Genomic DNA, 143582 nt, shown 5'->3' on the forward strand with positions numbered 1-143582 from the left:
TCCTCATATCTCCCCGCTCATTATGGCAGCTGTTCTTGGCAAAGCTCTTCTCACTCTCCTTCCAGAATCTTCCAACCCATCTGGCTTCTCCTTAATTCTTCTCTTTTCCAACCCCATTCCTCTTGCCTTCTGAGTCTCTCTCTCTCTTTTTTTTTTTTTTCTGGTGCCATGCCTCCTGTAACATAAGTCTGATTAGTTTTTACCTTCTCCATTCCACCCATACCCTAAAAAAAGGTAGAGGAATTTTCCTTAGAATGTAGAGGGAGGAGGAATGATTGTGAATTCACTAATATTTATGTCCTTATCTAAAATATGATGACTTTCTTAATTAAGGGTTTTTGGATAAAAGTAACCAAAACCAACTCAAGCCAGTTTAAGTCAAAAGGAGAACTTATTACATACATTCATGGAATCAAAAGAGGAGTTGACTCATGAGGTTCCTGAGGAGGTAAGAAAAAGGGCAGCTGCAGGGGCTTAACGTCAGATATTTGTGGTTCTTCCTCCACTGTGACTCACTGAAGAGGAGAAAAACCATGAAACCTTTCAATTATTCCCAATTTCAAGAGGATAAAAGTATTACATGAATTATTACTGCACTAATAAAATTGCAGGGGGGAAAAATGCATGCATATGCATATATAGGGGCACGACAATGTTAATCGAATTATAATGTATAGTTTTAAGGCCTAATTATTGAAAAATGACAACACAACACAATAAACTAAACTGATATTTATAAAGCTAAACAATCAAGAAGCCAAATCTACAGTAATTTATAATGAATGCAATTTATAATTAATGATCAATATAATTAAGCTATCAAAACCCACAGTCAATTCTAAATAACACTGACGAGGCACTGACACTGAAGTGTCATTATCCCACATTCCAGGAATTCCAGCTCTCTGTGCGCCTGTGCTGTGAGAGCATCTCCTCATTGCCAACTTGGCCCAGCAGACAGCTTCCTCAACAGAACATCAATTTAGAGTTCTCTTTTATAACAGTCACTTTAGTTTGTGGACCCTACATTTTAGTGATCCACAATGACCCGTTCAGTAGAGTATTAGAAAATAGTCACTCATTATATATAAAATGTATGGCATTATATAGAAATGTCATTTGCACAGAAGAATAGAAGCAAGGCCTTGCATTTTGGGAAGGTTTGACGCTCACCACGTACTTTGGGAGTCACTGCTCTGGAAATCTACCACGATTTCCAGCAACTAACAGCTCACTCATCTTCCTCGGATCAAAATCTCCAAATCCCAAGGCAGAGATTGCAATTGACCCAGATTGAGCCAGCTTGAGCCCGGTGTCCATCCTGGACCAGTTATCCATGAGGTTGGAATTGGGGTTGGGGGGAGGGGGAGCAGGACCTCTTTATGGGAAGATGTTTCGTTTGTCCGCCCTGTGGATGTGGACGGCAGTTCCCACAGAAGCGGGGCGCCACAGACGATAGCATCCACTAAATAACAATACTGACAATGAATACTGGATTAGGGTCATGAGACTTATACCATATCTGGGACATCCAGAGGGAATTGGAATCTATTTTGTCTCCAGCCTTTGTGTAGCTGGAAGAAAAGTGTAGATTCAGTTCAATCCAGGCAACAATGTAAACAATACCTCTGGGGAAGAATCTCTCTGTGAAAATGCTCAGTCTCCCAGTTTCTGGAGTCTTTTGTCCACTCACCCCCACCCCACTGCCCCCTTGGAATCGTGTGGTGGTATCCCTGCTTCCTGAGTCTCCAGGGCTCTATCTCTGTCCCTGGTCCTGGTCACTGTTTGCTCTGCTAAAGCCGGCAGCTAGAGGGATTTGTGATTTGGTCCCTCTCAGCCTAGGCAGAGCCCTACATTACTCCCTGGCTAACTCAGCCTCCCTAAGCGTTCCTGGCTGGGAGGAGGTTCCTCTGAGTTTCCATCGTGTCCCTCACCTGGCTCCCCTACACTGGTGGTCTGTTCATAGTCTCTTCTAGACCCTCATTCTGCCTGACATGGCTACTCGGTCCTCATTGTCTATGCTTTGACTCATGAGGTCTTTATGTCCTTAGTGCTTTTCACTTTCTGGGTGTCTGAGAAGGTCGGTCCCAACAGTGGTGTGTGTGTGTGTGTGTGTGTGTGTGTGTGTGTGTGTGTGTGTGTGATGTGTGAAGTGTGTATATGTGTGGCGGTATGTGTGTGTGATGAGAGGGGGGAAGTTATCTCCTTTCTTTCTCACTTTCTCACCTCCTCTCCCCATAATCCCTCAGGACTGAAAGGAAAGGTTTTCATCACTTTCTCTATGTCATGTCCCTCATCTACCATAGAGAGAGCTTCACAGCTTCACTGGCACTCTAAGAGCTGGTTCCTGATACACTGAAGGGGAAGATAAAGGAATTTTGAAAGTGATACCCTATGTTTATTGAATACTCATTGTATTCCAGACACTTTCTAACTACTTCCATGTATTTCAGAGTTTGTTATCTAAAAGGAATCCAGTTTGTTGAATGTGTGCTTTATGTGTATTAGCTTGTTAAATTCTTATAACAAACTTCTGAGGAAGGTACCATAATTACTCCCATTTTACAGATAAGGAGACCGAGTCATAGAGAAATTCAGTAACTTTCTTAACGTCACACAACTGGCAAATGGTAGAACCTGGATCTGAATACAGATAGTATGCCTCCGAGTCTGTCATTTTAGCCAATTGGCAATTCTAACTCTTTCAAGATAATAGCCTGGATCGAAAGATTAGTGTCTTGCTGAGAAATCTCATTTTAAATGTCCATAGCAGAATATTAATTCTTCATTTCTTTTTGAGTTCTTCTGCAACAATTTAATCTCTCCAGGGACATGATACCTGGGGCTAAGTAGAGGGAAAGTCATAAAAGGCAAAAGAGAAAAGCACATCAATAATTTTTCAAAACACTGACTTCACCATCTTCATCAAAACAATAATAAGGATATAGATGCATAGAAACAGGAATGTAACAGAAGCAATTATCGATGGTGCCAATCCAAGCACTGTTTAGAGAAAGGAGCTCTTGCCCAAGTAGACTAGCTGCTAAGATCTTCTTGACAAGGCTACTTCTGATGTCTTGAGAGGTCCTCAAGCTACTTAGCTGAGTGATACGCCCCGAGGTGATGGGATCTCCTAGAACTGCTAGGGATTCACCGCTCACTAAGGACTTTCTGGTCATGTGGCCTCTCATGTTTCTCATCCACGGAGAGAAGAGGCACTGGTTAGGTTCACTTCAGTCTCTGGCCTGTTTGACAGTTGTGTCTTGTATGGTAATTAAATAGATGGGTATTCTATCCTGGTGAGGTTGGGTAACATAAGCTTCCCCTGGGAGAGATCCTCTATTTGATTACGGAAAAATCAAATTTCTGAGCCGAGAAGGCTGAGGACAAGATGTGGAGATTGGTGAATTAACCAAGATCAGTGCCCTCTCACGGAACCACTTGTGCAGCCAGGCGAGTCACCTTTCCTGTCTCTGAGTCACCTTTCCTTGGGGTCACCTTTCCTGTCTCTGTCTGAGCCTGGGATCTCCGGAAAGAAGAGCCTGAGACAAAGCCTTAAATGTGAGATTTTATCGGCTAGTGGGAACAAGAGAGCATGAGTGGGAATCAGAGGGCATGAAGCAGGGACGGAGAGAGCTAATTCAAAGATGCGTTATCCAAGTGGGCTACTTCCTGGTTGCCTGATTGTGTGGGACTGTCTGAGAATGCCTGTCTGAAGGAAAGAAAGAGAAAGCATTTCTCCATAGGTTCCCATCCCTCTCTGGTCAGAGGTTTGTCCCTCTACCAACTGGCCAAGCGTTGACTCCCCAGCTCTTTTAGTTTCCCCTCCTTGTAGCTGAGAAGTCCTGGCTGGGGAGCAAGCAGTAGTGACTACCAGCCTTAACAGCATGCAGGTGGTCCTAGCCCACAGAGGTCGGACTACTGCATAAAGAGAGAGCGGTAAGGCCAAGAGGGTCTGAAGATGTGTGTATGCAGTGCCTCCTTCTTCAAATGGCCACAACCAGCAGTATGATCTCAGGTGGGTCGTTTCAGCCCTTCAGGCTTTAGTTTCCTCATCTGTGAGGTAGGAGGGCAGGAAGATGGGGCAATAAACTCAGTCATTAAGGTCCCTTTTGATTTCAACATTCCGCATAGAACAAAACTTCCAAATGGGACCTGAGGAGAAAGGATGGGTCGGGTATCAGACTAGCAGGAAGGAGCAGGCTTCCTGGGGAAGGTGTGACTTGGGAGTCAAGTGAAGGAGGTGCAGCTGAGGTAGAAGATGTGGAAAGGTCTTCCATGACATGGGGATAAGGAAAGCTCAGTTTGGGTAGAATAGTAGGTGATTTGGGGATTGAGTAGAGATGAAGATTTGAAGGTGTGTGGTGTGATGGAAAGAGTGGACGGGGGATAAACAACAAGGTCCTACTGTATAGCATAGGGAACTATATTCAATATCCTGTGATAAGTCATAAGGGAAAAAAATATGAAAAAGAATGCATCTATATGTATAACTGAATCATTTTACTGCACATCAGAAATTAACACTTTGTAAATCAACTATACTTCAATAAAATATCATTTTGAAAAAAGTTCTTATTCACCAACTGCAGTGTGAGCTCTAAGTCAGTAAATCAAGTAATAAATTAATCGAGAAAACAAACAAAAAGGTGGATGGGGGTCCGGGATCTGATTCCAGCTGTGCCTCTGACCAGCCATGACCTTGGGCAAGTCAAGTGCCAGGTCCAAGTTCTTCTTCTGTAAAGTGAAGGAGGTATTTCAGGGCTCTCGGAGGCTTGTGTTTACTCACAGCAGGGTGGGTCAGAGTGGAGGGCCTTTACTAGATGAAACTAGCACCTGACAGCTGACCCAGCTGTGGGGGGAGAATATGGCCTTTCCAGCCCTACAGAATGAGTGGACACCTTTACTGATATAGCAGGCAGACATTCAGTCTGAGACCCCTAACGAAATAGCAGGGTTTCTAAATAGTAAAGACCCTGAGGGGAAGCTGGAGTAAGTAACAGGCACCAGAGAGGTGAGTCTGGGATTAGTTCAGCCCAGATGTCTGGCTGCGGTCATCACCTGGGCACCATTCTGCTGGGAAGAGGACTTATTTATGCAAGCAAGACAGGCTTTTGTCAGTCTTTCAGGTGGCTACTGTGACAGTGGTGGTAGCTGTATCTCCATCTGGAGATCCAATGTTAGGATGACAAAGTCCACAGTCTCGTGAGGTTTAAACGCCAGCGGAAGGAGACAGGTAACAAGTGGGCACGTTAAGTGCGTGACTTATAGGAGCAAAATAAATTCAGTGGTGGTGATCTTTTCTGCAATGGAAATGTGGGCAGCTCTGAGGATTGGTCTGCTCACTCCTGGGTTGTAGACAATCCTTTGGTCACTTTAAGTTGTAAAAACAGCCTCAATCTGAAAAACAGAATGTCTGGTGCAAGATAATGATTAAATGCTCCAATTTCATCCAAAGCTGGCTTCTTGACTCTAGGAAAAAGGAGGGATGTGGCCAGCTTCTGCTTTCTCTTATTACATCATCTTCCCCACCTCACCTTCTCACCTCTTCCTGACCAGTATTTTGCTCCTTTCAGGGTGGAGACTGTGTATGTGAGGGGGAGAGGGTGTGTGTTAAGGGGATGGGGCAGTTCTTACTAGACTGGGAGATTCTGTGTTCTTTGGGTCAGGCAGATGTTTAAAGCTGACCCTTTCTTTGGAGATTACAGTCACTGCAGTTTCTTTGGCCTAGGTAGATGTACCTTCATTGTGAGGGGTTATTTGCTTTTCTTCCTTGGTCCCTAGAAACCTGGTCTTCTCTTCCAGCTTCTTGCTGCTGGGATTACTGCATCCTCTGGGGGCCTCACTGGGCGGAAGAACCCAAGACAAACCTTCTCTGATTTTTCTCACATGTTCACATTGGTCCAAAGGAAATACTCAAGCATCTCATATTCCAACAGGCTCTGGAAGCACAGACTGAACCCAGTACAGCACCCTCCATCCTGTTTTCCCAGGCTGACCACTTTGGTTTTCTCGAGGGGAGTTGGGCACAAGTCCAATATCTAACCCTCCTCCTCTCTTGCCAACCTGAGAGGACACACAGTAAGCCCTCCAAGTGGTCCTCTAATGCCCTCTCTCCAGGCTTGGGTGAAGGAGTTGGCTCTCTCGGGACAGCGACAATTCCTTCCAAAAAAATCCTCTATAAATCCCTCCTTCTTCATTTTCTTACCTCTTTTTTTATATACGTGAGCTGGCTGAGGGGACCAACAATCATGGAAACATTATTGACCATTTTCTTTGTAGATTTTGTATACAGTTATCTAGCTTTGAAATTTCACATCTATTGTTCCTTGGTGTTTTGGTGGAAACTTCCATTTCAATGTCCTATTACACAGGTAAACAAAGAGAAGATAATTTCAGATTTTAATAAGCTGCATGAAGAAATGGAAATGGGATGATGTGACAGAGGGTGGCCTGAGGGGAAGAAGAGCTAATTTAGAAAGTGTGATCTGGGAAGGCATCTATCTTGGAGGACGTGGCGACCTGAGCTGTGACCTGAAAGACAAGGAACCAGTTCTGCCAAGATCAGCCAGTTCTGCTAGTGTATCGGTGGTGAGGGAGGATAAAGCATTTCAGGCAGTGGGAACAGCAGTAACAGAATCCCGGGGGGAACAGGTATGGTGTGATCAAGGAAGACCACAGGCTGGATTGAATGGGACAAGTGATGAGAGGACATTGGAGAGGCGGGCAGGGACTGGATCATGCAGGACCGTGGGCTTGGTGAGGGTTTTGGATTTGTTCTAACTGCGTGGGGAAGTTGTTGGAGGGTTTTGAGCAGGAAATGACCTGATCTGATTTATATTTTAAACAGATCAATCAATGACACAGAAAGAAAGAAGGAGAGGGAACTATTATAGAAGAAAAGAACCTTAAAGACATAACGAAACACAATGTATAGACCTGCTTTGAATCCTTATCTAAACAGATTGTGAAAAGAGATCTTTGAGACAACCTAGGAAATTTGAATACAGACTTGGTGTCAGATGATATTAATTAATTATTGTTAGTTTTGTTAAGTGGGATAATAGCATGATTCTTAAAAGAAATTCTGTATTAGTTTGAGACGCATAATACACAGGTGTTTATGGGTGATATGCCATGATATCTAAGATTTGCTTTGACATATTACACACACACACACAAACTCACAAACAAAACAACAGAAAACTGGGGCTTCATTATACTATGTTCTCTACTTAGGTATTTTTTTTTTTTAGAATTTAAAAAAAATTTATTTAATTTATTTATTTTTGACTGCATTGGGTCTTCATTACTGCGCGGGCTTTCTCTAGCTGCAGCGAGTGAGGGCTACTCTTCGTTGTGGTGAGTGGGCTTCTTATTGTGGTGGCTTCTCTTGTTGCAGAGCACGGGCTTTAGGCGTGCGGGCTTCAGTAGTTGTGGTGCACGGGCTCAGTAGTTGTGGCGCACAGGCTTTGTTGCTCTGCGGCATGTGGGATCCTCCCAGACCAGGGCTCAAACCTGCATCCCCTGCACTGGCAGGCAGACTCCCAACAACTGAGCCACCAGGGAAGCCCCTCTACTTAGGTGTCTTCTAAAAAAATGCATATGATATAACTTAAATGTGGAATCTAAAAAACTGATACAAAGGAACTTATTTACAAAACAGACCCACAGACATAGAAAACAAATTTATGGTTATCAAAGGGGAAGGGGGCAGGGACAAATTAGGGATTTGGGATTAACAGATACAGACTACTATATATAAAATATGTAAAAAAGGTCCTACCGTATAGCACAGGGAACTATATTCAATATCTTGTAATAACCTATAATGGAAGAGAATCTGAAACAGAATATACATATATCTCTGAATCACTTTGCTGTATACCTGAAACATTGTAAACCAACTATACCTCAAAAAAACTGGGGGGAAATGCATATTAAAAGTTACAAAGAAAAGAATTTGGCTGTTGTGTGGAGAATGGATTGCAGGGGACAAGAGTGGAAGCAAAGAGACCAGTCAGGAGGCCTTGGCAGTCATCCAAAAAGAGGAGAGAGGCGATGGTGGCTTAGAGTAGTGTGGTAGGGTTGGGGTAGAGATGGGAATAAAGATAGAGATTTCAGAGATAGACCCAACAGAGCTTGCAGGTTGGATGTGAAGGCTAGGTAGCAGCCTGGGTAAGACTAATAAGAAAGTGACACTGGGGACGATGCAGGAGCTCATTTTTCCACCCCAGGTCTTTCATTCTCAAACTAGTCCCCACTAGATTGGGGATGGAGAAATGGGGACCTAAAGCTCTTTCGATTATTCATGTCACAGGTCAATTTTATGTTCTTGGCTTTGGGGCTGGGCTGAGCCCAAGTTAGTAGTACAACTGTAGGGAGCTAGCAAAGAGGCAGGGAGAACTGGAAGACTGGCTGAAAAGTTTGGAACAGCTGCAAATTCTGTAATTCTACAAGGTAATTGGAAGAAATCACTTCCCATTAGAAGTTGTGGTCCTAAACTTCCGGGAAAATCCTTGGTTTATCTTCTCCTGGATGAAATGGTTTTTTCCATACTAGGCCATTCCATAATGCATTTCAGCAGTGGAACCCAGAAACACAGACCTCAAATTTACTCTTGGTGAGATCAACCGTGCAAACACCCGTTTAGCCGCTAGAACCACTGTGTCAGCATTTAGGGAGCTTTAATACAGCCACAAGTACTGGTGCCAGTGAAGGGACTCCTGACTGCCTGTGATCTGCTCAGAGGCAAAGCTATTTGTTGGTAGCTCTTTGTTTTTGGTGTCACCATTTTCTTTTTCCTTTCTGTACAGCTGGTAAGACAAATGGAGATGTGCGTCTGTCACTGTGGATCTATCAAAGGTTTGGATTTTCTGGATAGAATCTTGTTTAATGGAGCCAGGTCTTTTTCTGCCTGAGTTTCTTTCCCTATGTGTAAAGCATTTTGTTGTTGTTGTTGTCGCTAAAGTGCTCTGATGTCCTGGCACTAAAACACAAAACACACACACACACACACACACACACACACACACACACACAGTGCTTTTATTGCTTGTCAAGAATGGAGGCTCTGAATGGTGCTTGGAATGCAGTTGGGACAGCGCTGTGTGAGATGAGCAGACCTCATCCCTCATAGGTGGCTGCTGCTTAGCCTGTTTTGTATTCTGTCATCCTCCCTGATCCTGCGTCTGCTCGGTCTACCCTGTCGTGTTGTTCTCTAGAAAATCAGGTCACCCTGTACCTAACTTTCCCCTGGTCAATGACTTTTAGCCACTTATTGGGCTTGTTGCGCTGTATCTAATCCTTGCTCAGCCTAGCCACGTGCGCTGCCATTAGAGAACACTACAAATCATCGCTTAAGGACCATAATATCCACTCTAATGGTTAGAACACAAGGTTGCCCTCTCCCTGTGTCCAAGCAGCAGTTGTAAGCTCTTGGAATAGGTCCATCATTGCCTTCTTAACAAATACAGTGTCTTCTGAGTTGGGGTCTCAAATCTCACTCCTCAGAGCATAGTTTTCTTTATTTTTTTTATTTTTTAAAATTAATTAATTAATTGTTTTAAATCTTTGGCTGAGTTGGGTCTTCATTGCTGCGCATGGGCTTTCTCTTTGATGCGGTGTGCGGGCTTCTCATTGCGGTGGTGGCTTCTCTTATTGCGGAGCACAGGCTCTAGGGACGTGGGCTTCAGTAGCTGTGGCACGCGGGCTCAGTAGTTGTGGCTCGCGGGCTCTAGAGCGCAGGCTCGGTAGTTGTGGCGCACGGGCTTAGTTGCTCCGTGGCACGTGGGATCTTCCCGGACCAGGGATCGAACCCGTGTCCCCTGCATCGGCAGGCGGATTCTTAACCACTGCGCCACCGGGGAAGCCCCAGCATAGTTTTCTTTAGAGCATACTCATTCATGTGCTTTCTCTGCTACCAGAGTTTGGCACCTGCTCCCCAGCTCTCACTTATGGATTTCCCTAGTAGGAACCATCCCTAACCACTTGCCGTCAGGCAAGTCGCTTAGTATGTTTGAATCATATATCCTTCTTAAGTAAATAAGAGTAACATTCCTCCCGTCCTTCTTTCTTGGCATTGTACCAGGGCTGGGGGGGGGGGGTGTGTGCTGGGATTATCCAGTGAGACACAACTTGTGAATATCCTTTACAAAATGTAAGACGCTGCATGAAAGTTAGCAGTCACTGTAATAACCAAGAAGCGTCTCTAGGAGGTGGGAGGTATATATACAGCAATAGCTAAGCGTGTCTCTGTTATTCAACACACCTGTATTGAGTATGTGCCAAGCACCATGATCAATAAGACACAGTCCCTGCATTAGGAACTTAAAGTCTTGTGTTATGGACAGACAAGAAAACAGATGCTTACAATTCGGAGAGATAAGAACTATGGTAATGCTAAGTCCTGTATGGGAGTGCGCAGAAAACACATCTACCCTAGACTAAGAGAACTCCGAGAAGACCTCCTGGAAGAGGTGTGGGGCATGAGCAAAGCTGAGCCAAAAGAGAGACTGGAAGACGGAGGCTTCTGGGGACTGTAAGTTGTTCAGTATGGCTCTAAGAGTGAAGTCCAGAGGTAAGGCTGGAAAGGCAGGCAGAACTAGATTATGGGGTGGGGGGGGGCGGTTGGGACATTGAGGCACTACTGAAAGGTTTTAAGAGTGACACTCAGATATGTCTAAAAGCCACATGAGGAATATTTTGGAAAGAGGGAAGACTGAATGGGGAAGATCAGTTAAAAGGCTACAGGGATAAACTAGTTAAGAGATTACAGTAGCATTCTCTAAGCTAATGCTGGAGGGTTGAAAAGAAGTAGATGGATTCAAGAGCTATTTGGGAGGTAAAAATCAATAAAATTTGATGTTTAATTAGATACGAGGCTTGGAGTAGAAGAGATAGTGAAGGGTAACACCCTTATTTCCAGCTTGACGAACTGTATGGATGGTGGTGCCATTTACTCAGGTCAAGATCATGGAAGGAGAAGGATGGCCATATAGAAAGATGATAATTTCAGTTTGGGCTGTGACTCATTTTCAGGGCTTATGGAGTCCATGTAGAGACAGACATAGTATTTGGCTATTCTGATATTTATTTCATGATGCTTGGCTGCTCATAACTGCAGGAAGGGACAGAATTACAGAGTACATTGTTCTTACGTGACTGCCGATGCTGGCTCGACATAGAACTGATGGCAGACACTGGCTGACCAGCAACTGTTTGTGTGTGGTCTGGCTCAAACAAATGAGTGATGCCAATTAGATTTCGTCTCTGGAGAGTTTCAACGAAGCCACTGAATACTGCCAGTCATTAATGGACATTGGTGTTGGAAGGTCTTATAGAATCAGGGGCTGTGGTAGCAGTCACTGGGGCCAAAAGTATGTTGCTGAGAGGGCAGCAAGTTGGTCCCCCATTGTCTTCCTGAAAGGCCTGAAAAGAGAGGAGGATGGAATAGACACAGACTGATGAACAACTGGGTGACCATGTCACCACTTCTGAGAGAGAAAGACAGAGACAGAGAAAGAGAAGATGTCTGGTTTATTTTCTAATTTTTACTTCCAGTTTCCTTGAGCCTGGCTGTCCTTGTTCTTTCTATTCCTTAATCTCTCTCTCTCTCTCTCTCTCTCTCTCTCTCTATATATATATATATATATATACACACATACATACACACACTCATATATATCCACACATACATGTACCCACACATACATACACACGTATATATACATATATATGTTTAAGTGTTACATAAACATATTCAAAATTTTTTACTTTAGTTCTTTTAAAAGTGTGCAACCAGAAAAGTTGTAATTAGGATGGAAATTGGTACCAGGAGTGGGATTTCAAGTGCTAGAGCCTTAAGACTTGAGACCAGCTATGGTATCATTGGAATGAGTCATAATAAAAAACTTTCATTACAGGATAGGAAGTTTGCAGTCTGTGATTTTTGGTGGAAAAACACTAATTAAGTTGTCACCTGCTATCCCTTGAGACCCAGACCATAGGCACACCAAAGGCGAAACTTTGGGAGGCTTGATGCTTGAATGTAAGGATAATGAAGTAGATAACTTATTGCTTGAAACCTTAGATAAGGGCCAACAGCAAAGAGACAAGTTTCTGTCCAGAATACCTGTCTATGAGCAAATAAGAAAAACAGGGTGATTATGTAATTCTGGTGCAGGAAGCCCATTTTGCCTGTAGCTGGAGCTGTCTGATTGCTTAGAACCAAGTCCAAAAACCAGTGGGCCCTGCCAAAGTTTGGTCTGGTCCTAATTTTCTGTCTCATTGAGTTTCTAGTGCCAAAGTTAAAAACTCTGATAGACAAAGATGGATGTTCAGGCCATGGGAAAACAATTATTTGGGAGGAGAAAGGGTTGCTGGAGAAGATGACACACCCCACAAGCTCCTCCTAGGTATTTCTCACTCTGCCTTCCCCAAGAAGAACCCTCCCACCGAGAGGCAAGTCTCACAGCCAGAGTTGGAATTTGGATAAGGAAAGACAGGTTAGGAAAGACGAACCAAGTGTTTTTCAGCTACATCCCTTCTGTACCATGTGGCATCAGCCATTAAGAGAAGGACAGTCAGATTGAAGAAGCTAATCCTGGGTTCTAAACAACAGATTTGTGGACCTGGTCCTCAGGATTCATTTGGGCTGTGAAGGATAGGCAGCCTCTCAAGGACATTGGCCTTTCTGCGCCAGCTAGGGGTTCCCTGTTGCTTTGGGATCTGATATATGCTTGGACCAGGAGCCACTGTATCTCTCTTGTCCTAGAGATTTCTTTCTTTCCTCTATTTGTCAGAGTGAATGATTTCCCCCCCTGCTGTCATCCTGGTTTTTTTCTCCATTGTTGGATATCAGGGGAATGGCAGGGGTTACATTTACCATTGAGCTCACAGATTGCAAGAAAGCGAGCAGTCATATTTGGACAGGATCTCACAGAAATAGAAGAGGAATAGACAGAGACTGAATGTTGTGGATTTTGGGGCAAGCAAGCAATCTTTGAGATGGCCTTAGGATACTCACCAACTCTGGATGAGGAGCAGAATATGACTGTGACTTCCTGCTGTTTCTGTTGGGGAGGTGTATGATTTGTAGCTGTAAATGTGACCAAGTTAGGTGAGAGTGTCTTTGGAAATGTTTGAAGAGGGAAAAGTTCTGTGTGCCTGGCAGGGAAGCAGAAGAATGAAATTGACAGGCCTTTATTACTTGTCCTGTCCAGTGATGCTAGAGGGACAACTCTATCTATCGCATGATTGCCTCCCTCTATCGTGTCACAGCTCTTGGACCCATGATGGACACCTAACCCCGGGCATCCAATCCTATGACTTCTGTTGTCTGGATTGAGTGGATAGAATCATCCAAGCAGACTCTTTCTTCCAACACTTGCACAAGGATTCATGGAATCTATTGCCATTTGGAGTGGGCTCTGGAGTTGGGTCCTATGCACTTGGGGGTTAATGAGTAGGCAGAAGAAGGTGATGGGGTGTGAGATGATAGCGGAGCAGACCCTGGAGGGTGGGGAGACAGAATTGCTGCTTCTGTTCCTAATGGGTTTCTCCTGATTTCAATTCCAGATCCTCTCATATCTGGCAATGTTTTATTTTCTGTCATTGGAGTTCATTGGATTTCTGCTTACTTTAAATCCCAAACTGTAGCAGAAATCTAGCGTTCAGGAGAGAGATCTGGGTGGAGCTATGGTTTTTGGGCCCATCCACATTTCCATGGAATCAAGACCCTGCGAGTAGATGAAATCACCTAAGGAAGGTATAGAGGGAAACAGAAAATGTTGCTTTTTTGATAATTTTAAATACTTTACATGCTTTAAAAGACACTAAGTCCCTGTGTATATGATTTTACTTTCCCGTCTAAATAACTCTGTGAAGTAGCTATTATTATTAACCTATTTTTACAAATAAGGAGAGGTGATAATGAGGGTTGAATCACTTTTCCCAGGTCACACAGCCTATAGCAATAGCAGCGATGGGCCCTGTCTTCTGACTGATCCATTTTTAATCCCCCGATAGGAACAGATAGGGACCCACGGAGCCAAGCTGTTTGCTCTGGGTAGGAATCTGGGGGAATCATTCTCCCCTTGAGGTGGGCACCACTTTGTAACTCTAAGAACCAGCATTGCCTGCTATTTGCAGAGAACTTGTCAAGAGAGTAAATGAAATGAGGGACGTTTCCTCCTCCCTGATCCCCATGACGAGCCTGCTGGTCTCCAGAGCCTTTAAAGGAAGACCACTGATGCCCCATCATCGCAGCAGGGAGGGACCTGTGCTCGAGAGTTATCCCTCCCTGGGACTTCCCTGGTGGGCCAGTGGCTAAGACTGCGCGCTCCTACTGCAGGGGGCACGAGTTGGCTCCCTGGTCGGGGAAATAAGATCCCCCCCACACAAAAATGACAAAGTTATCCCTCCCAAGGTCAATTCCCAGTCCCTCTGAGATGCGTTTAATGCCCCCAAATTTTACTAGTTGGGGGTGGGTAGTGGGGGGAGATGGTAAATGGTATTTTTTGGACAGAGGGTTAGTTTGGGAAATGCTGCGTTAAATAAACATAGAGATTTCTTTACCACACTTCTCAGAGCGTTAGATGTGTTCGTGTGCCTCTCCCCAAGGAGCATATTATGGAAAGAATTTCCTAAACCTACTTGACCCCAGAAAGCTTCCGAATGTGGTTGTGTTCTGATGGGGGACGGAGAGATACTGTGGAGGTGGGAGGCCGGAGGCTCAAACACACCTCCTGGGTAAGCAACCACCACTCTCTATTTGCAAGCTACTGGCCTGGACGGGAACTCTCCCGACTGATAAGTGTGTGTGTGTGTGTGTGTGTGTGTGTGTGTGTGTGTGTGTGTTTAGCAAGTGTGTATTTGTGTCTATGCACCCACGCAAGCAGACAGAATTCCTGGCCATCAGCTCAAAGGCAGGAACCAGATTGATTTTTATCACTTAGCCCTTAAGGTCTTTCATCTCCTAATATTTGCTCAGGTCCCTTTGAGCTTTGAGGACTCCCTGTTAAATAAGGCACAGCCTGCCTCACATGGTGGTGGTGGTGGTGGGGTGTGTGTGTGTGTGTGTGTGTGTGTGTGTGTGTGTGTGTGTGTCTCCAGTTGGTTGGAACGGGGCAGGGCAGGGTGGGAGAGCTCATTATCATTCTTATCAAAGTTGGCTTATTATATCGTTTTTTCCAATAGCTACTTTCTACTAAAATTATATTTTCACCATGATGTTTGTGATCTCATGAATTCTGTTTTTGAAAGTGCTCATTATAAAACCTTTCAATGCATATTTATTATATGTTTTAATAAAATCCTAATAAGTAAAAAAAAAGAAAAAAAAGTCTAGGAAGGAGACAAGGCAAGATAAGAGGACACTTGGGCCCTTGCTGCTGGCCCTGACCCCTTGGGGGCCCTCTCTTTGGCCTGCCCTACCTACTGAGGATGGGTTGGAGGAGCATTGCAGGGAACTTCTTTCAAATTGACACCCTCTGTTTATTTTTGCACCCCTAATTACCCTTTCAACTGGCCCTGGTTTATTTTTAGAGGTTTCCCATCCCCCTCATTAACAGTTCATACAGCTCCTGTCTCACATTTCTACCATTTATACCCTTAATTAAACACCATGGCCTTTGTTATCTCTGAATACTCACCTTGTTAGAATTTAAATGGAAAGACTCCCAGCTTTGGCCTTACTGATTTTAAGCATTCCCTCCCCCTCCTACAACCCTTTTGTGTGCCCTGGGGTTGTGGAAAGCGCTGTCTCCCCGGGGTTTTCTCTGTTGCCTTTTGGTTATTCTTTTTCATAATCAAGGACTGAGCATGTAGAAGAAGAAGGTTTGAGTGGGTGTTCTATCTTGTGTTTTGGTTTTGTTTCGCTGATTTTTTTTTTTTGGCACCCTTGGCCTCCTTCCTCTACCTCTGCCTGAAATTATGAGGAAAGAGGTTGGTTGGGATCTTTTCAAGCTTTGCCATCCAATGTGTAAACAGAACAGCGATGCTTAATTAAATGCACACCAGGACTCAGATCCCTGATCTTACACCTGCTGATCCTCCCGTCTCATCAGGAAGGTGCTGCCTAATTACCTTTTCCTGCTGGCCCAGTTTATATTCAAAGCTTCTTAGTGGGAATGGCCAAAGTATTGAAAGCATCTATCATCAGAGACATAGATTCCAGGTACCACTTTGCAGAGGAAAGAAGGCTGGCATGGGACAGGAGCAGCGCTTTGTCTGGTGACACTTGGTGGCACGGGTCCAGGTTTCTAGGGCAGAAAAGAAGATGCTTCCTGGGCGGTGTTTGGGGACCTGTGGAGGAGCCAGCACTTTGGGCAAGCAGCCAGTGGCCTGTCCTTCATGGCTTGGGCCCAATTTGCCTTGTGGAGCTCACAGCCTTCCCGGCAAGAGACAAACCTGTTGTCCATGCTGATGACTCAGGGGTGCAGGCTGTGATGGTGCCCCCGCCTGCTAGAAGCAGGACAGAGTAGTTAGGGTCAGACTTTTCCAGGTTTTATTCTCAGCTCTTCCCCTTGGCCTTAGACAAGTGACTTGACATCTCTTACTTGTTTCCTCATCTGTATAATGAGATAATACTAATTGTACCTACCTCCCTGTATTGATGTCAGAATTAATCAGGTAATGCAGGTAAAGAAACCGGCATGGTGACTGGCACATCATAACTATGTAACAGATAATAGCTGCTAGCATTAGTATTAGTATTGTTGGAAGGTAGTGGCCATGTGGTCCTAAGTGGCCGTTCTGGACCACGGGGCAGTGGGAATACTTAGAGAACCTTCCAAAGATGTATTCTCTTTAGCCTGTTTCTCCCAGAAATTATCCTGTGTTCTGTGGATGGTGTAGGATAATTCTGAGTCATGGTGATGACGTTGATTTTAGTGTGTAGGAGAGGTTATCTACTCATTCATTCACATGCCAACTTAGCCAACAGACATTTATCAAGCATCTACTATGCAAGGTGCAGTGGGGACATCAGCTCTCAAGCAGGCTCTACTCTGATGGGAAGACCCTAACTATGACATACATCGGAATGAAACATATTCTAGGAAGGAGATACAGAAGTTGGACTTAGAGGCACAGAGAAAAAGAAGCTGTTAAGTTTGACCTGGGAGGTGCGGAACTCAGGGATGGCGGAGGAAGGACATTTGAGTAACAACATGAAGGACAAAAAAGGTTTCAAAGGGGCTTCCCTGGCGGCGCAGTGGTTGAGAGTCCGCCTGCCAATGCAGGGGACGCGGGTTCGTGCCCCGGTCCGGGAGGATCCCGCATGCCGCGGAGCGGCTGGGCCCGTGAGGCATGGCTGCTAGGCCTGCGCGTCTGGAGCCTGTGCTCTGCGACAGGAGAGCTCTCAGCAGTGAGGCCCGCATACCACAAAAAAAAAAAAAAAAAAAAAAAAAAAAGCTTTCAAGGCGAAGGAGGAATGGAAGAACACTCCAGGATGAGGGAACAGCATTAGCAAAGTCATGGAGAAGTGGAGATCCATAGTTGTTTGGGAAATGCAGCCTGTGTGGAGAGAGGGGAACATGGCACTGGACTTGAATGCTCCGGTAGGGAGTCTGAAGGAATGGGAGCGGGTGGCCAAAGAGACGTGACATCAGATCTTTGTTTCAGAGAGATAGCTAACTGGGACTGTGTGAAGGTAGGTTTGCTCCCAACATTTCACCACGAGGAAACCCCTTTCCTTAATTTACCTCCATAGATCTCACAGTTTGATTTGGGCCATTTAACAAATTCTATTTATTAACATTTGTGAGGCTGTATTGAGGTAAATGTACAGTTTCTAGTAGTTCCTTCAAATATTGAAGATCCATAGATAATCTGAAAGTGCCAGGTTGGGGACCAAGGGCATCCAGAGTGGTCAAAGAGCAGAGATCTGCAGACACCTTAGTAAATGCCCACAGTCTCCTGGGCCAAAGTCGGGGGACTGAGCTTAGGCAGGGCTGTGCTTTTTAAAAAGTCAGGGATAGGTGGGAGACAGTCTGTGGGTGCAATGGACAAGACCTGTGAGGGAGTGGGGCAGAGGAGAGGGAGGAAAAGAAAGAAGGTGATTCAGAGGCCCTGGGCCTGGGGATGAGACCATCAGTGGTACATTAACCAATGGAGGGGGGCATAGGAGCACTGGTGGCTGGGAGGGGGAGGAGTCAGCAGAGAGTGGGATACAGAGTTTGAGGGGCCTACAGTCATCCACGTGGAGTTGTCCAGCAGGAGGTTGGGAGCTTGGGGGGCATCTCAAGACATTTCCTCATGGGCAGAAAAACTGGGGCTCTGTTGACCTTCTATCCTCAGGCTCAATGCATAGGATCAGTGGGTGGGACTAGTGATCCTAGGCCTCCACCTTACCTTTTTTTTTTAACATCTTTACTGGAGTATAATTGATTTACATTGTTGTGTTAGTTTCTGCTGTATAACAAAGTGAATCAGCTATACGTATACATATATCCCCATATCTCCTCCCTCTTGCGTCTCCCTCCCACCCTCCCTATCCCACCCCTCTAGGTGGTCACAAAGCACCGAGCTGATCTCCCTGTGCTATACGGCTGCTTCCCACTAGCTATCTATTTTACATTTGGTAGTGTATATATGTCCATGCCACTCTCTCACTTCGTCCCAGCTTACCCTTCCCCCTCCCCGTGTCCTCAGGTCCATTCTCTACATCTGCATCTGTATTACTGTCCTGCCCCTAGGTTCTTCAGAACCTTTTGTGTTTTTTTAGATTCCATATATACGTGTTAGCATACGGTATTTGTTTTTCTCTTTCTGACTTACTCCACTCTGACAGACTCTAGATCCATCCACCTCACTACAAATAACTCAATTTCGTTTCTTTTTGTGGCTGAGTAATATTCCATTGTATATATTTACCACATCTTCTTTATCCATTCATCCGATGATGGACACTTAGGTTGCTTCCGTGTCCTGGCTATTGTAAATAGAGCTGCAATGAACATTGCGTTACATGACTTTTTTTGAAATATTCCACCTTATCTTTTAACGTATGCTCCAATCAATCCCTGATCACATAGAGTCTACTTCCTAAAATTCTCCTGTATCTGTCCCTTGGAGCCTAGGCAATGCTTGTTGACTATCAGAAGGCAAAGATTGGGTTAGGAAGCAGGGTGGATGGAGGGGCTCTGGATGGCACTCTGCCACCACCTCCTGTGTCCGTGCCCAGCCTGTGGTCAGCCTGATTTAGAGCAGATGCTCTCAGTCATGATCAACCTCTCTGTCTCTGCTTTTGCTCTGTGGTGACAGAGCAAGGGTGTGGAATAGGAAGCAGATGGCTTGCCCTGCTGTACTCGGGACTGAATTGCAATATCGGTGGTGGGGGCACTGAGCAGAGTTTCCAGAGTGGGTACTTTTGCTGCTAACACCCTTTTCTGTTCAGGTTGACAGTGTGCTGCCCTTGGGGCTGCCAGACAGATACCTGGTGGGGGGCATAATCCCACCCCAAGATTTCCCATGAATGCGGCCCTCTGTGACTGCCCACTGCGTGGAATTCAGGAATTCAGAGCACAATCACCCTATGAGGTGGGTCTGGGTCAGGGTCTTCTTGTTTAGGAACAGCTGTCCCACACCAGGTAAAGCCGATCTCTAATTCTGGGACCAAACGGTCCTCCGTGCACGGGCTTGGACTTTACCAGCATCGGAATCATCCGCCAGCTTGTTGGAATACAGATTCCTAGGCTCCACCCCAGGTCTGGTGCATCAGAATCCCTGTGATAATGATTTACATTTTTAGCAAGGTTTCCAGGTGGCTCGAATGCACAGTAAAGTTTGAGAGCCACTGCTGGAGACCATCCGTATTACCATGACGCTCGGTTTTCTAGAAACTGTTTCCTGAACCACACGCTTGTGTTCTGAATCTGGGTACTTGACTCTGGTCTAGGCTCGTGTGTCCTCTAGCTTCTGGCCGTAGGTGCTTCCTCTCTTGCAGGCCCACCATGATGGGGCGCCTGGACATGCAGGGCAGCAGGGGGAGCTGGACAAGAGAAAGGGTCCGATCGTGTTCACCGATGTGGGGAGAGCTGGGAGTCGAGGATCAAACCAGCAGGATAATGCTGAAGTTCACAGACAGCCGAGGGAGAAGTTTGCTTTGGGAAATCCTGGGTTTACGCTGCAGCAGGAGGGCCTTGTCTGTGGCAGGTGGCAGTTTGGGTCTGGTGCTCCAAGGGTCATGGGCTCTGGGATGTGGACCACCATCGGCACGGAGGTGGTAGGTGACGTGGAGTTGGCGGTGGGTGAAATTGTCCAGGGAGAGGGTGGAGAGGTGGAGAGATGCCAAGCACCGGGCCTGGGGGCCTTCTTACTTCTAGGGATGTCGGTATAAGAGTTGGGATGGGGCTCCCCTGGTGGCGCAGTGGTTGAGAGTCTGCCTGCCAGTGCAGGGGACGCGGGTTCGTGCCCCGGTCCGGGAGAAACCCACATGCCGCGGAGCGGCTGGGCCCGTGGGCCATGGCTGCTGAGCCTGCGCGTCCGGAGCCTGTGCTCCGCAACGGGAGAGGCCACAACAGTGAGAGGCCTGCATACCTCAGAAAAAAAAAAAAAAAAAAAAAAAGAGTTGGGATGGATGCAAAACAGGATCCTATGAAGGAGACCAGAGTCAGGTAAGGGGAGAACCTCAAGGAGGGAGAGCTGATGGTGCAGGAGGCACTCCATCCGGGAGCCACAGAGACGGAGTGGGAACACTTGCTTGAACAAGCCATTGGCTCTGCGTACTGGTGAGGAGACAGTGGAGGCGAGTGTTCACGAGCTTTGGCTCTGCTCTAAGTGGGGTACACTTGGGCGGTGGAGCACCTGTGCGTTTGGCTTCCCTGAGGGGCTGGCATGGACTCTTGCACAAGCGGGCTGCAAACAGGGCAGGAGAAGGGGAGCCCCTCCTCTGACATGTCACCGTGTCCTCCCTGTGCAACTGGGCTTGGCCAAGGCTGAGCTGTAACCGCTTGCCCCGTGCTGGCTTCCCATGCCCTGCTCCCCAGGCAGTCTAGAACGCCATGGCCCTTCTCTGCTCCTCGAGCCAGAAACTGCACTCTGCTAAATGAGCTGGACTTGCTGGAACTTTCTCGTCCGCCTAGGCCACTTAAACTTCCAAATTGGTTGAACACCAGCTGGTTTTCCGTTTGGGTTTGAGTTGCCCCTCCTCCTTGCACCTCTGCGGCAGCCGGTGAGGTGGAAGAGACTGGCCGCTCAGCTGTGGCTGAATGTGGGGAAGCTCACTCCAGGGGGTGGGGGGGGCAGGCATGGAGTTGGGGATGAAAACTGATCCGTGCCACTTGGCTTCACGTTTTTCTCCCCAAAGTGAAAACCCAGCTGGCTCGTTCTCCCTGGTTTGCTTCTGAAGCTGTATCCGGTATTTATAGAGGACCGAACCAAGGGCCAATCAGCTCGGAATGGAAATTCCTGAGCCTGGAGTTCTCTGGAGCAACCGGCTCTTGGCTTTCTCTCTCCCTGGAGTTCAGCTAAGGTTTTCTCTTGAAAACTTTCAAGTTCTGAGAAGTTTGAGGAGGCACAAATGGAGGATGGACATGACAACACACTGACTGTCTTCTCTTGGTGTGGACACCCTGTGTGCTTTTTGGGGTTGACGGCCACGGATGGGTGAAGGGCCAGGAGAATGGATCAGTGGGGAACCCTGGGGAAACAGCTGCGGTGCCCAGCTCTCTGGGGGTGACGGGCATTGTCTACTGTTCCTGCAGCCTCTAGGACCTCCCACTTCTGAAATTATGTGCCCGTGCTGACCTACTGGGTATCAACCAGAATTGGTGGTGGTTGTTAGCACGAGCCTTCCACCTGCAAGGAAAAGGGATTGTGAGAGATTTGACATTTAAAAAGACAGCTGGAATGAGTGAGGTATTGACTGACACATTAACTAAATGTCACCACTTTTGTTTCTGAAATTTTCAACGTTCAGTGCTTAAGTTATTCTAAATTAATTACATAGCCACTTGATTTATTCCTTACATTCCCCGTCCCTGCTCCCTCCCACCCTCTCCAAGCTTAAGAGCAGTACATTGGCTTATCCCCTTTGTTCTCAGGTTACTCAGTTGTGAAAGTGACAGGTCTTCAAGGAAAAAGGAGAGGGTCCAGGACGCTGTGCTGCAGTAAGCTCTCAGGATGCAGATCCGAGGTGGAACCTGACCATGCCATCAAAGCAACTACACCCCTGTTTTACAGATGAAGGAAATGAGACTCAGAGAGGTTACGTGATCCACCCAGGGTAGCCTGGAGAAGCTTGAGAAGGCAGGACTTAACCCACATCTTCTGGTTCTAGGTTCTTGAGTTTTCCAGATATACTGGGGTCAGAGTGTTGAATCCACCCTCACAAGGCAAATCTGGCAGGAAACAGGTAGCTGCTGGGATTGAAAGACTGGAGAATATAGTTCTACCCCCTGCTTCATTGCCAGGGAGAGAGCCCCTGGGAGCATAAGGGCAGCTCCAGGTTTGGGACCAGGGGTTACAGGAAGAACTTCTCTGCATAGCAAGTCACGTATATTTGGATCATTTGGGAAAGAAAGTTCCTGGTAATTGAAGGATGACAGTGTCTGAAGCTCCTCTGGCCCTTTGATTTCACAATCCATTTTAACTACAGTGTGTCATTGTCAGTAATTTCTCCAGGGAGATGAAAGACCATGGTATAAAGGGCCATAGCCCTTTCCACCATGATTAGCAAGTCCTCTGTCATCTCAGGGACTCACGTTTCCAAAAACACTTAGAATTTCTAGCCACGAGTTTTCATTCCTTATTGCTCCGGACTGAAGGGGCCTCACAAACCTGACTCAGGCACAGATTGCAAGGTGAAGCCACAGAGAAAAGAACTGCTACATGTCTCAGTGTGCCTGAGGCTCCTGCCCACATTGGCGCTCTGTGTTTCTCTGGATAATTCCTGATGTGTCACCAAACTTCCCCAATCTGTGCAGAAAAAAGAGCCACCTGGGGAAAAGAGTCACATGCCTCCCCACTCCTACCCCCAGGACTAATTTACCGCGAGTTACTTGTCCTCGGCTGAGATCCCTGTAGGAGGAGACTCACCACTCTGGTTCTGAAAGGAAAGAGATACAAGAAGCCAGAGCTAGCCTGTGTGAATTCCTGAGTTTCCAGGCTTCCTCTGAACCCTCTGAATTCTTCTGTCTGTCCTCTCCCATGGCAGCTCATCATCAGTTTCCCTTTTCATCCCGTCTAATGGCAGAGGCTTTGTTCGGAGCTGCACATGGTAGAGTGACGAGCCCTTGACCGTGCTCAACACTGCTTTCCAGTAGAGCTGCTGAATTACAGCCTTCACTCTTCCTTGTATTGTCCAACATAGAACACATTTATGGGCTGACAAACTGGGGCTGGGTGTGATGGGCAGACTCCCCAAGTCTTTAGCTGTTCCTAGAGGAGTAACTGATGTAGGGAATCAAGTTAGTATGCGTGACTGAGGGTTCACAAAGAGGTCATTGTAGGGCTGTCTCCAGGAAGGGATGAGGCTGGGCTGTCAGAGGGTACATTTGGGGTGCGCCATGAAGGGGATATGCATAGATGGCTGGGGTAGGAAATCCTTCTCTAGGATGCCTTAAATCTCTGGTATATCTCTAGCATTGCCCTTACCATATTGTAGAATAAGTTTCTATTTTTGTGTCTATCTCCTCCTCTGAATTGTGAGCTCCTTGAAGAGCTATGTTTTGTTAGAAGACAGCTTGGCATCGAGCTTAAGCATGTGAGCTCTGGGATTTAGATATCTGGGTTCAGCTGTGTGACCTTGGGCAAGTTTCTTAACCTCTTAGGGTTAGAGGAAGAATTAAGTGATATAATGGATGTAAAGAACTTAAAACAGTGTCTGGCATATAGGAAATGTTTTGTGTTTGTTAGTTATTATTAATTTGTGTGCCCTCAGCCCTAGCATGTTACCTGATATGTACTAGCTGCTCAACACATGTTTGCTGAGTGAATACCTATGTGCATGCAGAAGCAGATGAGCCTTCATTCATGGGAATGAGTCCAACTGAAGTTCTTGAGTGTTCTGGAACCGAGTGGGCAGGAAAGAGAAACTGGGCTATAGGGTTGAGTTTGGTCAGCAGGTTGGGAGTTGTGCCAGGACATTTGCAGTTGTGGGAGGTGACTTCTACAGAAACTTGGCAAGAGTTGAGTTTAGTGTAAAATGTCTAGTTAGCTGGTTTGAACTCCATGACTTGGTCCTGCACCGAGGATCACAACATGTGTTTAGAAGTAGGAACCCCAGAGGTGAGGATGAATTTGTGTACAGATTGTCAGAAAATGGCATTTGTGGGTGATTACAGTGTCCTTAAGAGTTGGATCTCTATCAATACTACCCAAAGCAATCTACAGGTTCAATGTAATCCCCATCAAAATCCCAATGATTTTTTTTTTTTGGAAATAGATTCATCCTAAAATTCATATGGAATCTCAAGGGACCCCAAAGAGCCAAAAATAATTTTGAAAAAGGACACAGTTGGAGAATTTACACTGCCTGATTTCAAAACTTACTACAAAGCTATAGTAATCAAAACAGTGTGGTACTCACATAAAGACAGACCTATAGACCAATGAAACAGAATAGAGAGCCCAGAAATAAACTCACACATATATTGTCAAATGATTTTCAACAAGGGTGCCAAGATCATTCAATGGGGAAAAGACAATCTTGGCAACAAATGATGTAGGAAAAAACTGGATATCCACATGATAAAAGAATGAAGTTGAACCCTACCTCACAGCCTATACAAAATTTAACTGAAAATGGATCAAAGACCTAAGTATGAGAGGTAAAACTATAAAACTCTTAGAAGAAAACACTGGGGGAAATCATCATGGTATTGGATTTGGCAATGATTTCTTGAGTATGACACCAAAAGCACAGGTAACAAAAGAAAAAATAGAAAAATTGGATGACATCAAAATTAAAAACTTTTGTTCATCAAAGGACATGATCAACAGAGTAAAATGGCAGCCCACAAAATGGGAGACAATATTTGCAAATCATAAATCTGATAAGGGATTAATATGTAGAATACATAAAGAACTCTTAAAACTTAATAAGGACAACAGCAAAAATTCAAAAATAAGCAAAGGACTTGAATAGACGTTTTTCCAATGAAGATATACAGAGGGCCAATAAACACATGAAAAGATACTCAGTGTTACTAATCATTAGGAAAATGCAAATCAAAACCACAACAAGATACCACTTCATACCTATTAGGATGCCTACCATCAAAAAATCAAACAATAACAATTATTGGTGAGGATATAGAGAAATTAGAGTCTTTGTACACTGCTTGTGGGAATGTAAAATGGTGCAGCTGCTATGGAAAACAGTATGACGGTTCCTCAAAGTATTAATAATAGAATTACCATGATACAGCAATTCCACTTCTGGGTATATGCCCCTCAAAATTGAAATCAAATCAAGGATACGAAGAGACACTTGTGCACCTACGTTCATAGCAGCATTATTCCAATAGCCAAAAGGTGAAATGTCCACTGTGGATGAATAGAAAGCAAAATATGGTACATACATATAATGGACTATTACTCAGCCTTAAAAAGGAAGGAAATTCTGACACGTATTATAACATGGATGAACCTTCAGGGCATTAATTTAAGCGAAATAATCCAGGATAAAGAATAAGCGTCATGGGAATTCCCTGGCAGTCCAGTGGTTAGGGTCCCACACTTCCACTGCAGGGGGCACATGTCCAATCCCTGGTCAGGGAACTAAGATTGTGCAAGCTGTGTGGTGCAGCCAAAAAATAAATAAAATAAAAAAGAATAAACATCATATGATTCCACTCTTATGAGGTACCTAGAGTAGTCAAATTTACAGACAGAAAACGGAATTATGGCTGCCAGCGGCTGGAGAGAGGGAGTGGTGGGGCTGGTAAATAATGGGTGTAGAATTTCAGTTTTACAAGATGAAAAATGTTCTGTGGATGGATGGCAGCGATGGTTGCACAAAAATGTGAATATATTTAAAGTCACTGAGCTGTACACTTAAAGATGGTTAAAATGGGAAATTTTATGATATGTATATTTTACTACAATTAAAAAAAAAAAGGCAAGAGCATAGCTGAAGTAGATAAAAAAGAGGTGGGTCCCTGCAAATGTGGGTGAAAATAGACTAGTGAGTCAAGTTACGTTTAAGCACTTTGGATTAACTTGTTATGAAGAAGTATTTTATGAAGCCCTTGATTGATGTTTTTGTTCATTAGCATTTTCATCGATTAGCTTCACTTGGGGACACCTCCATTATTATTCACATCACTTCTGTTCTCCTTGACCTCTCAATGTTTATAGGTCCTGAAGAACATCTCTTTGAAACTCTCCTTGTATTGGCGTGGCAGCGTCAGCCTCCTGTCTTCACGTCTCATTTTGGTGTGTAAGCTTTCTGTAAATTAACATCTCATGCCTGACCTCTCAGCCAAGTAGCATGTTGGACTGCAGCTGCCTGCTAGACATCCTTCCAGCATCTCAAACTCAGCTGGGCCCAAACTGGACTCATCGCTTTTTTTCTTGTTCTGCTGAGTTTCTGGTTCCCTTGGAAGGCACCATCATTCTGCTGGTGCCTCAACTGTAAAGCCAACAACTTTGAATCCCGTTTCCCTCTCCCTTCTTCCAGATTTGCTCAGCTGTCAGCTCTGTGGTGTTTTCCACCTGTGATCACCACATCCTGTGCATGCGCCCTTGTTTCCCTGTGCACTGCCTATGCTAGCCCAGCCCTTGGTCCACTCAACTGCCTGCTGGTCTCTTCGTCTCCAGTCTCTCCCAATGGGCTTGCCACAGCTGTGCGGGGGGTGCAGCTGCGACCCAGCCAGAGGAAAGCCAGGGAAAGGCCAGTCCTGTTCCCTGAGCTAGAAGATCAGACATGAGGATAGGGCTTACTGCAAAGAGGAGCAGAGCAGGACAGGACAAATCAGAAAGTCCCGAGTGGCTTGTCGCTGAGAAATAGCCTGAGGAGGTAAGACTGGGTAAGTGGATGAGGTGTGGCAGCTGGGCTAAGTCTCAGATGCAGGCAAGTTTTGAAGTTCCAGGTGATCAGCTCTTTTGGGAGCAGAAGCCTAGCCTCCAATGGGGGGTGGGCAGCAAGTCTGTTTCCCAGTGGAGGCAGCTGGCAAGAAGTACGCGGGGACCAGGGTAGGGGAAAGGAGCACTTCCCGGGCAGAAGTCCAGCATTCTGTCTGGGAAGAGCAGTGCAAGCAAGGGGGCAGTGGTGCTCAGGGGGCTCCTTTGTCTCCCCTGGATGCAGGTGGCTTGGCAGCCCTCAGAATTCCTCAGCTCTGGGTCTTCATGTGTATGGACCCCTCAGCCTGGAATGTGTCCCCTCCTCACAACTTCCACATCCCCAACTCCTACCCATCCTTAAAAGGTCTAGATCAGGGGCCCCTTCTTCCTTGAGCTGTCACTCCATCTGCAGAGCTGTGGTATTCTTTCTTGGACTTCTGTAGCCTTTTATTTCACCTCCCTTCCTGCATTTACCACTTTCTGCCTTGGACTAGAGTTATTTATGTTACCAAGTTACTAGACTAAAAAGCTTTTTGTGGGCAAGATTCAAGTCTGAGGCTAGCACAGGTGTGTGGCCCAATATATAGCCGTGTGACTCAACGTACAGTCCTTGATTTCATTCAAAAATGAATAGACCACAGTTTCCCTTTATTGGTTTCTCGGAATCAGCCCTTCAGTGGCTGTCACCCTTCACGGGTCTGTGAATTTCACTGTGGTCCTACCAAGTCCTGATGACCAAATATTTCTACTTCTTCTTCCTCTGGGAGCTTGAACCCCTTATGTTTTGGAGGCCACATGAGTAGTTCTGGGCAATGAACTGTGAAGGAAAGTGACATATATTCCTTCTGGGCCAGAGCACTGAGGCCGGGATGAGACCCTTCCGAGTGCTCTTACCCTCGGGTGTGGCAACTGGCAATGTCTGAGATGTTGGCTGCTCTGTCATCCTGAGTTCCCCTGAATCATTCCCATGAGCAGAGCCCCGCCTTGCCGACCTGTGATGAACATATAGCATGAATAAGAAATAAGCCTTTGTTGTTTTCAGTCGCTGAAATCTGAATGTTGTTACTGCTGTATAACCCAGTCCAGCCAGCCAGACGCATTTACCCTGATGGCTGATCTGTTCTAGATGCGACTAGCACATCGGCAGATCCTGGTGGCTGGTGGGTGACCTGATGGGAAGTCAGAAGCAAGAGGAAGCTGCATCTTTGGGCACCAGAGTGCTTGTCTCAGCAGTTTGGCTCCCTTGGTGTCGTCTCACTGTGGAGTGCCAGTATTTCAGATGCAGATGTGCAGGAAGAGATAGTACCTTCCACTCGCTACTCTATGGGTTGCTTTCTAAATTAATTAAAAGCTGGGGGTGAGCAGAGAGGATATTCTACTAAGTTAGAATGTTTTTGTTTTTGTTTTTCTTTTAATTTTCGAGTCTGCCACAGGATTTTCTCAAGTTGTGTTTTATGAGAATTAGCAGGGTTCCTCTCCCGGTAGGCGAAAGCATTGCACTTTCCCAGTATGAGCGTGTGACCCCTTCCCTAGAGAAGCTTCAGCATCTGGAGTGGCTGCTTTGTTGAGCTCAACAGCTGAGAAAACAGCAGAGCCCCGTGTACCAAATGCCCCGTGAGCTACAAACCTGACAAAACAGGTGGATTCCAGCCTTCCGGGGTACACAGGTATTCCTTGGGCAGAATAAAATATGAACAAGCCCTTCCGCTGTACCTTGGTTGAAGAGAAGTGGTTATCTATGTGAAACACAGATTAAGAGTAAAAGCTTTCCAGTGTCCTGTGTGTGTGCTGACTGCTAAACCTCAGGAATGTACGATGAGAAGAGAAACGGGCAAGAGGAGATTTAATTGAGTAAAAACTCCAGGCTGTGACAAGGGTGGGACGACACAAAGCAGTAATTAACAGCATACTTTTTAAAATGACGATGGAATTAATTGCATCCTGAGTGTAAGGGGAGGGAAGGGGAGGGGAGAAGCATTCTTCAGCCTAGAAACACTGCTCCATAAAGGGAACTTTGCACTTTCAAAAAGACATCGATGTACAAAAGGCCCTGGTTATCATGACTTCAGCGAAGCCCACATCACCAACCCAAGAAAGAGGTTACTCGTGGCAGAGGAAGCTGACAAATGAATCAACCTTGTATTTCATTTTATTCTGCAGCTTGTAACCATTTTATGCTCATCTTTGAGGGAGAGAGATCAGGGTAGACAACGAAATGGGCAGAAATTCAGGTTCCATTCATGGTTTGGGTCGAGGACTAGTCTCCCCTGAGGATGCTGGAGGCGGGGGTCCAGGAGCTGAGAGCCTCCCTGGCGTGGGCTCCCCAGACTGTAGACGTTTACTGAACCTGCCGTAGCGGGACTGGTAGCGGTTGGTCAGGGTGGTGTGGAGGTTAACCATAATCTGCTCAGGAAATGATTTTTCACAGCCACTGGGGAGGCTCACTCGTGTGAGATGGCTGCTTGGACATAAAAGGAATGCCTCGGAGCAGTGACTCTTCCATGATTCGCACTGATCCTATTCCCTTCTCAGTCCTCCCCATCTGCCTACAGGTTTGAAGATGACAGCTGGACATGCATTTCAAGCTCACTTCTGGAAGGAACCCCTCACAATAATTTCTGGGCTCTTGACTGGGAAGGCCTGTCAGTCACAAGACATTTGGGGAGAAAACTTATCTTTACACCAACGACACATTAGCCCCAGCCTAAAGCTCAGTACAGGGTGAATTCTCAGTTTATCTACATTGTTTTAAGATGCAAACTTCTTTTGCCACAATATCCTGTTACCTCCTGCCCAATCTGGTCATTTTTAGGACTTAGGAGACACTACCCAAAGTAATATCAGCACAGAAACCTGATAACTTGGCTTAAAACAAGGGTTACTTTATTGAATCGCTGCTCCTAAAGCACGTGACATATGTAAAGAGTGAGACAAAAGGTGTGTGAACAGTTTTTACGTTCTCGACCTGCCATTGTTGAAGGAAGCGCTTCTTCAGCAGACTTCAGCAGCAGTCACACACACAGCTATGGAAATTGGCATTTCACAGCCACAAACTGAAGTGAAAACCCACCCACACATCTACCAGGGCTATACAGACCGAGATGGAGCAAATCAATCTAGTTCTAGGGGGTTGGTGGGAAGGCCACTATTAACTCAACAGAAATGGACGATTACAATACAGAATAGTTCAAACATTCTTTTTTCCTAAACTGAATTTGACCTATGGTAGAGATCTAAAGAAAAAAAAAAATCCTTCACTACCACAGAAACAAACACTAAAGTCCTTAATAATCTATAGAACTAAAGTTTAAGATGAACATTGTCCTAGCATCTAGGGGGCTGAAATAGACTTAAGCTGACTTGGTTTTAATCAAGAAGGTACTGTTCATAAAAAGACTACACCTATTCCTTGGATTTCAAAACTTCCCATTCAGAAAAGAACGTTTTATGTAGTTTCTTCTTTGATCTCTTTAGGCATTTTAAACAGTTGCTTGACACTTCATGGAACTATAAAGCTAGGTATAACGCAGAAATCATTCCAGAACATGTGTGCTTCCTTTTTTTTTTTTTTTTTACAAGAAGGTTATTTTTGAGAACAAAGATCTTGTTTTCAAACAAATATGGTCATTAACTGTGGCGCGCCAGAAAACATAGGGCATGTTCGTTTCAACAGAATCATTCCTAAAGGAAGTGACTCAGTTCCCATGAGGAATCAAGACATGTTCAATTCACGAGGACTGGGAGAGAGGAGCCCTGCACGACCAGCTGAAGGTTCACAGATAGCTCGGAATGCTCCCAATTTCCACATGGGGCCAGGAGTCCACATCTCGGTTTATGTCACATCAGCAAAGCGCTTCTAAGGGTCGTAAGTAGTAGCCTTTGTAAAGGCTCTTCGCCGAAGCCCACTTAACAAAGTAGCCATTGCCCCTCCCACTTCCCTCTTCTCCGGGGTTAGGGAGTTCAGTGGAGACACAAAATTTCAGAAACTCAAACCACCTCCCCCTCAAAGACGACTATGTTACACCGTATTTAATAGAACCAATGTCGGGGCTCTCCCCTCTTTTTTTTTTTTTCTCTTCTTTTCTTCCTGACAGCAGATCCATAAAAAGTGAAAAAACCAGAAAAACATCACCTTGGGAGACAGAAAAGACTAAGATCCGACCACACGACAATTGTCTCGGCCTTGACCTACACGGGGCAGCTAAGACTCTGGAGTGAGAGGCACTGCCCCTACCGCCACTGCTGCACAGCACTGTCTTTAGACGGTTGAACAAGTGCAAAAAGAACCCTGCTGAGTCTCGTTGGTGTGGCCCGGCCAGCGTGCAGCTCAGGGTGTCGGAGGTGGTCTCGGAGACGGGCACGAGCTCTCGCTGTCGAAGCTGGCGGCTCGGCCCTGCCACTGGGGAGGGGAGAAAAAGCCACTTACCCGTTGCCAAAGGAATGTACATTTCAACTTTTGAAGCTCATCCGGCCCATGCACTGAATTCACCTTTTCCCGGCTTTTCATAAGCTTTCGTGAATTTTGCTGTTAGCCATGCAAAAACGTAAGGAGACCAGCTTTCGAGCTTCTAGTTTGGAAGGCCTGAGTTTTAGAAAAGACCTGCTGCAGAGATAATGAAAGCTTTCTCTAGCGTGTGGAATGCATGCGTGCAGGTGTGTGTGTGTGTCCACGTGCGTGCGTGCACGTGCGTGCATGTGTGTTAGTTAATGAGGTGCTATGACCGGACCATTTCTGAATGCTTCAGCCATTTTTCACGCTGAAAATCGGATTTTGTTAGCAGCGAAAGAGGCCGTCTGCAGAGTATGCCCTTACGGCCAAGATCCTGCAATCGTGAATTCTTAGCAATTTGTCTGGGAGCTGTTCGTGCAGCTAAAGCCCTGATCTCGCTTCAGCGCTGGGCTCTCCTCTTCAGTCTGAGCGCTTCCCGGGGGCCTTCACACTCAACTTGTGAAGAGGTGGGAGGAGATGGCAGCCCCCTGCCCTTTCGGGTGCCTCCACCTTTCTTTTCCTCCCTCTCCTGTCTCACAGGCTGCCACCCCCTCAGCCCGACTCTAACCCCTCTGTGAAGATGGTGATGTAATTAGGTGTAATGGAGTGAGGAGAGGGCTGAGGGTGGATGAGCCACGCTTGGGCCATCGAACCCTTCTTTACATTGAAAAGCCAGGCTGAGCTGGAGCCATGTTTTCTGGACAAGGATCTGACCCTGTGAATATTCCAGAGCCGTCTGGTGACTGTATAACTTCAAAGCAAGTCAGTGTCCACTGCTCACTCCATCCTTTCTGTGAGCAGAGGAGACGCGATACTCTCGTAGGTGCCTGCGGGACAAGGCTCCAGGGAGAGAAGTTAGGTACGTGGGTGAGATGGCCTTTCTGAACCTGAAGTGCAGCCCCTTTTGCTTCTCATGGGTTTTTGGGGTCTCCATGTGGAGTGATGGGGCTGAGGAGAAGTGGACTACACCTCTGTGTTATGTGTAGGGGTAGGATGGGGAAGGACGCGGTCCCTTCTCCACCCCACACCTCACAACACAGCGCTTTCTAGACAGAGCCGAGCCACTTAAGGATTAGACCATCCCTTCCAGCATCTCCTGTGGGAACCCACAACACAGAGGAGAGACCCAGACCTGCTGATTGCTTTCATGTTCCTGGCTCTTAGGAAAGCCTCTGTTACCTGTCCCCAGGCTCGGTCCTTCATGGTCCTTTAGTACCCACTGGGCAAGCCAACCTGAAGATCTTTACAAGTAATCAAAGGCTGGACAGGCAGGTATTGATGACCACCATAGCGTGACCTGGGCCTGAGCAATCTTAGCATGCGAAACCCGGAGGCAGGTCTGGGGGATCATCGAGGCTAGCTCTTTTGTTCTTGCAGATAAGAAAACCAAGACGCAGAGGGGTCAACGCACAGCTAGTTAGGAGCAGAGCCAGGATCTGAGGCCAGGTCTCCTAACTCCGTCCACACTCAGTGTTCCCTCCGCTCCATCCTGTGGCCACCTTTGCGCCTGGCCACATCAGGAGAAGAAGGAGACACACAATGGAATAAGAAACCTAACCTCTTTGGTGCCATACCAGGTACTTACTCCTAACTCCGGTGGCAGTCTCTCTGATTGCAGCATCCACGTGAGTGAAATCACAACCGAGGGTTTCCCTGGTGAAATATTTTACATAAATAAATGCCTGGTTTTTGAGCCCACTGTGACTTCTGACTCAAGTGTTTCTTAACCAGAAGGTGACATAAGATGATTACTAATGCTTTCATTTAACAGATCTTCATTTTAGAGCTTCTGCTTTTTCTGTTACAACCTTTAATGTCGGTGAAAGGTACATTGTAATTACCGGCTTCTCCCCTGGGTAAGCATGCCTCTTAAACAACCTGACTGATTGATAGGCCAGCTCAGAGGAGGAAAAAAAGAAACGGCTACACAGAGTACATCTTTTTTCCTTTATATAATAGCTCAAAGAGAAGTCACACGGAGCATAATTGTTTATCCAGGACACATGAAGAAGGCACACTGGCTCCCCTGCCAGCCCCTGATTTTTCCTGTGAAGATAAACAGAGGGAGGAGATGGGGTTCCTGGACAATGGGAAGATGAATGGTTCCTGCAGGCTTATCATGGTGGCTCTGAAATAGCAGTGAATTGGTCTCCGGGACACCAATGAGGATAATTATTCAAGGGCAGCTGTGGTCCAGTGAGATCTTTTATTGTTCTGAAATGTGTGACATTCCAACAGAGATATAAAATCTCTGGCAGATGATCTGAATTTGACCCTTCATAGTAAACCGCCTTGGAGAAGATCACTGGTCAACGTGGGCTGTGTGTGTGGTGACAGCGACAGCACGTAGCATTGGGCAGGAGTGCTGAGAGGAAAGAGGCCACAGCCTCTGCTGGGGAAGGATGCTCACTGTGGCTTAATCAATTTTTATTCATGAAAAAATCCCAGCAGGGAAAAATACCTTTTCAGTTAATTTGTTCCTTCAACCTAATTTTAAAACTCCAAACAAACAAGCCAGTATGGTGCCCTCTGTTCTCGTTAATAAAAAAGAAATGAGGGCTTCCCTGGTGGTGCAGTGGTTGAGAGTCCGCCTGCAGATGCAGGGGACACGGGTTCGTGCCCCGGTCCGGGAAGATCCCACATGCCGCGGAGCGGCTGGGCCCGTGAGCCATGGCCGCTGAGCCTGTGCGTCTGGAGCCTGTGCTCCGCAACGGGAGAGGCCACAACAGTGAGAGGCCCGCGTACCACAAAAAAAAAAAAAAAAAAAAGAAAAAAAAAGAAATGATCACAGCACTTGAAACTCCTCTAAGAAATGTGGAATATAAATATAGTGCTTTCTAGATATGATGCCATTTATCTTCCCAGGAGGGGGAGAATAAGAGTTTTGTATGTATTATACAAACGGGAGAAACAAGCTCCAAGAGCAAGGTTCTTGCTCAGTGTCCAGAACAGGACCAAAAAGAAGGCAGGAGCTCTAAGGATGATTGAGACGATAAATGTTCAAGTACAATGCATCACATGAACACAAAGAGGGTGTACTTAATATTACCCTAGTGGTTTTTAGATGCATCTCTATAAAAGTACTTAAACTATGGATGCTAAAAAGTGTAGGTACACATTTTTACAAATTTGTACTGAAGAAATCCTAAGTTGCCAAGATGAATGTCATTTTCAGCTTCTTCACACAGAGAAATGATCAGCTGAGCAGAAAATGGAAGGCCAGGGAGTGGGGGAAGGGAAAGTCTCGGGAACTTGGTGTGCAAGGTCAAGAAGAAAGTAAACCCAAAGGATATGAATCAATTTATTCTCTTTCCGTTTTCCATATACTGTTACTTTCCCTTTTCTGTCTTATCAAATATTCATTTTCAAGGGCTTGGTTCTACTTTATCTTTCTTTTGTAGTCTGGACCAGTGAGTCGGAGTTCTCAAAGAAACAGGACTTGAAATCAATTATTTGGCTTAATTAGGTGGTATGCGTCATGGAGAGCGATGCTGGGGCCGAGCCCCAGCCCCTCTGTGCTACCCTGCACCTCAGCCCCATCTCCAGCCACTGTTGGCTGGTTACTCCAGTCTGTGTGGCCAGACTAAGCCGGCAACAGCAATGGATTCTTGCAGCTTCAAGGTCAGAAAGGCGACGCAAGATGTGGGCTCACCTGCCACCTGTCATCCTGTCATTTTGGGCCAGAGTTTCCTAGAAAAGCTGAGATGGGAGGAGCCCACCCCCTCATTTTACCAACCAGGAAACTGAAGAGCAGGTGGGGCAGTGAGGTGCCTGAGGCCCTGCGGCCCATCAGAGGCCTCTCAGCTCCCATTCCTTGCCCCTGCCCCACGCCATCCTGAACGTTTTAGTATACTTATTCTATCCTTAAATATCTGCAAAGGATTTTAAAAGGAGGGGTGCCACAGCCCCTCTCTAGACTGAATCAGCCCTGCAGTCGGTGAGGTGCTGGATGCCCACTGGCTGCCTCCTGTGTAGGTGCAGGCTGGTTGTGTGTACCTCACCCACACCCTGCAGAGAGGGCCTTCTGGAAGAAAGGGGAGCCCAGGAGCTGAGGGACTGGCCTCACTCATTAAAGCTCCACAGCTGTGGTAAAATCAAGGCAAACACCAGACAGAAATGTGAAGCCTCACGCTGCCGGCCAGCAGGCTGGACCACCCTGAGAAGGAAGAGGAGACGGCGGATTCTCTGGGTTTGCTGCCCACACCTGTTCTGTGTCATAGAACACGGGGAAGGGGTTACGCTGTTTTTTAAGCTGAGGGGCCATGTGGCTTATTTTTCTATTAGTAGATTTTCCAATTTTTATACAACTCTCTAGACTCCCTGGCTGGAAACCTATTAAAATGAGAGAATGATCACCTGGCTTTCTAGGATATGGGTGGAAGCAATAAGATGAGGTTTAAAACTTGCTTGGCTACCCCCATGTCCCCAACCATTTAAGAAAAAGCGGGCCGGAGGACCACCAAGGTGATGAACGGCAGGATCTTAAATTGGTACCGTTTGGTGGAGGTGGGGCAGGCTTGTGTCACTGGAAGGAACATTTTCTTTGCAGCTGAGAGAGCAATAGCTAGCTCAAGATTATGAGGCAAGTTGGAAAGGTCCAGGGCTGGAGGCCAAGTCTCGGGACTCCCAGGCAGTGCTGTGTCCATTACATCTCTGTTAGGATCCGGCTGGAAACTGGGCCACCTTGAAGCCACACTGTCTTCTCCAACAACGGGGAGAAGCAACATTCACAAGGGTAGGATCCTCTCTCTGGCCAGCTCCATCCACGTGGCGAGAACTGCCCCAGGACTGTCTGGCTAGAGCCTCAGGGAGCTTACTGCTTCGACAGGGGTAGAATTTCTTGCCAAGTTCTGATCTCACCCTCTTGGGGCTCTCTCTGAAAGGACTGACTTGGCTCAGGGGCTTCGTGGAAGCATTCCGGACCTGGCACAGTGAGCTGCTGGGAAGGCTTCCTCCAAGTTTTTTTCTGTTTTGAACTCAGTGTCACTTTCAATATACTCAACATCAAAGGCTTTTTGTCAAGCAATTTCCCACCATCTTCCCCCATTTCCTTTCTGCCTGTTACACCCTGGGTGAGAAGCGTGTATCTCCCCCCGCCAGTGCCCCCCAAGGACCCACAAAGGCGAGGTCTCGCAGCAGCCAACTGCCATTCTCCAGCCCACGCTGCCATGCAGCAAACATGCCAAGGGCCAAGCGTGACCTCACCCACCTCTCTGAAGGATTTCTTTACCTCCACCAAGGAGTGCCAGTGTGCAATGGGCTTCCGCGGGTATGCCAGCATCTCGTTCCAGTGGTCCCTGCCCAGGCCTTCGGCACTGATCCCCACACGACAGACTCCTATGATCTCGTTGTGGCCCACTCTAAGGGAGAAACACATGGCCCGGCATCGGTGACCAGACATGCTCTCAGAAAGGGAAGTCCCGCGGTCTGGGTCTCAGCCCCCCAGGTCTAACTCAGAATACTGAGCTCTGTAAACAGATGCTTGGCAGGGCCTCAGGGTGCCAGCGGCAGTGAAATACCGCCCAGCCTCCTTGGGTGGACATTGGACACAGACAGATGAGCAAAAAGTTCTCAACTTGTTTAGAATCTCAGGAATGGTGGGCAGATGGCCTGACTCTGGGGAGTGGGAGAGCTTAAGTCTCTTCCTTGATTTGACTCAGCGAGCACTTGAGACATTAGCGCTATTGGGAAATAAATCAACCTGCTCTGAGCACCGTTTCTCCGTACCTAGCGGCTGTGATGTGATTTATTCGCTCAGTAAGAACATCAATCATCACTCATATTTGTTCACCCAGCATCTACTATGTCTGGGAACTTGTGCTAAAGATCCTGGATTGAGGCTTTACTGCATGGTTTTTTTCTCCTTCAGTGAAAGTGACACCTGGAGAGAAGGAGTCACAGTGGCTGATGTAGTTGGAGAATGTGTTTGAGCCAGCCTTGACGGGGAGGCAGGATTTGGAAAGTGGTGGAGAAGAAACACATACAAGGTGGGGGAAATCAAGCTGGATGGATATGCTGGGTCCAGATCTGGAAGGTCTCGAGAGTCCAGGGGAAGAGCTTGTCCAGACAGCAGGAGCTACTGATGGTTCTTGAGAGGGGCAGGCCCAGGAACAAAGTGGTCTTTTAGGAAGGTGTGCCTTGGTATGTTGGCTGGGTTGAGGCAGTAAGTGATGGAGCCAGGGGTCAGCTAGGAGGGCTGCACAGACATCCCCAAGTGGGAGTGGTAGCAGCAGTGGGAATGGAGAGGATGGGGGGAGGGGGGTGGGCGGGATTCTAAAGGACAGATGCCAGATGGAGGAATGGGAATAGTCGGGGGTGAATTCAGGGAAATTGATGGGTGGGGCAGCCCCTGATGGAAATGAGCCCATTGGGAAGTGAAGCTTGAGCTTCTACTTTGGCGGGGAATCCATGCTTTTCCTCAAACTCCTGTACCCTCCTTGGGTGGAGCCAGATTTGAGACCAATGAGTGTCTGAGCCATGAACCACAAGGTCCAAGGTCAAAGAGCCCTGTGCTGCACTGAGGTGGGGACGAGGGGCAGGGAATCGTGGCCCTCAGGGACCTGTACCTACCGATCATAATCCATAACCGAGATGAGCAGACTGACTTGATCCATATTCTCCGGGGGAATGTCAAAGATGATGGCCTCATTGTAGACGGGGTTGAGGGTGTTCTTCTTTATGGTGGTTTTCTTCTTCTTCAGTCTCCGCCCATCACAAAGCAGGGACACTTTGACGTATGGATCTGTGCCAATGGGGGCAGTGAGAAGGGAAGGGAGCGTGTTAAACAGATGTCCTTAAACATCGTGTGCAGCAGAAGGATGGAAGTCCCAGACCTACTGTTATTCTCAGATGGTATCAGTGGGCTGTTAAAATAATGAAAACACCTTGTATTTATGTAGCACACCTGTCTCTGCAGATGCTCTGTGCTTAATAACACAGAGTCTTTGGTGACCTCAGGCTTCTTAGCAGAGTGTTTAACGGACTTCCCCTAATGGGGAAACTGGCCCCAAATCAGACAGGATACTTGCCCATGGGTATGCAGTTCACTAAATCTCAACTCTATGGTTGGCTGGCTGGCTCCAAAGGGCGGGGAAGCTGAACAAAGGCACTCTGTTCCTTTCACCTACTTGGAGCCTTTTCTCTGGGGGGTCTTGTCAGCATTATTAACCAAAGCATAAAGTGGGTAAAAATAGAATCAATGACACCCGAGGAGCAACAATGAGACAGAGTAAATGAACAGGGACAGTCACGATGCTTGTCCGGTCCTCCCTACCTGAGGACAGGATTATGGGTCTCATTGTCCCATCAAGCTCATTTCCATCTGGCATCAGGGAGGGGGTAGGAGCCCTGCTCTCTGCCTCCCCGGAAGCTGTTTCCTGCCCACTCTGGGCAATGGAGGAGGAGGGGGCCGTGGCCGGGGGACTGAGTGAGGCAGCCTCCTGGGACTCAGGGTGGCCGGCTGCCATTTCATCTCTCAGTGGGATCTTGGAATCTCTCCAGCCTTCGAGGAGATGTCTTTTTACTGACCTCCCACGCGCCTCCCATCCTTGTCTCTCCTTTAGTTTTCTGAATGGGTATTTCACGGTCAGCTTCCTACCCTGAAATTTTCTACTCATCCAAGTGAAGTGACACCGATTGTATCTCATCGCTCGGGTGTCTCAGTCACCGTCATAACTGTTATTTATGCTGTACAACTCAAGAAACGGGACGGCAACTCACAGGTAATTATAGCTTTTGAGACACTGATGTGCTGAGACACCTGCTTGCCCAGAAGCCAGGGCTCCTGTGACTCTGTCAGGAGGTGCGGACAAAGCAGCCGCTCCCGGCTCCTCATTCACAGGCGTATGGCTCTATCTCCTGGGCACCCAAGTACCCAACGAGGCGCTCATTCTCCCTGGGGAATTGTTCAGGTGGCAGAAGAGGTGCACAGCTTTGGGGAAGCTACAGAGACCCGTGACATGGGATCAGAAACTCAAGCCTTAAAGGCAGTTCTGTAGATGCCCACATGTGCTACGGACTCACCAACGTGACAGCAGCAGCTGTGCCTTAGCCATGGGGGCACTTGGGTTTATGGGGTACCTGGGGAGACCATGAGGTGTTTAATCACCCTGCTGTCTCTGACGACCCATTTGCAAGAGTTCTCTCTCAGGAGGACGTTCAGTAAAAAGGAAGGAGGAGTTCCTAGAACTGCTGTGAGACAGATTTCTCGTGTCCGCAGGCTCCATTCTCTATGGATACGCCCCGGACCGTGTTGAGGTCCAAGCAGATGGGTGGGACAGCTACCTCCGAGACCTGTTGTTAACTTGGCAACCTCTATGCTCCTGAAGTGTGAACATTGCCTTGGAAAGCGTCTTCAGGCTTGAGGCTGCCCAAGTGCTGTCTCATCCCCTGCCATGCCTATTTCCATACACGCCCACAGCGGAGCAAACCTCCATGTCGCCAGGCTTGGAAAGATGTGACAGAGCCACCTGTCCCACGGGCCACTAGGCAAATGCCTGATGACTAGCTGGGAGATTCTCAGCTTCCTTCCCTACCTCTATTCACTCGTATGGGGTGTATCTAATTTATAAAATTCAGTGGGTGTTTCTCTTGAAGGAACCCATACTCTCACCATCATCCAAGAGGCTAAGCAGAGAGAGGACTGTTCCTTAGGGGTTTTGCTCTAGGGCAGAAGCCTGTGCTTCTAATGGAATGCTGGCTCCAGACGACCTTTGGGGCCCTCTCCTCTCCAGCAGCCAATGATGTTTATGCAGCTGAGGGAGGGGGCACAACGACCAGCAGTGTGTTTCAGCCTCCTTGTCATGAGGGCCATCATAATTCAGCATGCAGTGTGTGTCAGGCACCACGCTAAGAGATTTACACATATCATGTCGTTTAAACTTCATGTCAACCCTATAAAATATTCATCATCCCCCTCTTATAGATAGGGACATTGAGGTTTGAGAGATTAAGAAACTTGCCTAAGATTTCAACTTAGGTCTGACTCCAAAGTTTACATTTGTAACCACTAGACTCAAAGCAGTACGGACCAGATGTGGCAGAGATGGGTGTGTTTACTCACTCACCATCCCTTCGGGGTATACTGATCCTTATTATTACTTTGTATTATTTTTTATTGTCATGGCTCTAGTGGATAGGCTTAAAGAATTGATTCACGACTAGCTTAGATCGAGGAGAATAGGAAGGTCTTTGGTTTTAGAGGTCAAAGTCATATAAATCAAGAACAGGCAAGAATCAAGAACATCCACTCCCTAGTTTAGTCCAACATCAAAGCAGTCCGGGCTGAAGGCAACCTCAAACTTATCCTCCAAAACAGGAGATCCAGTTTGAGAGGCCCCTGGCAGGTGTGTCCCCACAAAGCTCTTTATCCTATGAATTCATTCATTCATTCCTCATTCAATACATACTTATTCAATGCTTAGTGTGTTCCATGAACTGTCCCAGACACTTGCTTACCTCAATGAACAAAATAGAAATCCCTAGCAAAAAAGAGGACCCCTGAATTTTCAGAATCAAGCTGAGATTTAATACCAGATTCCGAACCCAGGTAGAAAAGAGAGGCAATCATGAGAGGGAGGTTAGAACTTAGCGTGAGAAAAGTCTCTCACCCCCAACCCTCTGATGTGGAACAGCCTTTACGATTACCTTGGCGGCTTCGCTGTAAGCTCTCTCTCTAGCACATCAATTTAATTACACCAGAGAAGATAGTGTGGGGACTTGGGTAGCAAAATCCTATTTCCTTCAGCAGTCTTGAGCGTCCTCAGTGAATTTCTGTCCCTGCACACACTTATTTTGATATTAAAATGCAATCTACATTGGTTGTATTTTTGGAGGAAGCCAGCTTGCTGCTGCCTAAGAGCTTTGCACGTGTCAGAAGAGGTTCTTTAAGCTCCTCACCACATCCTGATGTGTGGCGGTAGCTTCAGCGGAAGGAGAGGCGTCAGGGCAGGTGCTAGAGGCATTGGGTCAGGTGCTATCTGGGGCAGCTTTGGGCCTGGAAGGTATGAGTGTTGCAGAGAGACAGTGCGGGCTGGGAGCAGAGGCTCTGAGGGATTCAAAGACACAACAGATACACCTCACTTCAGCGTTTCTTGACCACCCTTCCCTGAAATCTCATATTTCAAGGCCTAATATCTCATCTTCTTCCAAATGCACCAGGTTGGGCCTGGGCCCAGATGTTTTCAGCTAGACGGTCACCTCTTTATGGCAACTGTGATTACACTAAGGAAATAATTAATGAGTAAAAGGAAAACTCTTCCATATACTCCCAGCCAAGTTCAGAGGCACCTGTGGAGTGGATTTATATCGCTAACTGGGATCTCCAGAAGAACCTCTTGGGTAGGGGTCTAGGGAAACAAATCAAGCCTTTCCCTGCATTTGCTACTGAGTGCAGCCCAGGCGGTTCTACGTGCCTGCTCTCTGCGATGCTGTACCCCATCCCTTGGGCTAATTTGAGCCGACACGGGGAAGGAGGCTCCTGGGACTCCTCTGTTATATCAAAACTCAAAAACCTTCTCTGACAATGACTTGCAGAATCGTGGAAAAGGATCAAACCTCTGACGCCGGGTCCAGCCTGCAGGCTCTGAGGCTGCATCCAAACCAGCATCTCCTCGGTTGCTAGAACAGGACTTCTTTCTCCTGCTGTACCTAGCAGCTCTCCTGGTGCTGAGACAGAGGCCCAGAGCCCTGCAGGAAAACCTCAAATACAAGTGCACTTTGCTTTTCAGCGCCTCTGTTCCTTTGACTCGGTCTGCAGGGCTGCCGTCTCTGCGTGGACCTACAAACACTTAAGTCACTCAAACTTGACATAACCCTTGGAAGTCCTGAGGCCTCACACAAACTAGAAAGATGTTCCTTAATTTTTTTCACCTATTTATTTGCTTCTTATTCTCTCCATCCTCAAAGAGAAAGAATGATAGTAATAGCCAATATCTACTGACTGCTTATTATGTATCTGGCACATTTCTAAGCATTTACTTGAATTAACTCGTTTATCCTTAAAGCAACCTGTATAAGTTTTTTGTTTTTTTTTTTTTTCCAGATCAGGAAACCAAAGCATTACACCACAAGGAAGTGGCAGAACTGGAATTCAAAGCCAGACAATTTGCCTGCAGGGCTGTGCTCCTGTTCGAAGAATACTGACATTTCTTCCCCCTTCTCTCTGAACATCTTTCCACATCCTAATATCTAGGCTGCTGGGAGGCCACTTGGCAAGCACTCGGGTAGGAGAGGTACCTGAGTAGCCTGTGATGTCCATCGCCTTGAGGTTCCGACATTTGATCACAGTGAGGGTGAGCCTGCCTGCTGTGGGCAGGTAGCAGAGGGAGAACATGATCTCTCCCAAATCCACGCTTTCCTGCAAAGAAGCAGACAAGAGGGCAGATGAGGGGCACACAGCTCCAGTGCGGCTGCAGGGCCGCTCCGGAGCCCAGGAGAAGGCTCTCTGAGGGAGAGTGCTATGTCTTTAAGGCCTGACGTTCTGGCCTCTATGCTGAGAGTAACTGGGTATAAAAGGCAATGATAACAACGCTGGCTCTTCAGCAGAATTTGTCCCCTTCAGTATTCCTTCTGAGCTCTAATCAGACTCTGGTCCTGGTCCTCCCCCTCCTGCTTTGGCCTCACCTGCCCTACCTATGCTCTTTGTCTGCAGCCTCCAGACCATCAGGCCTTTTGGGGCCCAGCCCTATTCTCCAACTTACCCTTCTCAGTCACTGGACCCCTTGACTCCCCACCCTGCCTGGCCTGGGGTCATGACAGTATTCTGTACAAGACCCACTCTGGCCATCAGGGGTGCCCTCTCCCCACCCCGCTGGACTGCCTCCTCTTCCTGTGCCACGCCTGGTGGATGAGGGTGCTGTTACTGCAAAACCTCTCCCTCGGGCTCTGAGGCTGACGTGGGGCTCCAAGACATGGAGGTGTTTCCTCTGTTAAATCTCCCAGACCCAGGGTAGAAGAAGAGGAGGTCGGGGTTTGGGCTGGCTCTGATTTCAGATGCAGATATCCATTTGTTCACTCAGTCAGTCAACAAGTAGTAATTGAGCACCTGCTATGTGCCAGGTGTTGCTCTGGGTACTGGAGATATGGAAAAGAACAAAATAGACAAAAATCGCTGCTCTAACGGAGCTTACATTTTAATAGGACAAAGGACAAGAAAGATGGTAAGTAAGTTGGTAAAAAGGATCAAGGAGAAAAAAATAAGGCAGGGAAACAGGATATGAAATGCTCATGGGTGAGACCACAGTTGTTGAAATTTTAGACAGGCTAGCCGGGGAGGCCTCCTGGAGGAGGTGACTTTTGAGAAAGAGAGCAGTCAAGGGTGGCTTCAATGTTCTTGTCCCTTCTCCTCACAAAGAATCACCCTCTACTGGGGATGCCAAGAGACCCCTGATACTTGGCCTCACCTGGAGAATAACCCGCCACCCCTTCCAGAGCCTGTGGTCTCAATGCTCTCCCCTAGGTGGCACTGATACCCACCCTTTCCCTAGCCCAGGATTTGTCCTTTTTTAACCCGCTGGTGAATCAAATCCCAGGAGTAGCAGGTGAATCCTCCCGGCTCCCTGGGTGAAGAGGTGGAGGGGGCGGGGGTATTGGGGGTGGGTGTGAGGGGTGGAAGGGTGGTGTCTGGCTGGGGCAGAGCTGGACACAGCGTAGAGAGAGCTACCCCCACCACCCCACCCCAGCACAAGAGCCAAGACCAACACCCACGAGCTCCTGTGCCCCACGAAGCTCTTCTGTGATGGGCAGCTCCACCTCTGAGGCTCACAGCCACTGTGCAAGGCAGGGTGCATTGTCATTATTCCCTCCATCTCACAGAGAAGAATTCAGTGTTTAAACTTGGGTGTAAAGTCCCAACCAGGCTTGCGTGGCTGGTGGGAGACACAGCTGGACTCCGACCCTTAGGAGAGCAACGCCCTCCCAGCCCACCTAGGGAGCACCTCAAGGTAACCCTGGCTCCTCTAGACCTTAGACCACAACTTCACCTGTTCTTCTGTTTGTATTTGCTGAGAACCTGCTAGAGGCACCATGTTTAGTGGGGTGTAACCAATTAAAAGAAGGCATCAGGATCTCCCTCTCCCTCAGGGAGACACAGGAAGTGGCCCGTGACAGGTGCTGTGGGTGTATGACTGTCCCCTCATGCAGCAGGGGTCAGGTCAGCAGTGCACCTGGCTGAATGTTCCATCCCTGGCGGGGGCACCGAGGTACAAAGAGGTCCCCAGCTCCCTTTATTTCCTTGTAACTCTCCAATCCTGCCCAGACTTAGAGAAACCCTTTCAGACTCAATAACAGGAATAAGAACCAAGGTTATTGCATGTGTACCAGGCGCCAAATCCTTTGCTAAATTATCTCTGTCGAGTCGCACCACAGCCCTGTGAGGTAGGTGATCTTAGTATCCCTACTGCACACAGGAGGAAATGACTATTTGGTGAAGTTAAGCCTTTCATAGGCCAGCGCTGCTGCTTGCACGCTCTCAGTGGCTCCCCTTGTTCGGCTCCTGGAATCAAGGCCCATCTTCCCAGCTTGCATTCCGAACCCTCAACAACTGGGTCCTGTCTTCCCTCCTCACCTGATTATTTCTCTCTGTTCCTCTATGCCAACCCTCTGCTCCAACTGGCTGGTATATCTTTGGTCCCTTTGGCCAAAATGGCTCCTCCTCTTATCTTTGCTTGGACAATCCCATGCATCTTGTAGGGCCCAGGGCCATGCCCCTCACAGGGGTCCTCGCCCAGGGTCCAGCCCACACAGAGCATTATCTCCCCTACACCCCTGCAGCACTTTCTGTCCCTGAGCTGCTCACAGGTGTTACGGAGTCCCTGCCTTGCTGCAGCTGGGCCCTCCCATGCCGTCCAGGGACTGGAGGCCCCTTAGGGGCAGGGGCTTTGCTTTACACCTGCTGAGCTTCAGGGGTGCCCGATAGTACAAGAGGAGCTACACACACGCCCGGATCATGTTAGGGCCCTGGTGAGGAATCTGGAAGCTCCTAGGGCCCCCCTGTGAGGGGGGTGAACAAAAGGCTGCTGTCACCGTTTCCCCACATGGCTACTCTGGAGCCTTCGAAGGCTGTCTTGTCGCAGGAGTCTGAGATGATTGGTTTGTGAGCTTGGGAGACTTGCCTGGGGATGTGGGAGATCCCTCAGGGTGAACGGAATCACCTGGGGTGCTATGGGCTGCCCTCAAGGATGGCTCCCTCTAGGGACAGCACCGACCCAGCGGGCCCCCTCCTTTCGTGGTAGAACTGTGGCAGCTGGGGGGCACTCGTGGTGCGAGTCTGCAGCGAGGTTTGGAACCCCCACCCCCATCCTGGTCCCTGCACTGAATAGTGAGCTCCACCCTCCATCGTTGGGCCCGGACAGGCAAAGGGAGTGAGCCAATATCCCCCTATGACTTGGACGCAGAGAGGAAACTGGGGCCGGAGGGCCCGAAGCCCAGTCCAGGACCTTCTGCCGTGGGTGATTGGGCCTCGCTGGACCTGATGGCAAGATAGCTGCTCTTGGCTCCGTGGATCAAGGGGGGTTTAATTCCCCTGCACATGTAGGCAGGAGAGGACGGGTTATTTGATAAAGGAAAATAAATGGGTTACTTTTGAGTAAATAGATGGAGCTAAGCAAACAGAGTCAGCATCTCCTGTTCGCCACCTTCCTCTCTGCAAAGCCAGGCCCAGCTTGACCCCATGGGCGGCCTTCCTGGGTTCTCTCAGCACCAACCCCTTTCTCAGGGGCTTTCAGCCTCAGATCCTGTGCACCTTGCCAGCCTTTTATCCTCATTAGGGATGTTTGCGACTTTGGCTTTAATAAAACCAGGGGTGACCAGGGGCCGCAGAACAGCCAGTGTCTTATTGCTTTCATCTTCACCCTCTGTCAGGGGAGGCCGCCATAGGGCCCCTGGCTGGTAATGAGCTCCCTGGTGCTGGGGAGGTCACTGCTGTCCAGAAAGCAGCAGAATCCAAGTTGCCCCTCTGGACTGCTAACCCAGGGGCTGACAGCGTGGGTCTGAGCCCAGTAGCAGCTGGTAAGCGTCTAGGCTAATGCTTGCAGGGGGTAGGCCTTCAGCCAGGATGTCGGCTCCTGGAGCAGTCTGTCCTTACATGCATACAGCCTGTCCAGCTACATTGTCGCCCGTTATGGTAGCACTCTCCCCTGGCTGCACTATCCAGGCGTCTGGGCAGGAAGATTTGTAAAGGGCCATCTATTGCACCACACTGCCCTTGCTGTCCCCAGCTGCCCATCTGCAACAGCTCATTAAAGCACTTCTCTCTCCTTGATGCACTCACACAGCCGTAGGCATAGAAAAAGAATTCCTATCCGTGGACTGTCCTGGAAAGAGCAGTGAACCACAAGTCACTGCTTGTGGAGGCGTTAGTCCCTCCACCACTAACTAGCCCAGAGATGTCGGGCTCATCATTTCACATCTCTGGGCTTCGGTCTGTAAAAATGAGGGCGTGGCACTAGATGTTGTAGCCTTAAGGTCCCTGCCAGCCATAAAAACCAAGCATTCAAACTGGAAAATCCATTGTCAGGCATCATCAACTGAGATGGCCCAAGGATGCTTAACTGGTGTCTGTTTATTACCCACCTCAAGGTATCTAGCAACTTTGTTTTGAAATTCAAAGACACTCATTCCTTCCGTTCCTAATGCCCCCCAAGTGTTTTTTTGTTCTTCTCCAGGGCTAGCCTTCCTCCTCCTAAATAGGCAATGAGCGGCGTCAATGCCTCAGCATCCCTCTTGGGAATCCAGGCTGAGCGAAACAAGAACGACGCTTCCCCATCTCTTAGAGAACACTTCTAGTCTCTTAATCATTAAGTGGCTTGCCTGAATTTCCCATCAACAGCAGAGAAGCATCCGCTACACTTTCAGAAAAGCCACAGGAGGGTACAAGGATCTCTGAAGCACTAGGCAGGAAGTGCTGTTAAGTTACCCTGGGGCTGGGGGGCTGGAAGAGAGATGGAGTGGAAGCGAGTTTGCCTCCAATGGGTAAAGAAATGGCCAGTGAGCCTCTGTGTAGGCCTGGGGCTTGGAAGCGGGGTTAGAGGTGAATCAGATGTGGAGGCTGGATGCCGGGACTGCTCCCACAGCCCCCCAGACCTCTTCAGAGCCCACACCACGACCGTAACCTTTACCTTGATTGTGGGGATTATATGATGAATGCTGTGTCTTCATTAGACGGTGGGTTCTTTGGGAGCAGGGATAGGGTTTGGTGTTACTCATCATCAACCCCCACGTCTAGCCCAGGGCCTGATTCACAGTAAGAGCTCAGGAAATACTGGCTTGATGAAGGAATGGTTGAGCCTATGGATTTGGGGTCAGGCCGATCCGGGTCCAGGTTCCAGCTCTGACATTGATGAGGAGTGCGGCTTACTTTAATCCTCTCACGGTCTTGGTTTTCTAATCTGTGAAATGGGGCTAATAACAGTATCTACCTCTCAGGACTGTTAAGATTAAATGAGGTAATTTGTGTAAAGCGTTTAGCATAGCGCCTGGCACAGAGTAAGCACTCAGGAAGCATTAGCTGCTATTATAATTATTATAACTATAATGACTATTGTTATCAAGAGTTCACAGTCTTGGTGCGAGGGCAGGGGAGAGAAAGGCACGTGGGTAAGCAGTGGTATCTGGCTTGATCAGTGAGCACTGTAAGAGAAGTGTGGACAGATGTAGGAGGTAGAGGAGGGAAGAATAAGCTCTAAGAGGGATTTCAGGGTAGGCTTCCCAGAGGGGGTGATGCTTGGTAGGATCCGGTGAGGTGAGTGAAAGGAGCTGACGGCAGAAGAAACAAGCAAGCACATTCCAGGCAGGGGGTCAGCAGGTGCATAAAGACACAGGGGGCAGGCGCGGAGGTCCCACGTGGCTAGAGGGCAACGTGGACGCAGGGTGGGCAACAGGAGCCCAGACAAGGCTGTGAACAGGGCAGGGCCCACCGTGTCTGCCTCGGGGCCCACACCTAGCAGCTTGCCCTTGACCCTGCAGGTATCTTCTGCCCCATTTCCCTCTCAGCCCACCGCACCACCCTCCACCCAGACCGCCACACCAGAGACCATCTTCACGTGTGTCATTCATTCGTCACCCGCCTGCTAAAGGTTCCCAAATACGGGGAGACAGTAGTGGTGAGACAGACGGAGTCCCAGCCCTCCAGGATCTTATATTCTGGAGGAGGGAGACAAAAATAAAGTAAGCAAGAGAGTATCCGAAGGCGCTGGGTGAACCAGGGCTGGGACAGAGGGTAGTGAATGGCGGGGTGGGGGTGGGGCAGTTTAGACAGAGGGGTCGGGAAGCCGGTCTGACCTGAGGGGGTGGGGAGGGGGCCTGCCAGGAGGGAACAGTGAGGACCACCACGGGAGTGGCTGACAGGCGCTGTGCTGGGGAGCCCCGGGTTAGGGAGACAGGCCCAGGTTTCAGAGGCCCTGAAAGATGTTTGCATTTTCTCCTCTCTGAAAAGGAGGACCTCAGCAGGCTTGCAGAAAATGAATGGCCGGGGGAAGAGCAGATGCCAGAAGGATCCCAGCTTCCTTGCCCTCCTGCAGCCTCCACACCCAGTCAGTTACCCCGCCATGCCGTTCTGCCACCTAAGAGTCCGCAGACTCCGAGGCCCTCTCTTCCCCTCCCGCCTGCACTGCCTTAGCTCTGACCTGCACCAACTCTTGCCTGGACCTCCCAGCTTTCTGACTCCCTCCCCCTGACCCCTCTGATCTATCCTCCTTCCTATAAACAGGGGGTCGTTCTCCTGCTCAGAATCCTTCAGTGGCTCCCCATTCCATACCTGTTTTGTAACTGGAAAACTCTTCTTCAAATGAAACATTGTTAGAAGTCCAAATATATACAACGGATGAAAAGTGGCTTAGAGACAAAGCACCCAGAGCTCCTCCCTTCACCCCCTCCTTGGAGCTTCTAGGAGTCAGCTTGAAAATCCCTTACCCACAGCAACGTGTGGCATTCAGGTTTCTTCATGATTTGGCCCTTGCCTTTCTTGCCAACCATTCTGGTCCAGGTGCCCTATTGTGGGCTGTCCTGTCCTAAGTGCTCATACGTACCGAGCTATATAAATTTCACAAAAGCCTATGGTTATCTGCATTTTCTCCACGGGGACCCTGATGTGCAGTGAGGCTGTGCCTCTGGCCCAGCCCACAGCTACTACATGGCAGAGCTGGGATGTGACCCCAGGCAGCCAGGCTCGAGAGCCCACAGTTTCAGGCACTACAGCATCTTGCCTTTCTATAAACGCCCCTCCCAAACCCTCCAGGTTCTTTTGTACCTTCGTGTCTTCACCCTGTTCTTTCCACTGCCTGAAATAACCTCTCCCTCCCTCTGACTGTCCTGGACAACACTCCTCTTTCCAGCCCAGCTGTCCTGTTCCCTCCTCTTGGGTCACCTCCTCTCACTCTTCTGGTCAGACTTGGGGTGTCTCCCGTGGCCCCTGGGTCTAATGGCCTAGCGGAAAGGAGTTACAAACGCCTTGAAGGCCGGCAAGGCACATCTGGGAAGAAATCAGCGGGATCTGGTGACCCACTGGCCGAAGGGGATGCAGTGGAGGAGGGTGGAGACTGGCACCCCGGCTGCCCCGTGCGTGCCCGCATGGCTGAATCAACTCTCTGCTGGGGGAGGGGAGCGGAGGGGGTGGGTGCTTCTCCTGGGGTGCCAGATGGGGGTTCCGGCTGTGAGCCCCGGGCTGTTCCCTGCTCCGCCTCGGGTCTGGGCTTGCAGGGCTGGGGAGAATGCCCAATGCGGGGGGTGGCCGGGGTAGAAGGGCGGGCTGTGTTTGTTGTGCTGCTTGGGCTCCCTGTTGGGAGCTGAGGCAGCTTCTATTTCTTCTGACTTGTGTGCCTGCTTTTTCTCTCAAGTGTTTTCTGCCCCACTGGGCATTGCAGCGTTATGAATAAATGATCTAGCAGAATGGAGGTGCCTTAAACGAACTCCATACACTCCGGTTGCAGCCTGTGTTGTGGACACTGAAAGCCTGGGACCCAGCCCGGCCCATGGAGAAGGAGGCCCTCTAGCTCACAGGGAGCGGGGAGGTGAGGGAGACTCTCGCGGTGGGTTTGGTCCCGGGGGACCCCTTGAGACACTACAGCACATCAGTGGGAGACAAATGTTTCTCTATCTGAACATCTTCAGGGAAACAGATGGTTTTATTTAGGAAACTTTTTCACAGCCTCTCCTTCGTGAACCTGCCCTTGAAAAGAGGTTTAGCATTTCACACGCACCATTACCTTTGGGCAAATATCCATGAGTCAGAATCACACTGGGACGTACAGATCTCTTCCTAATGACTTTTTAAAAAAAGTGGGTAGAGAGGGAGAGGAGCTATGAGGGGCTGGAAGGAGTCTGAGGAGAGCAGAGTTTGGGGAAGTTCTAGAAGAGATGGAGGCAATGCCTGGTCAAGTGGAAAAGTTTGCACCATGGGTGCTTGTCTGTGAGAGACCAGGGTTGAAGAGTTCACCTCCGCTCTGGTCCATCCACGGGCATCTTCACTGATGACAGAGAGGAGTTAATGGCACGTTAATGAACTTAATGATGAGAATCTGTCTGCATTTCTTGCCTCAAGTTGTGCTGCTGCATGTCTGTCAAACAGCTCTCAGTTTCCCCCAGAAAGGGCGGGCAACTCAGTGGTGAGTGATCTGCTCTCTGCCTGAGCAGGGCTGTGGCCGCAGGGCTCTCAGCAGGAGGGAAGCTGCCCTGGTCCCAGTGGGGCAAGTCTCCTGGGACAGCGGAGGAACATTTCTGCAAACAGGTGCCCCAGGGATGTCAACGGGCAGGGCTTTGCTGCCAGATGAGGGCACGTGCTTGAACCACCGGTGATGGGGGCTTTAGCTTCTTCATATCTTCGCTGACCTGAAGGTTTAGGTTTTCACCTGTCTCCAGATGCTCCAGACCTCTGGGTCTTGCTGTGATGAGGCTGTTCTCCGAAGACCCTCTTTGCAGCCTTTCATGGAGTTGCCCATGCTGCTCTTAAAGCATTCTCTTCATTCAGTTCTCCTCCCGCCTCTGCAGCTACCTTCCAGTCCCTGCTGGATCCTCCTCCTGTCCCTACCGCTAAGCAGTGGGTTCTAAACACTCATTCTCTCCTCACTCACCCACAACGTTAACACCCATCTCCATGCTCGTGACCCCCGAATTTACGGCGCCTTCACCGACCTCTCCTCTAGACGCCAGCCTCGTATGTCCAACATGACATCCCATCCTGGACATCTCACAGAAATTCAAACTTCTCAGATGCTCAGGGTGAACTCTGAGCTTCTTCTGTTTACATTTTCCTCTTGTTTTCTCCAACTCAGGAAATGGCCCCTCCATCCATCCAGTTTCTCCAGGCAGAAACAAGACCTCGTCATAGATGCCTGCCCTCCTTGCTCCTTTGCACTTAGTTCAACACCAAGCCCTGTCAATTCTTTCTCAATTCAATCTTGAGTCTACCCACCTCTCTCCGCCTCCAGTGCCACACAGAGGGCAAAATCCCCTCTCATTTGCTCACATGCCACAGCCTCCTAACAGGCCCCCTGCTTCCCTTTGTTCTCCTGCCCCACTTTCCGTACAGCAGCCAGAAAGCACTTCCAAAACTGTAAGATGGACCACGCCACTCCTCTGTTTGAAACCCTCCAGTGGCTTCCCCCTGTGGTAGAATAAAAGCCCAAAACCCTTCCCAAGACCTATAGGGCCCTACATGATCAGGGCCCAACCCTTCCCCCTCCCCCTGCCTCAGCCCTCCTCACTACGCATTAGCCCCTCAGGCTCTTTCAGCTCCTCAACTGTGCCCCCCCCCCCCTCCGCCGGGACTTTGCACATTCATCTCCCTCTGCTTGATCATTCTTTTCACAACTCTTCATATGGCAGGTGTCCTCTCATCCTTCAGGCCGCTTCCTCCAAAGCCACAGCCCCTGCTCTAGACTGTGTGTTCCCAAAGGACAGGGACTGGATCTGTTTTACCAGGGCCAGAACTAGGGCAGATTAAACCAAAGTGCCCAGGGTGCAAAAGCAAAGGCGGTGGAGGCCCTCATTCTTAGCTTCACTCACGCATGCCTCCAAGAGCGAATGCTTCCATACATTCTGCCCTCTTGGTGCCTGGCTTACCTTACCCTGGTCCCTGTCCCGTATTTTACTCACCACTATATTCCCGGGACTGAGCACAGTGCCTGGTAAATAAATAACACAGGCTCACCAGTATTTGTTGAATTGATGAGCAACTCAGCTTCGTGGGGTGCACCTGGTTAGAAGGCGGTGAAAAGGATGGGTGTGGGCCCTTGCATAACCTCAGCCTCGGGTCTGTCCGGCAGTGTCCACGTGGGTGACAGCTCAGGGTGGAGCCTCATAAGTTGTTGCTCAGGGTGTGGTCTGGAGGTCTCCTGAGTTGGACTCACTTGGGGAGGTGGGGACTTGACTCCTGAGCTGCGCCCCAGGTCTACAGAGTCAGGATCTCTGAGGGTGGGACCTACATGTGCGAATGATTGACAGGCTTCCCAGGTGATTCTTCTGTATGCTCGGTTTGTAACGTAAGGCAAACGAGGAGATTCCGAGGCTGCCCTGAACAAGACCCTGTTAGAGCCTCTGTGACATGGAGTATGACGAAAGTCATTCAATATCAGTGTTGCCAAGCAAAAGTTAGGATCATAGAAGGGCCTCTTCTCCTTTTTTAGGTGCAAAGTTCCGATGGATCAAAGCCACGCTGATCCACCTGGAGTGCTTGCTCACCGTCACCCTCCACTTTTTCCCTACGCGCTTCAGGCACGCCGCAGAGCCGAGTTTTAGCAAGAAGGGGCCTCACCCAGATTTAGATGGTTTAAGAAAACTGGATAGCGCTCTAAAAAGGTCTGACACAGCAGCAGAACTTGGAACTTGCCAGCAATGCAAATTATTGGGCCCACCCTCACAGGGGGTGGGACCTGGCACTCCATATTTTAACAAGCCCTGTAGGGAATTCTTAGGGGCTGAGAACCATTGCCTCGCGGAGTTAGAAGAACCAGTTGACCACGCACACTCTGGCCGGGGTTTTGACGTTGCTTCCACTTTGTCTCCTTATTTTCGTGATCAAAGCCAAAGTCAAGAGAGAAGGGGACTGACACATATGGAGCATCTGCTTGTTTGTAGAGACCATGCTGGGTACTTACCATACTGTACTTAATTCATTTCGTTCATACAACATTCCTGGCAGGAACCCACAATTATTGCCATATTGAGGATCACAGAGGTTAAGTAATCACACCTAGGGTCTCAGAGTGATCGACCAGGTCTGGATTTGGACTCCCGTCTGCTGACTCTGAGGCCTTGTTCTCCTCCTTCATGCCACCCAGCCTCCTCTGGAATTGTGCTCCACTCCACCTACCTTCTGCTCCTGGTTATTGAGGATCAGGTGGGCTAAGGACACGTGCGGGTTTTTTTTTTTCTTTAATACATTTATTTGTTTATTTTTGGCTGCGTTGGGTCTTTGTTGCTGCGTGCAGGCTTTCTCTAGTTGCGGCAAGCAGGGGCTACTCTGTTGCGGTATGCGGACTTCTCATCTCGGTGGCTTCTCTTGTTGAGGAGCACGGGCTCTAGGCGCACGGGCTTCAGTAGTTGTGGCATGTGGCCTCCGTAGTTGTGGCTCACAGGCTGTAGAGCGCAGGCTCCGTAGTTGTGGTGCATGGGCCCAGCTGCTCCGTGGCATGTGAGATCTTCCCGGACCAGGGCTTGAACCCGTGTGCCCTGCATTGGCAGGGGGATTCTTAACCACTGCACCACCAGGGAAGTCCCTCCCATGTGGGTTTTGAAAGCAAAATTTTTCAGTGTTCTGGAAGCAAGAAGCCCTAAAGAGGAAGGCTCTGAGACTCAGAGTCATTGCTTCTCTCTGGCTGCCCCAGTCTGCTTCCTCTTGAAAGGGGACAAGTGTGTGATGTGAGGGGATCCATCTCCTGCTCACTTCAAGCAGACAGTGCCGGCATCCTCAGTCAGTCGTTCCTCATGAAATGCACCTACATGTCATCATCTCACCCAGTGCTAAGTTGCTCCAGTGGACACTGCCTCATGCAAGAAGACTGGGAGAGGAGGAAGCCGGGCCAGCAGTGGAAGGACCCTGTGCTCTCTCTGCATGGATCTTCCCACCTGAACTTCTCTGGGGTGCAGACACCAGGTCTGGGAGGAGGAAACCCTTCATGAAGAAATTTTGGGCAGGTAAAGTGTTTCCCTCTGTGTCCTGCAAAGTTGGAGTTATTTTCCTCACTTTTGTTTTCCGGCTTCCTCAGGTCTTAAGGTGGGGCGAGGGGATGGTCTACAGTCCCTGTGGGCCTCCTGGGAGAGTGGCAAGCATCATATCTTGGAATTCACTCCCTTGGTGTGGGATCTTTGTGGATCGGTGCAAGACAGCTCCACATGCCACTAGGCAGCAAGAGACCACGAGTGACTGGTCAACTCATCCAATCCTAGCTTCCAAGCAGGACTACATTAAACTCAACAAATGAGGCCTTTTTTAAAGACATCTCACTCACACCTTTCGCAGTGTTCCATCATCCTGGAACTCAGGAAATTCTCCTTGACGTGCATCCCAGTGCCTCCCAGGTTACTTACACCCTTCCCTCCTAGCTCCCACCTGCTGTTTCATCATAACGCAGACATTATGCCTTCACAGTCTTGAAGACAGTATCAGTTTTGACTGCCTTCCCTTCTCCAAAGCTGGGAATTCCAGTGTCCTTGGCCTTCTCAAGTTTCCAGGCATTTCAGTGGCCCTCATCCAGACCCACAATAGTCATCAACAAAGAACTCTCAGCTGGGGGGTTGGTGGGACGCTGAGGTCTTGGCTCTTCATCTAACCAGAGGGGAGGACATCACAATTCTGCTACAAAACAGCCCCAGTGGGGGATGCGTGGGGTTTGGGGCAGAACCCAGGGTTCAAATCCCTACTCTACTCCGTTCCAGCTGCATAACCGTGAACGCTATTGAACTTGTCTAACCCTCTCTGACAACGAGCATCAGCCATCCTCAAGGTGGTTCCCTATTGGGCAGCTGCTCTAAGCCCCTGATTTGGAGGCATATGAGGAAACCACAGGGAAGACTTTGCCAGCTGCTAGTAAAAAGATCAAAATTTACGTGCAGCGAGCATACAATCATTCTCCTGCCATATTGGGGCAGGTGGTGGCCCTGCACCCAATGGATGTGCTATCCAAAGCCCACCTGGTGGGCTGAAGGGCCAGGTGTGCTCTGTGGACATCTGAGTCAGGAAGAGGAAAAGGGGCAGCTGCCCTGGGCACGTCCCTGGATAGAGGGTGGGAACGAGGACATCTTCTGGCCTGGGTTTCAGAGGCCACAGCTCCTGACTTCAAGGCCCATGGGAAGCTGTGCTGGCTAGCAGCCTGCCTCATTCTTTTCTCCCAGCCCTGGGCTTCCCCACCCAGAAGCATCTTCAATAAGTGGGGTTAGGGAAGGACACCTGTGGGTCTTCTTGGGCTCCAGGCACCAGCTCAGGTGTCCCCAGCAACAGGATAAACTTAGGGGTAACATTGAACTTAGAGCCAGGAGGCCTAGGTTCAAATCCCAGCTCTGCTGACGGTTGGCCAAGTGATCTAGGGTGCGTCATTGGGCCTCCCTGAGCTGCGGTTTCCTCAGCTGTAAAATGAAAGCGTTGTACCAGATGACCTCACCTTCTCATCTGTAAAATGGGCTTAACCGTGAAGATGAACGAATGTGTGCACTTAAACCGCTCGCACGGGGGGTCTAGTGCAGAGCAGGCTCTTCATACACTTCCTCAAACGCCCAGGCCCCTTCGTGGTGACTGCTGCTGACCGGGGGCCTGCTACTCCCTGGACACCCCCATCTCTCAGGCCCACCTCTCAGGCTCCTTACGCAAGATGCAGCCTGGCTTTCCTTGCCGTCCTCTCTCAGCTCCTCCTCTCCCCCCACCTCCACCTGCCTCTGCTCTCACGCCAGACAGCACCATCTCCTGTCTGCAGCAGTGAGGCCACCTGTCCTCAAGGTGGTAAGCCTTTCTTAGGCTGATCCGGGCCCCTTCCTGCCAGGCCAGGCAATGCGAAATCACAGATTCCGGGACCTGCGTTCACCGCCAACCACGCACCCCACGGCTCTGCAGAGCACCCGCCACTCTGTTTTGGCCCACGCCCTTCTTAGAGACTAAGGTGGGAAGTGGGTCTCTTTATAGAATTCCTAGCCAAGCACCTTCTGCAACTACTGCAATTAGCAGTTTGAGAGTAAAGACCTCTCTGTGATAATCAGTATAAGAGCTCAAGGGTCTTTGGATATTACAAAGATCCCTTCTCGTTTTACAGATCAGAAAACAGAGGCTTTGAAAGCCTGGGCGGCCCAGTTGATGCTAGATGGAGTTTTTTAACCCCTAAACCACTTTGGAATCCCCTTCTTTCACTTTCCAGTTTCATTCCACATGTATGAATTGAGTACCTACAGGTGAAGGCCAGGGTTAAGGGCTACAGGGGACATGCAAATAAACAAGACCCCAAGGGGCAGCAGTGGAAAGTCGAGAGCCCTGGACTCCAGAGACTGCTAACCTCCACCACGGTGAGGATGATTACAAGGGAAGAGCCTTCAAGGTCCCACTCGTAGCTCACACTCATCAAGCACTCGCGGTGTGCTGGGCACGTGGCTAAGAGCTCTGTGTTTATAGATTAGGGGTTACTCTTGGCCATATTTTACAGATGAGGACAGCAAGCACCAGAGATATTCACAAAGATATTAACCAGCCCACTTTGCTAAAGAGGAGGGAGATGTGGCTCAAACCCACGCAGCCGGACCACAGGGCCACTCGCTCAACCACCGTGCCAAACCAGCTTGGTTTTCTGAAAGGTTGTCCTCGGGGGTCATATCCGCTACCTTCACTAGCCAGTGTTCTGGTTTCCTCTAATGCTTCTGGAGCCCTGGTGAAGCAGTGTGTGTCAGTGCTTTACGTCTGTTATCTCAGTTACTTGTTTTTATAAATCTTTTTTTTTAACATCTTTATTGGAGTATAATTGCTGTACAATGATGTGTTAGTTTCTGCTTTATAACAAAGCGAATCAGCTATACATATACATATATCCCCATATCTCTTCCCTCTTCCGTCTCCCTCCCTCCCACCCTCCCTATCCCCCGCCTCTAGGTGGTCACAAAGCACTGAGCTGATCTCCCTGTGCTATGCAGCTGCTTCCCACTATCTATCTTACGTTTGGTAGTGTATATATGTCCATGCCACTCTCTCACTTTGTCACAGCTTACCCTTCCCCCTCCCCATATCCTCAAGTCCATTCTCTGGTAGGTCTGTGTCTTTAAGAACCTCATTTACATGTCATAGCAAATTCATGAACTAGGTCTTATGATTACCTCCACCCCCTTTGAAGAAACTGAAGCTTAGAGGTGTTCATAAGGTTTTGGAGTTCAAAGACCAGGCTCTGAACTGGCCCCGCAATGCTGTTCATTATTCTCTCTGGGCCCAGGAGCAGGGGGTAGCTTTGTTTTCCCCAAGCATCTGGTTTATACTTATTTCATGGACACAGAACCCTGTGACTAGGCTTCCCTCTCGCATAGCTGCTAGAATGCTTCCAGGCAAGTGTGAGTCTGCTCCAGACAGTGTTCCGATGGTGGGGCAAACGTACTGGGTGGTGGCCCCTCTGGACTCCATTTGACTTTCTTTCATTTATTCTTTTGCCACATTGGTATGTTGTCTTAAGTTTATTTGTAATCATATTATAGGTCTTGTGAGCTAGCTAAATCCTTTTTAGAGCAACACAAAGCGGCAGACACAAATAAATGAAAGTTTTTAGTACTTGCTGTGCAACCTTCAGACAATTCACTCTGTCTTGCCTCAGCTGAACTTTCTCTATCTGCAGAATTAGAATAATGTCCCTGCGAAGACTTGCTGAGGACTGAATGAGGCCAATGTGTGTAAAAGGGTCCTGTAAATTCAATAGTGCTATGTAAGGACCAGGTGGACTTGTAATATTGTTATTAATAGCAAGATGGGGTCCCGGCCCTTGGGGCACATGCCCCATGAGCGGTCTGGACCCAGGGATTGGTGAGGAGGGCCTGGTCGGCTGCGACCCAGTCCTGCATGTTGGGAAGACACCCAGAGTTGCTGATGGGTTTCTCAGAGCGGCCCAAATGCTGCCATGGTGGGGTTAGAGCTGTGCCAGACCACACTGCCCATACCTGGAGGCTGTCCCTGGGGCTCTGCCCACTAGGAAGCCAGCTGGCTGAAGAGGGAGAGGTAATATCCCCAGGGCCACCCCCGGGCCCCAGAAGAAGGTCAAGCGCTCACTGTGAGGCTGTAGGTCTCCCCAGAGGATCTTCCAGGATGTCCCAACCTCATTCAGCTGGGAAGAGGAGACCACTCCTCACATCCCTAGGAACTCAGGGGTTCACTGATAAAGATGAGCAATGGCCATGGTCCATGGTGAGAAGGCAGGCCTGGGGGGCCCAGGTTCCTGAGCCTGGTCTTCACAACCCCACCTCTGAGCCTCGGCCCTGCTTGCCTAACAGTCTCTCCCTCCTGTTCTCCATACCGCATCCTTCCCTTCATGCTAGCATTCTTCCAGAATCGCTTAATCCCAGGAACTTCCAGGCCTAACCTAGAGAATGCTTCAACCCTTTCTGGTCTCCAGAGCATTCCTGCCCCTCAATGCCGTCAGGTGATTTTTCTAAGAGGAAGATTCTGGATTTCATCAAAATGTTAATGGAGGTTATCTCGGGATAACGGGCTTATGGTGCGTTGCATTTCTTTTTTTGTGGCTTTCTGTATTTTCCAGAATATCTAAAACAAAAATATAATGCTTTGCCTTGAGGCACGGAAGGGTAAAATATATTACAGTCTTACAGCTTTTAAAGAAAATGATCTCACTTTTGGTTCTCTGTTCTATCGCTTTAAAACTTGACTCCAGGGAATCTCCTCAGTTTGCCTCATCTACAAAATTGAAATGCTGATTTCTTACTGTGTCGAGAGTGTTAAATGAGATCATGTACTTGGAACATGCTTTATAAACACATGAGGTGTTATTGTTGTTAGTCCCGGGAACAATCAAGTGCGGCAAGAACCTCTGGAGGCCCTTTCTCATTGGCATTTCACCTCAACCTTGTGAAATACAGGTTATTTCCCACATTTTTCTAATGAGGAAACAGAGAGGTGAGGTGATTTGTCTAAGGCCACACAGCAGAGGCAGGATTCTCGCTCTGGTCTCCTGACTCCCAGTCCTGCTGACCTGCAGGTTCTTGGGGGATGGCACCGTGTTTGACTAATGCCTTGCGGAGGCCTCTTGGATCCTGACTGACAGACCAGAGCTGGCCGTGTGGCCTTGAACAGTCCTGCTCCCTTATCGGTGCCTCAGCTTCCCCAAGAGTGAAAAGATAATCCTTATCCTCCCTTCTCAACATGTGGGGGCAGCCTGTGGAAGCAGTTGTGGGCTTATTATCATCACCCATATGGGTATGTCACAAGCTGCATAACCTTCAGGACGCAAGGTCTTCCTGAAATTCTTCTTTTCCAAATGCAGTTTCTCGGGGCAACCAAAAGGTGTCTCTCTCTGGGGGACTGGAGTCCCAGAGAGCCAATCAAGCAAGACTGAATGGGAAGAAGCCTCTTGCTGGGTCCCCAGTGTCTGATGGACGGAGCGTGCGTGCAGGTGTGTGTGTACACACGCGTGCGTACAGGGCTGCCCGAGGTCTGGCCCAGGGAGGCCCAGGCTGCCTCCAGCTGGCCAGACCCAAGGTGGTCAGGGGACCCTGCTGAGTCCTCCCTTCCTTTCTCACGCAAGAGGAATAGTTGCTCAACCAGAGTTTCTCCGGTAAACATTGCCCAAATGGGGCTGGGGAAATAGTTTTCCTTAGGGTACACTCACTCCTGAAAGTGAGCTGGGCGTCTGCCCAGCCTTGGATAGGATTTACTAAAACCAAACCAAACCAAACCAAAACAAAACAAACAAAAAAGCCCTGTCAGCAGGAATTGGAATTACAAAGGCCCTCGCTGCCTGCCTTTTTTCCCTGGGCCCCTTTTCTCCCCAGGCCTACCAAAACAGCCCAGAAGCAAGAAGAAAGTTTGGTCCCATGTCTTCCCCCTTAAAGCATTTTCAAGCAGGTGCCTCCAGTCACAAAGCCAGCCTGTCCCCAACTTCTTAAGAAGGGACATGCTTATTGTGTTTTCATGACACACCACCAGAGCTGTTTTTCTCTCTCTGGAAGCTGGACTGTTCCGAGCACATGGTCCAATGTGTCACTACAGGGTTGTGAGTCAACTGAAGGCTCTCCGAAAGTGGAATCAGCCCTGCGGGGAAGGAGTCCCATGCCAGTGCTGTTCTAGGGCTGGGCTGGGAGAACCCCACCCCCCATCCCTCCCCACAAGGGCTCTGGAGAAGGCTAGCCTGGCGGTGGGGGGGAAGGGCTGAAGCGGTACCTCCCTTCTCCCCCGACCCTGAGCTGCCCCATCTTCCCTTTGGGGTTTTTTCTTCAGTTCTATCGGCCCTATGACCTTCTGCACTCTGTTTAAAGCTCCAACCCAAGTGTACACCCATACCTGGTCTACTCCTGGTTCCCACTGCATCCCTGAAATAGCCCTGCAATGTGAAAAAGAACTCCAAATGCTGAGGGTGAACAAAAGAAGTAACCACAGAAAACACAATGGCACACAGATAGGGCGCCTTCGAAGCCTTTCACCACTGGGCTCCAGGCCCAAAGGGCTGGGACAACTTCACAGGCCCCTCCCCGGAAGCTCTCTGCCCATTTCTGGGGAGTGGCACCCTCTCTTTTCCGGACATTCATCTGTGGTCTCCTAACGGCCTGTATCCTTCCTGGCTGAAACCTCATCCAATCCTACCACCTGGGACCTCCCACTTAGGCCTCATTTTGGTGGGCGGGGCTGTTTCATTCTCAGCCCACTGGCAGAACTGGGAGAGCTGAGATGGAAAGTGGGTCCCCCTTCCTATCTCAGGTAGCAATTTCACCTGTGCCCCTAAAGAGGGGCCTCTCCTGCATATACAGGGATGGCCCTACATGCCCCTTTGCGGGCTCAAGGAATGCCAGTGGCCATAGCAGTTCTTAGGTAAAAAGAGAAAACAAATGCTATTTGAAACCACAATTGCCTTCTATGGAGGGTGGAGCCAGCAAAGGCAATATACGAGTCTCAGGGTTCCACTGCTCCTGGGGAAGAGGGCCCATCATTCAGTTGAATACCTTCTTGGGTTCTGAATGTTTGCAGATGGGGCTGGAACTGAGCCCGGGCTTAAGGGCTGGCAAGAACAAAATTTCCCAGGGCAATTTAAAGAAGGGCATAGTTTGTTTGTGATTGAGGCAGAGAGCCTGGGGAAGGTGGAGAGGAGCCATTAGGCTGAGGGGAGCAGGCAGTCTATGGGAGGCAGGGCAGCAAGAACCTCTGGGAGCAGGTGCCTCCCGCAGCCTCCCCTGCCGCTCGAGGCTGTTCACTGGGCAGAGGGGTGTAGATACCCGATTCCCACGAAAACAAACCTCCAATCGAGCTCTGCTACTCACTTTGTGTTGCTTGGGGTGGGGTGGAGCTGGGCTTGCATCCCGTGACTGGGTCAGTGAAAGAAAAGGCTGAGAAGGGGACCCTTCGGAAGAGACAGACAATTAGCGCCAGAGAGGGACCCGGAGAACATCTGCTGTCCCCATCCATCCTAGGAAGAGGCGACTCTCGGGGACAGCCCCCCGAGCCAGCTCTTGAGGCAGCAGAGAGAGTTAGGGGCACATACAGTGGAGCCCACGCACCCGGTGTGACTCTGGGCTCTGCTTCCCACTGGCTTTGTGAGCAGTGGATCACAACAGTACCTGCTCTGCAGGGTGGTAGTGAGGGTTAAAGGTAAGCGCACACAGCCTGGCACGTGGAGGGAGAGAGGCCCCAGCTGATGCCCTGCTCATGCCTGCAGTCGGAATTGTGTGCACAGACGGCGATCTCAATCTTGTTCTCTGATCGGTTCCCATCTCACCTCGACTCCTTCCCACCACATACGTGCTCAGACACACGATTTCTTATCACGATAGAAAAAAGCTCCTGGAGAAACTGGTCCCATTGTCAAGGATGTTGGCGCCCTCCCTGAACTCCAAGCCGTGCCAAGTCCAGACCATTAGCAGGAAGACAGGCAGTCTTCTGAAGCAATCATTGGCACTTCTCGGGCCATCAAGACCAAAGGCAATGCCAGCCTGCACTGGCCAGAGAGGGGTGAGGGTTTAAACATCTTGCCCCAGCCCCTCCCATCCCAGGGGCTGTCTCCCCCACTCTAATTCCCAAGGCCAAGTGGATTCCATGGAAAACCCTCCGTCCCAAGTTTCGCTGCAGCCCTAGAGAAACCCTCAAGGTCTCAGAGACTTTGTCCAGAGAGGAAGGCATTAAACATTCATGGAGAATGAGTAGGTGTCATTTCAGACCTGCAAAGAAAACGTGGCTACAGGGGACGACTGATGAGGGTGAATGAGGACCAGCTGGGCACGGGGTTGGCAAGGGATTGGGGTGGGGATGGGAGCTGCCTGCTGGAGAGGCCACATCTTTCTTCATCGTTGCTGACATGGAAACATCATAAAAATACGCTAGCACTTGGACAAGGCTGACCCAGACTCTACAGCTAGCTTTGTCTCCCTCCTCCTCCAAGGAATAAATATGTGTGCGCAGTGGGAGGCTTGGAGGTGGGGGTTAGTTGGCTTAGGGTCCAAGGCATTTTGATATGTAGTTTCTCTTCCCTCCTTGGTTTCCTTGCTGGCGTTGCTTGTTGGTTTGCCTATTTCCACTCCCAGTAGAGACTGGACGTCTCTTGCGTGGAAGAGACTAATTGTGACAGAGAGAATGTCGTCTTTGCTCTGTGCCCTCTGACACCTCATGCCTTGGACTCCAAGTCTTGGCCCTCTTCCCTACAGGATAGAGAGGTTCACAGGCACAGAATGAAGACAGGGAATGGGCAGAGGCCTGGGAAGGGAAGGGAGGAAGGAGGGAGTAAAATAACCAGGGCAAGAGAATTCCCTATAAAAGCCTAGAGGCAAGGAAGACAGTCAGAAGAGCACGGGGCTGGGTCTCATGAGACCGGGGTTGGGGTCCAGATTCACACAGACTCACTGAGCCACCCCAGACAAGTTGTGTGATTTCTCTGGTCTTAACTTGCTCATCTGTGGCAGGAGGACATTGGGCCAGATCATCTCCAAGGCCCTTTCCAGCTCTGACCTTCCCTGAGTCCACGAGAAAGCAGAGTCATAACACCGGGATCCGCAGAAATTAGAAACCCCTCAGGGACTGCCCCAATTCTTCCAAGTCAGTTGCCATTCTGGTCGTAGTTATACCCAGTGGCCCCAGTCTCTCTGGATTGCTGCTGATGTAGGGAACCCATTGCAATCCCTTCCTCCCTAATGAATCCTGCAGTTTGAATGTCCTTGATAGTGTCCAGAAGGGATGTCTGGCTGTTGCTTCCCTTGTGACCAAATAATCTCTCTCCAGGAGAAAAATGTCACTGTGAGTTATCAGGTGGTAGAAGCCGTAAGACAAGTGCATGCTCTGCACGGCAAGGCAGGGGAAGCATAAAATGCACCAGTGTTGGAGGAACAGATTTTTGTTGATGCATGAGCTTGTTGCCTACTGATTTCCCGTTCATTCTCTTGTAAGGGAAAGATTGGATATTTATACCATTGAGATGCACAGCATACTAATGAAGGGCACGTGGGGCTGGGGCAGGGCAGTGCTGGCTGGCCCAGCCAGATCGGAGCTATGGCAAGCTGCTGGCAGAGGAGGGAGGCAGACCAGGGCTGCGGTCCGGTTGCCAGTGGGAGCTGGGTTCTGCAGGCAGCTGGCCAGAGTGGGCAGTGGGGCTGTCCGGAAGCTAGGAATTTATCAAGGGTGAGAAGGGAACTGTCTCCACTGTTCTGAGCCTCTGGCAGTCTCTTAAGGCCACTTCTTCCGAAGCTGCAGGGAAGGACCTATTGTGAAAGGCTGATTTTAGAAGCAACTTAAAAGAAGCCAGTGGAGCCATTATTTACAGCCGGGTCAGAGCCCTGCGTGGAACGATTAACTATGTTTTCCAGCCCCACATGGGAAACCTTTAGCCCCATGTACCCAAGAACAGCTACTGGTCCCACTTGGCCCAAGTGAGAGGGTGTGGAAGGTGCACATCCATCACCTCTGCTGAAGGGACAACCTGCAGGCCTGGAGCTTTCACCTGTGGTGCAGGGACTGTGTTGTCATTCTGGGATTCTATCCCCTGTCTCTCCTGAACAGACACGCTGCCTGTGGAATGGAGCTTGGACCCTATACCCCGCCTCTCCCCCTTTCTAGGTTCTTGATGGATTTTCAGCAACCCTTTGCTAGAGGAGCCTTGGCCCTTTGAGTATTTCCCAGAAAAGTCAAGGTCACATTGGCTGCAGAACCTGGGGCCTAGCGGGTTGAGTCACGTTCTTAATACCTGAGCTTTAAGCATGGAGGGACCCCTGGCGCACCCCCTTCCAACTTCCTCCTGGTCATTATAGGACATGAGCTTGGAGGGCAGGGCTGCAGGTCTTATTCTGGAGCAGGAAAAGCTGCTCCTGGCTTCGACATCCCTAACATCACATGGCATCCTTGCGGGAGGCAACCAACCAGGCCCTTCCCCTCCTCCCCTCTTCAGGGAGGAGAGCAGAGGAAAGAGCCCAGCCAGCTGCCCTCTGCACTGGCAGGGGCTGAAGGAATAAACTGCCTGGGGGCAGGGACTGGACATTGTTGCCCTTCCCCCAGCCTGAGGGTGTGGGTGCAGGAGGAGAGCTCGGCATTCCGGAGAATAATGAGTATAAGGAGGCCAGGCCCCAGGGAGTGTGTGGGTAAATGAATATCAGCAGAGACAAGCAGCTCCAGCTGAGCAGAAAGTAAACAAGAGAGGCCTGCAGCCCTGGAGTGACCCAGGGCTTCTGACTCGGGCAGTGGGGTCAGGCTGCCGGGAGGGCACAGCCAGGGCTTGCGGGGGGCCAGGCCGCTCAAAGAGTGGGCAGGGCTGGCCGGATTCATACATGATTCGGAGCAGCTCCGGCTGGAGGGTTTGGGGAACAGTCTTCATGGGTTTGGCGGGCAGCCCAGGCCCAGCCTTGCTTCTTTCACACCTCCTGGGGCTTCCATGTGACCCTGATCTGATCTCTTTTAGAAGGTTCTCTCTCTCTGCTTCTATCCTGGCTTGGTTCTGCTTGCAAGAGTCCAGACACTCGGGAATTCAAGGCAGAATTCTAGGGATACCTAGACTCGCTGCAAATTCCTGATGCAACGTGCTGTCTTGGCCTGATCTACTCTGCGTGAACTGGGGCTGCTCACCCACTTTCCCCCATCCCCACCCCACCTTTTCCCCAAGTATGGCCCATACATGGAGCTAGCCTGCTGGCACACTGCAAAACCAGCCTTCCTAGGCCTTGAAATCTCGTCTCCCTAAATGATACATAAATGATAAAAAAGAGTTCCCCCAAAATGATACAACCCACGTCCCAATCTTCGCAAATGACCTCATCTCCAATGGGGCTCCACCAAACAGCTCTTGGCAAGGCTGATGCTGAACAAAGTGGTCACGTCTCAGTCTGCATCTTACTTGATCCGTTGCAGCGTCTGATACCCTTGATCCTTCCCTCTCTCATCCTGGACACACTGTCCTTGTTTCCTAGGACACTGTACTTTCCTGTTTTTCCTCCTATTTCACTGGCTGGGGGTTATCAGTCTCTTTTACTTCCTCACGGTCCCCACATCTAAACATTAGAGTGTCCCAAAGCTCAGTCTTAGGTCTTTCCTCTAAATTTGGGATCTCAACTAGTCTCACGGCTTTTAACACCATCAATATCCTGACATCCCCTAAATTCAGTTGGTTGGCCGAGGCTTCTCTTTTGGACTCTACACTCTTTTTCTGGCCACGCAGCATACGGAATCTTAGCTCCCCGACCAGGGATGATCAAACCCGTGCCCTCTGCCGTGGAAGTGCAGATTCTCAACCACTGGACCACCAGGGAAATCCCTGGATTCCACACTCTGTATCCAAGTTTCTATGCAACATCTCCAGTTGGATGTCCCAACGGTATCTCAGCTACAACATGTTCAAACCCGAGCTCTTGACTTTCCTCTCCATATGGGTTCTTCCTCCAGCATTCCCCAACTCAGTCAATGGTGACTCCCTCCTGAGTTACTCAGGCTGACAACCCTGATTTTTCTTTCTCTACACCCTAGACCGTGCACCCAATCTGTCAGCAAATACTGCTAGTTCTACTTTCAAAATGCATCCAGAATGAAGCACCTCTTACATTTCTACCCCCCATCCTTGTCCAAGCCACCATTGTCTCTTTTTCATGGCAATAGCCTCCCAACGGATTTCCCTGTCTTTGCCCTTGTGGTAGAGTCTGTTCCCAACCCATCAACTCTAGTGACGCTTTTAACCTTTTGACTGTGGAACTCCATGAACCTTTCCTGCCCCTTTACCTCTCTCACTTCATCTTTTATTCTCTCTCCTCCCCAGTCCCATTTCTGCTTCAGCCACACTGGACCCTTATGGTTCTTTGAAAAAGCCAGGCATCCTCCCACCTCAGTGTCTTTCCATTTACCATTCTCTCACCTGGACCTCTCTTCTTCCAGATATATGCATGGTTCTCTCCCTCTTGTCTTTCAGGCCTACTCAGATGGCCTCCTCTTGGGGATGTCTCCCCGCCTACCCTGTTTTACCCTGCAATCCTCTCCTCCAGCCACCCTCCCAACCCCAATACCGCCCCCCTCCCACCCCGCTGCTTCCTGGCTTTATTTTCTCCGGGCCACTTACCACTCTCAGCCACACTATTTATCTCACATACTCATTGTCTCCCCCACACGAGTGTAAGCTTCATTTACCACTGCATCCCCAGTGTCTAAGACGGTGCTTGGTACCCCACAGATGCTGGAACACATCACTTCTGGTTGCCTAGTTCCTGAACTATCCCTCCTTTGCCTTCCTCAGTTCTCTTCTTTTCTCTCGGATCTCCCCCTGCTTGGTACCCTTTTCTGGTCCCTGTCCTTCTTCTTCTTGACTCTGGGTGTTCCCCAAACTCAGTTCTTGTTCTCAAATTCTCCTTCTGCCATCTGCATCTCCCATTCCACTCCCTTACTCTCCCAGCTTCAGCAATCACCTCTATTTTCCCCTTCTCCCATTTCGTGCAACTTAAATAATTGTGTCCTTTGGATTACATTTTTACTTGCTCTGAAAGCTCCACCCAACTGTAAGCTCCTTAAAAGCAAGGACTATATTTGTCCTTCAATACCCAGTGTTCTTGGACCCGAATAAGTTCTTTAAGAGATCACTGAAGACATGTTGAGTGGATGAAGGTTCATGATGCTTCCCTCCTTCTCCTGCCCGGCTCCTAAACAGGATAGAACTGGGAGCCTAAGATCCAAGGTGGGTACTTTGAAGGCATTGCATCAAGCTGCTGGTCAATGAGCGTCTGGGAGGCTTCATCCCAGGTGACTGACTGAGTCACAGCGAATCAATTGTGCCGATTCTTTGGCTCTGCTTGAAAAGGCCTCTTGTAAGCTACCCTTGGATCACACTGGACTTGAGTATGTGGGTGTGAGAAAAGAATGCAACTAACTCTTTTCTGGCAAGGAAGGCAATTTCATTCCAGGAGGCCAGCCTTCCATCAGCATGCTGGGACCTGTGTGTCCCCTGGGATGGTGGAGGTGCTTTCCTGACTCCCCATAGGACTGTGAGGCTTTGAGGACTGGACTGAGTTGAAGTTATGGTATCCCCTGTGCTGGCCTGGTGCCTGGTACATGGTAATTACACCACAAGTAGTTACTGCACAAAGAAAAGAAACCCATTGTATTCGAGAGAAGTTCTTTCTAGATCCTTCCCCCAATCCAAAGAAAATAGAGAAACACACTCCCCTCCCTCTGACCCTCCCTCTTTCAACACTCTCTTCCTTCACTGCCATCAAATCCTGGCCTAAAACTTTCCTCTTCTAGAAGCTTTCCCAGACCAGTCTCATCTGACTGATTTCTTTTCTCCATCTCGCCTCAACACTTCTGCACATGGCTTGCAGTGCAGCGGCTTGCATGATTTGGTTGTGAGCTTCCTGAATTGCTCTGTCCCCAAGTGTGTGCCCTGTGTGCAAGGGGGTTGAGGGGTTTGGGGGTCACTGGGCATGCTCCACACTTCCCAGTAGCTTGGTCAGAGGTGGGGCTTTTTCTTTGCCATCCTTTCCACAGCCTAGCCCAGCTTCTGTATCCAACACATGCTCAGTGATCAAACTGACAGCACATAGCTGACACTCAATCCATGTTTGTTGAATGAAAGAGGAATGAATGTCAAACTCAGTGCCGCAGGAAGAACACTGGGGAGATGGTAACGGCATCCAAGTGTCAGCACAAAAGCTGCCCCCTGAAACGAGAGGAATGATCCAGGCCACAAAGAGAAAATCAAACCAGTCACTCGTCTGGATCCCCTGACGAGCTGCACAGTTTCAGGGTCTATCTTCTGTCCAAGGAGCAATGTAATCGCACTCACTCCCCTCTAGCCATGCAAGGATGTGGGCTCTGTTGAAGACCTGGACTTTAGTCTTGGCTCTCTAGCACCTTCTGTCTGGGTGACACTGGATGTCACTGAACCTGGAACCTTCGTTTCTTTACTTACATACAGGGCACAATAATAAGGCTTATGGTGAGGATGAAATGCGATAAAGTTGGTTGTGCTCTTGGCTCCTAGTAGGAGCTCAAATAATAACCTGCATATTAATAACCAGTAAATGGGGGATCTGAAAGGTGGGGAGGGCGCTGAGCCCATTTGCAGGACTGTGCCTCGTGGGAAAAGGAGGAAGGAAGCTTGCTGGTGGGGACTTGCTTGTGGCAGGAACTCCCCGGAGGACATTTCCAAGGGGCTTAAAGAGAGGACTGATTCTTACTGACACTGAAAGGAGGAGGGTGTGTCCGAAAGTTCTGCCCTGTGGCCTGTCAGCCTGGGGTTTAGGCCTCTACTAGGGAGACCACACTTCCAGGGACTGGGTATCCCTGCTCTGAAAGCAAGAGAGCCAACCACTTCTCTATAGGGGAAGCTGAGAATCTCAGAATCTCACAACTTGGAAACTAGTTTCTGAGGAAACCACAGCTCAGAGAGGGCAAATCACTTTTCCAAGGTCACACAGAGAACACATGATAGGACAAGAAGTAAAAGAGAGAAATAAAACAGGAATAATAACAACCAACAACCTGTTGGAATAGGTGATCTGGAAAAAAGTGGGGGATCAGGCCTGGGAGTGGTACAAATAGTGACCCACAGGCCGAGCTAGAAGGAAAGGCACAGTAAGAATGGGGCTCAGGAGGCTGCTCTGTGACAGTGCTGCCCTAGGCATCCTGTGCATTTTATTTAATTTACTACACAGAATACCGCTATGAGGTATGTACCATCATTATCCCCATTTTACTGATGTAGAAACTGAGGCATGGTTTAGACAATGTCCCCAAGGTCTCAAAGCTAGAAAGTGCAGAAGCTAGAATGCAACACAGGTTTGTCTGGTATCAAAGCCTGAGCTCTTTGTACACAGCTCTGCTCATTCCCAGGCTAGAAAAGAGACTGTTCTACCACATAAGGCCCCCCTCCTCCCTGCAGACTCCGAGTCCAGGCTCCCTGGAATTATACAGAGCACTCCATCACCCCCAAAACACACACATACCTGTACCCACACACACACACAAACACACACACACACACAAACACACACACACTCATTCTGACCTGGCGGGGACCTGGTAAGGCAGGAAGTTGGCCGAGTCCATTAATGCCACCAAGCACAACACATATTTATGGCCCCAGTTACAGCCTCCATGAAGGAGCTGGAATGGCAACAGGAATACTTGTGTGCACTGGGGTCTGAGGCCTCTGTAACAATAACTACAAGAATACAGAGATGTTACCAAACCCTGGTGATGGCGGCTCTATTTTAATGATAAATCTACAGCTTCATATAGAAATAATGAGACTGGGGGCTGGCGAGGGGGGAAGGGAAGAACAGAATGATTTCAGCCAATCGAAGTTCTGTGTGGAGAGAAAATGGCAAACCACGGGGAATGCCCAGGAGACCACCAGAGGACCTTAGTCGAGCCAGGCAAGAGGTGGGAGCCTCAGTGGCAGACCTGCCCGTGCCTGAGCCTCTTGATTCCAGGGAACAGCAGAGACCTCTGACTGTCCGAGCACATCTTGTTTGCCTGTTTCTCACCCTCTGGTGGGGTGTATGTTAGCTCCATTACAGCCTAGGCTTCCATCCAGAACAACCTGGGGATGCTGAGGGGAGTGGCCCTCGGGGCTTAAGGTTTGCAATTAACAAAGGGCTAGCCTCCCCAGATGAACACCTCCCCTTCTCGAGCCTTGAAGCTCCATGTTCAGTTGGTTGTAAGAAAACAGCACAAATGCTCCAGGCTTTGCTACTTCAGACCACCTTGGGCACTGGGGCAGGGGCCAAAACAAGGAACCTGCCTGGTTCCACCTGCCAGGGCTGCACCTGATTCTCCCATACAAGTATGAGGAGTACCAGGGGGACAGCATTCATGGACTCCTGTGACATCAGAGCAGCCTCCCAAGCCCACTTCTCACAGGGCCTCTCCTTCTACCCAGACTATTGGTCACTGACCCTCCACTTCAGTCCAGACTGTGGGTCCCTGACCCTCTACTTCAGTCCAGGCTGGTTAATCTCTTTGCTACTCCAGACATAAACCATCTACCTGAACCATCTCTCTGCAGGAATGCACAGCCCAGGTCTCTCCCCACCATGCCTGGCTCTACTCACTTTCAAAATACTACTTGACTTTCTCCTCCAGGAAGCCTTCCCAGGTTAACTGCACCCAAATTCCATTGCTTCTTTAATAATCCTTTCCTTGTGCACCAATACGTAGTTTTGTTTGAATTAACTAAGCCATCTGTCATTCAACAAGAACATGCTGAGTTCTTACGTTTGCATAAAATGAGACGCTCAGCCTTGAGGGGAAATAGAAGAGACCGTCAAATGTGGGACACAAGCCATTCCTGAGCCACTGGGGACTCTGCAAGGCAGAATATGACTCAGTGTATAAATGAGGGACCCAGAAAATAAATGCAGAGGAGTGATTGCTGTGAGAGCGGAAGGACTTCAGGGAAGCTTTGAAAGGTGGATTGGTTTGGGCCACGCAGAGAGGTGGGGGGAAAGCCTGTCTGCCAGAGGAAACCTTGGGAGCAAAGGCAAGAGGCAGAAATGCTGGACGTGTTCAGCGACCAGCCTGCAGGCCGGAGGAGCTGGGAGCCAAAATGCAGCTCTAGGAATGAAATCTGGCAGGAATCTGGCATGCAGGAAAGATGGGAGCCGGCTGTGCTCATGTGTACCGCGCCCCACAATGCTGGCTGCAGGATTTCATGTACACTGAGTGCTCAATCATCCCCCGTTACTAGGGCTTGGGCCTCTCTGGCCTCAAAATAATTACAGTTTTAGAGTAAGCACAGGTAAAAGCACCAGTCTTTTATTTCCGTTTCCTTTCCTTTGTCTGATTCCTCACCCCCAGGATAAAGAGCCCACCCCTGAGAGCTGGCCTGCTGGAGAGGCTGTGGATGGGAGGGCCCCAGGGGCCTCACCAGGCAGAACATTCAGTGCAGACAAACTGCGAGCAAGACAGAGAGTGTGAGCAAATCACCTGATCTTCTGCTTCAGAAACTCCTGGGCCCAGACTCCTCCTGCTTTTGCCTATCAAGTTATATATAACAGTCCCTCCCTACCCACCTGAATTCTCCTTCCCCACCCAGGAAACCTTCCCTGGCTGTCCTAACTCTCAGATCTTACAGCCTCACGGTATTTGCATCACTAGCTACTGCATTAAAGTTCTGTGGGTCAAAGAGGCTGTCTTCTATCCCAGCCCCCCATGCTCCCCAGTTCCTGGCACAGTCCTGCTTAGGAGGAGATGGAGGAGGGCTAGCGTGGTACTGACTGAGGATGATGAGGGTGGCAATGATTTGTCCAGCTCCTTTTGGACGATCTGCCTTTTTCTGAAGCTGGGCTGAGGAAGGGGTGTGGGATGAGTGCAGGGACAGCCACAGAATTCTAGGATGTAGGAAGTTAGCATTCAGGTGAGGGGCATCCTTGGGCACGGACCGCACGCTCCGGGACTAGGGTTTTCATCGTGCCTGGAGCTCAAGTTACAGGAAAGGGAGGCCTCTGGAGAGGAGAAGGGAGGCTCTTCAGAGGGCTGAGTTGAATCCTGCTTCCCACAGCCCCTGGCCCTCACACCTACCTCTCTCTGAGCACTTGGGCCTCAGCCTCAGTATGGGGGGGACTGAGCCGCTTTTCTCTACCTGTATAGTCACGAGAATGAAGCTGCTGCCTTACGAGACCACAAGGGAAGAGCTGCACCAGATGTAAACTTCAGAGTGATTTATAAAGCGTAGCTCTTGGGCTTCAGGCTGGCACACAGCTGCTGTTCCAGCCCGCCCCGTCTGCCCGCCCTGTCTGCCGGCCCCGCTGCTTGTGCTGTTCTTGCGGATGACATTTCGGGAGAGCAAAAGTAGGGGAGGCACTGAGACATCGGACTGGGCTGGTCAAAGTCCGCAGCAGCTAGGAGAATGGGCTGTCCCAGAGACCTTCTCTGGAGCAGAAACGGAGTCCACCAAGCTTTCTCTCTTTGAACAAATCGATTCTTATCCTTTTCCCACCAGAGCGGGGCTGATTCTCCCAGCCTCTCTCCTTACAAGTTCAGCCCATAGATATTGAGAATTGATTGTCCAAAGGGAGGGTCTGCACTCAGGGAAATAGTGCAAGAAATATCCCAGGAAACGATCAGTTAGCGTTCAAGATACCAGACACAAGGCCACTGGTATTTGGTGGCAACACCCCTGCAGGGCTCTCAGCTCTCTGGCTGGGCTTAGAGAGAGGCATGCTACCTGCATTTGTGGGATGCAATTACACAGCTTCCTCAATTGCCACCCAGGGGACTGGAGAACGCTGTCTACACTGGACCAAAGGGCTCTGGAGATGCCCTCTTAACTCTCTGTGCCAAACCTGTCCTCCCTCTTAAAAGTCAACTTGAGCCCCAGCTCCTTGACACCGTCATGGTTAACTCCAGTTGCTCATGAACAGCCAAGCATCCCCTTCCCGCATGTGTGGATTAGCCAGGTCTCCCTTCAAGCCCCCCCGCCCCGCTCCAACTCCCGGACTGGCCCAGGCAGGCAGGGCCTAAGAACAGGGGCTCTGCTGCATGGTAGTTACTAGTGCTGGTCGTTAAGTACTTCCAGTCCCCCTTCTGGACACATGGTAGGATTGCTTTGCCCGGCCCCCTTGATAGTAGGAGTTGCATGTGCCTTGCTTTGGCTAATGAAATATGAGTGACAGTGACATGTGCCACTTCTGCACGGAGGCTTTAAGAATGAGCACATGATCCGCCACATCTTCTTCCTCCTCAGGTGGTAACTAGAGGGGCACAGGTCAAAAAGGAGCCCCTGTTGGCTTGGATCCCTAAGTAACAAGGAAGAATGGCCAAGCTGCAAAGCACATGTAACATGAACGAGAACTAAACTTTGGCTACTTTAAGCTACCAAATCCTAGGATCGTTTGTGGCTACGGCATAAGCTGGTTTATCCCAATTAATACAGCCTGTTCTTGATTCCTTGTGCCGGGCTTCCAGTACACGCCAATGCCCATGGCTCACGCTGCTGTCTGAGTCAGTCTACGGGCCTGGCCCAATCCTTACCCATGATTAAAGGCATATATTATTTTATAGGTGGCAGACCTGAGGCCTGGCAGGTAGAGAGAACCACTTCAGAACGTGCGATCAGAAGCCATAGATATGTTCCCTTCCCTTCCCACCCACATGGGGGCTCTGCTCCCTGCAACGTGGGCCCCAGGGCAAGGACTTCCCCAGAGTGGGCTGGGCTATTAGTCAGAGTCCCCTTCGTACCCTGAAGGGCAGAGGCCCATTTGTCTCTAGGGGTGAGGAGGATGTGGGACACATCCCAGTTAAATCCAGGACTGCAAATCCTCAAGAAGCCCAGGGAGCAGGGCGGTACTCACACTGGTTGCGTACTGGATGTCCTTCCAGATGGAGGTTTCCTGGGACAGGTCAGAGGCCTCAAAGAGGTTGTCCAGGATGACCTCCCCGATCATGTCATGGCGGGAGAAGCGGTCAAAGTCGAAGACACTGAGATGCAGCTTGCGGTCAGCCAGCTCCTCATAGGGCACGGGGAAGTGAAAGTTCTCATCGAAGGTGGGGTTCAGGGTCTTGCGGTGCACCCGTGTCTGCAGCTTGCATTTGCGATCAGGCAAGAGGTAGATCTTGACGTAAGGGTCAGAGCTGCCACAAAAGTCCTTGGCGGGGAGGTCGAAGGCCTTCAGGATGCGCACGATCAAGGTCTCGTTCTCGTAGTCGTAGCGCAGGCTGAAGTTGATCTTCCCGCAGGTCTTGGCCTCGGTTTTGGCATCGTCCCCCTCCACTGACTTCTGCTTGTAGAGCTCGGGCTTGATGCGGCCAATGCTGGTGGGCTGCTCCGCCGCAGGGGGCAGCTCATTGCCGTAGTCCACGCTGGAGACGTGCATCTGCCGTGGCAGGTGGCGCTTGAAGGACGTGTGCCTGGCGGAGGGCAGGAGGGGGTGAGAGAGTGAGGTGGGGAAAGGAGTGGGGGAATGCCGGCAGGCATGGCTCGGGGCCCTGGCTCATCCTACCCCTTGTGAGGCCCCCTTTTCCTCCTGCCAGTTGACCCCCTTTCCCTCTGCACACACTCGGTGTGCATGACTTAATATATGAAAAGTAGTTGGAATGGAGCCTGGTACATAACGAGCTTCAGTAAGTGTTAGCCATTGTGATCAATATCATTTTTCCTGCTTTCCTGCTACCTGCTTTCTAGGTTTCTTTCCTGGTAGGCATGAGTCTGGTTCCCCCATTAAACCATAAGCTCCCTGACTGAGAAGGACCATCCTTTCCCACCCTCCACGTGGCATTCCTTCATCCCCACCACTACCATCCCCACCGCCATAGTTAACATTTATTGTGCTTTGGAGTCAGACTGCATAGGTTAATTTCGGCTCTGCCACGTTCTAGCTGTATGACCTGGGGCAAGTTATTTAACCTCTCTGTGTTATAAAATGAGAATAATAAAAGTAGCAATTGCATAGGATTGCTGTGGGGGTGAAATGAATAAATACAATAAAGTGCTTAGAACAGGGCCAGGTATATACTAAGCTCTTTCTCCCCCCCCCCCCCCCCCCCGTACACGGGCCTCTCACTGCTGTGGCCTCTGCCGTTGCGGAGCACAGGATCCGGACGCGCAGGCTCAGCGGCCATGGCTCACGGGCCCAGCCGCTCCGCGGCAAGTGGGATCTTCCCGGACTGGGGCACGGACCCGCGTCCCCTGCATCGGCAGGCGGACTCTCAACCACTGCGCCACCAGGGAAGCCCTATACTAAGCTCTTATTATCACATGGATTCTTTCACTGGCTCCTCATGGATACCCCTATGAGAGTCATTAGCCCTATTTTACAGTTGGGAAAAGTGAGGCTCAGGAAAGGTAAGCAACTTGCCTGAGGTCAAACAACAAACTCTGTAAACGTGACCCAGCACGTTCATCATTTCTGGCTTTCAATCTGAAGACCAGGCCTGCTTCCCTTTGGCTGGTCCCCTGGGGGCCTGGACCCAGGAATCCACAAGAGCCCCAAGTTTTTTTTGTTTTTTTTTTTTAACATCTTTATTGGAGTATAATTGCTTTACAACGGTGTGTTAGTTTCTGCTTTATAACAAAGTGAATCAGTTATACATCTACATATGTCCCCATATCTCTTCCCTCTTGCGTCACCCCAAGTTTTTAATAAATACAATGCCTTATACCTGCACGTACCACATCATTTAAAAGTGTTTCTGAATTTGGAGTAGGCTTCTGTCATTATGTGGTGGTTGTTTTTTGTTGTCATTTTGTTTTTTCAGTTAAAGAATGCCATGTATACAATTGCTGTCATACGGGGAATGCTGTCAAAAGCTATCCTCATTCTCAAAGTGTTAGGAATCTCTTGCTTTATCTCCCACGCACTACAGCCTCCATCTAGAAGGCTGTATTGACATAGACACATCATGAACTTTCATGCCTCTGCGCCTTTGCATGTTCTCTTCCCTCAGCCTGAAGTCTTTCCTTCCCTCCGGATAAGCCAACACCTCGCACCCACACACATCCCAGGGCTTACCACCTGCACAGCACCCCACCTCAAAGGTTCCCCTCTCCTTAAGTCTCTCCTGGCGCCCACCTCCGAGTTGATCACCCACCAAGGAGCACATCATCTGACATATTCTCCAACCAGAATATGCACGTGATTATTTCTGGTCTCTGATCCTCACAGGCCGGAATCTCATTAACGTATTGGATCCAGGAATGTGGAGGTAGGGAAGGGAGGGGTCCAACCCTCACCTGGTGGATGACGCTGGCTCTGTGGTCTGTCGCTGCAGCCGTGTGTGACGCATGATGTGCTCTTTGACCGACCTCTGCACCTCGGCAGGGATATCTGGGGACGTGTGGCTGATCTTCACAGCTGCCTCCAGGAAGCCCAGGGTGTTGGGGTCTTTCAGCTTGTCCGCCATGTTGCCTCTGGAGCTGGGGCTCTGGAGGGCCTCCGGGGAGGGGTTAGCAGAGGAGGGGCTGGAGGCCTCCTTGTTCCTCCAGGGCATCCAGCACAGCTTCCAAAAGAGAAAGAGAAAAACTGCCACCAGGGCCACGCCACACACAATAGCTACCACTGTGAGGAGGCTGACAGAGGTGCCTGCCCTCAGCCAGGCGGGGAGCGACAGCGACAGACACAGGAGGGGAGAAGCAGGGAAGGGTGTTCAAAGAGGGGCCACACAGAAGGGACAGAGACGGAAGAAGAGAAAAGAGTGGTCATGAGAAGGCTGCCCAGGTAGAGGAGGGATGGTTGTAGGGTTGATGCTCCGTATCCACCTTGTAAAATATCTGCAGCCTCGGGTTCACCTCGGTCTGATTTCTCCAGCTTTGCCCCTCCCCCCACCGCCAGCTTGGGGAGCACCTGGGTTGCCTCCCCTCCCCATCGGCACGTGTATGGGGAAGGGAACGTAATTTAAATAGCAGCCTAAGCAAATGTGCAAATTCGTGAAGCATTCACATTTGGATGCTGTTTGAATTTCTATTAGAGCTGTTACTATGGCCAGATTTACAGCAGGGTTGGTTTTGCAGACAGCTCTCTTCCTCCACAGGCTGTGGGGCCTTGGGGACCCTCATTCCCTTCCCTTACCCGGCACCCGCCAAGCCCACAGCAGGAGCTAATGTATAGTTAGTAGGTTGACTTGAAGTGAATGAGATCGGGCATAATCTCCTTGAGGCGGGGGATTAGGTCTAATGCTTCTGCCGTACTCCCGGAACTCTGCACATAGTAGGCTCAATAAATACTTGTATTAAGTCGGAATCTGATCCACACAGTTGACTTCAAAGCTAAATACAGATGATTCCGATAGCTGTCCTTTCCCCCCCATTCCTGTGGCTATGTGAGAGCTTTGCTGTAAAACTGAATGTCGTGATTTGTTCAGAGGCAGGCACTCACTGTCCCACACCCAGCCCACCTCTGCCCCCAGTAGGATGTCCAATACCCCAGGAGAGCTGTGAAGGATGCCTCCCTCTGGGAGAAATTATTAAGCAGGCTTCCCACCCCACCTTTAGGAATGAACCTTTGAGCCCAAGGCCTCTTCTTACTCTGAGATGTCAGAGGCCTTGAACCAATGATGGGTTTGCACAAAGGTCACTTGTAGACAAGCCAGCAGTGGAGGCTCGTCTGGCTTACATGATGATTGAAACATTGAGCAATTCCATCATCACTATCATCGTCATCACACCAGATTTCTGGCTTCTCTGGAAAAGGCCTGAGGACTTGCTAACTGGACCTATGCTTCCACATGGTGGGAACTGGCGATGCCCTTCGGAAGGCTGCGTGCTCACCAGCTGCTCTCCCTGTTACCTTCCTGGCCCCTGCAGGCCTGTGAGTTTGTAGTCTCTGGATTATCCTGTCCCCATGCCTTAAGAATCTTGGGATTTAAGGTGAGAAATGACCCTACAAGTGAGGCTGTGCTTTTGCAGATGGGAGAAGTGGTCCAGAGAAAGGACTTGCCTGGGGTCACAGGTCAGACACAAAGTCTGGACCAGGGTACAGATGTCCACTGCCCAGCCTGGGGCTCATCCCACTGTCCCAGACTGTTTGTCCCTGATTAAACTATAGGCTACTATAGCCCTGTGTTTTTTATATTTGTCTGACTCAGGGCTCAGCATAGAAACTGACACATGAGAATGAATGAATGAATGAGTCAATCAATGGCACATAAAACAGCTGTCATTATCTCTCAGCCAACATTTACTGAGCACTTGCCATGTTCTAGGTGCTAAGCTAGACTGGGAGTATAGAGATGCCCAGCCCCTCCTTGGGGGATCAAGAGTACTCTCACGGCACATGGGCCCCCGCGAAAGCTGTCCCCCATCCAAAGGCACCTGAGAAGGAGGCCAGAACATCAGCCACCCTCTCTGGGGAGTTAGCACTGCCTCCCAGCTCCCTGGTTGGAGGGTACTGGCCTTGACCAGCTACCACCTTCAGGAATAAGGGATGAGAGCACAGGATCCTCAAGTCCTTAGCAACCTACTCCAGCCCCCAGGTCCCTGCATGGAGACAGCGGAGTCTTTCCCCAATATAGGAACTGAGGTTAGTCCACCAGAGACTGCCAGGGACGAGAAAAACTGATTCCTATTTAACTTCTAGACTGAAGATCTGCAATTATGGTGTGCACGCACCCTGGGAGCACAAGAGAAAAAATATCAGGTTGCTTAATATTTATTTATTATCTTAAAAATAAGAAAGCAAAATTGTAATATACAGGTTGACAGTAATAGGAATGATACCGTTTTATTGTTGGATTTAGTCAAGTTATTGAACATTACCATGTCCAAGGTACAGAGCGCTTTTTATGTATTCACTCATTTAATACTCTCCAGTGAAATAGGTAAAGATTATTATCCTCACTTTGCAGATGAGGAAACTGAGGCACAGAGGGTTAAATAGATTGCCCAGGGTCACACAGCTGGTAAGTGTTTGGACTGAGATACAACCCAGACAGTTCAGCTCTACAATACCACCCTCTGTATGTGTGTATAGAACGTGGGAACAAAAAACACATATCGGAGGTATTAAATCAAAATAGCTTTTGCTGTTATGAGTTCACGATTTAAATGATTTGAAGACTGCTTTTTAGGCCTGGATCCCCTTGGGGTTCACCAGGAACGCTACCACGGATATGGGTGTCCTTATTCTAAGCATCTGGCCATCTCTGGGCCCTCCACATCTGTTCTCTGTTCCGGGTGTAGTCTCTGCAATATGGGTCACCTTAAGACAAAAGGTATTTCTAGGGTTTTGCTTTCCTTTGCTCATATATCTTGCTTGCTCTGGTAATAATTAGAATTTTAATGAGAAAGGGGGAGAATGGGGGAAATCCAGAGAGCGGAGAGTGCATTTAAATGTTCAGCCTGGGCTTCCCTGGTGGCGCGGTGGTTGGGGGTCCGCCTGCCGATGCAGGGGATGAGGGTTCGCGCCCCGGTGTGGGAGGATCCCACGTGCCGTGGAGCGGCTGGGCCCGTGAGCTATGGCTGCTGGGCCTGCGCGTCCGGAGCCTGTGCTCCGCAGCGGGAGAGGCCACAGCGGTGAGAGGCCCGCGTACCGCAAAAAAAAAAAAAAAAAAAAATGTTCAGCCTGACAAAAAAACTGAATTCATAAATGAAAAAAGAGGTGGAGGGATAAATTTTTCCTCCGTGTGGTTGCTATTTTGAATGCGTCTCCACGTGACCCCCGCCCTGGCTGTTATTCCCTCAGAGATGTGCTTGGGGAAGGCAGAGGTATGGATTATTGGGAATTGGCACCCAGCGCTCAATACTGGTTATGTAAGACCAGGAGGCCATTCCTCTGGAATGGAGAATCTTCTTCTGGGATATCTCACAGGCAGGCAATGCAAGGAGAATTAGGTCCTGATGCTGAGTGGGTTCACCCACACAGGGGAACAAGGTGGTGAGCAAGGCTGGTAAGACCAGAATTAGGCCAGGATGGGTATGATTGTATAGGATTTAGCCCCTTTAAAATCACTACATGTGGCCTTGAACTCAGGCAGCCCGTGTAGCCTGGCTGAAGGTACATAATGGCCCAAGGGCTGTCCAAAGGCCCAGATGACCTAAGATATGTGCCCTCCTAACCTAGGCCTGCTGGGACCAACCCACCAGGATGTGTTGCCCTCTAGTAAATCAAAGGTGCACAGCAGCCTTCAAAGCCTTCTTCCCACTCATGTCTTGTTTGAACCTCAACCTTATGAGGCAGATAGAATTTTGACGGGCAATTCAGCCACCTTTTGAGTCCTGACCCAGTGCTCTTCATATTTATTTGTATTCTTCCTCTTTGTCTTTTTCCTTCTTTACCTTCAGGCTGGAGAGAAAGAAGCACTGCTCTAAAGTCAGACTGGGCTCATTCAATGTCCATCTCTACTGGTTTTAATCTCTCCCAGCCTCGGTTTCCTCATCTGTAAAATGGGTACAGTAATAGTATCTACCTCATAGGGTCATTGTGAGATTTAAACGAGATCAAGTGCATCAAAATTGCTAAGGACAGTGCCTAGAATGTAGGAAGCCATATAATAAATATTTGCTATTTTTATTAGAATTATCTAGCTCTGCCCAATATGATTTTGGACATCTCCTAGTTCTGAAATTTGTTTAGTGGGCAGAACACGTGCAAACCATGAACACTAATAAACAGAGATAGCTTTAACTTTATCATTACAAACTAGGAACCGCCTTACTAGTAGAAATAATATAACGATTTCATATATAGCTAGGTGTCTCTGTATCTCAAGGCATAATACATAATATATCAAAGATCTCACGTCTCCAAGTTTTTCTGTCAACACTCATTTGCTTGCTACTTGTTCAGTTGTTTTGTCATTACTGTCACCAGCCAGCTGGTGAACAGGAGCAAGCTCCAAAGCAATGAGAAGAAATTCATGGAAGAAAAATGTTCAACCGAGAACATGCTATGCTTTTGCAAAGTTTTCTTGGAAACTGGGGGAAAGAAGTCCATTACTCAGTATTAGGTGCAAAACATCTTCATGGAGGTATCAGAGGAGACCAGTATTCCATGGGTCCCCGGTTTGGGAAACCCTATTGGCCAGTCACCCAGCAGCCTCTGGGAGAGCAAATAGCTGTGGAAATCGGCTTCAGAAACACACCCAGTGACCTGGCGCTGTGCAGGGCACGTGGCTTCTAGCCTGGGCTGGGGAAGTGGGCATCACTGGGTGCTCAGACACCAGGCAGACATCTCAGCTGAGCACCAGTGCCAGAAGGACCACAGAGCACACCCGCCCACATTTCTAATTGCGTGACCTTGAGCAAGTTACTTAACTTCTCCAAACATTGGTCTCCTCTTTTATTTAATGGGGATTCTAATTATCCCTACTTCACAGAATCATTGTGAATATTAAATAAGGCTTTGAGCACAGTGCCCAATGCATGGTGAATGCTCCCAAAAAGTAAGCTGCTATTACTTCTTCCTGTTTTGTTTTGTTTGTGTTTGTCTGTTGTTTGTTTATCTGGTGGAGGATAATAGTTTACTGGGTACAGGAGGGACCCAAAGCTTGGCCATCTGAGGCAGGGAAGGGGACCCAGGACCAGAGGGCAAAGCACCTGAGAGACCTCAGGCTCCTTCTTTCCTGGGAAGTTAAGGTCCCCTGAATGCCATCAAGGCAGGACCTGCTTGTCACCTTAAGTGAGATTGTCTGACAGGGGTGATGGCTCATGGCCTCCCTCTCTTTCTGGAAAATGGTAAGCTATTAATTAGCAACCCAGGGCTTTCTTATCACCCCAGTGACAGTTCTTTCTCCAGAGACAGAGCCCTGGTGCCCCGGTGCCCCCTCCTCTTCTCTCCACCCACAGTGTTAGGATTTATCAGCAGTCCTCATCGCTTGCTATTGTTTCCATTTTTCTAATGGGCCTCCATGTCAGGAAGATCCATTTTGTAATAGTAACAGACATCCTCGCTAACAGATTGTAATTGAAAAGATAAACTGGGGAGAGGAAGTGAAAAGAAAGGACCATTTTCCCTGCTCCCCTCAAAGCTGGAGAAGGCTGGCTTCAGGGTCTGGGGCTGCTGATGGACCCTCAGAAATGGGCAATGCCAGGCTCTGCAGAGCAGGAGCTGCCTTGGCCAAGGAGCTGCCATTCAGACACAGATGGAGAGATAGACCAGCACAACCCAGAGACCAACCAGCAAGAAACTCAGAGGCCCTAAAGCCTGGAAGGAGCAGCAGGTAGTCTGGGAAGGGAAAAGACTCTGGGCAGAAACATTACTACTAATACTAGTAATAGTATTTGTTATTTATTTCTACATGGTAAGCACTGTAGCCCTCAGTGATCTCATTTAACCTTCACATCCTCCCTAAGAAATTCAGTTAAGTTAAATTAAGTTTAGAGATGTTAACAAAATAACTTGTTCAAGTGTACCTCAGTTAAGTGGAAGAGCTGGTATTTGGACCTGGACTTTCTGATGCCAAAGCCCAGGTTCTTGAGCCAGGCCCTTGAGGGGTCTGAAGGCTGAGCTGAAGAACTACAGAGGAGAAGCCTGGGCAGAGAAGCTAGAGAGGTATTTCTTCACTATAATCAGGAGAGGGTGGGTTGCATAATCTACTTTTTGGCCTGACCCTCTGAACCTGGCCAGAGCCCCGGGGACTAGGATTATGACCAGCCTCCCCATCCTCCATTTCTCTCTCCTTCCCTGGAAGATGCAGACACTACAGCCACCAGGCAAATAACCAATGGCCCCTGGAAAAGTCCCATTCAGAGATGTACCTGAGAAATACCTGAGCGTGTGTGTATGTGTTGGGGCAACAGGGGCTATTCTGTTCTGAGGCTCACAGACGTTCTCCATTAATAATAAGCTCTGCAGTGGCTTGTAAATTTATTAGGAGAACGTAGTATAATTAAAATTTAGGGTTGGGGGGAGGGGGAGCAGAAAGCCTTTGCTTCCTTTCCGAGATCCAGGCCGAACTACCGATGGGGATAATTAGCAGAGTCCAGACAGAGAAGGAATTAATGCTCTTGGAAAAGCTGTGATGAGGAAGACAATGCTGGGTTAATTACGGCCGCACCAAGCTTTATGACCGGGAGCCTGTTTCCACCATCATTAGGGGATTCAGGGATAAATCAGAGACCAATGTGGAGTGTTAGAGCATTGGCGTTAATTTAGCAATTATTAGTATTTTGGCAGATGGTATAACTGTGCCTTTCTGCCTGATTGGTCAGGGCATGTAGCCACTCTGAATGGGGCAATCAAGCCTGGGGTGATGGGGGGAGAGGCAGACAGAAAGCTTCATTCTTTTCCCTCTACTCCCCTCTCCCTGTTTATACCTGCAACTAGTGAGAAGAGAGGTCTGCCTGGGTCCTCGTGGAGCGAGAAAAACAGTTCAGCGCCCCGCACAGAGAGAAGGGAGGGATGAGGTAGTGTCAGACACCTGGAGCATTCAGGGCTGGATGCCCTGCTCACTTCTACTTTCAGCCCCTCTGCCTTCAGTTCAAGTGTGGCTGAGTCCTTCCATTTTTAGAGGCTTCTTTTCCTAAGCTGGACCAGCAGGGGTGCCACTTAGCTGGGTCAGGACTTTCTCTTAGCCTGCTGCACCCCGCTCCAGACAGCCCTACAGAGACCAAGGAAACCTGGCCTGATCCACATGCCTCAGTCTTACTCCTCCTTATTTTCAGTCATACATCCCCAACTCTGTGGACAGGGAGGACAGAGTAACATTAGGACAGTTAGAAGAGAACACAGCTTTATACAGAGCTTGGAGGGATGCAGCATTCTGGATCTACCATCCCCACTCTTGAAGTTTCCACACAGAGAGAAGAGAACTTCTAGACCTGTAAATCCAAGGGCTCTACAACCCCTAGATACTGGACCCTGGTTCTAGAATTGTAAAGCCCGAGACACACCATAGTGTCCGAATAGCATCACCATGGGTTCTAAAGGATTGTGCATTGCACCTTTCCCCAAAGAAGGAGAAATCTGCAGAATTCCTTCCTTCCATCAAGGAGTGAGGGAGTGACTCACTCAGTTATAGAAACAGGACTTTTGTATTTTGATGAAATGCTGTGCATTTAATTTGGCATCACAAGCAGGAAAAATACCTGTGCTGCAAAAGGCCAACTTTAAAGCCAGGTGGCTGAATCATAGAACATCTCCATAGTCATTAGAAAAGTGAACAAACATCACATACATCTCATGGCCATAGGTAAGCCAGAGAATAACCATTCCTGCCTACCCATCTGGAAGGGGCAGGGCAGCTCAGGCTCTCTCAACAGATTCCTGCATTTTCTGGAACAACTCTTTACTTCTGCTCACTACCTTGAGAACCATACAACGCAGAACCCATGCTACCCACACTTAACTCTCTTCAACTTGGCTCATGGAAAAAGTTTATTCACCTCCATAAGGCAAATGACATAAAGAAAGGTGACGAACTGCCTGCCAATTTCCCCTGGGGTGGGGTTGTGGGGGTGGATATTAAGAAGGAAAGAGCAGACCCTTTACCTTTAGAGTTTTTTTTTTTTTTTATAAAAAAAAGATGGGACTTGCTTTCAGCTTGGACAGTTTGTGTAGAGATGTTTCCCAGTCAGGGTCTGATTGAGATTTCCTGTGCAGTTCCTAGCACAGACCTTGGCATATAGGAGTGTCCCAGTAAATGATAGCAGAGTCTGAATCTCTGTTGTTGAATCTCAGGGTGTTACTAGAAATCCCATGAGCTAGAGACTTAGAGAAGGAGTGAAGGCAGGGGAAAACATACAATGGTAAAGGGAACTGGGCATGCTCTTGTCACTTGCATTTTTCACAAAACTGCAAATGAAAAGATGCAGCGTTTCTCTGACTGGAGAATCTGGACCCAGACAGTGGCTCTGGGATGCAGGGAGTAGGCTGGGAGATGTGATACCTGTGGGCCCTGGTCCCGAATACCACAGCATCTCCCCAGACGCCATGCTCCCCTAAACCCCCAAGATCCCAAAGCCACACTCAACCATTTTCTTTCTTCTGCTATGATCAAGGGTGGCCTTCGGCCTGCCCCATCCCTTTCAGCCCTCCCCCGCCCCAGCTTGGCCCCAGGGCTTACTCAGACTTGTGATTCAGCAGCCAAAGTTAAAGTTCCCCAAGGCTGACAACTCAACCTCGCTTTCTGAAGCAGCCTGCAGGAAAGGCATACTGATTCATCTGGGCCTGCTGGCTCTCACCCCTCAGCCTTCTCTCACCCGCAGCCTGGCCATCCAGGTACCTGTCATTCCAGACTATAGGGTGTCCCTCTGGAGTCAGAACACCAGTGCCTCCCTGTATCAGGATGTGCTACACACATATGCCAGCCGCCCCTCCCCCCACTCTTAGCATTTCTGCCCTAAACAGACAGGAGAAACAGCCTCCATATCCGACGGAACTCGACAGGTGTGTTCTCACCTTGAATTAGCCCCTTTAGGATCGGAGGGGTCAGAACCAGCATTAAGGGCCCCACTGGAGATGGATCACTGGAGGAAAGGATGGAAGGAGCTGGGGAGGCAGGAAGGAAGAGACACCCTGACTTGGGGAAAATTGTGTGTCTGTTGGATATAGGGAGCTGGGTGGTGTAGATGGTGAGGGCACGGAGAACCAAAGTCTGATAATACTTGCTGGGCCTAATCTGCTCAGAGATTCTTCAAGAAGAATCAACCTCTTCAACCTCCATCACTGTACCACCCTCTAAAAGTTCTTCTGCATGTCTAACCTCAGTCCCTTCTGCTGCAGTAATCGACCCATTGATTAAACATTGCCAGGGCCGGGGAGAGAGAGAGAGAGGGAGCAGCGCCCCCCTACAACCCACACAGGGCCGAGGTGGGCTCCACGCGCCCCGAGGCTGGACACAGCTCCACCTCACCGCACACAAGCCTCCCCTGGCCCACCACCCTCTTCTCTCTCCCCCATCCCCCAGCGGCACTGTTCCTAACCTAGAACCTATCTGTATCTCTGACCTCTAACCTCAAGTGAAAACAGGGCCCTGGAACCTGCGGCCTCTGGGGAGCTTACCCCACCTGTACCTCCTCCAAGAACCGCGGCTTCCGGTCCCAGGAGAAGCGTGTGGAGACGAAATTCCCGCCTCTCGAGGCCCCCTCCTCGCTTTCCCGCGCGGGTGGTGCGCAGCCGCGGGGCGACCCCAACGTACCTCTAGGCCCAGTGCCACTGGGGTCAGGGTCGGGGTACAAGGAGAGGTGCAGTCTGCGGAGCCAAAGGAACCCCAGCGCCTTGGTCCCTGCAGGATCTCCCCACCCCCACTCCGCATTCTCTCGAGGCTTCGCACTGCTCCCAGCCTCTCCCCGCGCAGAGGGAACGCGACCCGGTACTCCCTTCCGCCCAGGACCCTCCAGACGTCGGGATCCGGACAAAGAAGCCCGGCCGTAGCGGGCGAGCGCGGCCGCGCGGCGCCGGTGAGACAGGTAAATACCCGCCACCGGCCGGCCGCCAAGCTGCCCACCCACCCGCGGCTCCGGCCGCCAGGGCGCGACACGCCATTCCCGCTGTCGCGACTCCCGGGAGACGCCGCAGCTGTGCGCCGGGCCCGGGCCCCGCGGGGCTCGGGCTCCAGACTCACCGGCTCCGGCGAGCTCGACCGGCGCGGGCTCCCGCCTGGGCTCGGCGGCCGCCTGGGACTGCGTCCGGCGCCGGGTCCGCACCGTTCGGGCAGGAGGCGCCCGCTTGGCAAAGTCGGCAAGAGGCACCGGCTCAGTCGCGCACCGGCCCCGAGTCCGAGTGAGTCAGAGAGAGACCGAGGGAGCAAGTTATAGGGGCGGGGGGTAGGGGGTAGGGTGCTGAGACACACTCCCCCACCCCGCCCCCCGCCCCCCAGCGGAGACGCAGAAAGCCACTCGCAGCCGGAGACACCCGGACACAAAGACCTCGTGCCAGCCGCAGATCCAAGTTTCTCCCTGAGAGACCCAGGGGGCTCGGGCCGCGTTCCCCGAGAGAACAGATAAACTAACGGACAGACCGACAGACGCACCCAGGGACGTCGACACCCCCGAAGAGACGAGTTACTTCCTCAGCCGGGATGTCCCTGGTCTCCTGCTCGCTCTATAGACCCCTCCACTGGCAGATCGCCCGCAGAGCGAGCAGAGAGACAGGAGGGAAACTGAGGCCCCTTGGGGCGCCGCGTCCCGGGAGCCCGGCTTTCCGCGGGGGCCCCGCAGAGTCACACAGGAGGGGGCAGTGGGATTCTCTCCCTCCCGGGTCCCCTTCACGTCTCTCTGCTTGCCCTGCAGGCGATGGGCCAGGGCACTGGCCGAGGCTGGATCCGAATCCAGAATCCTGCGCCGGAGTTCTCCATCTAGGTTCCGGCGTTCCCGGGGTTGGGGCTTTGGGGAGAGGGGACAGCCAGGGCGAGAATCCGGGAAGGGAGGGGGGCCTCGGCTTTTCTGTTACCTGCGTCGGCAGCGCTCGGACTCAGCTCTGGGGGCTCTAGCTCGAAGCTCCGACAAGTCTCCACGTCCAGCCCGAGAGGGGGCGGCCGAGCCCGGCACAGCGAGGCCAGGACCGCGAGCGCCGCCTGGCACCGAGGCTCCCCGGTCTCCCACACCCCGCTCATGCCCTGGATACCCCAGCCCTCCAAGCAGCCGCCCGAAACCGCGCCGCGGCCGGACTGGGGCGGGGCAAGGCGTCCCCAAGAAGACCCTCCCCGCAGCGGCCCCCTCGGGCTCCGTTCGGCTTTTAATCACTTCCCCGCAGGGTCTCCGCCCCTCACGTGGCATCCCGCAGCAGCTGGCAAGTCTGGCGCCTCACGGCCGCCCCCTCTACACTCAGCGACCAGTCTGAGTCCGGGCGGTTCAAGGCGGGGGAGCCAGGTTGTTCTGCATCCTGGAGGGTGCAACACTCGGGAAAGAGCCTGGGATCTGGCTCCGCATTCACGGCCTGGTGTGACCTTGGGCCTCTCTGAGCCTCAATTTTTCCTCTCTCTATAAGGGGTATAATAATTACGAGTGTTTCACGGGTTGCCTGGGGATATAAAGATAGTGTTTGTGAAAACACTTGGTAAATTGCCACATGCCACACAAGTGGAAATGAAATAGACAAACCTATTACAGAAAGAAGGATGACCCCGCAGAGAGTGGGAGGACCTTGGCCAAGGTTCCTGATGGGAGAAATTAGTCAGACTTGGCCCAAGTCGCAGCTTCGAAGACAGAAAACCCTAGGACTGCGGGGCGATGCGAACTGCAAAAAGACTTTCTGAGCCCCGCAATCCTGAGGTCCGCGGTACCCGCACGTTGCTATGGCGACGGGAGGCAGCGGCCGTCTCTCTCCATGGCAACGGGAAGGGAAAGTTTCTGGCGAATCGGAATGGGGGGTGTTTCAAGAGGGCTCTCAGTTCCCGCCAGACCCATCTCTCCGCATCCGTGCAACACCACTGATGTTACGCTTGCTATTAAGCGTAACAAGGTCCAGGAAGACCGAAAACTAAACGGGAGGATTGAGGCTAGATAGGGCAGAACAATTCCCTCCAGGAATCGTGGCGTGAGGTCCAGGAGCAGATTGACTGAGGGGCTCCTAGGCGCCTCACTCAGCCTGGATGTCTGTGGAGAGCCACCGGGTCGCGGCCCTGAGGGGCCCTATCACAAAAGTCTTGCGTCATCAGCTGGTCGGCGGGTGGGGCTCTTCCTCTGTGCGGTTCACCTGAAACCCCAGGCTCAGGTCCCTTTGCCTTCCCGGAGCTGGGAAGGAAACTTTAGCTGGAGCCTCTGGAAGCCACAGGGCTGGTGTGTACCTGGGTGGCGGATGGAGGAGGAGGTTCTTTCCTCCTAATTAACACGCTAATTGGAAGTGGCTCGGGAGGTGACTCACGTTCCGGAGGCAGGAGATTCAGAGCCCCAGCTCCTGGCGGTGTCCATCGTGCTCCATCTGCACCAGCCGCGCTAGCCGACACTTGACTGCCCTGGGCATGCCCTGGGTACAGAGGGTCAAGCCAAGGCCTAAGAGAACCGTGGCCTAACTGGGCGGTTTTTCCTCTCCCCCATGCGCTTCCTAGCTCTGTCCATGGTGCTGAAGGCCCAGTTGGTGCGACCGTCGCGTGGGCACCCCGTTAGGGAGGTGGGGTGGGGCGGGCAATTGAGGTGGGTTCGAAGCTTCCACCCTGACTTCAGGAGCTTGCGACAGGGGAGGGCTAGGAACTCAGGCAGGAGGGACTGAGCAGGCATGATCCCAGCCACACAATGCAATCCAGGCTGCCTCCCTGTGGGAGGTGCTCAGCTGCTGTTCCAAGAACAGGTGAGGCTGTGGAGTCCCCATTCTCCTCCCAGTGCTCTTAGAACTCACCTGAGGGGCCCAGAGGCCCCATCACTTTTCCCTCCACCACCCTATGCAGAGCTCAGTAGCTGGGAGAGACTGGAGCTCAGAGGCCCCTTGTCATAAGCTCATTAGCAGTTTCCGAGGGGGTTGGTTTGTGTTTATGTAAAACAACAAATGAGAAGAACCGCTCTCTGCCCATGTTTATGGCAACTCTCGGCGATTTCTCCCTCCGCCTCTCAAATTCCCGGGGAAATTTGCAGAACAAAGCGCCTTGTGTTGCCTTTGAAGAAAATGAAAAAACACAGGTCTGTTCCAAGGGCCCAGGCCCCTGATGCAGGGAAATCAATATTTTGCTTTACAGCGAGTGGGGGAATTTGCATCTAAACTGAAGGCAAAGGAGCCTGTTCGGAGCGGAGCAGGTGGTAGGAACCGAGAATTAACAGATAATTTCTCATTGTTCCAGGATTCTGCCTCCACACTCGGCAGGCGGTTCTGCAGCGTCTCTGGTGCCCCGGCAGCAGTTCCGGACTTGGCATTTCTCATCCTAACGGGGAGAAAAAGGTTCTGCTCTGACGGGGCTGCGGAAAGGGGCTGGGGCTCCCCAGTCAATAACCATTGAATCTGGATTGTGCAAGTGACTGTGTGCGTGTGAATGAGAGAGAGAAACAAGAGAGACAGAGACCGAGATAGAGATAAAAGACAGAGACACCTGGAGAGGCAGAGAATGAGAGAGACATGCAAAGAGACAAATAGAGGAGATAGATTCAGAGAGCAGAGAGAGAGACAGAACTGGCATGCATGTAAAGGGATGTATAAAGGGACACTCATTCAGAAAGAGAGAGAAAAGAGAAAGGTGGTTTTTCTTACATTAAGAACAAAGCTTTGCCTTAGTGGTCATTTTCCTGCCCTCTCCCCCACAGTTAATTGCTGATACTTGTGGTCACATAACCAGACACAAAGCAGAAAAAATATCCTCATGTAAAGATGGGACCCTTTCCTCTCTAGAACCCCTTTCCCTTACAAGCCCACTCCCAAAACACATCTATGCTTCTTCCCATGTGAAGAGACCAAATTCAGACTCCCATGGTCCGTCCTACTCAGACCTGGGGAGGGAAGGAGAGGGAAGAAGTGAAATTGTTGCCCCTCAATGCTACTTCTCACAGGAAGACCATTCTGAGTTTTATATAGGGGTGGGGAAGTGAAGGAGGGGCGGAGACAGCCAGCATGGCATAGGCAAACAAAGGCACAGGGAGCTGGGTTCCACGACTGGTGCACCAAACCAGCCGCGGGGCAGTCACCTCCCCTGCCAGGGCCTAGGTTTCCTTATTGGCAAGACAATGAAGTGGGATAAGGAGCTCTTTGAGTCTCCATCCAGCAACCACACTCTAGGATTTTACAGGAGGGGAAAAGAGGAAGCTGAGCAGGGAGAAGGAAGGAGGGAGTGAGGAGCAGGTTTTTCTGGCTCTCAAGAAAAGAGTGTGTCACAGATGTTCAGACCCACTTTGGGCTTCTCCTGCCTCATTACTCTCATCTCCTGTACAGTCATGGCTGGAGCCCCCGAGGCCAGACTGCTCAGGAGCAGGAGAGGGCGTTGGGGGTGAGGCGAGAGGAAGAACGAGAAGAGGCCTGAGGCAAAAACCGGTGGCCTCCCACTCCTTTGCCGTCAGTCCTCTGATCAGAAATAGCCAAAGTACACTTCCCCTTCGCCCCCCACCCCAAGTCTCTTAGGCAGTGGCCTGACTGCCCTTGGAAGCTTCCCAACCTGTTCTGAGCAGCAATGTCCTGTTGAGTTATGCTACAAATAAAATAAATTAAAACAAAATAATCATTTCAAAAAAGAAATTAAACCTCAGTAGGAAATTGCTAATGCTGTAGGCGGGAAAAATGAGCTCTTTTGACATGAGCCGATGTGTCATATTGTCTTTCCATCTCAATGCAATTTCTAAATAGGGAACCCTTTCCCCATTCCCTCCTCCCCTCTAAACCCCCAGCAGAGATGTGAAGGAATCAGTCTGATATTCATAGGTGGATTGTCTGACGCTCAGGGAGAGATACAGAGAAATAGACACAAGCAGACCCACTGCTTTGCCGAGCAGATTGGAGCCAAGGGGGCTGTGACCCAACCTTGAGGACCACTGATCGCCTCTCTCCACCTCTCCCATTTCCTGCTTACTGAGGCATCTGGCCACTTTCTGCGAAGGTTTTTAACTTAAAGAAAACAGACTGAACCTGTTCTACTGCTGGTGGAGAATTCAGTTGATGTCCTGAATTGGGGAGTGGGAGTAACTTTATCCCATTATTTGGAACACACTCTTCTATGGAATCCCCATGGGGTTTCTGCCAAAACAGCCTTATCGGTGTTTCCAGCAGATGTGCCCCCAACCTCACACCAACACAGCAACTCTAGCCAAAGCTGGGTGACTTCTGCAAACCATGCCCTTCCAAGCCATTATAAGAGTTTTCAGGAATTCCTCCTTGCCTGAAAGATGCAGAAGACATTGCAGAGCCCTGAGTCGATGCCCAGGTGTTTTTGAGAGTCCAGTCTTGCTTTTATTCTAGGAAAGGTCCTTGACAATTCAAACCTCCTGAGCCGAGGGTGTATCTGCCCCTGTCTCATTTCTTCCCCATTTCAGAGGCCCCATTTCTGTTGTGTTTTCTGCTCAAGCATACAGAGTTCCAGATCAGACTTGGGAAGCCTGGACAGAGTTTGCTGCTTCCAGCCTGGCTTTGTGGGCTAACGCAGGCTGGGGACCAGAAAAGCAGATACAGGTTCAAGGTCAGAAGGCAACATCCTCCCTAAAACAGTTTTAGACATGGACCTAACAATGTTGAGTCCAGGGCTTCCTCTGCATTACTTGAGAAGTGAGAATGATATTGGAGAGGAAGGGCTGGGAAGGAAGCCAATTGTACTCTTCTTCACACTGACCTTGGATAGAAGAAAAAGCATCGGTTTTGGAGTCAGACAGACCTGTGTTCAAATCCTGGCTCTGTCACTTAGTAGCTGTTTCACTTGAGGCACTTAGCTCTCTGAACCTCAACTTTTCATCTGTAGATTGAGACATATAAGGCCTGCTTTATAGTGTACAAGGATTAAATACCTGGAGTTAAATGCTTACTATATTATGGCTGATTCATGGCAGGTGTTCAAACAAATGACAGTTCCTATCCCTTTCTTCCTTCTCTCAGATCATAGAGGGAAAGCCAGCAGGAACATTGTCTAAAGGTTAACCATACCCTGAAGATTGCCAAAAGCAAATCTGCCTCATTTAATTTTATAACAACCCTAAGAGGCAGAATGGGTGGGTGCTAGTAGTCCATTTGGTAAATGAGGAAGTTAAGTGACTGGTCCATGGTCACACAAGCTAGGATGTAGCAGATAACTGGAATCTAGGCCTTCTGATCCCTGGTGAGTGTCTCTTCCTTCTACTGGGGAGGATGGTGAGGGTATGAATAACTTTTTTCTTTTACAAAAAAAGGTTATAATATTTTCAAATTGACTTCATAATAAATACAAAGTATTTGGAAAGAAATTACAGAGTACTGAAAGATTCACTCCTGTGTCTCTTTGCAAAGGTCTTGGCCCTCTGACCTTAGCCATCCAATTACCCTTTGGACCCAGTTGCTGGTCTAGAGAAAAGACAGTGTCATTGATGAAACACAGGGCTGGGACCAGACAGCTTCATGGCTCAGGACATGCTTGGCTGCTTCACTCAACAGAGATAGGACTCCTCAGAGAACAGCTTAGGGAGTCTCTGCTATAGCTGGGTTGTGTCCTGTGGTCATAGCACAGCTTCCAGGAAAGGTCCAAGCCAAGATTCTTGTACGACCAGGACCCCAAGGACTGGGATTATCCCCAAGGAGCCTGGAGAAACTTTGTAATCTCAGGACTCTCGCTGTTCCACTAACGAAAAGAAACCGGATAAAACGCCAAAACTGGGATTCCCTGGTGGCGCAGTGGTTGGGAGTCCGCCTGCCGATGCAGGGGACGCGGGTTCGTGCCCCGGTCCGGGAGGGTCCTGCATGCTGCGGAGCGGCTGGGCCCGTGGTCCATGGCCACTGAGCCTGCGCGTCCAGAGCCTGTGCTCCGCAACGGGAGAGGCCACAACAGTGAGAGGCCCGCGTACTGCAAAAAAAAGCCAAAACTAATTAAAGTGACAAATCCAAAAAAGGCCCTGTCAAAACTAGGAAGTCTTAATCCTGGATTTCAACAGAACCCAAGCAGGAAGAATCAACAGAGTGTGCATTGGGTCAGGGGCCTACTGCCCCCTGTGCGATGAAGGGCTGGAGCCCCTGGAGAGAACAAATCTGTTCCCTAAATTTTAGCCTCCATCCATTCAGTAGCATAAAAATTCTTTTCCATCCCAGCCCCCAAGCATCATCTGTGTGTCTGCTGTTTGCTAGATGTACAGTGAGTGGTTTTATTGGCTCAGTCCCCACCTTCATTACTACTCCTGTACATTTGTAAAGTGGAACAGTTTATACAACGGTCTCGCGTATGTTGTCTCATTTCATACTTGCAACAGCCCTAGGAAGTGAATATTATTATCCTCCTTTTACTGGTGAGGTCTCAAGAGAGGCTAAAAATAACTGACTTGGGATCACAGCTAGCAAGTGACAGAGCCAGAACCTGAGCCTGTCTTTTTACGTCATTCATTCATTCAGCATTTATTGAGGTCCTACTAAGTCCCAGTTCTGGACCAGGCACATAAGAACAGTCTTGTGTTGTTTCCCATAAGCACTAGCCCTCCATCACACACAGTGTGCAGAGCCCTAAGCATATACGACCTTTGTCCTGGGGGAGTGCGCATAATCGGTTGCAGAGAGAGGCCACACATGAAATTGGTTTAAGATGAGTTCTCTGACCTCTTTGCTGCAGAGTTGCCCATGCCCACATCGACTGTGAAATTCGCTCCTGTGACATGACTCTCTCTGGATTGCTCTTTTCTCCTGATTCTCTCACTCTCTCCTCTGACTCCTCCCAGCCCTTCCATTTTCTCCAGGGTTCAACTCTCATCCCTTCTTCTGTCTCTGCACATTCTCTCCAGTGATCTCATCTACTCCTAGGGCTTTAAATACTAAATAATACGAATAGTAATAGTACTAAACACTTACTAAGACTTATTGTGTTTCAGGGTCTATGTTGCTTGCTTAACATGGATTACATCATTTAATTCCTACAACAACCCTAGTATTATCTGTAGTTTATAGGTATCAAGTGATGGAGCCAGCACTTGAACCCAGGCAGTCTCACTCCAGAACCTAGATCCTAAAGACTCCCAATTCTGCATCTGACTCTTCAATCTCTCCTTGGATCTACACATGCATTTCTAAATTCCTCTTCTGAACACTTTTTTTTTTTTTTTTTTTTTGCGGTACGCGGACCTCTTACTGTTGTGGCCTCCCCCGTTGCGGAGCACAGGCTCCGGACACGCAGGATGTACAGGCTCAGCAGCCACGGCTCACGGGCCCAGCCGCTCCGCGACACGTGGAATCCTCCCGGGCCCGGGCATGAACTCGTGTCCCCTGCATTGGCAGGCAGACTCCCAACCACTGCGCCACCAGGGAAGCCCTCTGAACACTTTTACCGCAGACCTCCTGAATCTAATATGTTCAAGGTAGAATTCATATTTTCCTTCACAAACCTGCTGTACCTCCTTAAAGGAGGACACAACCAAACCAAACTAAACCCAAAACCTTGATTCTTGCCTCTTCCTTTTCTACCCATAATCGGCCTGTCACCAAATCCTCTTGTTTTTATCTTTAAAATGATCTAACCCCTGTTCTCTGCACCACTGTCACTGCCCCAGCTTAGACACTCAAACTTCCTCTTCTGGATCATGGAAGTCACCTTACGGGATACTGTAATTATGTCATCCTCTCACTTGAAACCCTTCACAGACTTCCTGGGGCCTTCAGGATGAGGTTGACACTCTCTAGCATCGCATACAAGTCCCTTCCAGACATGGCCTCTGTCCACTTATGTAGCCTCCACTCCAGACACTCCGGGTATCCCTAGAGGCTGCCTGTGCTTCGGTCAGAGAGTGATAATCCCTGTCTCTCATCCTCCCACCCCACCCAACCTCCTGCTTTTGCTGACTGTTCCCGCACATCCTCTCTCCTTTACCCATGGCCCCTCTAGATTCTGGAACTTTGCAATTGCTTGTCCCTCTGCCTTGAACACCTTTCCTCTTTTCCTCGTCACCCAGCTGGTTCCTATAGGACATAGAGGGGTACAGAGGTAAAGACTGTGGGCTTTGGAGCCAGGCTGTCTGGGTTCAAATCTTAGATCTGCCGTGTAGTAGCTGTGTGACCTTGGGCAAGTTGCTAAACCTATCTGTGCTTCAGTTTTCCTCTTCATAAAATGGAGACGATAATAGCAGTACCTCGCTCGTCAGTTTACCAAGAGGTTTAAATGAGTTGACATACATGAAACACTCAGAACAGCCCCTTCCTTGACTTCCAAAGCTGTCTCAAGATGTCCCCTTTCTCATCAGCCCAATGCTCACTTTTTTTTCACAGAGTTTTGCAACAGCACACCATTAACTTGGTTAACTAGGCTATGAGCTCCTTGAGCTGGGGTCTGGATCTCATTCATCTTCATCTCCTCAGTGCCTCACACCTAATCCACATTCAGTGAGTGACTACTGCTCTGAAGACAGGTACATATGTGAATGTAATACAGTGCAAAGCAAGGATGTGAGTGCCAGAAGAATCCCAGAATACAATTAAATGGGCCAAATCAGGGAAGGCTTCCTGGGGGAGTAGGATTTTGAGTTTTTTAGGCAGGTGAGACTGGAAGGAATGGGGGAACACCTTCCTTCCAGGCTGCAGGAGCAGCCTGGGGTAAGGCTTTCAGGCAAAAATAAGCCCTCCATGTAAAGGGGAAGTGAGCAGCTTTTCTTGGCTGGAGCATAGTTGAGGCACAGGTGGGAGAGAGAACCACCAGCCTTCACGCATTCCCAGATTCACCTCTAGGAAGCTCAATCTCACTTGGCTGGATTTTTACAAAGAGCCCAGTTTGTTCCAGCCAGTCAGGAGGCCAGCTGAGGAAGACCCAAACCCTGCCCTTAGAGAGATTATGATGAAGCTACAGGAAGCTGGGGGGGAACCAGCTCCAAAGTCGTCTGTGAACACACCAGAGTCTGGGTCCTGAAAAGTTTCTTCATGAGAAGAAATTGCTCATTTTTCCAGGTATCAAGCCATTGCTGGGAAGCAAGTGTGTGTCTGCTGGCACAGCTCACTGTTTTCGAGCAAACGTTTCTGATGATAACACCAAGTCATTACTGTGCAATGAGCGCTGCTAAGGGGAATTCGGAGTACACACCCCACCTCCCACTCGCCTCCCTCCCTTTCTACCATCTCTGCTCTTTCTTACCCCTGCACACACGTTCTCCTCCCATCTCTCCCTCTAACTGCTGAGCTGGCTGTGGGAGAAGAGAGGGCCCAGGGCGGGACTCTCAGGCCTTCCAAATTAGCAGAGTGCCCTTGGAGCTGGGAGGGGGGCAGAGAACAAAGGGCATTGGATGAAGGGGAGGTGGAGGCTGGCCTCGGATGAGAACATCTGTAAAGTTAAAAAGGGAGGAGCCCTGTAGCCTGGGGGAGCAACCTGACAGCCATTTGCCCCCCAGGACCCTGTCCAGAGCCTTGGAAATTGGGGGATTTGCCCCAGCAGTGTGGAGATGGCCCAGTGCTGAAGCCAGGTGATGCATTTTTGTTCATTTAGGCTGCTGGTAAGGACAGCAGCTAACATGGGAACATGCTGATGGGAACGTGCTTTGCTTCATTCTGACCAATTCTTTCCCCTGCGCACACACACCTACCGTGCCACAGCGACATACACACACGGGCCACAGTCAGACACATGCCGCCAGGGGGGTTTTTCAGCCCAGCTCCTGAAAGCACCTGACAGCTTCTCTGACTTACCGTCCCTCTGGGAGGCTACTAAGCTTTTAGGAAATCTGAGCAGTCTTTGCAGGATGGAGTGGGACAAGTTTTGAAAGTGCTGAGAAAATCATGGAGGGGAGGCCCAGAGCCCACTGAGGCCTCGGTTCCTGAGTGGGTTTCTTCACAGTGGGTGGGGGGAGGGCTGGAGAGCCCCCAACTGCCCCAGCCAGCGGAAACCAACAGTGGCTGATGGAGCCCAAGCCTAGCACTATGGGGGCAGCGGGGAGGTGGGGCGGTGGGCAGAGAGGAAGAAACAAGGCAGGAGGAGGAAACGGTTAAGCCTAGGGCTTAAGGAGGAGGAATCAGGGACAGGAGGTGGCTGAAGTGGGGTCTGGATGCAGAGGAGACTTCCAGATACAGCAGGCATTGGGGTGGCAGACAGGCCACAGCGCCATAGCTTGGGGAAGCCACAGAGAGTGAGGTAAGTGCCTCCAGCCCCTACAGGAGGCGCCAACAGCCTGGCTTGTCTCATATCCAATTGTTCATGATTCTTGCACGTGAAAACTGCCAAAACCCAATCGCTTTCCTCACAGCTGTGCTCACCTGGGGTGGAAGGTGGCAGGGAGGGTGGTGGGGGGCTTTCCACTATTCATTGCGTTAAATTGTTAGAGCCAAACAGTACAACAAAAGGAAGTCAGTTGCTCTCCCTGAAAGCCGTCTTGATTGGCCTGGAGGCTGCCTTGCGGTTTGTGAGTGGAACTTGGGCTCTGCTTTCCTCAGTTCCCTCTGGCTACCCTCAAACCCTGTTCAGACAGTTCCCTGGCCGAGAAAGCAATTCCCATGCACCTCCCTCAGCTCTGACTGCCTCCTCATTCCCCCACACGGCCCAGAGACACAAACATTGAGCCTTTCCTCATTTTGAGGATCTGCTTTGGGAGGAGGGGACGGTCCCATCTTCCTATCTGGGTTAGACCCCCGAGAACCCTTTATAGACCCTGTATATCTGCTGCCTTAACTGTCCTCAGACTTCATGGGAACGACTTACCTAATTATCTGTCTCCTAGACCAGATAAGGATCAGCTGGGTGAGGGCAAGTTCTGCATCTGTTTTGTTCACTTTGGTTTTCTCAGTCCTCGCTTAGGGTCTTTTGCCTAGTAGGTGTTCAATCAATTTTAATCAGATGGATTAACTGAGATAAGAGTTTCAAAATTGGTGGTAGTGATGAGGGGAGTTGTTTTTAATTTGATTAATTCCTTCTTGCCAAGAAGGGAATAGCCATGAAGTGTTTGAAGGCAAAGGATAGGTTTGTGGACCACAGGATGGGAAAGGGGCGTGTCCTCAACCTGAAATTCCTAAAATCAGCTGCACAGTGAAAATAACTGCTTTGAAGATCTGCCAAGTAAAGCTCTGAGACCTTCTCAGAAGCTCAGTCACCTGGACCAGAGCCAGGGGCAACCATCAGAGGAGGCCTTTCCCTTCCTTCTCTGATCTCCCAGGATCCAATGCTAGGTGCCTCTAGAGATGTAAGCTCGGGGCAGGTGCTGCCTGACTGGCTCCACACCCTGGAAATCCTCTTCTTGGACCAGGAGCCTCATTGCTTCTGCTCAGTTTCACCTGAGAGCTGTTGCAGATTTCTGCTGCCACCTTCTGCTTCCGGGAGGAGCTGTTCCATCCCTTAGTGGTCCCACCCAAGTGAAGACAGAATTCTCTTCCTTGGGTCTTCTCAGGGTGCAATGACAGGTTGGCAGTTTGCAAAAGAACCTCAAGAACAACTAAGGAAGGAATTTTAGATCATATAAAAAGTTTTGGGTAGTTAGATTCCCAAAGCAGAGCCTATGATCAGAGTCACCACACTCAAGCCAGAAAGAGCAGGTGCATGTCACCAGTGCCTCACTGGGGTCCTGGCCCGGCGAGGTTGAGCCAGTAGGGCTGGGTTCTCAGGGCTCACCAACTAAGTGGCTGGAACGAGGGAGTCCTGACATTCACTGTAAGCTCTGCAGCAGCAGCTCATTCGTTGCTTGTGCAATTCCATAGAGGCCAAAGTGAAAGGCTACCAGAACCAGGGACAGGAGCTGAGATCCCTGCGGCAGACCCAGAATGTCAGAGGCCAGCAGGGATGGGGTCAACACAAAGCAGGCTGGGCCCCAGGGCAAGTGCCACAAACACTTGTGAATGTTCACAACTTGCCTTTACGGAGTGGTTGTGGTGTGAGTGTGGCTGTGTGGATTGAGCAAGATGAGAGTTTGGGGCTGAGCAGAAAGCTTCCTTTCCTTCCAGCCACTGCCAATCTTCAGATGAGCTGGTCATGCTACACTGACCTCTCTGATCAAAACATGAAATAGGACCACAGTAAACTGTCACCAAGAGAGTTGGATGACCTTCATTTTCAGCCCAAGGCAATTGTCATTGGGCAAGACCCAGCAGAGGTTAAGAGCATGGGCCTTGAAGTTAGGCAGAGATCATTATAAATACTGGGAATCCTATTAATTTAATGTATATAAAATCCCAGCCCCCGACTTAACCTCCTTTTTGTCATCTGTAAAAGGGGCTAATATGACCACCTGTTGAGTTGTCTGGAGGATTGAATGTGGTTAATACCTGAAAAAGACTTAGCATACAGTAAGCACTTATTAATAATAATGATGATTCGGACTTGGTAAGTGATTACTGAGTGACCTCAAGTACAAGGGGATGGCCTTGGTAAAGTCCCCTATCCCAGGCCCCCAAATGAGCACCTTAACCACATGGGGACAGTCATGCCCCGCCCCTGCCCCGGCCCCAGTTTGTCTTCAGGTCCAGCAGGAGTGCTCTGCCCCCAGATAAGATAGGCAGGGTCTTTGCGGGCCTGGAAATCTTCAGATGGCCCCTCTGCCTCAACACTGAGGTGGGCACTAGTGGAGGAGGGGGCTGCTGGTTAAATCGAGCCATTTGACATAAATTATGAATGGGTGACCTTTCCTAGCTTAATTACTCCTGCTGCTGGGTGGTCCGGGCTCTGGTGCTAGGCCCCCAGGGTGCAAATTCTTCTCACAGTCAGCAAGCCCATGGCCTAGAGCTTCTGCTTTCATCCACTCTGGTTCATGTGGCTATTTTGGTGGGAGGAAAATTCTCTCACTGTGGTGAATGTCACACCCTAGGTCAGGTGCTGTCCCCCTTTGGGCTTTTCTAATCCCTTGACCTTTGCAGAATTAACTTATCATTCTTTTAAGCTTGATATCATTGCCAGCTCTTTTTTTTTTTTTTAAGTTGAACCTGAGGGTTATTAATGAAGCTGAGATACTAATAGATCTATGTGCTCTTGAACTGACACAAAAAATGCACAGGGCACTCCATGACTCTCTGGAACCTGAGGGGGATTCTGTTAGTTTGCAGCCTTGAGAGGGAAGAACCAAGATGTTGACCTTTTTTTTTTTTAATAGAAAAGTTCAAACATATGTAAGAGAGTAATATGAAATTGTACATACCTATCCCCTAGCTTGAAAAGTTATCAACATCCTCCCAATCTTGTTTCATCTCTTCCCCCATCCCTTTACTTTCCTAAAGTATTTTAAAGCAAATTACAGATTTTATATCATTTCACTCGTCAACCAATTCTTCTGCATATGCTTCTAACTAATAAAAACCATATATATTATACATACTTAATAAAACTAACAAAATAATAATTCTATAATATTACCCAGTCCATACTCAAACTACCCTGTGGTCTGAAAAAATGTCTTTTTATAGTTGCCTTGTTTCAATTAGGATCCAAAGTGGTTGGTTTTTTGGTGGTTTTTTTTTGACTGTGTTCGGGCTTTCTCTAGTTGCGGTGAGCAGGGTCTACTCTTTGTTGAGGTGCGTGGACTTCTCACTGAGGTGGCTTCTCTTGTTGCGGAGCACGGGCTCTAGGTGCGCGAGCTTCTGTAGTTGCAGCACACAAGCTTAGTAGTTGTGGCACACAAGGCCTAGAGCGTGCAGGCTTCAATAATAGTTGCAGCGTGTGGGCTCTAGGGCACATGGGCTTCAGTAGTTGTGGTGCACGGGCTCAGTAGTTGTGGCTCGTGGGCTCTAGAGCGCAGGCTCAGTAGTTGGGGCACATGGGCTTAGTTGCTCCACGGTACGTGGGATCTTCTCAGACCAGGGATCAAACCCATGTCCCCTGCACTGGCAGGCAGATTCTTAACCACTGCACCACCAGGGAAGTCCTCAAAGTGGTTGGTTTTTAATGGCTTTTTAGTCAAAGTTAGTGACCCGATGGAATGATCTAGAGAAAAATCTGGTAGTCATTAATGTAGGGTGGGGATGAGGACATACGGAAAAACAATCTACATTTTCCAGAGACAAGGCCTGAGCCCCAGAAAATTGTTTTAAACTTGGGCTTTTGGGGAGCGTGCCTCGGAGCCTTGGGAACAGAGATACCCCTTTGGCATAGTACAATAGCCATCCTCTGGGATAGGTCTCACGTGATCACTACAAACTGGGCTAGGGGCTTTGCCAGAGCCTTTGTGCTGCTCCTGTCTCAGAAGTTGTGCTGTCTCTTCCACTCATGGATTTAAGGGATGGTTATGGGCATCTGTTCTGAGCTGAGAGCTGGGGGAACAGACAAGGAGAAGACACAGTCTGGGTGCTACAGGAGCTTGCCACAAGACAATGTCTTAAGCCCCTTGGCAAGTGTGTGCAAAGAGCGGCAGAAGCCAGAGGGAGCCACTGAGTCCGCTGGGAGTCAGGGAAGACTTCCAGAAGGGGTCACATTTTGAACTGCTTCTGTGGTTTCTGAGGGGCCAATAAGTCAAATCTGCAGATTTTAAATCAGAAGCAGACATGGAAATCAGAAAGAGATCAAATATCTACTTTATCAGAGGTAAAGCTGAATTGGAGAAAACAGCTTAGATCCAAGGCCCAAAGGGGCTGCCTGCTCCTCGTCCTGAGTGATTTTAAGTTAAATGCAACAGGGAAGCATTGAGGCTGCAGAGAAGAGAAGGCAACATTAAAGAAATACCAGGCATTTTGTAAAATGCTTTGTAAACAGGTCAGAGCTTCATTAAAGTGGACCTTGGAGTTTGACATTGAGAAGTTTGTCTTAGCATGAGCCAGGAGAAGCTGTGGATCATTAGTTCAGGGAGGTCTCACACATAAAGAGAGAGGAAGGCTTCCAGTCTAGTCTGTGGCCTCAGTGTCCTTGCTCAAGGTGTTCTCCTGGCTTAGGGACCCTGCCTAAACCCTTTCAGTCATATCGTGCCCCTCACACACTCTTCTTCAGGAAAGCTTCTCTTGCATCACTTTTGCTCTCCTTGTCAATCTTTGCAGACCTGCCCACACACACTGCACTCAATGATTGCAGTGAAGGTCCCAGCATTTCTCACAAGATCTTCCACATTATACAAGTATTTTTTGCCAATGCTAAGTCATCTCCCATGGAATTCCAGAAGTAAGCACTTAGGTTAAGATGAGGTCATGGGGGTGGGGCCCCTGAGATGAGATCAGTGCCCTTACAAGAAGAAAAGACCAGAGCATGTGCTCACTCTCTCTCTCTTTCTCTCTCTCCACCATATGAGGATACAGCAAGAAAGCCACAGTCTACAAGCCAGGAAGAGAGCCTTCACCAGGAAATGAATCATACAGCACCTCAATCTTGGACTTCCTAGCCTCTAGAACTTTGAGAAATGGATGTTTTCTTTTAAGTCATGCAGTCCATGGCATTTTTAAAGTAGCAGCCTTTAAAGCTAAGACTAGTGGGGACCTTGACAATCACTCTATGGGAGGAGTGTTTGGGAGAAAAACATGACTGGGGAGCATGCAAGAGAGAGCAGTTGGTGAAGTTGTGGAAATTACAAGGATGGTCAAGTTTTTCAAGGAGTTTTACTATAAAGGGGCACAGAGAAAGGAGGCAGCTGCTGAAGGAGATTGTGGTGTCAAGGGATACCTTTATTTTTAAGATGAGAGATATTACAGCACATTTATATGCTGATAAGGATGACCAAGGAGGGAGGGGAAAGTGATGATGCAGCAGAAAGAGGAGTCTGTGCAGAAACGATGACCTTGAGTGGGAGGGGAGAGGTCCAGTACTGAGAGAGAGGGCTTAGCCTTTGATGGCAGCATGTACACTTCATTCCTGGTAACAGGAGAGAGGTGGACTTCATGCATACACCGTGCAGGTGGGTAGATGTATACAGCTGTGGGAATTTCTATTCTTTCAGTGATGCTAGGTCATCAGCTGAGAGTGAGGATGGGATCATGGGTATAGGGGGTTTGAGGAGATGGAGAAAGTATGAAAAAGTCCTCTTGGAGCATATGAGCATGAATCAACTAGATGAATGTAGGAGCACTGCCTAGCAGCACTGAGGGCCCACTTGAGGTTTGCAGTCCTGAATTTAAAATGAGACAAATCAATATGGGTGTGTGGGTTTGTTTTTTTTTTTTCAGCCATGATTGCAGGTGAGGGGTAGGCAGAGTTGGATTTAATCAGGGTTGGGATTTTTCCAGGCAAATACCAAGAATGAGACAGGGGCAAGAGAGTTTATTACAATGATGCCAGGTGGTGATTCTACAGATGGATGTGGGAATCTAAACTGCATAAGGAGGAAGGTGGGCGTGAGCTGGGGAATGGAGAGTGAGGGGTGATCAAGTCAGAGTGACATTGTAGGTAAAGATGAATGGGAGCAAGTGGTGAAGGAGGAGAACAGGGCTGGGGCAGTGAACAAGCCAAGAAACTGAAAGGCCAGGGACTTTGATATGGCTGTGGAAGTCACCAGGAATCATGACAGGTAGAGAGAGCAAGTAAAGCAGGTGATAATCAGTGAATGGGGGAGTCTTTAGGAGGGACAGTAGATAATTGCAAAAAGGGAAGATACTGGGTGGTATGACATGACAACCTGTGCTCCCAAGCAGCTGAGGAGTTCTAGGAAGGAAAGAGAGAAAATCACCTGAAAGTGGCAAAGAGGAGTGAGGGCACCGACCCTAGGTCTGGGTCCAGGGAGGTGTATGTGGTATTGGATTCCTGGTGCTGGGAATATGCTGCGAACCGGACAGGCATGGATTTTATGAAGATTATATTTCAAATGAGGAAGACAGATAATATACAAGTACATAAATAAATATACAAGATAATGTCAGAAAATGAGAAGTGTTATGATGGAAATGAAAATGGTGATGCTACTGATGGTGTCTGGCCATTGGGAGTGGGGTAAAGCTGCTTTCCGGTTAGGGTGGTCTCAGTGAGTTGCTGTGGGGATCAGATTCCCAGGAATAGTGAAAAGCAAGTGTAAAGACAAGTTCAAAAGCATGATGCTTGGAGCAAGATCAGAAAAGGTCAGGATCCTCCAGACTTAGGGGGTTGGGCTCCAAGTCTGAGAGAGGAACTTAGCCAAACAGAGCCCCCAAGAAATAAGACCTGAACTGGAGTTGTTTGTCCGCAATGCCTCGGGATGTATTAGAACTGAAAAGAACGTTCCTGATGAATCTCTGTGTGGCTCAGAAAAGTTATAGTATTCCCAATACCCGCTTTTTATAAAGTTTCACTTTTTTTTTTTTTTTTGCCCTTAACCAAAGTCTTCTATCTTTGTCTAAAATCGAAGAACATTTTTATTCTGTTTGCATTGTTGGCTGAACATTGCGTCATTGGTCTTCTCTCTCACTTGTTCTCATTTTTTATTTTATTGTTATTCAGTGCAAAACAAAAAGCTGTGATCATGAAAAGACAATAGAGGGATGGCTGGAAGAAGCTTGTCAAAATAACCTCCTGGCTACTAGTTTTGCTTCTGCTCATCCCTATGACTTTCATATGCATAGAAAGGCCAGAAATTTATCAGAAATGGCAGGAAATTGCATTCTATTAATTTCAGAGCCTTTGGCTCCAACAGCTCCATCTTCAAGAGTGGTTGCTTCTAGGGTGTTCAAGAAAACAGTACGTCAGAATAAAAGCTATTTTGCTTATCTGTTTCATTGTTTAGAAGAATATATTTCAGTACATTTTCCAGAGAGAATTTGCTCAGAATCTCATCAGTTTATTTAGAGTTAGCTTGCCGGCACAAGCTCTTGACTTCAACTTGAAGACAAAAGCTTAGAAACTGTGGGTGAGGCTGGTGAAAGAGAATCTCTTATAGGAATCAAATTAAGAAAAGTGAAATGTCTTTCAAAATGAACGGAATTACTTGAGAAGCAGAGAATGAAAAGAAAACTCAGAGCCTTAGAAACAATACCCCCTCCCATTATATCCCTGATATTTGTTCATTCAGCCTTTGCTTGAATTTCTCTAGTGATAAGGAACTCACAACCTGCGAAGACAGACCGTTCCATTTTTAAGCAATATTAATTGGGAGAAATTTCTTCCTCCGTAAGGACAGAAATGGACTTTCTGCCACATTCACCTGTTGATCCCAATTCTATTTTCCAGAGCCTCCCACACACAGCAATTCTTCATGTATCAAAAGGCAACCTTTCCATCTCCCTTTGGTCCAACATCTCTGATCACTTCTCTTTGGGATTGCCATTTTCTAGGGTCTCCTCTGCTGCCCGTGGCCTTCTAAAATCCAAAATGGTAAAACTCTAAGATTGCAACTCAAATTCAGACATGTGTTTATCTCACTGTGTTAAGGAAACACTGGGCAGAGTGACACATGATCTGCAGAGGCTCAGGGCCTGCCAGTGACTGTCTACCACTCAGTATCTCCAGCAGATGTCTGGTGCTGCCCTACAAAGCCAGAACTCGCTCCCATCCCTCCTCCTCCATGAGGGTCAAGGCCAAAGATTACATAAGCACATGAATTTCTCATGCTTTTTTGTGGTCATGTATCACTTTGAAAAACTGATAAAAAGCTCTGGGCACCTTCTCCAGAAAAATGAACATGCACATAAATATTGTATTCAATTTTTTCAAACTTACCCACCCGTCCCATGCATGAACCGCACGCCCTCCCATGGGGTACAAAGACTCTGGATTAAGGATTCCTGCTCTAAATAAAGCGTACACAGCCCAGCCCTCCACAGCATTTCAAAAGGGTTTTCAATTGAGGACTTGAAATGAGTCACCCCATCCACCCATCCTTTCCATCAAATATATCAAGTATGTGTCATGTGTCACATCCCAGGGGATGGCACTGAATAGGATGCAGTCTCCATTCTCGGAGAGTTCATAGTCCAGTAGGCAGAGAAAAGTAAGCAATCATGCTTACACAATTATGCTATTATAACAGCAGCACTATAATAGGTACAAGGACGTGGCAGGCACAGCAGCAAGGCACGTAAACTGGTCTGGGGTGTTTCCAGGAAGACTTTGATTTTTTCAAAGTTTACTGGAGTATAGTTGATTTACAATGTTGTATTACTTTCTGCTCTACAGCAAAATGACTCAGTTATACATACATATATTCTTTTCATATTCTTCTCCATTATGGTTTATCACAGGATATTGAATATAGTTCCTTGTGCTATACAGCAGGACCTTGCTGTTTATCCATCCTCTATGTAATAGTTTGCATCTCCCAATCTATCCCTCACTCAGCCCCCCAGCCCCCTCCACAACCACAAGTCTGTTCTCTATGCCTGTGAGTCTGCTTTTGTTTCATAGATATGTTCATTTGTGTCATGTTTTAGATTCCACATGTAGGTGATATCATATGGTATTTGTCCTTCTCTTTCTGACCTACTTTGCTTAGTATGATCATCTCTAGGTTCACCCATGTTGCTGCAAATGGCATTATTTTATTATTTTTAATGGCTGAGTAATATTCCATTTTATATATATATATATATATATATATATACTACATCTTCTTATACGATAATCTATTGATGGACGTTTAGGTTGTTTCCATGTCTTGGCTATTGTAAATAGTTGCTGCTATGAACATAGGGGTATCTTTTCCAATGATAGTTTTGTCTGGGTATATGCCTAGGAGTAGGATTGATGGATCTTATGGCAGCTCTATTTTTAGTTTTTTGAGGAACCTCCATACTGTTTTCCATAGTGGCTGCACTGATTTACATTCCCACCAACAATGTAAGAGGGTTCCTTTTTTTCCACACCCTCTCCAGCATTTATTATTTTTAGACTTTTTAAGGATGGCCATTCTGAATGGTGTGCAGTGGTACCTCGTTCTTTTGATTTGCATTTCTCTAATAAGTCATAATAATGAGCATCTTTTCATGTGCCTACTGGCCATCTGTATGTCTTCTTTGGAGAAATGTCTATTTAAGTCTGCTGCCCATTTTTCAATTGGGTTGTTTGTTTTTGCTGTTGTTGTTATTGAATTGTAGGAGCTGTTTGCATATTTTGGAAATTAAGACCTTGTCGATTGCATCACTTGCAAATATTTTCTCCTATTCCTCAGGTTGTCTTTTCATTTTGTTTATGGTTTCCTTTGCTGTGCAAAAGCTTATAAGTTTGAATAGGTCCCATTTGTTTATTTTTACTTTTATTTCTATTGCCTTAGGAGACTGACCTAAGAAAACATTTGTACAATTTATGTAAGAGAATGTTTTGCCTGTGTTCTCTTCTAGAAGTTTTATGGTATCTTGTATTATATTTAAATCTTTAAGCCATTTTGAATTTATTTTTGTGTATGGTATGAGGGTGTGTTCTAGCTTCATTGATTTACATGTGGCTGCCCAAATTTCCTAACATCACTTGCTGAAGAGACTGTTTTTTTCCATTGTATATCCTTGCCTCCTTTGTCAAAGATTAATTGTCCATAGGTATGTGGCTTTATTTCTGGGCTCTCTATTCTTTTCCATTGATCTGTATGTCTGTTTTTGTGCCAATACCACAGTGTTTTGATTCCTGTAGCTTTGTAGTATAGTCTGAAGTCTGGGAGGGTTATGCCTCCCATTTTATTCTTTTTCCACTTGGTTGGGTCTTTTGGCAATTCTGGGTCCAAATAAATTTTAGGATTATTTGTTCTAGTTCTGTGAAAATGTCATGGGTATTATGAGGAGTTTTCAGAAGAGACTGCTAGGTCCTTCAGAAGTTTTATATTTAGATAGATGTCTTTGAATCTCAGGTTTGGTACTAATTCGATAGGCCAAACTGGCCATACTCTTGGCACAACACAACTCCTCACAGCAGAGCCTCCCTTGTTCATCTGCTCGCAAGGCTGCCAGACCCCAGGCTCACAGTAAATGCTACAAGAGCCACTTTTCCTTATCCGTCGCGCTATCTCCTCCCTAAGGAGCAGCTGCTGCTTCTTCCAAACATCGCTGGCCCCCAGGTAGGTAAAATTGGGACACAACTCCAATTGCTAATGAAGATATGATGTTCCTCTAATGAACACAGTGGTGCTGGGATCCCACTATGGATGAATAATTACATCCTAATTAAACACTGCCTTTTGTTTCCCACTCATCTATTTAGTACTAAATGTGAACGAAGTTTGCTTCCTGTAAGATTCAGCTCTGACACATTCCTATGGAGTCACCAAGAAGTTATTTCTCCAGTGATGCTTATTTTACCACCTGGTGCTCTTAAAGATCAGAATGTATATATAATCTTTGTAGGTGGAAAACATTCCCTTGTAACTGGATTCTCTTTGGACAGATGATCTGCACTGGGATTTTTTTTCTTGCTTCCAGATTCTCCTTGGCATGATCCTCTCCACTGATTAAATCCATTCTTCAATGCCGTATTGACCAACTTCATTTACTCTTCATGCCACTGAAGCCAGGAAGGGAAGGGTGAGAAAAGATCTCCTTAGCTCAGTCCCTGGCATAAAACTAAGAGAGAATGCAGTCATTTTCCAGCACAGAACAGGGCTGACTTGGGAGAGAGGCAAGTTTTCAGGGTCTTGTAGGTTTTTCTTTATGGCTTGACTGTATCATCAGTTCAGAAGCTTTGCAATTTCTCCAAACATTAGACATCATCATACTCAAATGCCTTTCAAAGCCCAGGCAAGATTTTTTCTGAGTGAAACAGGCTTATCTGGGCAGATTTCTCTGGCACAGAGCATCCAGATTTATCTGTTTTTTGAAAAGATCATGACCCCAGATAGGCAGGAGACAGCACAACAGGTGAAGAAAAAAAAATCAAGAGTCAGGGCAGTCATTAGTCTTGTTTGCCAGGATGGTGCTTCCGGCTCTCCTTGTGTTTGGGCTTACATGGTTGGTTTGGGCCAGTGAGTTGGAAACCAAAGAAACATGTGACACTTTCACACCAGAGCACTTAACTGCTGGTGTGAAAGCCTCTGGAGAGCTTGAGCTGGTGGCAGCTCCATCAGCAAGAGTCCCTGGGTTCCTGCAATGAGCAGACCTGCTCTTCCTAGTATGTATGAATTACATACATACATACATATGCACCACCATAACTAACACACACCTCAAGGTCCCAAGGGTGACATTCATCCCTAATAAAAAGGAATGTGAATCCACATTTCAAAAGTGTTTCTGGGGCTTCCCTGGTGGCGCAGTGGTTGGGAGTCTGCCTGCCGATGCAGAGGACGTGGGTTCGTGCCCTGGTCCGGGAAGATCCCACGTGCTGCGTAGCGGCTGGGCCCGTGAGCCGTGGCCCCTGAGCCTGTGCGTCTGGAGCCTGTGAAAAAAAAAATCTTAAAAAAAAAAAAAAAAAAAAAAAAAAAGTGTTTCTGATCATTTCTTTCTTTCTTTCTTTCTTTTTTTTTTTTTTTGCCAATGTCTTTACTGTGCAATGTGGCAGATGTAGAATGCATTTTGGGAGCAGAAATGTCAGTTCTGCCTCTTTCTTATTGCTCATTCAGGCTTCTATTATCGGTGTTAACTTCTAACCACAGGAATTCTTTTAAACCATTTGTCTATTTTATGAGAGCTCTTTTAGCTAAAATTAGGTGACATAATCTCTAACTCCATAAAAACTAAAGGTTATGGAAAAACAAAAAAAAGTGTATTGACGAACAACACCACATTAACCCCTCTGGTCCCCACTTTTGCTTCTGAGTCTCTGGACCATTCACAGTTCAGAACCATTCAACATGTAGGCCGAGTAAGGGCTCCAGTGTCATTAAAGTATTAAATAACGCTAAGTGTGATATCTTATTTTTTTTAAATATAAAATACAAGCACTGCATTTTATTGATTCAAAGACACATTTTTTTTCACATTTTAATACCTCCGAAATTAGGATGCATCATACAACTGATAGCATGTCATAGTTTAATTGGTAGTTTAAAAAAAAATTTTCACTAACACAACATTGTACATCAACTATACTTTGACTTTTAAAAATAAATTAAAATTTTTTCTCCCAATGTACACAAAATAATGGTAATCACTGACATCTTTGGTAAATAAAATATGAGAAATAGAAATCCCAGGATCATCTTCTTTGGACCTGAATGGATTGTTTTGTGATCACTTTTGGAGAGCACTGCTCTGGAGTCCTGCTACTCAAAGTGCGTTTTGGGACCAGCATTATGGACATCTCCTGGGAGTTTGTTAGAAAAGCAGAATCTCAGGCCCCACCCCAGACTTCCTAAATTAGATCTAACAAGATACCCAGGTAATTTGTGGGCATATTAAGGTTGGAGAAGCCCTGCTCTAGAGGCATTGAAATTTGGGACTTGTCCAGTGGGAGCTTGTACTATATTTGATGAGAGCAGATATACTTCAAAGGCAAGTGCCTTATGCACCTGGCTGGCTGATGTCTATTCTTTTAAGACTCTGGGGTACCTCCTCAGTAGTGTGCTGGTAAATGTTTAACAACTGGCTCTCTGGAAAAGAGGGGAAAAAAGACACCTGATGTGTAGCATTTTCCAGTTTCTATGGTGTAAATATTCCTCCCATGGCTGATTTCAAGCTACCAATGGTTGCTTTGGGTAACACTCCTGGAAATTTGACAGTCAGCTCTCAAGAGCCGGTCTGAGTCAACTGTAGTACTTTCCTCTAGAAAGTGCTTCCTGCCTCCTTTTCCTCTCCCTTTTCCAAGGTTGAGTAAGGACCACCCCACCTGTGCACATCTCCCTCAAGGCGGAACCACACTGCACTACTTCACCTTATTCAGTGTCTGTGCGGTAGGCAGAATAATGTCTCCCCCAAAGATGTCCATTTCCTAGTCCCCAGAATTTGTTCATAAATTATGCTGTATTACTGACAGTTGGCCTTGAGCTGGGACGATTTTATCCTGGATTATCTGCATGGATTGAATATAATCACAAGGGTCCCTATAAATCAGAGAGAAAGGCAGGAGAGTCTGAGTGATACAAGGCGAGAAAGACTACATCAGAGCTGATGGGAGGAGCCACGTGCCAAGGAACGCGGCAGCCTGAAGAAGCTGGAAAAGACAAGAAAACAAGTTCTCCCTTAGAGTGTGCAGAAAGGAATACCTACCAACACCTTGATTTTAGTGAGATTGATTTAGTGAGACCCATTTTAAACTCCTGACCTCCAGAACTGTAAGAAAAGAAATTTGTGTTGCTTTAAATAACTGTTTGTGGAAGTTTGTTACAGCAGATATAGGAAATTAATACAGTCTGTCTTTCCCTACAGATCAGTGGTTTACGAACCACTTAGCTACATATTAGAACCACTAAGAATATTTAAAAATTACAGATGCTGATTTCATCACGGCCTACACATTAGGATTTTTTAAGTCATCCCAGAGGGCATGCCGGGGCACTGGGCTCCTGATTCCATCATCGGAGAACTTGTTAGCAAGGCAGAATTTCAGACCCTAACTCAGATCTACAGAATCAAAATCTGCATTTTGAAAGACCCCAGGTGACTTGTGTGAACATCAAATTTGAGGGGCATTACTTTAGCTCATGAGTGTTTTGAGGACAGAGGCTGTGTTTCCTCACCTGGTTTCCCAAGCACCCAGCACAGTGCCTGGCACAGAGTATGAACTAAGTAGATATCAAATGAATGGCTAACTGAGTTCTGAGCAAACTAAAAGCTTAAATTCTAGAGCGATATACAGAAATAAAATGATAGCTTCAGAAAGATCTAAGATAATGGTTTTCAAACTTTTTTTTTTGAAGTAGAGGAGCTTTTTTTTTTTAAACTGCAGTCTTAAGTAGAACTTGAATATATAAGACAGATAAAAGTGACACCAATAGATTTCCCACTCAGCCTCTCGCTGGGCCTCTGCTCCCCACCCCACCCCCAGGGTGGTACCCTGAAGCTCAGAGAACACAGCAGGAAACTTTAGCTGGAGGAGAGCACAGGGAGGGCCTGAACAGGAAGCTGGGTACAGAATGTCCAGAGCAAGAACAGGCCAGGTGGCAGCAGCGTGACCCACAGCAAGTGTACAGATAGGATAGTTGTATAGAAAAAAGCAGTGCAAGATCATTGGAATCCAAGGTGTCAGGCCTAGCCAGGCCAAATAGACTCAGTGCAAAGTAAGCTAAAGTCAAGGGGCAGAGGTGATGACGGGGCAGGGAGAGGAAGGCAGACGCGGAGTGCAAACATCCAGATGGGGCTCAGACAAGGCAAGAGGGAACAGGCAACCCTGCCATCCACTGGTGTTTCCGTTCACGTGCCACTCTATTCCAAATTCAAAGTCCAGGAAAATAGAGTCCAGCTGGCCTAACTTGGGGTCCTTGCCTTCGCTGGCTGGGGGAGGACAGGTCACCTCCATTCACAATCCTGTCAATCCTATACCCAGCAGGAAACAGGTAATTTCCCCAAAGGAAATCAACGTGCTGATGGGAATGAGCAGTTAAAACCAGCACACGTCCTTTACGGGCAGAGAGCGTTATCTCTGTTTTTGGAGCCCCCGTCTTGGCACCAGGAGAAACTACTGGCTGATATATGCTCCCGCTTGACTCAAGGCAGGACTGTATGTACACAGGGCCTATTATTCCCCAAAGCTTTTGGAACATCTACTGTGTACCTGGCAGTGAATTCCAGCTCTCACAGAATTCACAGGTGGGTGAGGGAGAAAGGACTTGTAAATGGACTGTTCTACAAGGCATCTGGTGGCCTGTAGTTTAACAGAGTGGTTAAGAGTCCAAATTGTGCGACCAGATTGCATTTGAATTCTAGCCCTGCCACTTACTTGCTGGGTGACCTTGAGCAAATTGCTGTCTTTCTGTGTCTTTTGTTTTCTGATCTATAAAAGAGGCATCATATTAGTAAATACCTTCTCGGTTGTTATGAAGATTCAATGAGTAAATATTCCTAAAAGTGCCTAGCAAGTGCTATGTAAGTGTTTGTAAAATATAGCCACTAAAAGTGAGCCCAGGGTGTCAAGGAAACACAGAGGAGAGATACCTAACACTGACTTAGAAGCTTGAGGCACAGTCAGGGCCGCTTCCTAGAGTCGGGCAGCTGGGACTTGAGGGAGGCTGCTGAGGACAAAACAACAGAGTTTTCCAGGGGGCATCTGTGAGATGTCACAGAGGAGGTGGGGGTGATGAGGGGGGAGCTTCGGCTCCCCTGGAATATGTGGGGCGTGGCTGGGCCAACTCAGGCACAGTGGGTTTGGGGAAAGGGAAAGGCCGACAGAAAAGGCACAGTCCGGTCTAAGTCCCTGTGAAGCCTCCGTGCAGCCTGGAAGAAGGATGGGTCTCTCTCCCGCTGATGCACAGGTCACTTGTAAGATTTTCATCCAAGTCCAGCCCCCTGAGGTTACCAAGTGTAGCTCTGGGTTGCCTCTACCTCTGAGTCTACGTGCATCCAAGGGATTAAATAATGAACAAAGACAGCTTAGAAACCCAGCTCTTCTTTAACACTATCCCAACATTGCTCCCACCACCCAAATTGTTTTAATCAACTCACAGGCCTTCCACAGCCATCCCGTCCTGTCCAGATAAACTGCAGTTTTAAAAATTGTCCATGCCCTAAGGACCCTGCCCCCAAGGCATGGCTAATTAAAGCAACCTGATTCCTACAAATTTGAACGAGAGCCACATTTGATGTGAGCCTCCGAAGCGCTAATGAGCTTCTTTGCCGACAGGTGGAGAGAGGGCCTCGGACGTGCTGTCTGCAAGGTTGGGGGAGCAGCCACTGTTTATAAAACTCCTCTCTGGGGTCTGCCATCAGAAATCAAAGACGGGGCTCTCATCTGGCCAGGCCACTTCCGAAGCTCTTGGTCCACGCAGAGCCACGGTCACCTCTCTCTTCTCAATTGCTCTGAGGAGTATTGATCCAGTATGGAGATCTCTCGTTAATTCCATTTCTCCACTTGCTTAGAATGTTTCTTCGTTGGGCAGTGAGTGAAACTGGGGAGTATATTAGTAGGAACGGTGGCCCCCAGGGGGCCTCCACCCATTATTTATGAGAAGGTGACACGCCGAGAAAAAGTTTGTTTCCTCTCGAGATGTCAAATGTGCTAGCGGCCTTAATGAAGCCAATGTGCAAGGAATAAGAAAATTAGTTTCATACCGCATGTCGTTATTGGTGAACGCTTGCCTGTCGATACGTTTAAACTGCAACAGAGAAGCCCATTAAGCGGCTTAGATCAGGAGGTGAGCACACTCTGGAGTAAGGTGTGGGCAGAGGCAGGGATGGGGGAGAGTTTGTGTGGGAGTCAGACTTGCCAGCTCACCAGAATCCTCAAGCATGCCGCTCCTTTGCTGTCTCCTCGTCAGACAGGAGTGGGCAATGAACCAGAGTGAAGTGGAATTGCGTTAAAGCAAAGATGCAAGGAATGATTAGGCTTAGCATCCCTTCTCTCCTTTGCTGGAAGCGTCTCAAGAGCCAGGGGTGTGTCTTTTAATGCTTCCAAAGCCAGCCTCCCACCAGATGCCCTGCCCAGCCCTGTTCTCACCAAAGTGGATTCAGGGCTAGGCAAAAACTTCCGGGATGGAAGAGGAGAAGGGCGAGGACCCCAGCTTCAACCGTGGTCACAGAAAGCCGCAGAGGGAAGGCGAGAGCGGGAAAGATAGCCATGGCTGGGGTTATACTGCCTCTCCCGTTTGTTGAGCCTCTTACTCAACACAAGCACAGCCCCTGCAGAGTGCAGTTCTTCAGGAATCCCAGCACAAGGGTCTTTCTCCTCTGAATGGGTAAGGGGAACAAGCCAGGTGTAGCGGGACAATGCCCAGAGACCCTGCTACAGGCTGCGGGGAGCTGTGCATCCCATGCCTGCATTTTGTTCCAATACACATACATTAGGATGTTTTAGTTTAATCTTCACAGCAATGCTTGGGGGTAGGAACTACTATTCCCAATTTGCATAGGAGGAAACTGACAGAAGTCAGGGTGTCTGATGGACAACTGGTGAACGGTAGAGCTTGGATTCGAACCTAGCTCTGCCTCTCTCCAAAGCTGGTGCACTCGTCTGTCCCCCCAGATATCCTTTTAGGGGAGGCCCAAACACAAATAAAGGGTCTGGTCACGTGGTGTGGAAAAACGCAGCCTCTAAGGCACGTGCCTCCCCTGTGCGGTATCTGGAGCTCCATAACTTTCTCTGCTGGTCAAGGAAGCTAATCATTATGCAAGTGTGTGAGAGCCATGCTATTGTATCTGTTCTGTTCAAAAAGGAAATAACGCCGCCAAATTGAGTGCTTTAAATATTATTAGTAACCAGTTATTTGCAACACCCTTCAAAACCGATTGTAACATCCGCCTTCAGTGGCTCTCAAAGAATGCGGTGCATCAGAAGGAGATTCCTGGTCCCCGCCCCACTGATTCTGATCTAGTCGGTCTGGGGTAGCTTCAGAAAGCTGCATTTTAAGCAAGCTTCCGGGATGATTCTGAAGCCAATTGGTCTTTAGGCTCCACTTGGAGGAACCCCACTTAGAGTATACTGGGTCTTCACTCCCAAGTCGTGGGTTGGGAGGGAAGGGCACTAAGACTGGGGTCAAGAGTCCTAGGTTTTGGGCTTCCCTGGTGGCGCAGTGGTTGAGAATCCACCTGCCAATGCACGGGACGCGGGTTCGTGCCCCAGTCCGCGAAGATCCCACATGCCGCAGAGCAGCTGGGCCCGTGAGCCATGGCCGCTGAGCCTGCGCGTCCGGAGCCTGTGCTCCACAACGGGAGAGGCCACAACAGTGAGAGGCCCGCGTACCGCAAAAAAAAAAAAAAAAAAAAGAGTCCTAGGTCCTGACCTCAGCCAGCTTCTCCTCAGAGGTATGGCCTTAGTCTGGTCTCTCTGTCCCCAGTTTCTTCCTGGGACACTGAACTGGGTGAGCTCTGAGGGTTCCTCCAGTTCTAAGTGGGAAAGCCTCTGAGACAGGGCTCCAGTCCAGCCCACTGGGAGTAGAACTGTGTGCTTTCTTTTTATTTTATTTTATTTTAATTGAAATATAGTTGATTTACAATGTTTCAGGTGTACAGCAAAATAATTCAGCTTTTTTATATATATATATATAAAATCTTTTTCAGATTCTTTTCCATTACAGGTTATTACAAGATATTGAGTATAGTTCCCTGTGCTATACAGTAGGTCCTTGCTGTTTATCTATTTTATACATAATGGTGTGTATCTGTTAATCCCAAACTCCTAATTTATCCCTCCCCCATCTCTTTCCACTTTGGTAACCATAAGTTTGTTTTCTAACTCTGTGAGTCTATTTCTGTTTTGTAAATAAGTTCATTTGTATCATTTTTTTAGATTTCACATATAAGTGATATATGATATTTGTCTTTCTCTGACTTACTTCACTCAATATGACAATCTCTAGGGCCATTCATGTTGCTGCAAATGGCATTATTTCATTCTTTTTTATGGCCATTGTATATATTTATATACCACATCTTCTTTATCCATTCATCTATCGATGGCCATTTAGGTTGCTTCCATGTTCTTGCTATTGTAAACAGTGCTGCTGTGAACATTGGGGTGTGTGTATCTTTTCGAATTAGAGTTTTTGTCTTTTCTGGATATATGTCCAGGAGCGGGATTGCTGGGTCGTATGGTAGTTCTATTTTTAGTTTTTTGAGGAACCTCCACGCTGCTCTCCATAGTGCTGTGTGCTTTCTTTTCTTTCTTTTTTTTTTTTTTTTTTTGCGGTACGCGGGCCTCTCACTGTCGTGGCCTCTCCCGTTGCGGAGCACAGGCTCCGGACGCGCAGGCTCAGCGGCCATGGCTCACGGGCCCAGCCGCTCCGCGGCACGTGGGATCTTCCCGGACCTGGGCACGAACCTGTGTCCCCTGCATCGGCAGGCGGACTCCCAGCCACTGCGTCACCAGGGAAGCCCTGTGTGCTTTCTTAAAGGTAGAGAAGATGGAAGGGGGCTGGTGAAGAAAGAGCAGGGTTACTGGACAGACGTAGTCCTGCCCTCCAGTGAGTAGGGCCCCATGGACAGGACTGTACCAAGATGCTGCAGAGCAGTTGAGTTACCTGGACCCAGATTCCTGGAAACTCAAGACAGCCCAGCCTGAGGTGGAGCTGACTTACTGGGGTCCCGTCCCCTCGGCAGACATGGCTCAGGGCAAAGAGTTCTAGACCATCCAGGTCCTCGGAAGGGATTCTGTGCAGGTGGGATACAGAAGTCCTAGGTTCTTCTTGCTCTGGCACAAACCCTGTGTCCTTTCCCAAGTCCCTTTACCTCTTTGGCCTTCAGGGTCAGCCACACCCTAGAACAAGTCTCTGGGATTAGACCATATCGAAGGCCCCTTCTCAGTCTATGATCTGACAATTCTGAGGCATCCTTCCCACCATGCGGAGCCCTATATCTCACAGATCCTGTCACGGGAGGCAAGCTGTTGAAGACAACCCTGCATTGCTCCACAAAGCAAAGTGAATGAAGACTAATGGTGGGTGGAAGCTGTCACAGCCTTAATTCTATATGAATAAAACGTCTACGTTCAGAGGTGCCACCTGTACCTCTGCACACGCTCAAAATTAATGTGCCGTTACTGCTCGACAGCCTGTCCCTAACACGCAGCCGAAATCACTTTGCCCCTGAAGCAGCGTTAGGAGGAGGCCAAGCACAGCATCAGCTGTGCCTGTGAAAATGGCTTTGTGTTGGGAGCGAGAGTCCCTTCATACTGACAACTGTTAATCTGGGCTGCAAAGAAATCGAAGAGACAGAATGCGGAGAGAGGGGGGAGGGCGGGAGGAGGGCAGGAGCTGCCCCTGCACCTTGCTCAGTGTCCTCGCCCCTGCCTGGGCTTCTTAGCCAGCTGTGCCGGGGGTGAAGGGGACAGTGGGAGCCATGTCTTGCAGGTGCCCACGTCCTGTCCTGTCCTGTCCGAGCCCTGCCTGCCAGCCCTGCAACCATGAGGAAGAAGGGGGTGCTTCTCTCCTTTTAGTACCCTCTCACCAAGGAGCTACAGAAGGGCCATGCCCTGTGCTAAGTCAAAGGGATACCGAAATGAATCAGGCACCCATCCCCCTGAACACCAGCCTTGAACCACACCTCAGTCCAGTTCCTACCCGCGAAGCCCAGCTGGAGGAGGCCAGGCCCATGGCACACCCCACCCGCCGTGGTTGATGGGGAGGCTCATTCTGTGTGACCGGGGCAGCTCTCCCTGCTCCCCCATTTCTCCTGATGCTGCCTGAATTCAGATCCTTTTACATGCTAACCTAGAGGTCACAATGGCCTTCTCACAGTGGTGAAGCCATGTTCTAAACAGCAGGATAGAGACATGGGGACCGGGGCCTGTGCTCTAAGTTGATGGGCCAGTGTTTCAGTCTTGCATGCACTCCGAGGTCTCTGTTGCTGTTGTTGTTGTTTTTATCATGGTCTTAAGAGCAGCCTTGTTAACATACTTCAAATTGTGGAAAAGGCACCACACTGAGGAGCTGTGCTGGGAAGGGATGCTGCTCCCCCTTCTCCCTCATTCTTCCTCCAGCTGCTCTTCTGACTTCCAGCTCTGGCCCCCCTTTCATACTCCTCAGCTCTGCCAGGTAGACCTCTCCCAAGCCCACTGGGATGGGTCACTCCGCTGCTCACAGACCTCTCAGATTCAGGCTGCCGGACAACAGTGCTTACAAGGACACTTTGACTATCGGCTACATTCCAGAAGCTATTCTGGATACTTCATGTACATGACGTCATGCGATCTTCACCCCGTCTCACTAGGTCGGTATTATTACTAATCCCATTTTACAGATGGGAAAACTGAGCTTCAGAGATAGTGTGAAAGTGGCAGAGCCAGGACTTGAACCCTCAGCCAGTGCATTGCCACTGCACTTCAGTGTCTCTCTGTCCTTTCATGTGTCCACCTGATAATGTCATAAACTGCTGGCAGGCAAAGGCCAGAGTTAGGAACTGTGAACAGCTAACTTCTAATGCAGAATTTCCTGAGGCATGTTCTATGGACTAGTCCTTGAGATTCTGGGCAGAGAAGAGGGTCGCAGGTCAAATGCACATAGGAGAGGTTGTCCATCTGCCTCCTGAGAGGTTCTCTGGGAAGTGACCAGTCTCTCTTAGAGACAGGGCAATTAATTGAGGTAACATTTTGCATTTTGTTCTCACTCTATTTTTCCTCCACCAGCCCCATCTCCCTGAGAAAGTAACCAGCCTTTTGTTCCCTGTCAATGGAGGGGAGATCAGTTCTGTAGGGTCTCAGTAGCCACTTGCTGATACACCGTTTCCTGCCTTTGGGAGAAATTTCCTAGATTCTCCCAGAGGGGAAGACAAAGGCAAGTGCTTTTTTAAAAATTTTATTTTATTGAAGTATAGTTCATTTACAATGTTGTGTTAATTTCTGCTGTACAGCAAAGTGACCGAATTATATATATATATATATATATATATATATATATATATATATATATTCTTTTCCATTCTGGTTTATCACAGGGTATTGAATATAGTTCCCTGTGCTACACAGTAGGAATGTTTTGTTTACCCATTCTATATGTAATAGTTCAAAGGCAAGTGCTTTTGCCTGGTGGAGAATATGGTGGGGAGGCAAAAGCAGAGAGAGGTGCTAGAAATTCTTTAAGATGAAAGGCAAGCAGAGGTTGGGGGCTTCTGGGAGAAGCTGGCACCAGGCCTGATGGGAGCTGTCAGGACCTGATGGGGGCCTGTGGGGAAGCCGGACTCCGGGCACTGAGGCTCCAGCCTCAGCTAAGCTCCCTGTGCCCGAGCCTGGCACAGGTGCAGTGGCGCCACCCCATCATGTGGCCATGGGCCCTGCACCAAGAGCCCTTTGATGATGCCATGCCACACTGAGCCTCAAGGGTCCTGCCCTGTGTCAAACCCCAGGACATTGTCATAATCCTGGAGGGGGCGGGTGGGATCAGGAGGTGAGTTTTCCATTAGCCTGGTGGGTTGGAGGCTCAGGTTGTGTCAAACTGATTTTAAGAAAATGAGATCATGGGCTTCCCTGGTGGCACAGTGGTTGAGAGTCCACCTGCCGATGCCGGGGACACGGGTTCGTGCCCCGGTCTGGGAAGATCCCACATGCCGTGGAGCGGCTGGGCCCGTGAGCCATGGCCGCTGAGCCTGCGCGTCCGGAGCCTGTGCTCCGCAACGGGAGAGGCCACAACAGTGAGAGGCCCGCGTACCGCAAAAAAAAAAAAAAAAAAAAAAACCAGATCATACAACAGTTCTTACACAGCCAAGTTTGAATTTAAATTCTTACCGTTAAATTTGGTAACTCTTTATTTGTCCACAGAAATCTTTTGAACACATGAAGTCCATATTAACAGTTGTTGGAATTGTTGGTCATTGGATCGCTTTTTGGGAAATTCTGACTTTAGAACAGTAGCCTCCATATCTGGGACTTAACCTTCCAGGAATAATGGGCCAACCAGACAGGATAAGAAGGAGGGGGCTGGTAGAGAGAAGGAGGGAAGAGTGGGAGAGGGAGGAAAAAAAAGGAGAGAGGGAGAGAGCACGGGAGTCAAGGGCGGGTGGCAAGGGCTTGAGCTAGTGAGCTGGGGGAGAAAGGACAGAGCGGGAGAGATTGGAGGAGCCGGGAGGTGGAGGAAAATCCACTGCAGGAGCAGGTGGGGACTCGGCCCTGCTCAGAACCCCTGGGCCTGGGCCGCACCCCACCTTACCTGTGAATGAAGCAGACCCCGGGGGGTTGCAACACCAGATGGGCGCTCTGTGAGAGGGAAGACAGGGCTGGATGTGTGGCTGAGAAGAGGCCCAGCTCAGTTTTGAGGGCAGGATCCTTTCAGAGAACTGGGGATCAGGAGACTTGATGTAGGCCTGCCTTGGCCAGTTGGCTGGAGGAAGGGGCTGCATCAACCCAATGCTTCTTGTTCTGTTTACAGGGGGTATCCAGTCCAGACATTTCCTCCTGCAGGGTACCTCCCAGCTCTAACATTCTATAGTTCCATAAATGGAGTTTAATGTAAAAATCAAGTAAAACTTACAACCATATCAACCCAGTACAGGTATGCGAAGGCCATAGTTGTTACTGAGCTACAGAAACAAATGCTCAGAAGTTCATTCAAAGAGTTATACTTAGTGTTACTTTTCCCTCCAGAACAGCTGTTTCTGGTGTCACACGCACAAAGCAAAGCGAGAGGGGAAAAGAGTCTGTGGGCTCTGCCCTGCCATGTTCACACAGAAGGAGGAACACTGGCTTCCACAGGCCTGAGGGCTGATGACTGAGGCCCAGGCTGCCTCGCCTTGTTCTGGGCGAGGAAGATGGGATGCCATGACCCAGCCTTAAATCCCTTTACAGACATTATTCCCACAACACCCTTCAAGTAGTATACTGGTCAAGACTTCTGGTGATGGTTGTCAGAAACCCAACTCAGACTAGTTTAAACACAAAAGGGAATTTACTGACTCAGATAACTAGGAAACTGAGGACTGCTTTCAGAAATAGTTGGAACCAGAAATTAAACTATTTCATTAGGGCTGTCTCTTTTTTAACCTCTGCTCTTTCTACTTGGCTACATTCTTTGGACAGCATATTCCCACATGGTAGGATAGTTTGCCGACCACACCCCATACTCCACCTTCGCAGTTAGCAGCTCCAGCAGAAAAAAAAATCTATCTTTCTCACTAACCCCACCAGAAAAATCTGGTTGACCAGCTTAAGTCACATGCTACTCTGTGAATCAAACTCTGTGGCTGAGGGATGAAATTCTCTGAGTGGACAGACCTGGGTCACATGCCTTCCCTGTGACTGAGAGGATGAAGTGCGTGAGGCTCAACCCCACTTGAACCCCAGGGCATGGATTACCTACAGGAAAGAAGTGGGTAAAGAAGGGATTCTAGACAGATGAAGACATCAGATGTCCTCAAATACACTGTTGTTGTTTTTTTTACGTTGTAATTTTAAAGAAACATTTATTTTAATCATATAGCTTATACATGAATACATAATTATAGTAACAGTTTAAACTTCAGAGACACGTCTAGGGCAAAAATCTCAATAAAATATCCTAGATAAAATCAATATTATCATTTTCTTAGTATCGCCTACAGTTTTCTTTGCTTTTTAAATACATATATGTAACTTAGAAATATATAATTTGCTGCAATAAATAAATACTAACATCCTATAGATATTGCAATGTAATTTCTTCTTTGGCTCTACATACGATTGTACCTAATTTAATTACATAAATACATATCAAATAGACTGTTTTTAAACCCATTTTGCAGATGAGAAAATTGAGGATCAGATTGGTTAAATAACTCACCTAAGTTCACAAAACTAGAAAGTTACAGAGCTTGGACTTGAAGTCACATTTTTCTGCCTCCAATATGGATGTTTTAACCACTAAACTCTACTATCTAAACTGTTCCAGGAACTAAATTATCTCAGCTCAAATACTTGGGGCTTGTCATTCAGGGCTCTCAAAATAACTGATGTTGCAGGGAGCCTGACAGTAAGTTCAAGACCCCTGGATCCTCAAGGAACTTTTTGCTCTGCTCCGTTCATATTCTTCTGCCTTTTCCCAGTTGGAGGGAAAGAATGAGGGAACCACAAGCACACGCCTCATTATCCCTTCCAAGGCTGAATATACAGTATGCAGAATAAGCCAAGCATCATCGTTTAAGGAAAAAGTTCTCAACCACAACGTGTTCACACTGGTGTGGTGACTCACTCATAAGGTGCCTTGCAAATGATCTGTTTTTCTAATAGTTAAAATACTGGAGTTTGCAAATGATTTACCCTTAAAAAAATAAACCAGAGAAAATCCAAGGCTATCCCTATAACAACACCCATTGCATTCACTTGTATTTTATGCTTTCTTGAGCGGGAGAGAGGTGATGTTAAAGCAAGCAGGCATGACCTCGTCATCACCCTGACATTGGTTCGGGGAGATTTTCTTGCTTGTGTGCCCTACTGGAGAAAGGGTTGGGAATTATCGATTTAAAGGAGGATTTCTGCCCACAAATACCTTCTCAATACCTACTTTCAACTCTCCTAAGTAAAGGTATATTGGTTTTAAAAGCTAAAGCTAGGTAGGGAGACTGCTCAACATTCGCTGGCATATCAGAGTGAATTATAGGATACCCTTGTACTAGCATAAGGTATTCTAGAGATCGCAGAAGAATGGAGACATTTCTGAGTACTTTCAGATAATAAAAACTTCTGAAGGGCTAAAAAAAAAAAAAAAAGTCCAACTTTAAAGTGGAGTTTTCAATAGAGGTGAAAGCTTTGAGTTAATAGATAATCTTATGCAAAATGAAGTTCACACTAGCAAGCAGCTTCCAGAGTGAGCGACAAAGTAGGCAGCAGATTTTTTTTTTTCTTTTTGCCATTGTGGCAAAGTGGAGCTTTATCCTTTCAGCTCTGTTTTGCTTTCTGGATGTTTTTAATGTACTTATAGCATAAGAGAGAACCAGATCACACACCCTTGTTCACTGCAGCATTATTCACAAAAGCTAAGGGGTAGAAACACCCCGAATGTCCAATGACAGATGAATGGATAAAGAAAATATTGTGTGTATATACAACGGATTATTATTCAGCCTTAAAAAGGAAGGAAATTCTGACACATGTTACAACATGGATGGGATGTCCATGTAATGTCACATTACACTGTTATGTTCTCAAGGGTAATGTCCTTGAGGACATTATACAAAGTGAAAGTGTTAGTATTTTGTCACAGAAAGACAATTACTGTATGATTCCACTTACACGAGGTATCTTAAAGTGGTCAAACAAACAGAAAGTAGAATGAGAGTTGCAGGGGCTGGAGGGGGAGGGTGGGGAGTTAAGTGGATGCAGAGTTTCAATGCTACAAGATGAAAAGGTTCTAGAGAGTTGTTGCACAGCAATGTGAATATAGTTGACACTACTGAACTGTATATTTTTGAAGGGTTGAGATGATAAATTTTACGTTATGCATTTTCTACACAATTTTTTAAAGTTTTTTTTAAAAAGAAAGAGACAGAAAACTAGGGCTGAGCTGTTCAGTCATTTGAAACAAGCAAAAAAATGCAGAGGTGGGGAGGCAGTAATTGGTCCCAGAATCAAATCCCAGTAGCCTTTGGAAGTCAAAAGTGACAGTGATCCCTTCTCTGGCAGAATAAAGGTCAAAAGAAAAATCTACGTGGAGTAATTTAGTTCGAAAAAGGAACATTCAGAAATAGGAAGAAGAGGAGAGAGGAAGGGAAGGAGTGGTGAGAAGCAAGCTGCAGTTGTAGTCTTAAAAAGGATTATTTTGGGGCTTCCTTGGTGGCGCAGTGGTTGAGAGTCCGCCTGCTGATGCAGGGGACACGGGTTCGTGCCCCGGTCTGGGAGGATCCCACATGCCGCGGAGCGGCTGGGCCCGTGAGCCATGGCCACTGAGCCTGCGCGTCCGGAGCCTGTTGCTCCGCAGCGGGAGAGGCCACAACAGTGAGAGGCCCGCGTACCGCAAAGAAAAAAAAAAGGATTATTTTCAACAATACACCAAAAAAAACTCCAAAATAATGCAGCAATGTCATATCCGGCATTGTACAAAGTATAAAAGTGTCACCACAGCTGTCACAAAAGCCCTTCATGCTGCTGGCAGGGAAAGATTGCTTATGACTAATTAAAATCTCACCAATCAGTGGTAAACGTTCTGGAGTTTAATCAGATTGCTTTCCCCACACCTAGTGTAAGAAAATGGAATGGAGATAAAGAATAGTTTGAAGGCATAGAACCCTATGATGGTAAACAGGCCAAGGCCAGGAGTTCTGAGTTGTCAAAAGGTAATCTGTGCAGGTGAAAGGGAGTATTCGTGGCCAACTAGAGGAGGTAGGGGCAAGGCCTTGAAAGGAGGGTGAGAAGAGAGACAAATGTTACCAGTAAAATTTTGGCCTGTATCAATACATTGGTTCTGCCTTCTCCCTTCCTACAAACAAACAATTTCTATTTGTTCTTTTTTACTTTCTCAATTGAAGTGTAGTTGACTTACAATGCTGTGTTAGTTTCTGATGTATAGCAAAGTGAGTCAGTTATACACATATATAATACATACTGTTTTTCATATTCTTTTCCACCATGGTTTATTACAAGGTACTGAATATAGTTCCCTGTGCTATACAGTAGGACCTTGTTGTTTATCTATTTTATACATAGTAGTTTGTATCTGCTAATCCCAAACTCCTAATTTATCCCTCCCCCACCCCCTTTCCCCTTTGGTAACCACAAGTTTGTTTTCTATGTCTGTGAGTCTGTTTCTGTTTTGTAAGTAAGTTTAGCTGTGTCATATTTTAGATTCCACATATAAGTGATATCCTATGGTACTTGTCTTTCTCTTTCTGGCTTCCTTCACTTACTATGATAATCTCTAGGTCCATCCATGTTGCTGCAAATGGCATTATTTCATTCTTGAAACAAAATAGTTCTTTTTATTTTTTATTTTTGGCTGCGTTGGGTCTTCGTTGCTGTGCGGGATTTTCTCTAGTTGCAGTGCCCAGGCTTCTCATCGCGGTGGCTTCTCTTGTTGTGGAGCATGGGCTCTAGGGACGCGGGCTTCAGTAGTTGTGGCATGCAGACTCAGCAGTTGTGGCTCGTGGACTCTAGAGCGCAGGCTCAGTAGTTGTGGCACACAGGCTTAGTTGCTCCGCGGCATGTGGGATCTTCCCAGACCAGGGCTCGAACCTGTGTCCCCTGCACTGGCAGGCGGATTCTTAACCACTGCACCACCAGGGCAGCCCACAAAATAGTTCTTACTTAAATTTTATTAGTCTCTGCCTTCTTCCCATCCTAACCCCCACAGCTACCAGAGGGCTGAGACAGGCAAAGACAGACCCACCTCGGGGAGCTGGCTCGTGGCAAGGATGGAGCTCCCAGGGATCGCCCTGGAGTAGCTGCAAGGCCCGCACAGGAACGTGCTGGGTTACTGATGCCATGAGGTGATGTACACAAAGGCAGCTTAGTGGAAACTTTGTCACACAGATGGCTACATGAAAGCCAGCCTGGCCAGCAGCCATACATTATGTGATTTGAATGTGCAGCCCTTCTGGACCGGGCGAGGGCTGGCTAAGGCGGCATCCCCTGAGAGAGGCTGTGTTCCCTGCCCTGTCCGCTCTGGACACCAGGATCCTGTCAGCAGTGGTTAGGTGGGGCTCTTCTCCCAGGCAGATTCCATCTATGAAAATACCTGGAAGTGTTCTTTAATTTAGACTTCAATAAAGACAAAACCAAGGTTAATTGAGAATGGCTGAGTCTCACGTTCTGTAATGAGAAGCATCTAAAATTTACTGTACTGTTAACTTGGGAAAACTGCAGCTGGGTTCTGATGTTGACTTTCACTCCTTCCTAAGGAACTGAGAAGTCTGCTGATTTTATGGTATCCAGGTCTAGCTGTTCTGCTTCTTCTATTCCACCTAATTTTTGACTCATACTGGTCCAGGTTCAGGGGATTGTTTCTTGTATCAAGGCTCTTGTTATTAATTGCAGAGAAATCTCAATCTCCATATCTGGAATCTCTCAAAGTTCAGATTTTAAATAACAAAGGCCATATTAGTTAACATCTAGGAAGGTTGCCTTTTCCAATGTGTTCTGCAAAATGCCTACGGTCACTTATTTATAACCCACAAATGGCTCCTTTCTCTACTTGCAATGTGCCCTTCTGCTCCACCATCAGCATCTGCTTGCCTCTGCTCAGCTGCCTCTGTGGTGGACTGGGTTGGGAACTGGATTTCTTGGTATCAAGAATTGCTTCCGGACTGAATCTGAGCTTCCCCCATTGGAGAGAAATGTAGATTCTAGGTCACTTCTTGAGCAATCCCATTCAACATCCCCCTTTGACTTCAGATGGTTTAGGGTTTTACTCTTTAAGCATTTCACGTTTACAGATGAGGGCAGGAAAGAACTTGAAGACTGAGCTACTGCGTATGGATGTGAGTTTATACACTGTGCCAAGGTGCCCAGCCAAGGAGGCAAATAGGGCTGAATTCCAGTCCTGCAGGAAGGGATGCCTTTTTTTTTTTTTTTGCACAAAAGCGGCAGTTTTCCACTAAGCCATATGCTGGTGGAGTGTGTCCACACAGAAGGGATATCCTTTTAGAATTTACGTACTTTATAGGCTGACAGCAGCCTATCCTGAAACAGATGCCACGGGATGGGGAAATTAGGGTTCTAAGGAACCTAAAGAAAAGTTTACTGGGATTGTGAAGGGAGAAAATTCCGCATGATCATTCCCCCAAACGGAAGCCAACAATGTTCAGTCTAAAGACCAAAGATTAAGAATCTGAAACTCTGCGCCCTAATAGACTCTCCACTGGGACATGCGTCGCTTTCCCCATCTAACTCCTTTTTCCTCTCCCCTAACACCACTTTGGGAGAAAGTGAGCTTACATAATGTACAAATACCACAGAGCATAGTAGACAGTTCAGAGCTGCACTAGATGCCGTAACCTGACATACACACTGATGGGAGTGATTACATTCAGCCACAGTGGAAGTGGCGTGGGAGCCCAAGGTGCCAGGCCGACACGCAACAAAAGAGAGCTTTGCTCAGCGTGGTGAGCTCTGCCCACAAATCTTGCTCCTCCAGACTTCCCTTTCATTCCTCACCGTTTGCACACCCCGTCTTGCTGCTCGTGTTCTATGTTCTGGAATCCTCACTGCCTCCCAGACCGTGTGGTTTGCTTTAATTGTTGCTCTTTGTTTTTGTGAAGCGGAGTTCTGATGAACAGGATACTGGAGTCTCCAGCCAACTCTAGTCGTTCCTTTTGTCCCTACCTTTGCTGCTCAGGTACAGCAGTAAATGTGGAAACAGATATTTTGGAGCACCTAGTACGTTCCAGGCATGATATGCACTTCTAGGCACTGGCAATACAGTGGTGATTCAAACAGCCGAAAACCCCTGCTCATGTGGAACCTACACTTTAGAGCTGGTGGGGTGGGGGAAAGACAGGTAATAAACAAAATAAGCAAGGGGAATGTGTAGTGTGTCAGATGGTGACAAGAAAGCAGGACAGTGTGGAGGTGGAGGTGCCATTTTCTAAAGGTACTTGAGAAGGCCCTCAGTGAGAAGACCACATCTGACTAAAGGTCTGAAGGAGGTGAGTGAGCTGTGACATAGCTGAGAGAAGAACTCACCGTGATTCTTTTGTAACTCTCACGCTTCTGATTGGCTACACTGGGTTTATATTTTACTAACTCATACCAAGGGTATTAGTTATCAGTAGCTGTGTAACAAATCACCCCCGAACTTAGTAACTTAATACAACCAATGTTTATTTCTCGCAGTTGCTGTGGGTCAGGAATCTAAGTGTGGCTTGGTTGGGTCCCTCTGGTTTAGGGTCTGTCACAAGGTTGCATTGAAGGTGTCAGCCAGTGCTACAGTCATCTCAAGGCTCAGTTGGAAGAGGACCCACTTCCAAGATCACTCAAGTGGCTGTTGGCAGGTCCTCACAGAATCCTCGCTGAAGGTATCAGATCCTTGCCACTTGGAGCTCACAACAAAGCAAGCCAGCAAGAGTGTGAGCATGATAGAAGTCGCAGTCTTTTTATATCTTAATCTTAGAAGTGACATCTCATCATTTTTGCCATATTATGGAAGAGAGTCATTATGTCCAGCTCACACTCAAGGGGACGGGATTACAGAGGGATATGAATACCAGGATGCGGAGATCACTGAAGGCATCTTAAAGGTTGCCTACCACCCCAAGAATAGAACAAAGGCATGCACATCCTTTAATAGTCACCTGGACTACACCTCCCAGTCACTTTTCCCTGTAGCAGCCAGAGTGGTCCTTATAAAGTGTAGGCAAGAGCTATTACTAATCTCTGCAAACCCTCCATCATATCTTAGCACAACATCCGCATTTCAGGTTCTGACCTCTGCCTACCTGCCCACACTTATCCCACCACACCTGACTGATGCTGCGGTAGCCACAGGAGCTGTCTTGCTCTTCCTTGAATACACAGAACCCATTCCTGCCCTTTGCATTAGCTGTTCCTCCTGCCTCAAATGCTTCCCACATGGTCCTCCTCCCATCATTTGGGTCTCTTAACAGAGCTGGGGGCTTTTCCTGACCACCCCCACTTAAAACATCCCCCTATACCTCCTCTTCTCCCCCTTATTCTATTTTCTTGTCCTCAGACCACTTAACACTTTCTGAAATTGTATATATGTTTGTGTTTGTCTATTGTCCACCTCCCTGTCTAAAAGGTAAGATCCATGAGAGCAGGGATTTTTGTCTGTTTTGTTCATTACTATATTCCCAGTGCCTGGGATTTAGGGGATTCTCAGTAAATGTTGCCAGAATGAATGAATGAATGCCATTTAAATGTATGTAAAGATGAAATCATCTCTAACACAGTAATAATAGTATTTTCCATTTGGGGGGTATTACATTCTAGGAAATATATAAACATAATTTTATTTAACCTTTATGAAGATCCCACGAGGTAGATATGATCATTATCCAACATTTTACAGAGGAGGAAACTTACCAGCCGTCACACAGTAAAAGGAAGAGCTGAGATCGGAACCCAGGGCTGTCTGACTCCATGGCCCACACTCACCACTGAGGTATACTGTCTCCCCAGCAACAAGGCAGAGGCCGCCAAGGGCATCTGCAGGGCATGGGCCCTGTCCTCATAGGACCGCAGTCACTATTAGACCATTTCTAAAGCTTCTCCCTGGGAAATCCTAATGTACAGCCTGGGATAAGAACCTTTGCTCTAAAGCATCCTGTCTTAGACTTCAAGATCCAGTGAAAAATATTAATGCAGTGCCTACCTCAATCTATACTTTAATAGAACATTTATTTACTCTCAAGCCAGTTTTGGACAAAACTGTGACATTTAGGTCGGGGCAACCCAGAGTCCTGGGTGAGACTTGGGCAGCCCTGGGTTTCTGCCCTCCTCACCCACACTTACCCATGTTGTGGCCTCTTCCCTCAGGGTTCTGGGCGAGGACAAGCCAGGACTGTCCCCCAATGCAGGGTACTCAGCCTCCACTGCTGTCGCTGGCTACCGCCTTATGAACAAACAAGGCTCCCACCCATCAATTTTTCCTCACCCTCCCCTTCTCGACAGTGTGTGGAGCACCTGCCTGCTATCATTCCCTGCTCCTGCCACGCGGAATTTCTTTCAGTCCCAGAGCTCATCAGGTTCTCTCACCTACTGGCTTAGGTCATGCCTGTGCCTCTACCTAGAACAATCTTTCCCTCTTATCGCCTGATTAAAGCCCATTCTTGCTTCTGGTCTCAGTGCAAATGTCACTTCTTCCGGGGAGACTTCCCTAACCACCTCACTCCCTGCCTGGGTATGTCTCTGCTCTGCTGGCAACCAAGATTTCCTCTGCAATAGGGGACTACTACCTTGGATTCACAATTACCTGATGTTCCTATAGAGGTTCATTGAGATCAGGGACCATACCTGTTGGGCATCTGTTTGCAGCCTAGTGTTTATTCACTCTCCTCTAAGAGACAGCTTATCATATTTCCTTTGGGAAATGTCCTTCCTCCCCATTTCAGCCATGTGCTTTGTGTGAGATTGACACCAATGCCCAGCTCCAGTTGTGGAGCTTAAATTAACCAGCATTCCCCTACCTCCATTCTCCCTGTCACAGTGATTGGCTCAGGGGTGACATGTGACTTAGGCAGGACCAATCAGAATGAACCTCAGTGCTCCCCCCCTGGAAAGGATGCACCCTGTCCTTTCTCCCCTACTGTTCATGTAAACTCCTGGGATACTGGAAGCCACCCAGGACGGATGTGGGTGAGGCTTAGGGTGGGTGAGTCTGGCCAACAATGGAGACAAGCAGAGTTAGGAAATGGAGAGAAAAAAACAAAGTCCTGGTCACATTATTTGAGCCCCTGGATCAAGCATTGCCTGAAACTAGAGCTACCTTTAGACTTGTCAGTTACACAGACCAATAAATTCCCCTTGTATTTAAACCAGGTTGAGGGTTTGATTATTTGTTGTTGCTCCTTGCAACTAAGGAACATGCAAATTTCAAATTCTGCCTTATCACCACCCTCTCTGGAGGCCTCAGCATAGCACCTCACACTTTGTTTTGAGTGAATGAAGAAGTTTCTTTGTTCTGGGTAAGAAACCTGGGGACAGGCACAGGGCAGGTCCTGGAAGCACTCAGCTCTCTCTACTCTGGTAACTGGAAAGGCTGGTTCTACTTCTGTCTCCCCTATTCCTACTCAAAGGCTGGTCAGACATCCCTCCCTCAGCTCCCCTGGGCCCTGCAGACTCAGGAGCTCTTCTATCTGCCTGAGACGCAATCCCCAACTCCTGGTCCCACTTACAGAATCATCCCTGACTAGCTTCATTCAAGCCCCCAACTTGCCTCAGCAGGTCTAGTAACTCAGAGCTGTTTAGGGGCCACGGACCACTCAAAGCACAGATTTAGGGCACTGTCTACTTGTCTTTAAAAAAAAAAAAAAAATCCAGGCTGTGATTGGTTCTTCTACTCACACTCTGAATGAATTCTGTGCCCTGTTGGTGTCACCAGTCTGTTTCTACTTCTGTTGTTGGAATCACAGAATTTGAGAAAGAAACAGAGGTCACCTTGTTCAACCCCCTCCCAAGGTATGGGGTCTAGCCTGCCTTGGCTTGAACACATCAGGGACCGGCTGCTCCATCCTTTGCAAAGCAGACTTGTATTCAGACAGCTCAGATTGTTAGAAAGCTCTTCCTGTAATTGAGCTGGAATCTGTTTTCTTGTCATTCCACCTAGTCCTGGATCTGCCATCTGGAGTCGCTGGCATCAGCCTGATCCCTCCCCAACATGGCAGCCATTGGGATATATGAGGACAGCTCACATGTCCCTAAAGTCTGCTTGACTCCAGGCAAAGCATTCCCTGTGCCCTCCCCCAGTCCTCCTATGATTTAGTCTCCTGATATTGCACTAGCACATCATCCTCTGGATGTGCTCCAATTTGTGCTTGTCCCTCTGAACATACGGCTCCTTGAAGAGATCTCAACAGTCTGGATACGGCCTCTCCAGCACCAAGTACAATAGAACCATCCTGTACCTTGTTCTGGACTCCTCACACCTATTAATAATGACATTAAGTTTCCAGTGGCATTTTGACAGCCTCATCATGCTATTGGTTCAGTATAATGTTAACAAGAAAAAAATTCATTGAATTTTCCACATTTGATGTCTGGAGCTCTACACTGATTTCTCCTTAATCTTATCTTGTCAGTTTCAGACTGGGCAAGAATCACTAAGGGGACCCTATAATTTATCATCTGAATCAGGACATTTTTGAGAGCAAAAGTGGTACTATTATTGCTATTAATAATCACATTGAGACATCAGGCATAACCAGGACTGTCCCAGATGAACCTGGACTTAAGTCAGGTAGTGGCTAGGACCTCAGGATAGTGGTCAGGACCACAGAGTCCAAGTTCAAACCCCAGTGCTCTCATTTACCAGCTCTGTACTTAATCTCTCAAAGTTTCTGTTTTCCCATCTTGAAAAGGGAGATAATATTCCTACATCATAGGGTTATAATAAGCAAGATCATTTATGGAAAGCATTTAACCCAGAGCCTGGCTTGCATAAAGCGCTTAGAAAATATCACCTGTTATTTTTAGCCTCTTGAGGTCTTTTTGAATTTGAGCAGCTATCCCTCCCAGTATTGTGTCATCTTTAAATCTGATAAGTATGATTTCCACTGCTTTGTCTGAATTACTGCTTAAAATAACCTGTGTCAGCGTCTAAGACAGAACCCTGTGGCCTGTCTCTGGTGTTCTCTTTCCAAGTTCATGTTGATGCGTTGGTCACTATTCTTGGGACTTGGCTGTTAAACTAGCTAACGCAGTGCATTAGAGGAAAGTGAGTTCAGTATTAAGAGATCCCACAACAATTCAGAGGCTTAACAGACATACAGGTATCTTTCTCTCTCACATAACTGTCCGGAGAGGCCCCACTTAGGTGAGAAACCATCCTCCCACCGTCAGTCAGGGAGCCAGGCTGAGGGCAGTTCTTCCGTCTTCAGCACATGGTTGCTTTTGCTCAGTTGGTCACCCTTCCAGCCAGCAGGAAGGGGAAGAGCTTGGAGGAGCAAATAAGAGAGGCTTAAGGGCCGGGCCCGGAAGTGGCAAGCATCACTTCTGCTCAGGTGCCAGTGGGGAGAACCTAGATACAGCGGGCACCTGCCAGCACAGAAGGTGGGAAATGCAGTATAGCTGAGCAAAGAGGGACCAGCTCCACACCTCTTCCAACGAAGAGGGGGAGGTGGGAACTTGGTGGCCAGCTAGCCATCTCTACCTCAACCATGCCCCTAATGCATTATAATTCAGCCCACATTTTCTATCTTGTCCTTGAGGAAATAAAGTCAGACTCTCCCAAATGCCTTATGAAGTCAAAGGCTTCCAGCATTCTGCTCTGCCACTGGCCTGGCAACCTCCCACAGAAAGAAATAGTTTCCAGGGCCTTGTAAGAAGACGGCATACAGGTGGCCTGCACTGTCTCTGAAAAATGGTTTCACATTTTGGGCAGTGAAATTTATTTAATCTTCCTATTAATCTGTGTGGGGAAGAAACAAAAAGGAGAATGCAGGAACACAGTGGAATTCAAAAAGTGAAATCAAATGAAATTCCAAGACTTTGGAACTTTATGGAACTTTATGGAAGAGTCAAGCAAAAAGAGAATTCTACATAAAAGTTAAAGTAATGTAATGGATTGTTCAACATTTGTCTTTGAGCAGTTCTGAGCTCCTTGAAATAGATTGTAGGAACCAGATTTCTGAGACAAGTAACATAAACATTATGTTCAGCTTTGAAACTCCAGCCTGGAGCTATTAAAACCAAGCACTGTGGATAAGTAACCTCCCCCGAGACAATTGAGCTGTTCATTCAACAAACATGTGTACAGAATCTACTTGGTGCCAGGCACTGTGCAGGGAATAAAGAAATAAACAAGAAGTGGTCCCTGCTCTTGAAGGTTTTTCAGACAAAAAGGTCAAAATTCCTAGCAGCAAAAATCAGAAACCGAGTCTGGCTACTTTAAGCAGAAAATGAATTTATTAAAGAATATTAGTTAGATCACAAAATCTCTGGGAAACTATGCAGCTAGGAATCACACCCAAAACACTTCGCAGAACTATCTAGAGGAGACACTACTGGTCCCCCTGTTGACACAGACATGTAGCCTGAACTGGTGACATTGCTGATGCAGGACCTCAGATGCTCTCATCAGGATCTTCTGCCACTACCTCTGAGACTGTGGTAGATACAGGCCACATTGGCCAGATTGCATTCCGTCTGGTGCTCGCTGCTTTGCGGCACTAGCTTCTGATTCAGGGTCCTGGACGGACACGTGCTGTTGGTCATCCAGGTCACATGCTGTGCCTTAGCTGCAAGGGAAGCTGGCAAAGTGAATATGTGCCTTCCACGATGGGATGTGAAGATTCATAAAACTGAGAATTCCCCAAACAGAGGGAGAATGTGAAAGGTCTTGGGTGGCAAAAAAAAAAATTTATAAATGTCCATGATGAGGTGAAAAAAATGCATGTAAATGCATACATTAAAAGGGAGTGTTTTATAAACTTTATGAACAAAGAGTTGTGGAAACAAAGAGGACAGAAAAGTAAAATCTGACTGGGCAGGTCAGCAAAAACTTCACCAAGGTGATCTCCACCTCTCCTACCCATCTGATGCGTTATCGTTCTGCTCACATTTTCTGTCTTGTCCTCTGGTCCTAAAGTATGAGTAAGAGCTTTATGGGAAAAGAATCTGAGGAGAGGCACTGCACCTAGAGAAAAGGCATGTGAAAAGGCACAGGAGTGGAAGGCTTGGCATGTCTGCTGAGAGTTCCATATAGGGAAGTGAAGGTTGCATTATCAGCAGCAAAGGGTAGATGGGCTGAGAGGTTAAGATCAGACCATGAAAAGCCTTGTATGGCAGGTAGGGAGTATGGATTTTATTTTGAAGGAAAAGGACTCACTGGGTGCCATTTAAAGATGGGAGTTGGTAAGACATGCTTGTTTTTAAGAAGTAAACTGGTGCAATGTAGTGGGTGGATTGGGTAGGACAGAAAATGAGGATGAAGAAAGAGACCAGAGGCTGGTGCAAAAGGTAAGTGAAAATGATGCAGACCTAAACCAATGCAGTGGCATCAGGAATGGAGGGAAAGCTGAAAAATGCTTCCAAGTGGATATGCCCAATGGGAAACCCAGACTGTGGGTCTGGAGACACAGTTTGGGAATCCCATTAGTGTTTAGATAATCATCGATACAATAAGAGAGGGCACAGGGGGTGAACAGAAGGCGACCATGACCATCGCTTAAGCGTTAGAATCTTCAAGTCAGGTTCCCCAATCCCAGCACCAAGCCAAGGGCAGGGTGTGCCCAGGACATAAGGCGCCACACTGGGTGTCAGTGGCAAGAGAGAGGTCGTGAGCCAAGCTTCCCAGAACTCATGGTCTGGTTGAAGTGCCTAGAGGGCAACTGGGGTTCTGGCTCCCCAGGACCAGTTTCCTCTTCTCATTGCAATAGCACCTGGTTTCTTTGGAAGAATTATCTCACCCATTGTGTGCAGTCTTGGGAATGTCAATCAAGGTGACCTGTCCAGCCCTGGGCTAAGAGGTGGGCATGAGGCCCAAGGGCAATCGGATACTCTTCAAGGACTTTGTATGTTGAGGCAAGTGAAGCAAGGCTGCAAAGAAGAGGTTGGAGTTGGTTCAATCAGGCAACTTCTCCCTCAGGAGACTGCCTATCAGTCCCTGCTCCATGGAATCCAGAGCTGCCCTCACTTGGTCCTTCTGCAAGCCTGCCTTTCTAGCCTGCCTTTCAATTCTGTGAACTCAGTGAGACTCTTCAGTTGGATTTCTCTTCTGCTTAGAAGCTGGAATCTGTGGCTTGCAATCAGAGAACCCCAACCAACTCACAGAGGGATAAACACTCATGGGAACTCTATGTAGGAATCCGTACCAACCAACCTCCAAACAGAGGCAAAGTAATTATGCAAAAGGAATAGGGATCTCATGTGCACCAGCACAAAGACTGAGAGGCTTCGATTCTAACTGATTCCATCCTCACTTGTCAGAAGACCTTGATCCCTTTACATCTCTGGTGCTCAGGGTTCACATCTGCAAATCATAGTACTGGGCTGGATGATAACTCAGTGTCCAGTGGTGTGCTGGTAAACTGAGTCTCAGAAGCGGGGGTGGGGGGCACTTGATTCATAGTGTTTGATGATTTTTTACAGTGTTAATATGCCCCCCGCCATGGGTTTAACAAGCAGCTTACAAATTTCCTGAACATGTTGCTCTTGCCGTGAGGTACAGGCCAGCTCAGGTACGTGATTGCTGGTGTCCCTTCTAGAGCCGGCTTCTGGTCTGGGAAGCTAGGAGACTAAGTATATGGCTCTTGTCGGAAGGAGAGAGTGTAGGGCAGTGTTTCTTAAACTCTGGTGTGGGAGAATCACACAGGAAACTTATTAAAATGCAGTTGACCATGGAACACCATCAGGCACTCTGAATTAGCATGGGAGGGGTCTCAGAAATCCGCACACACTCCCCATTTGGTTCGGATGCAGGAGGTGTGAGGTCCATACTTTGAGAGACAGCAGCTCGGTAAGTGGAAGGGAATATGAAGAAAGAAGAGGGTACCAGTGGTGGTAGGAAATGGAGAGGCAAGGGGAGAGAGGAGGACTGTGGAGGAAATGGTAACCCAGATCACAAACACCACGGGGATGTGGAGGCTGATGGAGGAAAAGAGGGGAGGGAGGCAGGAAATATTCTCAGCTAAACATCCAGACATGGAGTGCTCTACAGAGCGCCACGTACAAGAGGGCTTTTAATAAAATTTGATGATGATGGTGATGATGACGGTGATGGTGATGACAGTGATGCTGGTGGTGATGGAGGGCAGTAGGCTTTGTTCACCAGCCTTACAGAGCTGATAGGAAGCAGAGCCATCTGGTGCATACTCGGCACATTACAGAATCTATTCTGCTTTCGCTATTGCTGCTCAGCCAAATTTATATCTGTTTCTGGCTGCAAAACTTGCCTGGTATTGGACTACGCCCTGAGCTCTGAGCAGGAAGAATCCCACGCCGAGGACGTGATCAGTTTTTCCCGAGCCCAGGGCAAGTCTACCTCTCTGAGCCTTCCTAGAATTTGAGTCCTTGTTCTAGAGGGTGGGAACCCAGGAATGTCTCCAAATGAATGATTAAAAGCTCTGAAGGAACGTGTGCTCGCATACCCAACCCTCTGTCTCCTCCCACAGGAGAGGGCAGCTGTGGCCCAGTCTCACTGCTTTTTCACATCCTCGATCCTGTTATTCTATGGCTTCCAGGGGCAGGGACAGGGTTTTGCTCAGCTTTTCAGGCTACAGCCTGTTCCACGTGTGTGTCTGCTGGGTGGAGGGAAAGATGATGCAGGCAGGTGATGGCCACATACTATTAGGGCTGGGCTGACTGAGACAGATACAGACAGAAGAAAAGTAATTAACCAGTGGCAGTGGGTAGCTGAAGACTAGGGGTCCAAATACCCCGAAATTTACCATTCTAGAGGAGGAAAATGAATCTGCTTAAAGATACACAGTGAATTAATAATGATACACTTTGTAAAAAAACCTGACTTATGTTCCTCCCTGCCCTAATCACTCCCAAAAAATAAAACAGGAAAACAAGACAACTTGCAGGAGAGTAGGGGATGGGGAGGTATGGGTTGGTAGAAGAGGCTCTAGGGACCCACAGACATTTGTCTCTGTAGTCTTTCAACTGACTGAAAGGCACTGTTCCAAGTGCTCCAAGGCACACAGGCAGAATTTCTCTTCCAGGGGCTGAAACACAGGACATCGCTAAAACGCTTCTGGATCCTGAAATGATGCTTTGAGCTGCACGCACCTGACTTTCTCCATCTACAATTCCTCGTCAGAAATCCTTCCTTCTACCCTAACATCTGAGACACCGCACTCAGCTTTTCAGACCTACTTGCTTTGTGTTCCCACAGCTCAGCTCAGACAGATGAAATGCTGGATAAAACCTTTCAGTTCATGGGGCAGGGACCTTGTCTTTGTGTCTCATAAAATGCTGTGTACACCTGCAGTGCTTTGTAAATAATAAATGGCCATAATAAAGAAGCTGCCTCTTTGGGGTCAGGGACACATGTTTGCAGAAAAACAGCCCCTCCTGCTTCCCAGGTCTGGCTGGTGTAGCTGTTTCCAAGCTTGAAAATACACGGCACAGAGCTTTCCAAAGGGCCATGTAACCTGAAAACTTAGGGTTCCAAATAGAAGAAAAGGCACAATGCCAGGATTTCTTGGCCAAAGGAGGTCAGGGAGCAGCCTGCTGACGTACCATGTACTTGCACATGGAAATACAAGATGTCATTATTCAAGTTTTATTGTTCTGTTTAATCTGACCTTTACAAATTATAACAGCACAGGCCTTTTTATCCAAGTACATAATAATAATTCACTATTGAAAGAGAGAATGATTGGTAATATCAGGTATTATTTTTATAATAATGACTTACCAATTCAGTATAGGGCAGAAGGGAGGCCTCTTTCCAAACAGGTGAACAAGCTGAAATGGACAAAGAAAGTCTCATTAGGGGAACTATGGGAAGGGCATCGCTGATTCCCACATGGTCACTCGCTGTGATGACCCCATGCCACTGACACTGGGAACAGGTAGAGTAAAGCACCAGTGCATCCCACTGGTCTCTCACTACAACCAAGAAATGACAGTTCATCTTTTTGAAAATGTGCAGCTAAAGTCTCCCCTCCTTCTTCCTTTCCATTATGTTCCTTCTGGGGCATCATAAGGGCAAGAAAATCTCGACCATTACATGCCCATCTATTAGATATTTTGGCTGCAGAAGTTTAGAGCACATTCGTAATATTACTAGGTATCATTTATTGCAGGCTTGCTGTGTACCAGGCACTGTGCACCCCTTCATTTAATCCTCTCCACCTACCCTATGAAGTAAATCCTATTACTATCCATTAGGTTCATGGTCTAGGGTCCAGTATAGTTAGGATTCAAATAGTCTTACATTTGAATCCAGAACTCAAGATCTCAACCACTATGATCTACCATATCTACTGCCATTTGGAACTTTTTTTTTTTAGGCTGCACCGTGTGGCACGCAGGATCTTAGTTCGCTGACCAGGGATCAAACCCACACCCCTCGCAGTGAAAGCGTGGAGTCTTTTAACCGCTGGACTACCAGGGAAGTCCCTGGAAATTTTTTTAAGGTTGAAATAGTTTACTCAACATAAGTGGCTCGACCTTGACACCTCTAGTCAAGAGGGAATAATTTTCAATCACCCAAACTGATGGGAAGGACAGAGCAGTGGTGTGGGTAATCCCAACACATGGATCTTCAGGAAATCATTTACCTAGGGCTCTGGACTGCTCAGCTGGGATAGTTTGCAGCAGACTGTCTTCTGAATGATGTTTTTCCAAGGCAGATATTAAAAGTAGCCCATGGTCTCTAAGAATATTCTGGTTAAGTGGAAGAGGGGAGTAACTCTGAAGGAGGGATGGGGATGGAGGAACTGCTGAGGCATGAAAATGTGACCACGATAACCCGTAAAGCTGACTAGATTTGCTCTTTCTAATTAGCAGAGCTATACGGTTGTAACTCCTTTATACCTCTGAGACTTTCTTTTTAAAATTTCTTTATCTTGAAATGAGGAAAGTTGGAGGAAAATTAGGAAGGTGGATGCTTCAAGGTTCTTATCGTCTTGACCTGACCATCTGCCCTAGACTCAATTTATTCCAGATGGCATGAGCCATCTTGACGAGCAAGTAGGGAGACGGTCTCCACCCAAGACTTGTTCTGGACTAAAGTTATTGCCTCACAAATGACTCACTAATTTCTAATTAATCCTCTGAGCCATCCCAGAGCCCTGGCTAGAGCACGCTGTGCCCCTTCCCTGCCCTCCTCATAAGCAGGGAGCAAAATGAAACACAAGCTGGGCAGCGCACATCCCTTTCATCTTCACATTTGGTTCATATCACGGAACCACATTTGTTTTTAAAATCTCAAGGGTGGGGGGCTGGCTGGGAGGAATTATGGAGGGAGAAGGGATGTGTATGTGTGTGGAGGGGGCTATTATGTGGCGGTAGTTACGGCAGTGATGTGTATGTTGGTGTGTGTGGGTGGGTTCATGTGCAGTGTGGTGTGTAGTGTGATGTCATGTGTGTCGTGTCAGTCAAGTGTGTGGTGTGGTGCACGTGATGTGGTATGAGTGTGGAGGGGACAGATGTAGTGGTAGTGATGGTGGTGGTGGTGTGTGTGTGTGTGAGTGTGTGAGTGTGGGTGTATAAAGACAGACAGAGTGAAGCTGTCTCCAACAAAATAAACTGCTTGAAAAGGGAGTTTTTCTATTCCCTAAAAATTTGCCAGGGTATCTTCCTTTTTGGCTAAAGCTTCTGTTCAGAGGGTCTCTGGTGCTCAGAATAAAAAAGGACAAGCTGGACTTCAACCAAATAAAATGAGTGTTAAAGATATTTGGGGGAGAAGCATTTAAAAACAAAACAAAACAAAACCCAGTGCTAACAATGCAGTGGTTTCAGTTTCCTTCCACTGGGTGAGAAGAGTATTTAATTTTAAAAACCAAGTCGCGTCTCCAATGCTACACCGGGAGGGAAATGAGACAAGCACACCACCTTATTTGTAGATTCATCTCCGCTCCTGTGATAGCTCCTGTTTGCCAGGTCGTGGATGGGATGAAATTCTCTCTTTGTGGAATATTAAAAAGGACTTTTTGAGTCTCCTAGGATTTGGAATGAATCTTGCAGCAACTGATAAAATCACCCTGATAGGGAGGTGCCACCTAGGGGCAGGAAGGGGCTGGAGGATTGTGTCCCAAATGCTAGCTCTTGGATTTGGGGTCCTCACCCAGGGATCAGCCCAGACCACTCCAGCAGCTTCAAAAGTATTTCCACTGAGAGGCTTTTCCTCAAGCCAAATTCCCCTGCACAGAGGCATTCCAGAGTAATGCAAAGGAAGTAAACATATGAAAAGATGTTTGACTTCATATTCATCGAGGAAATGTAGATTAAAACAATAAATCAATACCAACTTGGCAAAGGTTTTAAAAATGATCACGCCAGGGCACTTCCATATGTTGCTGGAAGTAATGTAAATTAGTGTAACCTTTCTGGAAGTTTGTCAGTACATACCGAGAGACTTTAAATATTCCTACTCTTTGATGCAATAATTCCATTGCTAAGAGCTTACTCTAAAGAACTTACCAGAGCATAAAGGTTTTTCTGCAAAGATGTCCATTGCAGTGTTAGTTATAAATGTAAAAAATTGGTATTAACTGTAATGTCCAAAATAGGGAAGTTTTAAGATAAATGGTGGAACAAGCACATGATGGAATGCCATATATTCAATAAAAATCATATTTTGGGGGAATTCCGTGGTGGTCCAGTGGTTAAGACTCTGTGCTTCCACAGCGGGGGCCATGGCTTCGATCCCTGGTCAGGGAACCAAGATCCCTCAAGCTGCATGGTGTGGCCAAAAAAAAAAATGATATTTTTGGACCCTACTAAATGACATGAAAAAATAGTGAAATATAATGAGAAGTGGAAAAAGCTGCATACAAGAAAGTATATATACAATAAATATTCATAGGAAAGGGGGCTAAAAGGATATACATTAAACTGTTAATAGCTGTTTTCTTTGAGGAAAGATTATAAGTAATTTTTTTCTTTCTATTTTTTGCATTTTCTATAATTTCCTATATTGACCATGACATATTATTATAATAATAAAAACAATATATGTGATTAAAGAACACATATTGTTATGAACAACAATGACAAAGACAGTAGAGGAATTTCTTTCTGTTCGAGGGAAAGGCACTAATATTTATAAGCATCTCCTCTGTGTCAGGCCCCTTGCTGTGTCATCTCAGTTAATGCGTATAACAGACTTGGAAGGAGTGTCTCTTCTCATACCTCCAACACCTCTCCCTGCCCCTCACTTTCACCCCATGGCCTTGCTTCCCGTTTTAGCCAGGGAAACCTGCTAAAATACAAGTCAGATCATGTTACGCAGGGTGAAAGCCCAGGTCCCTTCAATAGCCTACATGGTCCTGTATAACTTGGGCTCCTAATTCCTCCTCCAGCCTCACTCTGCTTCTCTCTACCTTGCTCACTCTGCTCTCCACAATGCTCTTGTGGCTGCTTCTAGAACATACCAGGCGTGCTCCTCCCACAGATATCTGCCTGACTTGCTCCTTTATATCCTCAGGCTTTGTTCAAATATCACTTTCTCAATGAGGCTTTCCCTGAGCATCCTGTTTAAAATTGCAGGTTTTCCCCCATGTCCCCTTCCCCTGCCTCATCGTCTCTATAGCTCTTATCACCATCTGATATACTGGGTAGTTTATCTTTTCATTTCTTTGTCGTCTAGAATGTATACTCCTTAAAGGCAGAGCCTTTGTAGGTCTTTTTTGTTCCTTACTACTTCTTTTGCTCTCTTCTCTTGTGATTTGATGGCTATCTTTAGTGTTATGTTTGGATTCCTTTTTCTTTTTCTGTGTGTGCATCTATTATAGGTTTTTTCGGGCTTCCCTGGTGGCGCAGTGGTTGAGAGTCCGCCTGCCGATGCAGGGGACACAGGTTCGTGCCCCGGTCCGGGAAGATCCCACATGCTGCGGAGCAGCTGGGCCCGTGAGCCATGGCCGCTGAGCCTGCGCGTCCGGAGCCTGTGCTCCGCAATGGGAGAGGCCACAACAGTGAGAGGCCCGCGTACCTCAAAAAAAAAAAAAAAAAAAAGTTTTATTATAGGTTTTTTCTTTGTGGTTAACATGAGGTTTTTATATAGCAATATGTAAATGGATATGATTGCTTTAAGGTGCTGATCTCTTAGTTTCAAATGCATTTTAACAGTCCTAC

General features: G+C 48.3%; 1 protein-coding gene across 4 annotated transcripts; it reads right to left on the reverse strand.

Moving 5' to 3' along the window:
- Window positions 1-31336: 31336 nt before the first annotated feature.
- Window positions 31337-88040, reverse strand: SYT6 (synaptotagmin 6). 4 transcript variants are annotated; one of them, XM_032650578.1, is made up of 7 exons: window positions 87878-88040; window positions 76786-77134; window positions 74408-74963; window positions 42734-42854; window positions 38069-38240; window positions 36708-36858; window positions 31337-31408 (listed from the first exon to the last, which is right to left on the reverse strand). In XM_032650578.1, the coding sequence occupies exons 1-7, from the start codon at window positions 88038-88040 to the stop codon at window positions 31337-31339; spliced, it is 1584 nt and encodes a 527-aa protein (XP_032506469.1). The 4 variants fall into 4 exon arrangements, with proteins under 4 accessions (XP_032506469.1, XP_032506477.1, XP_032506471.1 ...); XM_032650580.1 differs by lacking the exon at window positions 31337-31408 and adding an exon at window positions 33134-33151 and having other exon boundaries at window positions 36729-36858; XM_032650579.1 differs by lacking the exon at window positions 31337-31408 and adding an exon at window positions 33134-33151.
- Between the last annotated feature and the right edge of the window lie 55542 nt (window positions 88041-143582).

Source organism: Phocoena sinus, chromosome 1 (genome assembly GCF_008692025.1).
Source record: "Phocoena sinus isolate mPhoSin1 chromosome 1, mPhoSin1.pri, whole genome shotgun sequence".
NCBI classification, from domain to species: Eukaryota; Metazoa; Chordata; class Mammalia; order Artiodactyla; family Phocoenidae; genus Phocoena; species Phocoena sinus.

Coding starts and splice junctions, on each gene's coding strand:
- SYT6 (XM_032650578.1), bottom strand. CDS start 88,040: ATGAGCGGGGTGTGGGAGACCGGGGAGCCTCGGTGCCAGGCGGCGCTC. Junction 42,855..74,407: donor ACATCCAGTACGCAACCAGT/GTGAGTACCGCC, acceptor GCTTCTTTGCAG/GAAAGCGTGGATTTGGGAGA. Junction 31,409..36,707: donor TAAAGAAATCCTTCAGAGAG/GTGGGTGAGGTC, acceptor TCCCCTCCCCAG/TGGCAGGGCCGAGCCGCCAG.